Here is a 140663-nt window from a genome sequence, read left to right as displayed (position 1 = left end):
TTAGACAACATCACATAATAACTGTTGTCTGAATTGACTCATTCAGACAACATCAAAAAAATCAACCATTGTCTGAAATGCTTTTGCACAAGAGCCAGGAAAAAACTATTGTTGGATTCAAAAACTTAGACGACAGAATATTTTTTGTTGTCGTCTGATTATTTCAGACGACAGTTAAAATGTTTGCTGTCGTCTGATATGTGTTGTCTGATTCCGAAATTGGTGTAGTGATATACGTGCATATCCAACAGTTCGCTGAAGAGGAAGATTACGTCCAGACATCCAAAAGGTAATTAACCTTGCCTAAAAAATTGCTATGACAGAGTTAATCTATACGATAGTTATCAAAACTATTAAGTGTTTTGATTTGATTCAAGGCCAATAACTGTGGCCTAAAATATAGTTTTCATTCCTATTAGGAAGGAGAATCTACGAGCAGCCTATATATAGAGGCTAAAGACGATATAGAAAAAACACAACTCTCAATCAATTAATCTCTATGATTATCAAAGCCTCCAGTCCCAGTCTCCTCAAGAGCCGACTGTCAGCACCACCAAACCAACCCGGCGGCCGTACTTCCAGTCCCAGCCTCCCCAGGAGCCAGTCGCCAGTACCACTGCCACCAATACTATCGCAACCACCGAAGCAAGGGTAACGCCCTCGCAACCCAGCGAAGCTAAAGTCAAGCTTTAGCAAAACCCTGTGCTTTCTCCCAACTTCCCGGTGATTGCTCTGCTTAGTCTACAACACTAAGTATCGATTCGGTGAACGCAAGAGACCACAACCAAAGCCCTTACCCATAAGGTAAGAAGCCCTTTTCCAGAAGGCATAGAAAAGGAAATTGCTTAGTCTACCAAAATGAAATTGCTTTTGGTACAAAACCAAGAATGCTTAAGCAACAAACAAATTTGAACTGCAATAGTTTGATCTCTTTACAGGTTATGTAGGCAATCTGGATTTAAATTTGGATACAACCACAACCGAAACCGAATCCCTGGTTCCTTCAAAATCACATTCAACCAAATGCTTAACCAAAATCTGTCGACATGTCATCTATCTGTGAAATCCTAAAGCAATAATTTTTTTTTTTTAAAAGAGGGCCGGTGCGGCTGCCCTCAAGCCTTGATTAATGAAACCATAGAATACAATGGGGGACATAGAGCCTGAACCATAAATTACAAAAAGTAATGTGTTCTAACATGCACTAGTTAGCAAAGAGTGCTTCATTGGCTACTCTATTTGCTTTGACAAGGCGGTGACATAACGGAAATATAATTTTACTAAGGAGAAACATCACAGCAGATTGCTCAACTTTCATACTATGTTGCTACACGGAATCACATCCGGCGACACTTCGTTTCATCCTGCTATTAGGAGGTTGGCTTTATTTGAGAATAGATAACTGTCTTGCTAGACCAGACAAGGCATATAGAATGTGCAGGTCGGGACTCAGCCCACATTCTCCGAGCACTAGACTCGCCTGCTAAGCAATCATTCCCTTCGGCCGCACGAAGCAAAAACCGGTGAGGCCAAAGGCCAACACCAGCGTCGCAGCGCAGCTGGACAGGATCGAATGAGACCAGCAACAAGATCTAGGGTTTCAGCGCGTGGGAGGGCGTTCTAGAGATTGAGGGAGAGCTTATGCTCTGTTAAGTTGTTATAATTTTGTCACAGCAATAAATTTTTGAACTACAATGGTTTGATCCCTTCATAGGGTATGTAGGCAATTTAGCAACTCACATGATGCACCCACAACTTCAAATCGAATATCTGACTCCACCAATCAAATTCAGCCAACTCAAATCCCTGACTCCACTAGTCAAATTACCCCCTGATTTATCCCATGATTGTCAATTTACCCCCTGACATTTTAATTTTAATTATTTACACCCCCACTTTTTCAATTGTTGCCGATTTACCCCCTACCGTTAATTTTTGGACTTTTCATCTAATTTCTCCGTTAGCTTGGTTAGCACGTGAGGAGTATTTTCGTCTTTCTAATTGTCTATCGAAAAAAAAAATCAAATCAACAATCAATGTCAGATATTAGGGAGAGGGATCTGGAGAGAGACATGTCACCGTTCGATGAATCCAATAATGAAAGGGCGCAGTCAATACATGAGCATTCTGGCATCTGGATCTGGCGAGAGAGACCATGTCAGAGAGAGAGATTTGCCCTGACCAAAAGTACAAGGATATGAGTATAGAAGACCTAATGGCAGCGGTCCATTTTTACTTTTTTTTAATCCTCTCTGCTCTCTTCTCTTCTTGACGTTTAAGTTCTCTTCGATGTGGGACTTGTTCACTTGTTGGAGCCAATGAATTTGGCAAAGCCAGCATTATGTATGTGGGTGTGATCTTTGCTTAGTTGTTTAAGTTAAAATCTGGAAAATGATTGGAACAAATAATCCATTTTATAGACCAGGTGTCGTTTGCTCATATCTCTGACTCCATAATTAGTCTCAACCATTCTTGTGGTTGAGTAGAAATCGAATTAGATCTTACCCGCTACTCTCACTTGGTAGTAGGCGAACAATGGTTTGAGAAATTTTGTTTCTGATCTAATAAGCATCATATTTCCATCGCACTTGAAGGCTTGTGGGCTTTCTGGGTTCATCTCTCTCATCAATGGAGGATAATATTTACTGTCCAACATAATTTGGGCACAAATTAACTTAAGGTAAGAGACCAATAAAGCTCTCACATATTAACAAAGGATTGTTGGTGACAGATTTCGTCTCTCCCCATATCCCTCTCTCCTAAAACCTGACATTGATTGTTGGTTTGTTTAATTTTTTTTTGATAGACAATTGAAAAGACGAAAATGCTCCTTACATGCTAACTAAGTTAACGGAGAAATTGGATGAAATGTCTAAAAGTTAACGGTAGGGGCTAAATCGGCAATAATTAGTAAAGTTAGGGTGTAAATAATCAAAATTAAAATGTCAGTGGATAAATTGACAATCATGGTATAAGTCAGAGGGTAATTTAGCTATTTTTCCTTAATTTTTTATTATTTTCTCTCTCTTCTCTAATTTTTTTTTTTTTTTAATTTCCATCTCACTTCACTCGTAATGAAATTCGAACACATAATCTCCCAAATTAGAAATCATTGCCTTTACCACCCACAAAACACATCCGGTTAGATATAGCTAGAAATTTTAACCAAAGTTAAATTTAATTTTCATTTGGGTATTTGTTGAAATAATAATATGAATTTTATGTTAAAAAATAGCAAGTCGGTATTGTTGTCCGTCAAAAAAAAATAATTTTGTCATCAAGAGACCTCTGACAAATAAATAGCCCCCAGTCCACCCCCAAACTCCAAGAATCCCACACCTCTGCGATTGGGTTCGCACCTGAAACCATAATCACACTTTGGGTTATCCCGCAATGGCAGGCAGAGAAGTTCGAGAATACACCAATCTCACAGACCCTAAAGGTAATTTCTTTCTTTGAATCTTTCTTCGGTTTTAGTTATGGGAATCAAATTGAATCGATTTTGACAGATAAAAAATGGGGGAAAGGGAAGGATAAGGTGGACGACGAAGACGTCACCTTCCAACGCATGGTTGCAAAGGTTAGCGCATTTTTGCCTCTTTTCCACTTTCTACTCTCAATCTCGGTGTTTTTGATTCAAGTTTGAAAATACAGAAATATTGAATGTTCATCATCTGTATGGGTACTATCAATTGTTTTGTCTCAAGTATTTAATTGGGTAAAAATTTCAATTATCATAGTTTTATTTTTCAGATTCTAGTCTGGGCTGAGTCTCAAATATTAAGAATAAGTTAGTAAATTCGACTTTCATTGACACTTCCTTACTACTGGGATTTATGGTCTTTCTCTTGAAATCATATCTATTTTGAAAGGATCGGAAAAGATTGAGAATTGTATTAGTTATCAACATAACAAAAAGCGTTTTCTCTCTATGATATTTAAGTGTTTCAGTGGCATACCATGAAATCTGTTTTGGTGTAGTTGCTTAGTGCTCACTGCTGTAAATCCATATACGTTAGCTAGTCTACATTTTTCTATTTGGTTATATTTTTTGTCGGTGAAGTTAATTAGAATGAGTTAGTAATTGAAGATTGATCTTGACGTTGGAAGTGGTTGGATTGTTGATGGTATGCTGTAGTTTCTACATCACATAAATTTATGACTCTGTATTTGCTTGAGACTTTTGAGGGGAGGTTTCTGATAACGTGCCCTGACAGGGATCCTGGCTTCTTCTACTGGGTGGTTGATGCATGCAGATGCAAGAGGTTGCGGGAGAACGTGGAGGTTACCTTCATGGCCGAGGCGGTACATCTCTCTCTTCTCTCTGCATTTTTTTTTTTTTTTTTTGTGGTGCAAACTTAAACCCCCCATGTGTGCATTCGGGCCAAGTGTGCATTCAAGGAATGCAGCTACTACTTTAACTATCTCTCTGTGTTTCTGTGTGTGCGCACTTGAGTCATGCACGCATCCACCACTTTCTAATTTTATTGTTGTTTAGCTCTTTACTTTGTTGCCATCTGTGTAAGTTTGAGTATACAGCCTTGGACAGTGATGACCTATTATATCTCAAGGAGCAGATGGAAGCTGAGGAGGATGCAGAACGCCTCCTTCGTCGCACTGAGAAACGAGCATTTGCTGCATTTAAGATATCCTTTTATGAAATTGCTTCTAGTGTCTTGATGTGCACTAAGTTGCTGGTAACGAGCACTGTTGCTGTACTTTGCTGTCAAACTTGATGCCATCATTGATCTGACTCTTCTATGTAATTTTCTTCCTTTAATTTAAATTGTCATGTTCCATCTAACTATAGTCGTACTCAGTACTCACCTAGGTGGTGATAACATTTTATATTTGAAATAAGTTTACCTTATTTTCTTGGCTGGTGGCCCTCAAACTAGAAAATGTAGCCTTATATCTGATCTTTTTCCTAGTAAATTAAAGTGTTGTGGATTGTATTTAGCATGATGTTCTTTTAAATTTTTGTTGAGTACTGTGATGGTTATAGGAATTGAGGAACCCATTATGATTGCTTTCCCTCTTGTCGTTACTATTATTTTATTTTTTTATTTAATGTTTTTACTCTATTTCTGCGGTAACTGCCTATTTTATTTCCACATTGAAGTATTTCCCTGAGAAGTTTTTGTTGGAGGATGTAAATTATTTACATATCTTGATCATTTTTAAACTTGGTGGCATCTTTAAATCCCTTGCTGCTGATGTCATGACAGGCTTTTGCCTTAAAATTTGTGAAGTTGAATGGTGATACTTTTTCTTATGGTTAGCAGCATCCTGCTGGTATTGAGGTTTATTTTGGCAAGAATGCAAGATTTTTATATTTCTGTCTATCCTGAACCCTTTATGAATACTTTTGTTTGTTCAAGTCTCTTTCTTCTCCCTCTTAGTTTACTTAACCAATGCACACCAAGCTGCAAGTCTGGCAGATTCTTCACCTGCATCGGCTCCCTTGACACTTCGTGTTGAGCCCAAACAAAAGAGTGGGATTAGGTATAGATCTTTCTTGAAACCATATAATATAGTTAGCATCCTATATATAGTGACTCTGATTGATCCATTTGAGTTGTCCTTTTGTTATAATACATGTATAATGTATTGTGTTTTGTGATGCAGACAGCAAGATTTACTGAAAAAGGTGGTAGAAGTTAAACCCAAAAAGCAGAAAGTTGCAAGTCCATCTAATGGTACTCAGTTACCCCTCTCCCAAAAGAATGTTGGTGCTTCTTCGACAAATCTTAAGCCTGAATCTGACCAGGACAAGGACAAGGTGCATTTGTCATCACCATCTTCCAAAATAGATGGTGAGTCCAAGGTGGAAACTACTGCCCAAAGCTTATTAGGCTTAGCATATGCAAGCTCTGAAGATGAAGATTAAAGAAAGAAATGGCATGCTCTCGTGAAGCTTGCTTTTTTTTTTTTTCACTTGTCTTTACATAGTATTATTGTATCCTTGATTATTAGTACAAAAACATCTGCTCAGACTACTTTTTACTGAAGACTATGCTTATGAAAGTCGGTACAATTTTGTTATAATTAGACTTTTACAGTAGGTGTGTTTTTTTTTTCTTTTTCTTCTTCTCTGTAGTCTTTGATGGTTGCTGCCGTTGATGCTCCATTTTACTGCTGTATCTCCTTGAGCCTGTGACTTAGCATCTAGATTGTTTGGTGCATGTTAGAGCACCTGATGACCTTGTCAATGACCGGACAGATTTGGCGTCAGCAACTCGGAAATTTTGTTCCATGTTATAGTGTGGCTGGGCTCCACCTTGACCTGTTTGGATGAAGGAAGCCCCATTTTCAAAAATATCGCCTTTAGAGTAAAATTTCCAGTAGTTGTTAACACTGTCCTGCCTCCAAGTGATCTGTGGAATTTGTTTGCCAGGAGTTAGGTAAGTTTCTGTCATCGTCAATATATTGCTTACATACCTCTTGTGGCCTGCATTATTTAATTTTTGTAAACTTGCCTCTTTGTTTTGTTTTGGTGCAATGAAGAGGTTGGCTTCGCTTTTAACACTAGGGTTCATGCTTCCCCCAATTGCATACTGTGTCCATTCCCTGTACAAGTTGTTTACGACATGTGCATATCCATGGCGAATCCTGAAACAATGTGATCCCTTTTGCTTAGGAAAAAGAATCTATTCCAAATAGTCATAGATAACTGAGCAAAGAAGTGGTTACGTACCTTGGCATTCTTTGATTGCAGAGTGGTCCAAAATGATTGTACACTACAGTCACCTTCATGTTCTTGTCCCGAAAGAAGCCATCATCATGACCGAGAAGCATTACCTTGTCCTGGTTTCTGAACCAGTTGTTGGAGACGGTGACATCAGTTGATCCACGAGTGACGTCGAGAAGACCATCCTCACACTCGTATAGTGTATTGTGGTCTATCCAAACCTTTGATGCAGTAACCAACCTTATTGCGTCTCCATCAACCGCTCCTAGTGAAACTATTCCATTCGGACCCATAACCGTGGTCGGTGGCTGCGACTTGCAGTGGTGGATTCGAAGGCCATGTATGATAACATTGGTTGCTTTGAACACTCTCAAGCACGCGTTACCTTTTATGTGGACATTAGCACCTCTTCCATCAATTGCAGTGAAGCTACTAACGAGCAATGGTTTCTCGAGTTTAATTTTCATGTCCCTCTGGAATGTGATCCATTTTTTGCCTTTGATCATAGTAGCTCCATATCTCAAAGTACCTGGTTGGGGATTTAATGCATTGTCACTGGGATCTGTTACTTCATAGTTTATGACATCTTTTCCTATGTTGTTGCTCATTTTTCCGGCAAATCCTACCGAACACATTGCGAGTTGCTGGCGGTTGCTTCTCCAATTTGGATTCCATCTCCAGCAACCATCAATTACGTTCATTTTCAAGCCATGGACTTTTGTTTCCTTTGCCAAACTCAGGTTCGGACCCAAGCTGCAGAGGAGAATGATGACATTAACCAAAACAAAGCAGTATTGAGAAGCCATGATTTGTTATTGTTGAAATTAGAATGAAGGGGAGGGGAGATATTTATATATTGGTACAGTTATAGTGATAAGCTCAGAAGGTTTGTTTAGTTGGTTATGATTTAGCTGTGGTTGGGAGTGAAGGGTTTAAACAAAAAGGCTATGAATGGATGGAAGCTATAGAAGGTTTTGCCGTTTTGATTCTCCACCCCAAATTTAGCAGCTTTAGCTCATTAGCTATTTTTGTGTATGTAGCAGCTAGCCAAACTAGAGAAACCATTTAAGTACAAATACTGTTTCATTGGTGAAGCACTGGAGTCCTACGATTTCCAACTAACCTATACATGCTACTGGAACATCGAGTACGTTTATTAAGTGTTTCTGATATACCACGTCATTAGGGTATTAATGTTCCATGTAATATCACATGGTAAATCATAGGTACACTTCTTATTTATTGATCAAGTTATACTTAATAATATTTCCAAATACAATTTCAAATTATAGATGTTTGCTACCAAAAAAAATCAAGTTAATCTTCGGTTTCAACTATCATATTAGACCTGGTAAAAATTGTACCATGGTCAGATCCTTTCATTGTTTATGTTATAATGACGCTCTGGTTTCTCTCCTTAAAGTCACAAAATGACTTTAGTAGTAGCTAGTCATTGTACAGATAAGAGAATTTAAACTCTGAGCTGTGCACCATTCTGTAGCAGCATTGATTGATACGAACCTTAGTGAACTGGATCGAAAGGAACCTGGAGCTCCACTTCAAAAAAAGTTCTTGTTCTTCCAGTTCTGTATGTATCTAGGTGACTATAAAGACGGTACACCATTGACAATATTACTCCACAATGCTTAGGATATTCATGAGCAGTTCATAAAATCTGTTCTCTCCCTCGGCCTCTATTTCCGAGAAGAGATGAGCTTGTCTGGGGTCCTGCTGGGAAGAGTAAGTTCTCCATTAACCCAGCCTCCCTCTGGCAATCTAATACCTGCTCATTCCGAAATTAAACTTCTAAATAAATTGTGGTCTCTCAATATGCCCCAGGGTATCGATTTTCAGCTGGCAACTTATTAGACAAAAATTCAGATTCAGACATTACTCAAATCAGAGCCAGACAAAAAACCAGGTTAGAACTATACAACTTTTTACTCGCGGGGTTTGGACATTTTTCTCTTATGACATTAACCCTTTATCTCAGAACTCTACTTTTATTTTTTGGCTTGATTCTTTCACACTCTCCCTTCCCAGGAAGGTCAGACCAATTTAATTTGTAGTCTCATGTTTTCTTAGAATATTTGGCATGCAAGAACTAACCTTATTTTTAGACAAGTTGTTACCATTAGTCCATTACCATGTCATACATGTTGCTGTTAGAATGACAACTCAGTATTGGAACTCAAATATCATATCTGTTCATCCTCTTACGCAGGGACAGCAACTGATCAAATAGAAGCCCCCTGACACTAGTTCTCTCAAATTGAACTTTGATAGCAGCAGCAGGATTTGTGATCCAAGACCGTTGTGGCAATCCACTTTTTGCCTCTTCTGAAAAGTGAAAACATTGGTCGGTCAACAGTCATTGTAGCCAAGGCTTTAGCACTTCGAGAAGGACTTCAAGTTGAAGGTGACTCAAATCTCCTTATAGATATTAATGGAAAAATTCCGACTCCCTGGAGGATTAAGTTCCTGGTCCAAGATGACTCAACCTTTGCCTCATGTTACACATCAATCTTCCTTTCCCATATCTATTGTGAAGCTAATTTTGTGGTTGAAGGTGTGACGGCTACTGGTTATTTAAATGACATTTCAACATGATCACTCTCTTCCTCTTATGATCCATGAACGCTCTTCATTTTGATCAGTTAGGTTGTATTAGAGGTTATAGGTTGCAATTCCTTTCTTTTGGAGTCGGGGGGAAAAAAAAAGTTGACTACAAATCAAATTTGCTCTAGGAAATTCTCTTAGAAAACCATGAATTGTCTTGCGATTGGAATGCAGGTAGGTAATTTTCAACTAAATTTCTAGCAATAATGCTCAGGCTAACTATTATCCTTAGCCGAGGATAGATAAGAAGATTCACAGTGAAGTGACTAACAGAGGTTGCAACGCATTGTCACCACCACTGCGGCAGTCTTTGAATTGAAATTATAGCTGATGATAGGCTCATTTTATGTATTTGTGGTGCAGGACTCCCCTCCATAACCCATCTTCATTCTGATCCATTCCCCAGCTACGAGTACCTTTAATGCTAAGGCCACAACGATCGTTTGGTCGATGAACCATCCCATTTGGGAAAATGGATCTTTGTAAGCACAGTCGGGACATAAATGAATATAAAAAAAAATAAAGTCCGTATTAAGTTTATCCAAAGCATCACAGATAGTCATAGGTAGCCTAGTAGTTTGCATAGAACACAGGGATGATAGAGGTCACAGAATACGATCATACCAGCATGTTGAGGACCTTACAATTCCAGTCAGCAAGTCTATTTCTGCAGCTTGTCAACAATATTAGTATATGTGTGTATTGTAACCTTTGAATGAATTAAGGGCATCTTATCTAATTTTTGTTACCTAAGATACTAATGGCGAGCCACAAATCAGCCACGCTGATGTTCTAATTAGTAGAATTTAAAGTGTTGGGAGAACAAAACAACAGAGTTCTCATAACTGACTTCTTGTCCAAATCCATGCATTCCTTTTGAATTTTAGCTTGAGAGTACCTTGCTACAGCAAAAAGAATAAGATCACCTGCAAAAGAAGGTTAGAGACAAAAGGCCCAGATCTGAAAGCTCAAAATGGTTTCCAGTGCACAACTTCAACAGCAGAACTATATATATTAAGTTGACAATTTCTCCAAGCATGACAATGATGACATAAATAGATAAGGTGATAAGGTATCACCTTGTCTAATACCTCTAGGAGCCTTGAAAGTATATGTTAGTTCTCAACTGAGGATGACCTAAAAACTAGTCCTAGAGACACAACTTAGTCAATTTCGATCACTAGACTATTAGGAATTTGGGCTTCATAGAGAACTGCTTCAATAAATTGCCAGCTTAGTCTGTCATAAGCTTCAGAGAGGTTAATTTTCCATGCAAGATTGGTACTTAGGGAGACTTCTTGAGCCACAACAGTGTTGTCAGATATGTCCTTACCAGGCACAAAGTCAGGACTAACCAGGTTTTTGAAAAATGGCGGAATCCTAGCAACCAAAATCAAGGATATTAACTTCTTCTTTTTTTAATCAGAAATAACTTTCATTCCAAAATAAGAAATACAAAACTTACAGAAAAAAAAAAAAAAACAGTTGCGCAAACTGATTGATTGAGAGAGATCCATATTTTGAGGACTAGCAACCTTAGGAACCCAGGTAAATACCAGAAGAGAAAGAAGTGCTAAGAAGAGTTAAAATCTCCTCAGCACAAATAGTTCGATGCTTTTGGTAGAAAATAACAGGGAAACCATAAGCTCTGGCTATGAATGTTAAAACCATAACCTCAGTATTAGAACATCAATACCTGGCTAGCAAAAGCATCCTACCTTTAAGAAAAATCCTGGCTAAATAACCTTCTTTTCTTCCCTGGTGTGCTACTTTTGTACACCATTATCTTATTTTGTAAAGGCCATGACAGACTTGATTATTAAAGTCGGGAAAAACCTAATTCCACTAATACTCTCAAATTCATGCTGGAAGGGTTGAAGCGAAGTGGAGACTGAAACGGATTTGGCACCTAACTCAATTCCACTAATCTTCCTTATGATTACGTAAAACGGTAAAACCTCTATAGTTATAAGGTTGGAACCTAACTAGTATTATCATTATAAGATTATTATATCATAATAGAGGTGTAGTTGAAAAAAATTATTATTTAACTTGTATTTCTTGGACAAGATGTCTGAATATATGTACCACATTAATGGTGGAAATTTAAGAGATAATCCTGAGCAGGAGAGTGCGGAAATACCAAAAATTTGAATGTCAAAACTAATATTACCATCGCATGTCTCCTCTTAATATGAAAGGATGGCCTATAAATATTCATTTTTTGTCCAACTTGAAGGTCAAAACTCTGACAAATAAACTGTCAAAACTCCAGATCATAAGAATACGTATGTGTTTAGTTTATATTGTACTAGCTTCTGTAAAACTAATGATATTCACAGATACTGTAACTACTGTAACCTCTACATTTATATTGTTTATATGTAACTATGCAAGTGTATCTCATATACCAAAACTTCGAACCAATGAAAAAAGAGAATAATCCAAAAATGTAAAGGTTCTTGGATTGCGCAAGTGTTTATCTTATATGTGACTAGCTACTGTAACTACAGATTAAGGCTGCACATCAAAACACTAGTACCATTTGCAAGTTACATGGTAAAAACATCCAAGTAGTTCCATATCCTACTTTAAAGGTCAACATTTCTTTACTTTCAACAGCAATTCTGTGGTAACACAAAAATTCACTAAAGGGGTGTAGATTCCAACCTTATGTGACAAAATTTACTGTTGTCTGAAAATACTGATAACTCCATCCGCAAACGATTTCATAGCACCCCATAGAGTTGTTGATCTTTTTGGAGGTTCTGCATCATCAGCCAGCCTGCCAGAAAGGAAGAGGCACAATGGATTCAGCTTACGTATAAGCAACAAATGGTTCTTCAAAGTTCAAACTATACATAAATGAAGTTGAGAAAAGTAAATTTAGGTGAGACGTCATGTTTATTACATGTCCTTTTAACTTAAAGCTAAGCATATCAGATACATTTTCAAGGGGATTGTACTATTCAGGCTTCAACTTCCCATAATCTAATACAAATAGCTTCACCATCAGCAAAAAAAGAGAGAAGTAAATAAATAAATGAACGTGACAAGACTATGTTCATTGGTTTGTAAACTATGAATGGTCATTAACAATCACTAATCAGTGTAGGAAATAGTATTCCAAGATGAGATGTCAATCACTAAACCCGCTTGGTTTTTATTTTTATTTTTTATTTATTTATTTGTTTGCCCTTTAAACTAGAGAAAAGAAAGATACTGAAAGATCTTGATATCAAGTTATTCGCATATATTCTAGGTAAACTAGAAAAGTCCCCAAACTTATATCTCTACATTACATTGTCCACTGCCCAAGCGACAAGCTCAAAAGCAAAAAAGAAGAGTGATCGTGGTATCAAAACAACAGGATATACAGAGCACAGGCATGGTGTTTTAGCTTCTGTTTGAGAGAATCAATTTGATTTATTCTTTACAACACTAATTGCATGTGAATGACCAGCATGCACTGTTCAGAAAACTAATTCAGGCATGATGTTTGACTGGATGTTATAGAAAGTCAATTTCATTTGTTTTTATCAAAAACTAATGCAGGGGATTGTTAATAGTAGCACCACAACTATTCCTATAATCCATGTTTTGCATCAGGATCTGAGCTAATCATCATATGAACCTGGCTAGGAAAGCACATATGGTCATTCTGGGAACCAATAAGATCTACGAATTCTACTAACGTGTTTACAAATTACAGTTCACCTTGGCTAACAAACCTTCAAGTTGAGAACAGTGAGCTGATAGGGAAGGCTAAGCTTCTCAGCTTTGTTTTAAGAATATTAAGAGTGTTAGATATATGGTCAAATAAGTTGAGACTGGTGAAGTTTGGAGTAGTATTCCAAATAATTAAGCAACCAAATTCATACTCTTCAGATGTTAATCTTGTCTACATCCATATCCAAAATATGTCATATTCTCTGTCCGTGGTGCAAGCAATCCATATCTTTGTGCATATAATACGCACTTTAGCTCTTTTAACAAATTGACCATGAATGTCTACGGCAATACATGATCATTAAATAACAGTAATCCAATTTTAATGTTATTCAGAATGATAACAATGATATTATGAACATTAGCATACAATAAAGAACTTACTTGGATAGTTTGTCTGCCTGAGGAATCTCTTCATGTTGCTCCACTATAGACTTTGAATCATCAAGATCTGGTTTAGTAACATCCTCTGTATCATCAGAACTTGAAGAGACTCTATTAGTTTCCTCTATTGGTAGATGTTTTTCTGCAGCAATGGAATCAAGTCGATCAGCCTGAGGGGTCTCATCATGTTGCTTCATTTTACACTCTGAATCATCAAGATCCGGTTTAGTAATATCCTCCGTATCATCAGAACTTGGAGAGGCTGTATTAGTTTCCCCTATATGTAGATGCTTTTCTTTAGAGACATAATCATGTCGATCAGCCTGAGCTTCCTCCCTTTTACCATCCTTAGATTTGTCATGTGAATGAGAAATAACATCAAATCCTACTTGTAACATCTCACATCCTGGAGCAATAGAGACAGATTGAGTTTTCTTAAGTTCCTCCATATCAGGGCCTATATATGAAGATCCCTCAGCATTCACTTTCCAGATATTACTTTGTGTGACATCCAGATCAGAACCTCTCCCCTGCAGGGAAAATACAACTTAAGTAACTATAAAAAAAATTTAAGGTACTTCACTCTAACGCAAAGTCCCAGGAGCATAATAAATAACAAAAAAAACAGTACAATATTTGAAATAATGATAAATATGGGAAACCAAAAATGGAGAATGAGGCGTTCAAACATGCTAGAAGTGATTCCTTACAAAAGCCAAATGCTAGAAGATTTAAGTCAATTCAAGATGCCCTTCATGCATCGGGAACCAACGGAAACTTATTTATGATGCATTGAAACTATAAAAGACTCAACAAGAATGAATAAACCGAGAATAGTGAAGCATGTACTCATGAATGGATGGGGTGGACTACGTCTCATAGTTGATATGCATCTAGTCATGACTCTCATAATATTTCAGGAAAATAAACAGATGGGAAGAAGCAAATATTTCCTATCATAAATTTCAGGCAGCAACATGAAGAAATACTCTCAAAGCAAAACTTTTTATGCTTCTCCACTGCATAAAATTAAGTTACTACATGTGTAAGGTATGAATCAAATTAAGAGGATATGTGATCAAGGAAACTAGGCACCCATTGGGTTTTTACCTTCTAAGGCTACTATCTCGTGTTAATACTTCTCCTAAACAATTCCCAACCAACTAAGACGGTAACTTACTTCAGTCTTTCTAAAGTTGCAATTTTGAAATGATAGTGGTGTTGTATCTCTGTCAATACCATATTAGAGTTTGCAACCAGAATAATAAACAAAATAGAAAGAATGAAAGATGCCAACTAGGAGATTCAACTGTTCCTCAAGAGAAATGTTATTGGTAGGTGTAGTATGATTGACCATAACTAAACCTCTATGGGTACGATTCAAGCTTGGAAATTCCATACTTTATAGTCCAAATTGGTTGCCAAAATCATTCCACACCATAACCACAGTACAAATAAATAATAAACTCCGATCCAATACTTACTGGAGTGCTAAGTTCTTCGGACAAGATCTCAACTGAGGAGGACGTCTGGGACTCTTCCTCAGCTTCTAAACACCCGTCACTGGCAACACTAAGATCTGTGTCATTTTCTGCCTCAGAAACAGTTGGAGCAATGACACCTCCGACTTCAGTCAAAGACTCACTTCCTCTTATTCCCTCTCGTCCCAACGAATGCTCAATCCCACCACACGAGGGCGACATCTTAGCTGTGTACTGTAGCTCCTGGAGGATCCCCCTAATTCTATAGTAACTGCCACCCACTTGTCTCTGAGTATACTTAAAGGGAGGGAATTTCCCCGCATTCATTGCTCTGTACCTGCAAACAATGATCACCCAGGTACCTTTATCTACTCCCTACTTATCGAAACACGAAACAAAACTGCCAATTCTAACGCCCAACACTCTTCTAAACAACAAAAATCTGATATACAAAACCCAAAACAACAAAATCACAAAAACCCAGTAAGCATTACATTAAAAAAATAAACTAACATATACTTACTCGTGGACAAATGATTCCACAAGGGCTTTGAGCTCCTTGTTGCTAAGCCTCCTTCCACGGACTTTGTTGCCATCTGGGTTTGGTTCCTCGGCGGCGGCGGCGGCGGAGGCGGCATTGTTAGCATAGGGCCTTCTTCCTCGCAGCCCACTTGGTCGTACTGCAAAACCCACAAAAGAATATATGATCCTAATCACACAAACACTAAATTTTCAGGTCCTGTGAGAAAAGATTTACCGGATTTGGGGAGGTGATTGAAAGTGAGGCCTCTTCGTAACATGCTCTGTATACTCATTCAGTCGATCATTATTTGCGCTCGTAGGTTTTTACATATCTGTGGAAGAGAGGAGAGAAGAGTAGACGAGGGTTTTAGGGTGTTTTAAGCTTCCGTTGTCTACGAGAATGGTGGGGTTTAACAGTGCGTGTAACACACGCTCTCTGTTGATGTTAACCGTTTTGCAAGGGAATACCAAAACAAAACGTGGAGGTCAGTAAAAAAAACGTGGAGGTCAGTAAAATTATGTTTACTGCAATCACATGCACTGCACGTGCTGACTCTACTTCTGTTATTGCGACCCTAATTGCCTTAACCATGTTGTTAATTATGTGTATCAGAGAGACAACATGATAATTCCTTTTTACTTCTCACACAATTGCCATGTTCTCAGCCTTTAGTTTCTCTAGATTAATTAACTTTCTTGACTCCAGATTCATCATCCACCTAGCAGAAATAAATTATTTATTATAGTTAGGCATATATTAAGGACCTAACAGTGTCATGTTCGCTAACATTGTGTTTGAGTATTCGTATACAGCTGTTCAATGGTAGAATTAGAATAGACTTTTCAGTCATCAGGACGTTTGGAATCATAACACTGAGCAATATATGAGGTTCTACACAGCCGATATTGATGTATTTATGTTAATAGATGCTAACCTCGACATTTTAACACACAATCAGATTTGAAGTTATGTCTTTTGAGGGTTATAATCAGTACTGGATGTGGTGATTCTTATTTAGGATATTTTCCTGGTTATCCCAGTCCCATACTTTGCTTTGGAATTTCGGTTTGATATTGTTGTCTTGATTGTTTGCAGCATAAGGAAATCTTAATTGCTTCACTTTCTAAATGCATGTCTTGGGCTTCATGGGAACAATGACTACCCCATTCCTCGAGAGTAGCATCTAATTCTGATGGGGTTCATATACATCAGATCTTGCTCTTCTCTGATCTCAAGGTACTCCTCTTCTGCTTACATATCATATCTGCTAGTCCTTTATTTCAAAAGATTGGTGAAACCCATATGGGCGTTTATAATCTTTTGAAAATTGAGTTCTTTGGGTTGTTTTCTAACGCAGTCAAAAAATATCAAAGTTCATGTCATTTATTTAATTGATTAGATGGCTTGTTTTGTAATAGTATTAGTATCTTGTTAAATTGAAGGTCTGTTATTTACTTGTGCATTGCATTACATTTCTAGGATTTGAGATCACCTTACATTTAGCAGTAGTCTTTCTTTAAACCATCTTATACAAATGATGACCAAAAACATACATGAGTTGTTCTCATTCTGGTTCGTGTTCATTCTTTTAAAACCTTATTTGTATAGAACAAGAGCAGAAAATATATATCCTATTGTTTTGCAGAGTGGTAGAAACATTAAAAGATCCTTGTAATGGTTGGATTGCATTATTGGTGATGTAAAATTATATTCCATATAAGAAATTAACACAAATATATCAAATTATCACAGTTGTATCATCACCAGAGGTAGGCAGTTAATGAGCACATTCAAAGTTTAACGGAATGGACTTCTATCATTGATGATTTGTTTGCAAAGCAAGTGCCAGAGTCAGTGTCATAGGAATGTACTCCTAGTTTATGGAATATAGAAGATTATGTGCTCCAGACATTAGTATCACTTCCTAGGCGTACATGATGCTACCTCTTTGCAATGGTTAGACCTTAGGACCTGGAACCTTTGCAGATGAAGGAGCATGTGTAATTTGTGTTCCATTTGGTCCTCTACAAGGCCTGATAATCTTTCGAGGCAAATAGGATTACTGTAACTATATATTTCTAATTTTCACATGTGCTTTGCTAAGACAGGCTAGTCTTGCCCAAATGTAACAGATATATGCTATTATTGTTGTCAAATTCAATCAATGGAACATAAGGCCTCAATTGTCAATGTAATTCATTTGTGATCTACAAGCTTTTATCTTTTAACATTGCAAAAAGGAAACTCATGTATGCTTGCCTAATATGAAGCAACTCTAAATGAAAATAATCAAACACAAGCTAAGTAGCAGTAGAAAATTACAATCCCAAAAAAAAAAAAACTTAGTGGTTTCTAGTTTCTACACTATTGCAAGTTTATTTGGAAAGGCATGCATGATCATAGTTTTCCATTCAATGGTCATGCTAGGATGCTGCGTCAAAAATGCTGCATCAAAGCAAGCTGCTTCTTCTCAACCAGTCGTACTTGGTCGGATGTAGCATTTTGCATCAAAGCAAGCAGAGAATGTTGTCAAACAGTCTTCACTTCCAGCAACCTAAAGTCATCAATAACTAGCTTAGTTAATGAGTTAACTAAACTGTCTCCTTATCTAGGATTAAACCACTAATGAAATTGTACATGGTCTGTGCTAGGTTGGGAATGTACATAGTATGTTTGCGTTGGGAATGTACTCACTACTCAATGGGATAGGCTGCCCAGGTATTCTCTGCAACCAGAAGAAACACAGCTTAATATACTTGTCTGGTTTATCAGAAGCATAATGAATCAACATATATAATTGTATTAGTGAAATTAGCATATTGACAAGATGATATTTTCCCTTTTCAGTTTTCTTCTTTCTTCTCTATAATATATCAGCTACAATTATAAAATGTTAACCCTCCAAGTAAGTTGATGTATTATATACCACGTCAGAGCACATGGTACTAATGGTAGTGTAGAAAAAGTGTATTATATGACATGAAAAATGGTCATCCTCGATTCCTCGATGAATATGTGCCTACATTGTCAAACAAATAATATACACAAAATACCAAAAATATTTTGCTATTGTTGGAATGCCAATGAAAGAAGTTAAACACAACAGCTAGAATCACTTGAAAGCAAATTTTCCAAAAGCACGAGCAAATACAATGAAATATGTTAAGCACAGTAGCTAGAACAAACCTTCTCGCTGGCCAGGAACTCTTGTTGCAGCTCCAACATTCCACCATTGAGGACTATGGTCCGCATAAAAAATTCAATTCCATCTCCTGACACCAATACACCAGTATTTGTTTCATGCTTCTTCTCTGCAATACTGAAGAATACTATAGTTAAACCTCCAACATATTCACTACAAGAAATAGATTAACACTTGAATCTGAAGACGCTCTCAAGTACAATGAAAATGCACTCGACAATCTCATTGTTTTTAAACACAATGTCAACGTCAAACCAATTGTCTTTTGTAACTACTTGTAGAGAAGCAAGCTTTAATGGAGTTAACCAACAACAATAAAGGTAAAAAAGAGAGTTTGGTGGTTAAATGATAGGAAGGAGGTCCAAATGACAAATTAAGATGTATGAATAGAACCACCCAAAGTTAAGACCTCTTAACAAATTTTAAAAACAAAGTTATTTTTACATAACCGCCATTCATATTGAAGAAATTATATATACACACCCCATTATTCTCAATACACATCCTACCCCTCACTTAATTTTTTTAGACTTTTCATAATCTCAAATGCTTTCTATCCTTAGATATAAAAAATAAAAAATAGAACTGAAACAACTTAAATTAAGGGAGCAATTCCTATGAAATTGTAAAAGTATTCACATCAGGAATTATTTTTCCCTTTCTATAAGTTTGATGAACATTGATATATAATATATTGGGAGGATGGAACGATCAGATTGAAGTGGGGGAGAGAGACTAAACCTCATGAGTCATTATCCAATAGGGATCACATTCTTATCCTCCACCACCATCATTGCTAATGTTTTTCATGAAAAAAAAAATCATTGTAAGCAGTTTCTTTCTTCCAAAAATCCATAAGAATCATAGGGAGAGAACCATAATAATTATTAAGCTATGAAATTCTCCATTTATCAAGAATTGTGAAGTGAAGAACCTTAAATATTAAAGGCAGAAAACCCAATATGCATGAACTAATGACATGTTTATTTACTTGAAACGGGAATGAAAATGAAGGAAATGATTCCAGTATATGAGTTTTCCTGCGTTTTCTAAGATATATAGGTATTGAAATGAGTGTGGGCCTCACTCATTATCAGGAGTTGATTCTTGAATAATCCGGAGTTTGATACCCAATGGGAGATATAGGTTTAAGAATGCAAATTTTCTACTCAAAATATCCTTATGTATTTTCAATAACCCTAAATTACTCATAACCCTTGAAATATATATCGATCACGCTCCCATGAACATTTATTTTTGTAGGTGTATTTTAGTAATCGAATTAGTTTTAATTCCGATTTATGAACATTAGTAAAAAAAACATTGATCTTAATCAGTTGCATTCATATTCTGATTTCATATGGTAAGTAAACAGTTTAATGGAAATGATTAATGAAAGTGAAGTATTCTCATACCGATCCATTTCTTCTCCATTTTTGTAACTCTAAGTTTTCTTTAGTAATCAATGAGTTCATCAATACATCTTCTTCCCCTTTCTCTCTTAATTTCGGTTTTTAGACTTTATCACAATCCTTTGTGGAAAAAAAAAATGCTGAGAAGGAGGAAAAAAAAATTTCTTACCAAAATAATAAGAGGTTCTAACCTATAAAAACCCTAATGAACCTAAAAAAAGAATAAAGGCCCAACCAAAATTACTTGTTTTTCGAGATCCCGCTATAAGTTCCATCTATATACATTCTAATCACCAACTCACACTATAACTAGACCTAGTTGCATTGTATTGGAATCGGCAGAATAACAAAAAGATGTTAGAAACAATCAGTATATGCTTGTATGAACATGATATTTATATATACGAATATGAAACAATATATATATATATATATATATATATATATATATATATATATATATATATATATATATATATATATATATCAACTAATAAACAAAATTGAAATCAAATAGTTTCGAACAGAAATTAAAGCCACTAACTTGATCAGATAGAGGTCTACAACGCAGTGACCTGAAATAAAATCAGATTTAGTCAAACAGACCCATCTTTTGACTTTTATATATATGTTATTCCTATGGGAAACTCAATAGGAAAAGCCCACCAAAGCCCACTTCTAGGCTTTGTCATCCATTTACTTGTTTGGAATTAAGTGGTCTTATAAAGACCATAACCCTCACAATTTCCTTCCATGTGGGACTAAAGTCTCACAAGTTCCAACAATGCCCCACATTTTCTATTCAAACCCTAACAAAAGAAACTTTATTTAACTTTTTTTGTTTCCGAAGTAACTCTCATCACCCAGCAATATTATGATGTGAATCTTTATGAGTAATTCATCGAATTGCTTAGACCCAAACTAAAATAATAACAGCCCTTTCGTATGATTTCTTATAGATATCCACATACATATAGATATATTGACTTCACATTTTAGAAATTATTTTTCATGATTATGTTTTGTGTTTACGAAAGCATGAGTCTAACTTTCTATGAATTAGAGGCTATGCACCCCCGTTTATGTGCATGCTTATAATGTTTTAACTTAGAAACTATTTTGATTGATTGTGTGATTGGTAAATTTCAATTCAGCTTATAGATAACTTTTGCATGGTTATTTTCTTTGGCAGCCAACTTAGATGATTTGCTTGTAATTAGAGCTAGGGTTAAATAGATAATTCACCTAATCGTTTTGTTTCTTTTTACCCACTAAGTAATAACCACTTTAGACAAATGTGAAGTTGAAATTGCATAAATATCTTCTTAGTACGTATTGCGTCTTAAACTAAGATTAATTTAATCTAAGAACAAGCTTTCATAGAACTTAATGATTCTTGTATAACTTATTAGTAGTTGCATTTCAATGCTAGTTTGTATGCTTAGGAATGTTTTTAACAAAATGTGCGTTTCACGGTGTTAAATAACTTAAGGAAAGTAATAAGAATAATTTTAATGCATATCATGGTTATTCTGGTTTGTTATCAATCACATGTCAGTTGAATGTTTCTAATATCTTTTTTATAAGTGTTGCACATAAATGGTGGTGGATTGATATTGCCCTCAACTCATTCATCTCATCCATTTATCATCTTAAAAACAATTCTAAAACTTTTTACTTTAATCTTTCCGTTTTCAATACCTAAAACCCTTTATTTGTTTTCCTCTGTTTTCTTACTTTAAATTTTCTTTTTCATCATCATCACATCTATTTTTTGTCATCCATCTCTTTCCATATTCATTTAGGATTTGTTTTCTTGAGTTTACGTTTTTAGTATATAGTTCTTTAGATTTTTTTTCGTTTAAATTTTCTTTTTCATCATCATCACATCTATTTTTTGTCATCCATCTCTTTCCATATCCATTTAGGATTTGTTTTCTTGCGTTTACGTTTTTAGTATATAGTTCTTTCCATATCCATTTAGTACAAGTTTCAGCTTTCATCCGGCAAACCGAAGTTAAGAAGCTTTCATCCTACCATAAACAGTAAATTTCGTATTTCTCTTATAACTTTCGCATACGAACTCCGATTTTTACGTACCATATATGCACACGCTCGGTTTAACGTTCTCTACAACTTCCATGAAGAACATTTTCCTAAATTTTGACCCAAACAAAAAGTCAACTTTTAGGGCCACTAAAAGTATCGAAACAAAGTAAAAAGTGAAAGTAGTTGTCGTTTACCGTCCAAATGATTAGTAAACGGGTAAATTGAGATACGGGATGTTACAGATGATCTTGTAATGATGGCTACGGCAAGGAGATGGATGAATGCTTGATCACAGGTTCAATGCTAGGAAGAAGGATGGAGGTCGAAGCTTTGAAGTAAAGAGGAGAGGTTTTGCTTTAATTGGTTTAGAGTTTGAGAGATGAAAAACTTGACGTCTAGAGCTCTCTCTATATATAGAGGACGGCAAGCAGAGGTGACTTATTGTTGTAGATGTCTTCTGCTTTGCTTCTAAGCCACTCTACGTCATAGGAATTTTCTGATTGGTCCTTGTGTGCAGCAACCAATGAAAGAATGCCATGTCACCTTTTCTGCATCAATATAAAGATTTTATCTCCTAGAAGATCTCATTACCGTCCTTTATTCTCTCTAGGGTTCTCCTTTTGGCCGCAATTAGGTCTAGACGCATTTAGGATTTCATTTTAACACAATATCTTCAATTAGAGTTCAAATAGGATGACGTCCCAAAGTCGTCTTGAATCTTCATGATTATTCTTCTACTCTCCTACTTCTCCCAGGTATCCTAGAGTCATCAGAACTCCTTATGCAATCAGACTTCCTAGTCCAATAAGGACTTGTTACTCAAAATCTTCTTGCATCTTACTAAACTTTCTTGAGTTCTCCTTGTTCAATAGGGATTCCTAGTCACATTAGGTTTCCTATTCCTGAAAGGTTTAGGTTTCCTAGTCCAATGAGGACTCCACTTCTGTCATTTCTCGCCATTTTTTTTAGCTTGATTCCTAGTTGATTCAGGAGTCTTACTTGAACTGGGATTCATTTTCCTAGTAAGATTGGAAATGCTTTATTTTTTCATTTATGTTCATTTATGCGCCTCATTCTCCTTTTGCGTTCGATTTCTTGCATTTCTTGCCCTTTTTAGCTCATTTCCTTCGTCATTTGCTCCAATGTACCTATAAACACTAAACTAAGTTAGAAATGAAAATGTTAAGAGAATAACTTAGCATAATATGGAAAGATAAACACTTAAAACATCACATAAAATGCTCCTATCATTAATTCCAATTCATGAACATTAGTCAAAAAACATTAATCGTAATCAGTTGCAATCCTATTCTAATTCCATATGATAAGTAAACAGTTTAATGAAAATGATTAATGAAAGTGAAGTATTCTCATACCGACCATTTTCTTCTCCATTCCAGATGTCTCCGATTCATGATTTTTTCCATTCCTAATAAGTAAACATGCCATGATTGAATTTCTTAGATTGGTCAATCTGATAATCTGGGCAGCAAAAATGGAGTTTGGAGGCATAGTTTGAGAGAAAACTTTAATGCCCAGATTTTTTATCTTATAATTAGTAAATAGGTGCATAAGAGGAACTTTAAGTGAAAAATTAAACAAAAAAATTTCGGGACTGTGTATTAAGTAAATAGGTATATGTATATAAAACTTCTCACCCTATCGGCAAAAAAAGAAAGGAGTAGCAAACATCCAGATAAAGAGAGGGAAAAAAAATTGAGGTTCTAGAACTGCGCGGCTGCGGGGTGAGTAAGCGATAAAATGGTTGACCAAGAGATGAAAAGTCGTGTTGGGTTGGCGGAGTATCCATGGTCCACGATCCGCGTCCGCCCGAAATATAAATATCCAAAACAATAATAATAATAATTAAACAAATGAGACGTTGTTTGTTTGTTTGATTCTTCTCTCCTCTCTCTCTCCTCTGCTGGAGCACCTGGTTGTTGAAAACAAAGCAAGCAAGGCACCTCCGACCGCCGCCCGGCGACCATCTCCGGTGGTCCAACTCAAGCTTCCTCCGCCCGTCTCCACCGTCATAACTCATCAGGTAAACTAAGCCGACACTCTTCCCTCTTCTGTTTTCACTGATTTCTTCTTCAGCTCAAAACCCTAGCTCTCTCTCAGGACTCGGCCATCAATCTCTGATTCGAATACTAATCTTTGATTTATTCGCTTAAATCTCCTCTTTCTTGAGCTACGCTCTTTGGCTTTTCATTTCGAGTCTAATGATGAATGTGTGCTTGAAATGCGGACCTTTAATTTTCCGAGCTATTTTATCACAGCATTCTGTAAATTATATGTGCAAGTTGCAATGAATTTCTGTTTAAGAGTTTAAACTTAGCATATAGAGAGATACGTTACGCCTCTGGAACTCTTTATCACTTCCTTAATTTGCTTTTATTGGGCAAATTTTTTTGAGGTTTGGACTATATTTCCGGGGCATATACAGATAATTAAGCTGTGGAGTGATGTTTATCTTCAAAGTACTGCATCTTCAGCTCCGAACAAATTCAATACGTATGGGTATAGAGGATGCTTTTGGTAGCAGCAACCACACCAAGTGAATTAGTTATCCCTCAATTGCGCTAGGGGGCGCGGGGGAGGTTGGTAATTAGAACAAAATTTTGTGGTTGCTGTGGTTTTTTATTATTTGAGTAAGGAGAGAGGAGAAACATTTCACGTAGCGCTTACTTCTAATAGGATATAAGCTATGATGGCCTGTAACTAAGAGAAAGTGGCTTGCCTCGAGTTTGTTCTTGATTTGATGAGATTGAAGACCGAAAACATATCTATAGTTTCTCAAACTAAAATTTGATTAAGCGTGTAACAAAATAGTTCTTTTTCATTTTAATCGTTGTTATTTGTTTAAGCTGGTTTAGGGTGGCTGCGAGCATAACAGAATTGAATCATGTTTGTATCAGGCAGAGTAAGGTAATTTAATCAAGAAATTGTGGATAACTATGGTGAGTAAGGAAACTTTAGCTAATATGGAGTAGGTCGTTCGACAACCAGGATGTTGGGGTGGTGTAGATAAGCCCATTTTTCAGTCCGATGATGCATTTGGTTTATCTAAATGGGATGCAAAGGAGTGAAGAAGGCAATGGGTCATGAGGCTTAGACCCATGGCACATGCTAGTGCAGATGACAAATGCTTTGAAGATCAATAAATTAATAATGTTCTTAACAGTCAGAGGTGATATGCAAAAGAGATGATGGCTCGCCTGCAGGGTGATACTCCAAGCTTATTGCTGCCAGGTAGTGTTGCCTGCAGTGGTATTGGTTGTGGCACATGGGCTTGCATATGCTATCATGCAAATTTATCATGAGATGGGGCTTCAACACAGTGGTCATTTATGTTTAAGGTTAGTATTATATCAAATTAATATAGGGCAAAGAGGAAATTCAGGGCAGGGAGGGAGGGAAAGAAGCTGAAAGAGATAGAAAAGGATAAGGAGAGAGCAAAGTGTGGTAAACTTAAGTCTATTCTCTCGCCAGTATTCCAAGAGCTTGAAATTCTCATTTTGATCCGGCTTTGATTTAGGCAATCCCAAAATACTAGAATACCTTCTTTTTTTTAGTTTATGTTAATTTTTTTATTTTATTTTATACTAGAATACTTGGAAGTTAATAAAATGCTGCAAGAACAAGAAAATTAAACACAATATAAAATTTCTAAATTATGTTTAGAAATGTGTAAATAAGAAAGAAAGGATATTCCTTCTTGCATCTGTCATAAGTGAGATTCTCATAGCATATCAGGTGAATGAGTAAAGTATAATCATGCAATAGTAAGTACCTTCCTGGCATATACAGTTCAGGAGAGCTTCTGAGAGTATTTCACCTTTTACCCTTCTGCCTATTGCTGATATGAAAATGTAGATTATGCCAAGTGGAAAGAATTTAGGTGTGTATCTTACCCTTATTATTGCTTTCATCAATTTCAGTTGAATAGTAAGCCTTCTGCTTCTGGGGATCATAAAAGATGATGAGCTCTTCTGAAGAGTCAGGAAAGAATGCCAAGTCCGTGCATCATGTGAGAGAAGACAGTGAATATGTTAGGCTGGTTATATCCAACGAAACAAACACAGCAGAAGCAGATGTCTTGCAGCCTCAATCAGAAGCAGGGGTTAAATCTTTTTGGTGGTGGATTAGGGCCTTAGCCTTGTGCCTTGTCACCATTGTAGTGCTTCTCATTTTCTTAAAATGGGGGGTTCCGTTTCTTTTTGAAAAGGTACTTCATATTAACTCTTCTTTCTTGAGTCTTCTTATCATGTTATTGGTTCAAGTAATAATTGTCCTGTTTACATGTTTATATGTTTCTAAATTGTTGGGCTGATTCACTGGAAAAATATTATCATATTATGAAACCTCCGTGGAAGCAAATTCTGTCTGTTGACTGCAAAGTTGATGTAGTTTAGATGATCTATGAAAATTGTGTTTAATATTGTAATTCAAAGATATATCTCCACATGTGTGTTTAGAGGCATATGTATTAACTTTAGATTACTCCATAAAAAAGACATAATTTTAATTTGGCAGTTTTATTTTACCTCAAGCCCTTAATGACTTTTGTTCTTTAGGTTCTGTTGCCAATAATGCGATGGGAAGCCACAGCCTTTGGCCGTCCAGTTCTTGCCATTGTTCTCGTTGCTTCTCTGGCATTGTTCCCTGTGGTCTTGATCCCTTCTGGCCCTTCCATGTGGTTGGCTGGAATGATTTTTGGTTATGGCTTCGGATTTGTTATAATCATGGTTGGAACAACTATTGGGATGATCCTACCATATTTGATTGGTCTGTATTTCCGCGACCGCATCCATGTAAGATTTTCATTAGTCTTGAACTAATTATGATTATAGAATAGAGTGCTTTTTTTTTTTTTGGAAGCATTTCCATTTCTAGGTTTCTGATACATTATTTCTTATTTGGGCAGCAATGGTTAAAGAGATGGCCTCGAAACGCTGCAATGATTAGACTTGCTGGGGAAGGGAGTTGGCTCCATCAATTTCGAGTGGTTGCTCTCTTTAGGGTTTCACCCTTTCCATACACAATTTTCAATTACGCAATCGTGGTTACAAGTATGACATTTTGGCCCTACTTGTGGGGATCAATTGCTGGGATGGTGCCAGAAGCTTTTATTTACATCTACAGGTCTGTTCTCTATCCAGTATGAATGCTTTACTGTTCCACTTGCTCGGATGTGCGTAGTAGTGATAAGTTCTTAACAATTCCATATTTAAAAGTGCCAAAGGAATGTAGATAGCAACTCCATTTCCTATATTGATTCTGAAAATATCTGTACATCTGTTATCTCATGCCTATTTCAGCTAGTTTGGCTATGGCCAGCCCTACACTAGCTCTTGTTTCTTTGTTAAATTAGTTTGTCAATGCTTCTGTTGTATTTTTGTGCAGTGGTCGCTTAATAAGGACATTTGCGGATGTCAAGTATGGGAACTATCACATGACTACCGTGGAGATTGTATACAACACTCTATCCTTAATTGTTGCAATCGTAACCACAGTTGCTTTTACTGTTTATGCCAAAAATGCTTTGAATGAGCTGAAGAGGGCAGAGACTAGTGGTGTGGAAGCATCTGCTTCTGACCATATCAGCTTACAGATGGAGAAGCTTCCACTTGAAAAACCGCATATTTTTACGTTGTAGCAGAAACCTAGGCTTCCACTCGGGGATATATTAGTGCAGATAATTGGACTAGTGATGTTGCGAATCACTTAATTTTTTTCCTCTTACTGGGGAGGAGTTGGAGTGTTATTTTTCTTTTAATATCTTTTTTTTAACCATGTAAAATATGCAAACAAAAGAAAAAGTTAAACATAGAAATATTGACAATATCATCTTGTATAAAGTTTTAGAGAAATTTGGGAGCATAGTTTGTGTTTACGAGGAGGTAACATACTTTTGTTTAGCTCAATGTGTAGTGCACTATTGTACATGGTAATAATCAAATAATACCAAAGCTCTTGTGTTCTTTCTTGTTTGTATTATTCCTTCACCAGAAATTATTGTTTGTACAAGACGTGTACTATATGCTTATATCAAATCAAGTTTAATCATAAACAAAGCTAAGAGGATGAAGAAGGTGGCTGGACTTGACAAGGGAGCACATTTATAGTTCTTTCCATGACAACCATTTCTTGTTCTGCAACATCGACAGTTGTGGAGGCTTCATTGTTGATCATTTTGTGCATACTATGTGAGGAGGATTGCTTGCTATCGTCACGTCTACTAATTGCGTCTCCAGCCCATATATCGAGGGCACCATGTACCGTGTCATCGAACATTCCCTTCTTGAACATGCTACCCATCTTCATCCCATCATGTTCAAGCATACAAAGCTCATCAGTTCATTGAAATTGTTTTGTACAAATGAATAGAAGAAAAGTATATATAGGTAGGAGAAGGAAAATCTCAGACAAAGGGAGCGGCCTGACCTGGGTGACGATAACATACAATGGTAGGGTGCTGTAACTGCAAAGCACTTGAACTATCACACTGCAGAGAAAGATGAGAACTCAGAGTGAGTACATATAAATAAGCCATGGCTTTTATCAGAACCAAGCAGTACACAACAGTAGGAAGGCAGTTAAGGAAACTACATCTTTCATCATTGTATCTATGTTTTCTGATAACCAATGCATTTACTTATATCATAGCAAGTACCACTCTACTTATGAATCAAAAGGACATATATCACAATTACAATGAAAGAGGACGAATGTTGAAAACCCTGCTTCTTTGTTTACATACATAGGAGTAGGAATATTACCCCATAAAAAGTCTTGCGATGACATAGCCCAACTTTTCCATGATGCATGAGTGAATTCCATAGGTGCTCTGCAAAGTTCAAATGCAAAGCAGCAGTGACACTGATTATTAACTCGAATTTATAGGATAGATATATCAATCCAAATACCAAATTTACGTACCCAAATCCAGAAGAAGAAAGCAATCTCGAATGAATTTTGAAACAGAATGAAGTGGATCAAATTGAGAACAATTCTAGGATTGTTAAACCAGAAGTGTTCATCTGAAGGCCTCACTCTTATAGCTGATTCATTAGCATGTACTCCTGTTTGTTTAACATCCTGAGCCAAACGGCTGATTATGTGTTCCAATTTGGCCCCCACTAGAAGCAGAAGCTGTTATGCATCACCCATGTCATTTCTCAATTGAACTGATCAAGATTACAGACACCGCTTCACTTATCAAATTTGTTTACCAAATGATGTGACAATAAACTCAATCACGTGGACCTCATTTGTTTCTAACAAGTCATATGTACTTTCACACATCATGTGATAAGCAAGTTTGGTAAGTCCAGCATTTTCTATTAATGTACTTGATTTAGTAATTGAGGTACACTTACAATCAGCGGTAAAAATGCTAACCAAAAGTATGTGTTCCATCCTGCATATATAAGTGTGAAATCCAGAAATTCAATCTTGTCATGGTGTTAGAAAATGTACAAAAGCTCAAACTGAGATTTAGGAAATTACCGTCCACATTCAGCAACAAAAACAGCACAACAAAGAGCCACAGGTACCAGCTACGTATTGTTGATCATATTAGTTTAGTTGACAGTAGAAAATTAAAATCTACAGATATACACAGCTTAACAATACTTAGAGCATGTAAACGATGCGAGGTACTTAGTTGTCAAATTTTTTTGGATAACAATGTGTTCTAACTTTAATACATACTCCGCATCACTTAGGAAGTTAGTAGAACTGATTATCGATTGTGTTTGGCTTTGTCTGGCTAATGCAGGGTGGTCTCGTTCTTACAGCCACGTACAGGCACTTAAAGCCTATTGTGACCCTCTTTTCCCATTATTATCAATTGGTTCTGGGTTAGATGCTCTAAGTTTAAAAAAGATAATACATAAGCTTACGTGATCCCAACAATCTTTCTAAAATCAATTTCAAGTGTCCGCATCATGTATTTGTGAAAATCAAAATCAGGATTTCGAGGGCAGTGCTCCTGAAAGGAAACTGTGAGTCAGTCTCATTCATTTTGTAATAAATAAACACAATGAAATTGTATGAGAACTGCATAGAAGAAAATATGAGATATTAACCTTGATAAACCCTTGCCGCAGTGCAATGTAGTCTGACTTAGTGACAGAGCCATAAAATTGTTTGAAGAATGCTATCTACCAAGATATATCAAATGAGTGTTATAACATCTTGATAAGAATTATAGAATTCCTTAGCAATCTGAAAAATGACCAAAGAAGAGTAGCAAGCCAACTCACCATCCAACCTATAATAGCTGCTCTTCTCCAATATCCATCTGCACGTTCTTTCAAGAACTCATGATGGTGATGACGAACGTGAGCAGTACTTTGACCACTTCTTCGATCTGCAGAGAATATTATATTCACTCATACAACTCAATCAAAAGGACTAATCTAAGCACTTTCTCTATCAGCCAAAGTAGTAGACTTGGGGATTTTAAGTTCATATTACCCTTCTGGATGGAATCCTCCCAGCGCTTCCATTGTCGTATCTACATATGGGAAACCATATAGCACAAGTGAAGATGTGGAGCTTGAAATTATATCCATATATAGTCAAGTATGGTGGAAGATACATTACTCTTGCCCCTCCAAGAACCATGGTTGAGACACAGAAGATCACATGAACAACTGCTAATACAAAGATGAAGATGTGTAGATGATGTAATCCTTCCAATGATAACAATGGAACCTTCCCCTAAGGAAAACAAAAAGGACGAGCATTATAATTGTTGCAGTATTGTTATTGTTTTCCATAACAATATTGCCACTAAAAAGTTCCATTGTAAAAGCATTATAAGTGGTGGGGAAGTGTGTACTATCATTGAGGTACCTTGAGCTGACAGTGATTGGAAGTTGTTTCTGAAGACAGAAGGCGTCGACCATTGTTTGTAGAGTGATTAAGAAAGTAATGTTCAGGGGTTTTGTGCTCAGCAGTTTCCCTCTTACATGGTAGCATATGATTTGCGACATGGGCAGGGATGCATATGCGGCTTATGGAACGTTGACTTACAGTTAGCAGAAGGGAAATGAAACCTAAAAGCATCAATTCTGTTCCAACATAGGGGAAGCACAGTGATTAGGCATAGAATTACCAAAACAAAAGGAAGAACAAAGATATGAAAACGAGAGAGAGAGAGGGATGACCTTCTTTTAGTTTTTGTAAGGCTTCATATAGTGCATCTTGTTTCTCATGCAGTAAATACTGAATTTGCAAATTCCAAGACAGCAAAACATGAAAACAAACAGAAATAATTGAGCCTTGCAATGAGGTCAAACTAGTCTTTACACAATCATTCTACAACGTGCTATGTCATTTTTGTTGGAATCCTGAAAAAAAAACTCACCTTGAAGAATTTTAAGGAAATCAATGGTAAATCGTATTTGTTCACAATTGTATTACAGAGCTAAGAAGAATGTTCCGAACTTTTAAATAGCTCCACTACCTATTTCCTATTACCCTCTAATGTGTTTCAGTCTTATTTGCATTGTACTAGTTTTTGACATTTACTGATTAAGTACCCACCTTCTATATCTATGCATTTCAATACTGTCTTTCACTACATTCGTTCTATATATAGGCATTTCATTGTTTACTTACAAAATAGTATGATGATGACGAAACAAGATAAAAGAATTTACTGTTCTATTATATTTGTTTACTGTTAAGGAAGTGACAGCTCAAGTTCTTTGTTCTCCGAGCATTACTCACTTATTTGGTTGAGAATTAATACGGCCCTGTTTACATAGATGGCTCTTTATTAAGTCAGTGCTAGTTTGGAGCTCCCTGATTTGAAGAGTTTTTGTGTCCTTAATGCAAAAGATTTATGAAGAAAATGGAACAAGGGTAGGACATTCTGACCAAGAAAATCGAAGAAGTAAATAGTTTAGAATGATTGCAACTAGGATAACAGAAAGAGGGCACATAATTTAATTACCTTTCCAAGTTTATGGAGACCACGCTCGGCAAAAAGAGATAACAGAACAATGACAAAGCAAACACCTGCTACTACCCATGTTGGAGTAAACTCTAAAGAGTTGCTGAGTTCTTCTTCTGCCATGTCTCTTCTTCACACCAAAACGAGCAGTGTCATCAATCCACAGAACTAAACATCGATATCAGAGCCTTTTAAGTTGAGAAGAAAATGAACATTCTCTGTAGCTGAACAAATATGTACAGCAAGAATGTCATTGTTGGGGCAAAGAATAACATATTCTTAAGCAAAGCAGAAGGAAGAAGAATAAAGCGGGAGAAAACACAACATTAGATTGAAGATGGCCGTGTATTTTAAGTAAGGGACAGAATTTATCCGCTTAGGTGGAAAGTTGTAATCTATTGCATAAGCTGGTGATAATAGAGCATGTGAAAAGAACCATGAAAAGCCAGCATTCATGTAGAAAATTTTCTGCTCATTGCATTTCTACGGCTACCCGAAAAACATTAGCAGAAGGTAAAGAACCTAAGCATGTGCTAAATTACTTTGCCAAAGATGTTGGTATCCATCACAGAATAAATTGGGCATAACATAACACATGCGTGTCAAAGATGTTTAAATTTATTGTCAACAAATATCAAACTGTTCACTTTCCATGTTCCAAAGAATACATGATTCGTTCGTTCCATACATATATACTGTATATATCACAAAATCCAATCAAAGGGACATTTATCAATTCGTAGTGCTAGCTTGAGTCACCCTGATTCGGCCCCAGCCCAGTAATCTCTTCAAAATCTGTCCATTGCTTACCACCATCTATTGAGATCTTCATGTTACCCAGTTACTGTTTATGATGAGATTTAAGCTCCAAAGTCTAACACTGCAGCAAAATCATCTACATGTCACACAACACAAAAGAACATCGGAGACTGCTTGGGCATATCAAGGTTTCCAGGGTGCCGGAGGAGGTGGTGGAGTTGGAAACATTGGGGGAACCGCGGAGAAAATGGTATTTTTATCAATACCAACAGATTTGTCTCCAGACAAACCAACAAGTGCAAATACCAAACCTGCATTTCCAGCAAGAGTTGGCTCTGTGTAATTGTAATTAGAACGAACATCATGGAAACCATCTTTTTTGTCAGGGCCAGCCACCATGGCACCTTCAATAATATTTGGGTTTGGCTTTTTTGAGTCCCTCCATTTCCAACCCCCTTTGCAATTGTATTTGATCTTATTCTTGGGAATCGATGCAGCTCTATGGTGCACTTGTTTCGGGTAATGATTGCCAAAACCTGTAACATAGCTCATTTTCCGGGGATTCTTGCCAAGAATGTAATCAACCTGCAAATCAATGGAAAAATAAGTTAGTGACCACCATGCTTCAACAGGAGTGTCTGTTTCTTTTACATCTGTGGGATGCACCATAAATGGTTAAAGAAAAGAAAGGAATAGACGCATGACATACCTGAAACTTAGCAAAATCACGCAAGACATCAGTGGAATAGAAGTTGGGTCCACAATACCATCCAGGAGTATCAGCAGCATCAAGATAATCACTGAACAAGGTTGCTAAGAAGGCTGCATTCACCACATATTGAAGCGGTTGAGGCCTTCCATGATTCAACTGGATCAAGCCACCTGCAACATCAACATGTAAGTAAAATCTTAGATTGGAATCCCCCCACATGCTTGAATACACATGTCGATAGAATGAAGTCTTCCTACTCAAGTAGATAAACAAAATGTTAATGGAGTATGGAACACCATACCTTTGGTTCTATTAAAGGTTGTGAATATTGGCAGGTACGAGCACATGACTATGCTAGTCTGATTCTGAAATGTCCTCAAGATTTCTTCATATGGGTAACCAGGGCTCAAGAATAACCTCAAACGGGTCAGAAGCACCTAATCAAAAGAATATAAACATTGTGTTGGATAATGTTGGAAATGAAAGATATACAAAGTAACAAAAAGGGAATCACTCAGATAACCCAAATGCGTCCAACATTAATTGGATCATAGTGATTTCTAAGTGTTTGCCGTTCTTTTATATCTAACGAAGATAAGTACTTAGAAATCACTATGAGCATGACCGAATTAATGAAGATAAACTAATAATAGACCGCAATACCATATAAAATCATTTATAGAATCTTGCAGGCATCATATCAATAAAAACAAAAACACAACAAACTTCTTAGGTTGCTTAGCTCAGCTTAGCTAACCTGTGCACCAGCAAGTTTGTTGTCCCAACTGAATACTCCATAATCAGGGCCGCCCCAGAAGGCACCAGCATGCTTGGCAAGAGTAGGATGTGTTGCTAGAGTGAGATAAGAGTTATTCCCGGTGGCATAATACATCCAAGCTGCACCCCACACGTATTCATCCCAGTACCCCGTAGAATTGTAAAAGACGGAAGCCTCTGAACCAGGAGCACTGTAGAGGCCTCTTCCTCGTTCCCTTCCGAACGTGAAGAGCGTTTTGGCGCCGTGCACAAGTTTCTGCGAGTAGGCCTTGTTGTCCTTAAACACTATGGATGCAGCAGCCAAAGCTGCAGCCATCTCAGATGCAAGATCACCGCAACTACCGGTAGTAGTCACAGGGCGTTTATAATCAATGTCTTCAGGTCGAGTCCAGCAATAGTGATCATTAGGAGTAGTACTTCCTTTAGCAGTATCTCCCGACCCAACCTGTCGAAAATAAGAGAACACGGTAAACAGCAAACCAAATAAATAACAAACGGAGGGGAACCATGGTTGTCGGATGATGTTATACACACCTGCGAAACCATCATGTCGATTGTATCAGCGGTATGGTTGAAGGTCTTGAGGAAGTAATCAGCGCCCCATTTGATGAGCTCCTTTGCATGAGCTAGTTCCCCGGCGGCTTCGTACTTGGCACTGTACTCGATCACGCTCCAGCTCAGCAGAGTCATGGCGAATGACTGAGGGAAGTTGAACTTGATGGCATCTCCAGCATCATAGTAACCACCCGCCAGATCTTTGAACATGGTGCCGGGGTCACCATCCTTGACGCACGAGTTTCCCCTCCACGAAACATTATTGTGCTTCGGAAGCTTACCAGCTGAGAGAGACAGATTCGGAAATTCAATTTCATCAAAATCAAACACACACATATATATATATATATATATATATATATATATATATATATATATATATATATAAAATGAGGTAAAGAAGTAGTAGGAGACTCACATTTCTGAGCGTTGAAGAACATGAGAGCCTTGTGGAGAGCGAGAGTGTAGTTGTCCGGAGGAGCCTTGGCGTGGTGGTGACGCGGCACGGTCTTGACGATGAGGACGATCAGTCCGGCGAGCAAGCCGGAGACGAGGAGCGTCCCTACCGTCCAGATAAAGATCTTGCGGCTGACGATGACGCACCCCAGATCCACGTACTTCTTCTTCTTCTGCTCCCCGGAGGGGCCCAGCAGCCAGCTCTGCTGCGTCTCGTCGAGAGGCCGAGACGACAGCGCCGCCCGGTCGAGGTCCTGCAGGTTCCGGCTGCGGTCGTCGTCGGTGGCCGAGTCCGCCGTGTTGATCTCCAGCGGGCCGCCCCATGGATCCCTGCCGTACATGGCTGAGGTTCAGTGGTGAGTCTGCCGACACCGACAAATTTGATCCACCGACACTGGAGAGAGAGAGAGAGATCTGAGAGAGAAATATGAGATGAGAAATGTGGACTGAGTAGAATGGAAGGAGGAGAAGGGGGGGAGTCCAAGTAGACTTTTATGGGTGTGTAATAATATATTAGGAATTAAGCAAATAATTGGGGTGTGACGGTGGCTCAAAATTACAGAGTGATCACAGTTGTATTCTATACTCTCTTTTCTGTGTGTTCAAATCATGTGGGTTGCGATTTTCTTTTCTATTTTCTAATTAATAATGGCATTTGGTTTGGTGATAGAGACCTCTCCACTAATTCGACTGTGACAGTCTGTCTAATTTGGTGTGTCACGCGCGCGTTTTGCTGGTGGAGGAGTGAAAATTGCTTTTAGAAGAGGAAAAAGAGTACCAACCAACCAATGTGCTTCATTTTGCTTCAGAGTTCAGACTTGAGAGTTGAGACCCGAAAAAACAAAGACCAAAGTGCTTTCTTTTGCTTGGTTTACACTGCACTGCAGCATGGATATTAAGAAATAAAAATCTTCGGAACATTAATATATCAGTACATTAAGTAGATTAAATTTAATATATGATAGACTGACTCTATATATAATTAAATTAATTTAAATTTTTTTTTTTTAAAGTAACATTAAATAAAACAAACTTTGGAGCAACCAGAGTTTATAGTGTCAAATAGCAAGACTGTGGAGGCCTGAATCAGAACGCTATTGTTCCACGAAATTACCCTAATGACTTAAATTTGAGATAGCATCGGCAACAAAGTTTGCCGCTCTTAATACATGCTTAAAAGAAATTACGGAAGAAAGTAAATTAATTTAATTTGATTTTAAACTAATCTACTTGATATATCGGTACATCAATGTGCTGGAGACAAATGAATAATTTATGACGAGTACAAGCATTTTATACGAGATGTTTTTAATTTTGCAGATCACGAACTGGGGCAGTATATGTGTATAACGATTTAGAGAAAAAAGTGTTTTGATTGGCTGAGCTCTACCCCAGACATTCTCATAGAGAGAGAGAGTCTAGAATGTAGAATCAATCTTATTGGGAGTGGTCCAATGCCAACTACCGTTAGATAAAATAGCGTTTTCGACGCGTCCGCATTGGGTTTGGCATCTAACCTCCTCTAGTGACAAAATGCCACATGTTGCCGTTACGGTTCAGACACAAAAAATAATAAAAAACAAGTTGTTACAGTCACGAATATACCATGTGTTTATTATTATTTTTTTTGAGTAAAGTCACGAGGGCGACATAATATATTAATCACAAGTTAGAATATGTCGTTACATACTCTTTCGCTGCCGTTTATAGACAGACAATGTGCTTCTTTCTTTTGTTTTTTCTTCTGTCTCCTTTATTTTTATATTTATTCACTTTGGCAGGTAACTGGACGGAAATAAATTATATTAGACCCATTCCAATTTCAAGATACCCAAAAAAAAAACAGAAGAAGAGAAAAGCTCTATGAGTGTAACAGCTAAAGCTGGTTGCTGCAATCCAAATCCAAGTTTTAGCTTTCTCATTAATGAATGGAAAAAAAAAAAAATCAAACTCTTAGCTCTTCATGCTTTGATGTTGATGGGGCAAAGCATCTTCATTCACAGTGATTGTTAAGTTTTAGTGAATGCAGTGATGGTTATCTTGATTTCATCTCAGATGTTCTCATTCAGTGAAGCTATTCATTCCCCAAGCTAGAAAATCATCATATCTGAAACAAGTTGGAAGGACAAAATCTTATATATGTCACTGACGTTTACAAGATAAGTAGTGATCAATCCAGCTTGAATATTTTCTACAAAAATCCTGCTTCAATATTAATAGGAAACTTATATATCAGCTGATTCAAGTGTTCAATTATCCTAAAATAGGAAACTTTAAGAGGAAACTACCAAAACAGTGTCAAAAGAACACATTTTGATGATGACCCTACAAATCAAAACTATGGCTGTTGTAATGGAATATTGGGCTGTTCCATTTTCTTCTTCTTCCTCCTAGATTCTGTGACCTACATTCTTTAGCAACACTGGACTGTAGAGTTGTGGGACCACACACGAAGACGCCAACATCAACTTGAGCCGAATGTTCTGGTAAAGATCCGAAAATTTCTGCACATAGAAAAGATGGTTCAAAAGATTAAGAACGAATGATCCAAGTAAAAGCAACTAAAAACACTCTTAGTTGAGGAAGATTGATGGTTTTGGTCTGATATGCATTGTCGATTCATTCTTTAATAGGTACTTTCCGAAAACATACCTGAGAAGTCTGGTCTGCGGCCATACCGAACTGTGGCTGCACTGATCAGAGTTTTCTGGTATTCATTCATGTCTGTCGGTCTTCCATTACTCAGCACTATTTCAGTATTCCCATTTTCCAAACTCTCCTGGAATGAGGTTTTTCTTTCCCAAAGATGCCATAATCCAATTGTGAGACCTCCAAATATAAGAACACTTGCAACCATACATATCACATAAAGAAGCCCTAAATACCACCAAGCGTCTATGCTGTAAGGGTTTATGTAGAATACGTCTAACAAGCTCAAAACAATAACAAACCCAATTGTAGATGCAATAACATAAGTTCCGGCCCATATCTTGTTTCCTGTGCCAGTCAAAACTGACATGGTCGCTTCCCTGGAGACGGAGAAAACAGAAGCACTAGGAGCGTTGTAAAATCTACCATCTTCCTGCATTTTTAGAAAATGAAGTGTAAGCTACAATCATGCTTAAAAGATAAGTTACAGATCGTATGGGGAGGGAATTCATGCACAATTAGACCTACCACTGGACATTCGGATTCACGTGTGACATAGGCCTGGATTTCAATATTCAATCTATCAGAAAAATCCATAGACCCCATGTCAACTGTGGAAAGAAGAGAGAGCTCATTTGACGTTTTGATAGCCCAAACAAGCAACACATGTTGCGGTAGACAAGGTTTGTTCATCTTAATTCGATGGAGAATATCACTCAAGATAGCTAAGAATGGTGAGATCCCACTGCCTCCTGCTACCAAGACAAGTTTTTCATACCTAAGAACACAAATATACCAAGTGAGTCCCTTGACCATGAATAGATAGATTAAAGAATGGATAAACTAATCACTTCACAATAAGAATGGCGTAAAATGCAATCTAGTAACATATATTATTGAATGCCCAAGAGTCCTGAAACTTTAATCTATTAGGAAGTCACCAACAGCCTATAAACGAAAGGCAACACCACCATGCAATAGAACCCATTACTGAGAGACTAAACCTCTTAGGTTGTGGCCCAAAAGTTGCAACTGTGCTTAGAGGATCATATTAGAGCTAGTGATTTATATTTCCAAAGTGGATCCAGACTACACTGAATTTTTTATATGGAGTGCACATTTGAAAGTTTCCTTCGACATGCATGCCTAACTTGTTATATATTGAAAATCTAACTTGCCGTTTCAAAGTTCCATGATTAAGGAAATCTTTTAGATCAATCTGTATATTGCAGATGCAGTCCAGGTCTGAAGAGAAAACATTAAATTTTCTTTCCGCAGAAGAAATCAACATATCTCAATTGTCTTTGAAGCATGATTCTCATTAACTAATATGCATGCTAGTGATGTATCTAGTGTAGGAGACACACCTCAAGTAGTATGGTGATTCATGGCCATAAGGCCCCTCAACAGAAGCCATAATCTGATGAGCAGGAGTGTGTGGAAGCTGTATATCTGAGTCCTCTGCAGAAGTCTTGGAGACTGTTTCCCTTAGCTTTGTGGTCCATTCCCCAGCGGTCTTTATGAGGACTTCAAGATGATATTTACCATTCTGAGGACTGGATGAGACGCTGAAAGGATGCCATTGCAGTGAAGATATACTCTTCACTTGAAGAAAGATGAAACCAAGCGCATTGTAGTGCAAGTCTGCATCGTCAATGAGGAAAAGATTTATAGGGACAAAAATCTAATAAACAAAAGGAAATAGTTTAGTTATGCGAAGAGATTATCTTACTTGCAGGTTTTGGAAGCACCAACTTGACAGTTCCACATGGAAAGCATGTCGCTGAAACTATGTTGACAGTCTTTCGTGATTGGCAGAACCTTAGAAAGCGATCCAGCATAAAAAGAAATATTCCTCCAGCAGCTTGGCTGAAATTGACGCCACCAATATGCAAGGCCAAGAAGATGACAAACAAAACATAGAGTTGATGGGTATAGTAAAAAAGCTCAAAATATCGCTTTCTCACAGGAGGAAGTGTTGTCACCCAAATCAACAGAAAGATTCCATAGCAAATAATTCCCGCCAAGTTTGCACCACCATCACTTTTCCACTCTACTACCTGCATGAATGAATAACTAAAAATAAATAAATAAATATATACTGTATTCTATGTTTGTCTGTACTTAAGGTTATATCTATCAGGCCAGAAAAAGAAGGTAATATCTAGAAGTGGTACTTCTCACATTTAGCATAGGAGTAAACAGTATCAAAAAGATTTTGTCACAAGCTTGTAACCAGAAGAAAAGATTCATTTCCTAAAGGGTGTTGAGATTAACAATTTTCAGTGCATGGAGAAAAAGCACTCTACTGACTTATTTGTAACAAATTAAGACATTTCAGAGCTACAAGCAATCAGCTCTTGTCTATTGAAGTTATGACACCATAAAATTTACTTAATGAATTTGCAGTCTCACATATCAATTATGGTTCCTGCCAAAAAATTGGCTGAAGGGAGATAATTTGCTTATTTTGAATATGGAAATGTTATATCACGACAAATAACGGAAACTGAAAGGTAGAACTCTCATTATGATGGGTTTTATTTAAATTAGATAGATTGATGCAGATCATTGTAAGTTTGCGATAAAGTACAAAACTAGTGAACTACTTGCTTAGTACTTATCATTATTTTCCTATCCATCCACCCTCGACCAAAAAGGTGCTGGATGGTATAGACATTGCATGTGAATAGATGCAGATGTCAAGGTGTTGGAGCTTGCAAAGAGATTATAGATTGATCCAATAAATATGCAGACCAAAGTATGCATAACAGCACACTCATACAGACATCTGTGAAATGATAAAGATGAGAACTCACTTCAGATGGAATGATGCCTCGTATCGCCCACACAATCATATAGCAGAGTCCATGCATAGTAACAAGGAAGAATATGAGATTCCCCAACCATACATGATATCTGGTCGCATGCTCGAATGGTATATCAATAAGGCGGAGAAGAATTGATCCCCTTGCAATTGGGAGAAACAGGAATGCCAAGCAAGATAAGACTATCAAACCAAAGCAATAAGCCGACATTTGCAACATAAAAACCCTGAAAGGTGGAGAAGAAATTACGTCAATTTCTAGAACAACAGAAGTTGAAATGTACATCCTAGTTTTAACAAGAGTTTAAATTATAGAGAAAAGCTTTGCACCTTTTCTCTCCTGCGGTCAAATCATCACCATAGTCAGGTAACATCTCAAAGTTGGCTACAGTGTAAAAATACAGCGCCGAGAGAACAAACACAATAAAGAGAATAATGCCAATCATTTCAGCGGCAGAAACAACTCCAAGTGGTCCATCCACCAGAACAGGAAAGGTCCATAGGCTGAACTTCGCCTTCTTCTTCCTATACAGCATTACATGTACTTGAGTCAGTCACTTTAACAAAACAGACGGTGTGCAATGCAAATGGAACAAGCAAAAACATGACATACTCTTGATACTCTTCTTCATCTTCCTCGAAAAAGATGATATAGGGAACAGCAAGAAAAGCAATAGCGATAATCGGAGCACTGTATAACATCAACACACTCCCTGAAAATGCAAATAGAATCATTCATCAAAGCAACCAAACTGAGCCGGAGCAGAGACATTGAATTCGGGATTCTTACCAGTCTCTCCAAACAGAGTCCCATCGGTGGCAGCAACCCAATCAGCATAGAAAGTGGAGCCGAAGTCGGAAGGTATAATGAAGAAGAGGACAATCCAGGCAACGAATATGACCCACATTGCAGATTTGAGAACCCATTTGGCCAGTGAAAAAAGGAAGCTCCTCTGCTGGCTCTGCTTGGCATAACCTCCGGCGCCATTGGAAATAAGCGCAGAGTGTAAATCGTCCACGGCCATTGGGACACAGAATCAGCAGGAGGAGGCTGAGGTGATTCTTTAAACATGTTTCCCGGGTTGTGAGCACGCCTTTCATATGGGACTTTAGCCATACCTGTATTTCAAACCCTGTAACTAATTCCTGAGACCAGGTTAGTTAAACTGGGATATCTGAGCTATGCTTCTTCTTCTTCTTCCTTATTGGGTAGTTTCAGGACAGGTGGAGGAAACCAAGGGAGATTAACAAGTGGAGGCGGGCGCTGAAGGTTAGTTGATATGGGTTGTTGGTGCTCCGACAATCCGGGTCCGAGTGGCCCGAAGCCAAGAAATTTAGTTGGGTTTGTTGGAGGCTTGGAGTACGATGTAGAGATCGACCCTACGACTTCTAGAAGAACAGTGAGCCACGTGTGTTTTTTAGTCTTGAATCCAAGAAATAAACAACCCACGTGGTTGAACAAAATTCAAATTTACAAGTTACAAATCCATTCGAACACAAGACATTAGAGTAACCCAACAAGGGTAACACCAATATATTTGCACAACTTTTTACACAAGTTGTTACAGTGGTGGCCACTCACGATACCAGCTTCTTATTTTTGGTTTTTTATTGTTACTTCTGAACTCATGGACTCTTTCGTATTCATGAGTAGCTAAACGTTTTTGTATTTAAGGGCTCGATTGAAGCTCTAAGTATTGTTGTTTTAATATGGAGAGTGAAATCCACTTTTTTTATTTTACAATCCACACTCCATGTTTTATTTTTTAGTATACTAACATCATATTTTTCAATTCACACTACAAAAATACCAAACTTAAGGTACTAAATATGAAAACACGGGGTGTGAATTTCACTCCTCTTTAATATTAGGTCCCGTTTGGATATAGGGATTTGTAGTTGAGGATTTGGATTTGAGTCTCTAAAATCCAAATCATCCCTTTTGGCTATCTTATTTAGTGGGTATTTGGATTTCTCCAAAACCAGCCCAGGGATTTCAGACAACAAACGTTGATGATTTCAAATAACTAGGGGGACCCTAGTTATTTGAAATCTTCAGGTCTTCAACTGGAGAAAAAAAAAAAAAAAAAAACAGATCGCAGCCTCTCTCGCTCTCTCTCTCTCTCTCTCTCTCTGCCTCTGTAGCTTCTTCTACATCGCCGATGAGTCTTGACTCTGGCAACGGTGGCTGAGCTCTTTGCCGCAGACTCTCTCTCTCTCTCTACGTTTCGGCTCAGCTCTGTAACTTCTTCTACATTGCCGACGAGTCCTTGACTCCGACGACGGTGGACGAGCTTCTGCCACCGACTTCATCCCGTTTAAGTTAAGTTGCATATTGGTGCAGATTGCTTTGATGGTCGACTTTGGCTAAGTTGGATGCTGTGATCTAATATTGCAAAATCTAAATCTTCACATATCCTTTTTCAATCCAAACAATAAAATTTCAAATACAAGTATTTCAATTCTACAGATTTCAAATGCATCAGATTTGAAATTCAAATCCAAATCCAAATCTTGTTTCCAAACAGGGCCTTAGGGTTTTTACACTAATTTAATTCATTTTCTTGGATGAAAACGTATTTGTTATGTGAAAATTGTTAATTCTCTTATGTGTTTCTTTGCCTGATCATCATAGATACATATATCAGGATCAAACCATGCCATAGGTATATATGTGACCAATCATATCATTGTATACCTAATTTGAGGTAAAAGTATTGCGGTATTTGTGTTTCGACAATACGGTATATATCCTATGTGGAGGTTTTGGTTGCATTCCAATTCTCTTTTGCTTTTAATGATTCCTAAGTGTTCCTTTAAAAAAAAAAAAAAAAAAAAGATTCCTGAGTGTTTTTTTTTTTTGAAGCAAAGGACGACGAACTTTATTGATGAATTAACGTGTACAAAGAGTTGAAAAAGTCCATCAAGTCCTGGAGGGACATGCCCACTCCATGAAACTTGTGCACCAGACAACAAGGCATACTTAGCCACCTTATGTGCTAGTTTATTCGATTCCCTATAAACATGAGAAAAGAATGATCCAGCTAGAGAAAATAATAAAGAAGAGATATCATCAATAATTCTGCCAAAATCTGAGGTATCCTCACCTTCAGCGCAAATAGCTTGCACAACTTGTAGACAATCAGCCTCAAACATGACTGGCCCCAGATCGTTATCCACTACTACCTTGCATGCCAACCGACAAGCCAAGGCCTCAACTACCACAGGAGAAGCAACATCAGTACAAGTCCCACATGCACCAGCCACCACCGTGCCAACAGAATCCCTGATTACAACACCCAAACCCCCAGACCGGGTGATCATGTCAAATGCCCCATCTATATTGGCCTTAAGCCAACCAGCTGAAGGAGGACACCAAGGCTTAACTTGGCACCCCAGTTTGACTTTTTCAGGAATCCTTGCAACCTTGAAAGAGTGAAATAAAGTAACAACTTGGAAGTAAACTTGATGTGCAGAGCAGAATTTACCATACCACAAATGTTGGTTGCGCTCCTTCCACACCCCCCATAATAACATCATTAGCAGAGAGAAAGAACTCGGAGATACTACAGTATAGCACAAAGCCAACCACTCCAATAAGGAACATGGCGGTAGTCCTAACACAGATCCAAGGTCTGGTGCTAGACCAACAACATCCCGCACAAAAATGCACTCCCTACTGACATGCGAAATGGTTTCCTCCTCCCTATTACAAAATAGACACCCCTCACCAACAGGCACTCTGCGTTCCCTAAGCTGACAAGTAGTAGGCAAAATAGATGCACAAACCTTCCAAACATGCACCTTAACCTTACCTGGCACAGACGCAGCCCATAAATGCTTCCAACTACTTGGGATCACCATAGAGGAGGAATGATCCGAAATAGCAGGGTGTAAAGAAGCAAAAGCCACCTTATAAGTGCTTTTAGTAGAAAAAAGACCTTTCTAGTCAAAATGCCAAACATATCTGTCAGGAACCCTATTAATACTAAGGGGGATAGAATAGATTAAAGTAGCATCATCAACATCAAAATTAGCAGCAATCAACTCTCTATTCCAGCCCCCATTCTAAATAAGCTCACTAACCATACAAAGATAAGAGGGAGCATACCTCACAGGCCTGAAAAAAGTGGGTCTCGGGATCCAAGGAGATTCCCAAATTTTGATAGATGTTTCATCACCTACCTGCCAACGGATCCCTCCTCTCAACACCGAACTAGCAGCAAAAATACCTCTCCAACAAGCAGAAGCATGATTTGGGGCTGGAGCCTCCAAAAAAGAAGAGCCAGGAAAGTATCTAGCCTTAAACAAACGACTGACTAAGGTGCCTGGATTTCGAAGTAACCTCCAACCCTGTTTAGCAAGTAGAGCTAGGTTATGGGCGTGCAGATCACGAAACCCCATACCACCCTCCTCTTTGGAACGACAAAGACGTTCCCAAGACATCCAATGAATTTTACGTTCATTGGACTTACTCCCCCACCAGAATCGAACACACATCTGATGTAAATCATCACAAAACTCCTTCGGAAGCAAAAAACAGCTCATAGCATAGGATGGCAAAGCATGTGCCACCACCCTTATAAGTAGGTCCTTACCAGCACTACTCAGTAGTTTTCCTTGCCAACCAGCTAACTTTTTACTCAAGTTCTCCTTGATATAAGCAAAAGGCTCAGTCCTATTCCTCCCCAAATAAGTAGGCAATCCCAAATACTTCTCATGCTTGGCTTCAATAGAGACACCCAAGAAACCTGTCATAGCACACTTGTCCACCTCTGGAACTCTCTTACTAAAAACAATACTGCTCTTAGAAAAATTAATCTGCTGACCAGAAGCTAACTCGTAGTCATGCAGAACATTCTGGATATGAAGACATTCATGCAAAGTAGCTTTTCCAAACAACAAACTATCATCCGCAAATAATAAGTGATGAATAGTAGGAGCACCCTCACAGACTTTAATGCCCTGCAACTCACCATTCCCGACTTTACGCTCAAGCAAAGCTGAAAAAACTTCCGTGCACAGAAGAAACAAGTAAGGTGATAAAGGATCACCTTGTCGAAGCCCCCTAGTAGGAGTCAAATGTCCCCTATGCTGATCGTTTATCAGAAAGGCATACTTCACAGTAGTCACACACTTCATAATCACTCCCAGCCACGACTCTGCAAAGCCCAAGCTCAGGAAAACAACTTCCAGAAAACTCCACTCCATGCGATCATAAGCCTTACTCATATCAAGCTTCAAAGAGAAGACCCCCTCAGTGCTAGAGTAACAATTATGAATAAAATGTGATACATCATTTGCCACAAGAGTATTATCTGTAATTAATCTCCCAGGGATAAAAGCACTCTGAAATGGAGAAATAATCTTTGATAAAATCTTCTTCAGCCTGTTAGCAATCACTTTTGAACAAATCTTATAAATCACATTACACAAAGCAATAGGCCGTAAATCAGTAACCGACACTGGATCTTTTTCTTTGGGAATCAAACAAATATGTGTAAAATTGATCTCACCAAGGATTTGCCTAGTATGCAGAAAATTTTGAACTGCTGACACAACATCCCCACCTACTACCTCCCAGTACTTCTGAAAAAACATAGGTGGCATACCATCAGGTCCTGGGGCTTTCGTCGGATACATTTGAAACAAAGCAGCCCTAATTTCCAAAGCAGAACAAGGAGCACACAAGTCGAAATTCATATCATCAGTCACCTTAGGCTGCAAAAGCCCAACAACATTTTGCATATGAGTAGAATTAATTAATATCATTAGATTTAAACATACTGGAGAAATAGTGCAACACCACATCCTCCATTCCTTGAGATGTATCCTGCCAGACACCATTATAATCAAATAAATCAGTCATCTGTTTTTAGCTCTGCGGTTTGAAGCTTTCCTGTGAAAAAACTTAGTGTTCCTGTCTCCATCACCTAACCAAGTCACTTTGGAGCGCTGCTTCCAGTATGCATCCTCTTCTGCCAATAAACCTTCCAACTTTGCATTAAGAGCAGAACATTCCTCCTGATTTGCAGCGGACAAAGGCAAAGAAAATAAAGCCTGAAGCCGATCACGCAATAACTCAATCTCTCTACGTCTCATACCAAAGGATTCTCGCTGCCATCGATTCAAAGAAAACCGGGTATGCATGATTTTCCTTGTAACCTGCTGCATAGGCAAACCATTCACCTCAGGCTCCCAACCTGCCTTAACCACATTCCGGCAACCCTCATGAAAGGTCCAAAAACTCTCAAAGCGAAAGCGGTGTCTCCGCCTCCCCATAGTAGGCGGAATTCCAGCAAACGCACCCACCAAGATGGGGACATGATCACCATGGACTGGAGACAGATGTAAAACTCGTGCCGCCGGAAAAATGTCTGACCAGGTGACGGATGCAACTGCTCGGTCCAGCCTACTCCTCATCCCTGGCCCACGCCATGTGAATGGCGAGCCATGAAAGCCCAAATCAAAGAGGTCACACTGAGACAATGCATCCCTAAAAGGCTGCATTTGCCTTTCTCGACGCACCACGCCGCCTTCCTTCTCATAAGCATGCAACAACTCATTCATATCTCCGACAACCACCCAAGGCAGCGCCGACTCGGCCCACAGAGATCGTAGCAGCGCCCAATTTAAATGGCGGTCCGCCGTCGCTGGATTACCGTACAAACCTGTTAGCCTCCATACCACACCAGACCCATCAGTCTCTCTGACCTCCACATCAACATGGCTCCTTGATTTTGACCGGAAGCGAACATCTAAACCATCAGCCCAGAAGAGAACAACTCCACCGGACTGACCCTCACTGAAAACAGCCTCACAATTCAAGTACCCAATTTGCAGACGTAAGGAATTCATGTATTCCCAATCATCAATCTTGGTCTCTGACAGGAAGATAAAAGAAGGCTTCCTCTGTTGAATCAAAAGCTTCAACGCCTGTACTGCCACCGGGTTATTCAAACCACGACAATTCCACGCCAAAATCTCCATACCTAGGGCTGGGGATTCTAACCGTGTCGTGCTCAACGAGTAAGAAGAGCCTGATTTTCGCTGCAGCGCAACGAGATATGTTGGAAGCCGACCACCGTGAAGCAGCGACTCCAAAGAGCAGCATCCGACAGCCTTGACAGCAGCGGCGCCAAGTGTTGCTATCTGCGTCGAGATAGCCTTGTGCAACGACGACAGACGTCGCCCTTGGAGAAGAGTCGGGACCGACGTCCTCGGAAGTACAGCAGCAACCGTCGACCGGTGCTGCACTGCCTGCAGTTGAAGCCTGCGTTAGGGTTTTCTGGAAAAAATTCCTGAGTGTTAAATCTAAGTAAATACCATGCTAGGTTGCATTCTAGGGAATAGGTTATGACCCTCATACCAAGTGATTAACATATAAGCTAATAGAGAATCAATATGAAAGTGCACCCTCATACCAAAGACTTTACATGAGTGTAGGCATCAATATGAATTAAATCTATTAGTTTGATCCATAGTATTAGCTTATTCGTTTTCTTAAAAGTTATTTCACTAACCAAATGATCTTCAAAAAATAAAAAAAATCTATGTCAGTAGTTTAACTAAGGTGTCTAGTGTCTTTGTGTAAAAATTAGTGGCATTTAGAATTATGGTCGTATGTCAGTTTAGATCTTTTTGACTGGATAGTTTAAGTTTTATTTTGTTTTGAGCCGTACATTACCTTTTAAATTTCAAACTTCTGCGAAACGATCCCTAATTATCAATACTATGTTCCACTAATCATCACCATAGTAGGGTTAAAGTGTAGTTTTTGCATCTAGTTTTAGGTGTATAACCTATTAAATGTGCAGTTATCGAGGATTGTTTTATTTGATTGCTTTTCTACTTTTATTTTGCGTAGGTAGTAGTTTTCATTCATTTACTAACTTTTGTGTTTGTTTTGCATTGTAGGTACCATTATGTACAAGGGATTGACTACTTCCTTTGAATTCTAAAATTGAATACACTGCCAAAGCAAATCGAAAACAAGCAAAGCAAGTTTAATTGTGGATAGTACAATGGTGAATTCTCACAAGAGAAAGAATTCACATATGAGCTCGCATGTGATCTCGAATCCACCCTCAGATGAGGAGGAAGAAGAAGAAGAGGAGCAGGAAGAGCAAAAACCTATTATTTATATGGCTAAGACAGCAAAACCGCGAAAGCATCATTTGTACATACAAACTTTGCTTCACCATCATGAATTTCGTACACACTGACAAGATCTTTTACTAATACACCATGATTGCTTAATACATTGCCCGTGTTCAGAGGACTACCATCTAAGGACCTAATATACACATAAGGGAGATTTTTGACATATGTAACACACGAATCATCACTATTCCTTTTTCATTGAAAGAAGAGGATAAAAGGTGGTTATATTCTTTGCCTATACATACTATCACGACTAGGGAGCAATTGGCCACCAAATCTCGAAGTAATTCTCATTATTTGTTAATAATTAAGCTAATAAAAATTTTAAGCTTGTTCAAGTAAAACCTAATTTGTGTTTAGCCCAAACTCTAGGTTACTTGACCTAGTGGTAATATGGTTAAATTAGAAGGATCTAGATTCCTATTCAATGTAAGATTACTTTCCTTGTATGATTGAGATTCTATGTATTGTAATCCTCTATATAAAGAGGGCCCCTATTATCAATGAGAAGACACAGCGAATTTCTCTCAATTTCAGTTTCTCTACAACACGTTATCAGCACGAAGCCCTAACCCTGAAACAAATAGCCAAACCCTGATTCAAGAAGCTAAAAACCTTGAATCCAAATACAAAACGTTGAAGCCTTTTCTGCTTCCACCTCACACCTTGAAGAACTCGATCCCAGGAGTCTAGAACCGGCGGCGCCACCCCAAGAACCGGCCGAAAATCTACCGAACCGGCCACCGGAAGCTCCATACAACCCGCATCACATATGCCACCGGTTCACCATCTTCCGGACATCCAATTCCCACCAAATTTTGATAGCAGAAGCCTCTTGATATGAAGTTTCAAGAACCGAAAGAAAAACAATGAAAACCGGTCTAAAACTCACTGAACCGGCCGACTGAATCATCTGGCAGAAAACCGGCAGAAGAAGAAAAGAAGAAAAGAAGAAAAGAAGAAGAAAGAGAGAAGAAAAGAAGGCCCAGCCAAGAAGAAGAAAGAAGGCCCAGAAGCCCACTGACCCAAGCCCAGAAGCCCACTGACCCAAGCCCAGAAGCCGCTGACGTCAGCCCTAGGACCCTCTGCCACGTCAGCACTGGACCACTGCCATGTCAGCTCGGTCAGCCCCTGGTCAATGACCGCCGGCCACTTTTCCGGCTACTTTCCGGCCACTTTTCCGAGCACTTTTTCCGGCGTCTTTTTCCTGCCAAATTTTCCGGCGACCTATTTCAAGGTATTTTTTACTAAACGTTCCCGGCTTTTAGAGTTTTTAAATTCAATTTCTCTTCTTTTTCGGGGACTTGCGACCTCCCTTCTTCTACCCCCCCTTTCTTCATTATAGGGGAGACCAAATTAAGCCGACTTTCCGGCCACTTTTCCGAGCACTTTTTCCGGCGTCTTTTTCCTGCCAAATTTTCCGGCGACCTATTTCAAGGTATTTTTTACTAAACGTTCCCGGCTTTTAGAGTTTTTAAATTCAATTTCTCTTCTTTTTCGGGGACTTGCGACCTCCCTTCTTCTACCCCCCCTTTCTTCATTATAGGGGAGACCAAATTAAGCCGAACTGTGGGGATTCGTGCTCACTCCAAGCTTAGAGCTTGTTGAGATCTCCAAACTTAGAGTTTGTAGAGAATTTATGATCGACCACTTACGTCATTGTTTCGATCTAATCCAATATCTCTTGGAATCGAATTTCTTGGAAGCGACTACGCTCGGAAATTCCTAATTTCTTGGAAGCGATTACGCTCAGAAATTTCATATGTTTTCGTGGTAGCCTATTTCGCTCCGAAACTAACCCTAATTTCTTGTTCTCTTTCAGGATGAGTAACCTGAACAAATTGGACTTTGCTCTATTGGGAACAACTGGCTCTGGATATCACAGGTGGGTTCGTGATATCCGCCAGCATCTCAAGGCTGATGGAATCCTGGATATGATTCTCAAGCCTAGCCAGGACGTGCTAACTGTTGAGCAAGCTCAAGCTTTGGAAGCAAATAGAGCAGCCTTAGAGGTAAATAAGGCGAAAGCCATCATCCTAATGACTCGTCATATGGATGATTCGCTCCAGTACGATTGTATGAATGAAGAAGACCCCAGAAGGCTGTGGGTCTCACTCGAAGAAAGATTTGGCAACGTCCGTGACTCCTTGCTTCCTGACCTAGAAGTGAGATGGCATAGCCTCCGCTTCTGTGATTTCAAGTCAGTTCTTGACTATAACTCGGAAGCACTTCGCATTAAATCCTTAATGGAATTCTGTGGTAAAGGGATCACAGATGTGATGTTGATTGAGAAGACTCTCTCTACCTTCCTCGTCTCTGCATTGATGATTGCTAGGAACTATCGAATCGATGTTAATGCAAGACGGATCACAAGGTTTCATGAGCTCATTAGAGCTATGAATGTCGCTGAAAAGCATGACAATATCCTTGTGAAGAACTATAATTCGAGATCCGTGGAAACAGAGCATATTCCGGAATCCAATTATAGTCGCACCTCTAAGAGAGGGCGCCAAGAGCGAAACCCTAATCTTAGGGATAATTCTGGACATTCTGGTCCATATAATCGCTCTACTTGGGAAGGTAACCGCCAAAATAGGCGAACACGGAACCGAAGAGGTAAACGTGGAAAGAGAGAGGGAGGCAACGCCTCTGGCCATGTTGGTGGCTCCACCAACAGTAAGAGCCATCTAAATGACGCTTTCAAAGCGCCTCAATCAATGGAGTTCGAGCAAAGAGATGTATGTTCTCGATGTGGAGTGTCTGATCATTGGGCACACATTTGTAGAGCTCGTGAAGAACTTGTCACCGCCTACAAAGCATATTGTGAAGCAAGAGAAGCTCACTATGTGGAACAAGAAGATCAAGAAGATGATCTAGAGTGAAGGGTTGAAGACTACAAATCTGGCTGGGATCAATAGATCGCCAATTCTGTTTAAGTCTTTATTTTTCTAAGAGATGTAATAGGCAATTGTCATATACTTTGTAGTAAATGCCAATGGTTTAGTCTTTCTTCAAAGTAGGCTCACCCAAAGTAAGTGTGATGTCTAGGAAGGTTATGAGATTAGTGGTACTTAAGTGAGCCTTGCTCTACCGACATCTCTCTACTCACCTAGTCACATTTATTTTGGAATTACCGAAAGAAGTTAGACGACTACCATTGTTTTGCATTAGCTAGCATTTGGATTAGATTCTCCTAATGGTTAAGAGACAATGATGTACTCTGTTGGCTTATGAATAAAATTTCGAGTTCTTTCCATTATGACTCCATTTTGATTCTGAGCATATGACTTTGTGACTACGATGGTTGGGCCATCAGTATTAATTCAAGGACATGGAATAGCCCAAGTTCCACTTGCCAAATGGCACCTTGATTAATTACAGCTGTCACAGAAACTCTCTACGCTCATAGGGAAAATCGTACCCTATGAATAGCCAACGAATTCCATGCGAAAATGCATGTAGAGAACGGAAATGAGTTCCTTTGCAATACCTTTAATGATTGCGAACAAAGGCGCATCTTAGAGAAGTTTATGTGTCTCTCTAGTGGACTCTATGTCACTATTCGAGCTATTAATCCAATAAAAGTTATGAGAGAAGATCTCTTGGATTTAGACACATATTGGCTTTGTCACGACAGGATAGATCATCCTAGTCATGATATGATGATCCGTCTACAAAAGACTTCACACAGACATCTTTTCTCTCGAGCGAAATGAAGCATGAATCAAAAGTTGATTCCTAGACTAAGTGTGACCAACGCTGCTGCCTAGGGCACCGCCTCCGTCCACCATCAGCCTAGGGCTGGCGTAGTCCCTATCCATGACGCCATGGCGTCCATCATGGTGATGGCGCCCCAGGTGATGCTGTAATCACCAACTTGCTTCAAAATAGCGTTTCAGACACTCAGGCCTAACCAAAAATTCTCATTGGTTGCTTCTAAAGCCTCTCGCTCATTTTACAAAGCCCGTTCCTTAGAGAAATTAGAACTGAGACCGTCCTATGCAAAGGATATGAAAATACTCGTTATGTTCTTACATAGAATCCATGGGGATTCTCTGGACTAATTCAACCAACTTGCGGACGTTTAAATATCTCATGATATTGGTTGATACGCAAACACGCTGGTCACGTGTTGTGCCATTGTCCACCTGTAAATGCTGCTTATGCTACACTTCTAGCACATATCATATGACAACGGGCTCACTCCCCGAATCATCCTATTTAGTCAATTGGATTTGACTATGCTAGAGAGTTTTACATCGAAGACCTTTGATGGTTATTGCATTTGGGACTGATGTTGGACATCATATTCCCATGTACACACCCAATTGGTCTCGTAGAAACGACTACGATGGTAGTCCGGACATTGGTAATGCGCACCAATCTCCTTATATCCGCTTGGGGTAATGCAATATCGTATGCAGTTATGCTAATTCGTCTACGACCCACCGCCACTCAATCTACCTCTGCGTTACAGCTAGTGACTGGGTACAAGTATCGCACTTACGCATATTTGAGTGTGCTATTTATGTGCCAATTGCGCCGCCACAGCGCTCTATGATGGGTCCTCACAGACGAATGGGCAACTACGTTGGATTTGAAATCTAGTTAGAATATTTAGTTAGAATATTTCAAAATACCAGCTATATTTGAAATCTCCATTGGAGTGATTGGACCTTTAATTGCAGATGACAATAGTCATTAACTCTCTTTGATTGTGATTGACACAAATATTTCATCAGTTTACTTCATTTGTTCAAAGTCTGCAATTATATTGGTTCATTCCTTATTTGATACAAAAATTTTCAAATTATTATTTCTTTTTTTGGTCAAATACTTAAAAATGATTTTTTTTAAGTACTCATTATATGCTTGACTCTTTACCTATGTTTTCAACCAATTATACTACTAACTACTACGTATATGTTTTTATTTTTGTTGCAATTATTTATATATTGTAATCTTAGTTATCCTTATGCAAATCTCAATGTGAGATCATTTAGTTTAATTATTCTAAACTAAAACCCCATGGAAGCGCAAAAAAGTTTGGAAAAAGAATGAGAGTCGAGAGCTTTCTCTCTCGAAAACCTAGTGCAGCCTCCTTTGAGCTGCCTGCAGGGAGGCCCCCTTCACCTCTATCAGATCTCTCCGATTATCGGTTTGAGGCATCGTGGGCTCATTGGTTGGCAGTGCTATGTCTCAAGTTAGGGTTGCGACCATGGCATGGTAGATTTGGATTCGAGATCGGGCAGCGCCTACCTTCTTACAGTGATTGGAGGATCTTCGATGGCGGTACTGGGCAGCTTGCGGCGGTGCAAAGCGCTGTTTTGGCCTCGTTTTGGTGGATGGGATTGCTGGCGGCGCCAGTGATATGGCCAGCGTTGGTATCAACACCAAAGTCGATGGCTTGGCTGATCGGATTCTTAATCCAGGGAGGCTTCTGCCGTGCTCTCGGGTACGGTGGCTACGTTGGGTGGAGACGAAGCTGGGGGCGGCTGAAGGATGACGACCATATCTGGGTGCCCGGCGGTGGGTGCCCAAATCAGATTTGGTCTTCAGGAGGTTGGGCTGGTGTGGGGTCTACTTCACTACTCTGTTGGGCCAGATATCTCTATGGGCTTGGATTTGGGACCCTGGAGATTTTGTGCATGATGTTTGGTTCGATTACACTTTTTAGTGTTTCTCGATCTAGTATCTTGGTACCTAGCATTTGATTCCAATCTATTGCTATTTAAGTTTAGTTTCTCTGATTGTACACCAAATGAGGTCTTAGGCAATTAGGGTTACTCTAGTAAGGATTTAGGTAGTTGTTTGGATTTGTCTCCTGATGGCTAGGTCAAAAGTTGTGCTTATTTGTCAACAGTGAGGGTTACCTGTCATGTGTTTGGTAGCTTAGACCATCTAGTACTTTTGGTATGAGACAACATATGATGGACGTGTCTTCTGGCCATAGATAAATTAATGAAATTATCCCTTTCTCTAAAAAAAATACCCCATGGAAGCGCAGACGCTATCTCAACCCTAACTTTTTGAAGTATGGCTTTCAATGCTGCTGGAATGCAGTGACTCCTTGGCGATTAAGGTTGTCCCTTCCAAGCTCACGTGTCAGGTCAAATAGCAATTTCAATTGCTTCTCAGCTGCATCGAATTGCTTTCATTGTCAAGTTTCACAGGTGCTCCTCTCACTCCATGACGGTTCGGGGTTTGCATCTCTAATTGGTGGGCTACTTATGGGTAGGGATGAGCCTCACTCTTGTTGCCGTTGACAATTTGGTTCGGACCAAATATGGTGATCGGTGGATTCAAGTGAATAACAATTCTACTACTGGCTTCGATGGTGGCGGTGGTATGCAATGGCAGCGACTCAAAGATTTTTCGGCTATTAAGATTGAGAATGTTGATTTTTCGTATCTAAAACCTACAAAATGTTTATACATTAACATAATTAAAGTCTTGTAGGAGCTATTTATATTCAAATACAGAGTAATTAAGCAACAATTTATAAAAATGCACGAATGCACTCATATTCGTAAGAGTCCAGTAGATACATATAGTAGAAATAAAGTCACACATGCCATTTATTGTAGGACATAAGACAATCTGCCACCGTACCCTATAAAGACATATATAGCCTATTACCCTCTCCCACCACAATTCCCCAAATTTTTTTTTGCCGTATGGTCCATAGTCCAAGCCATATATGGCTTTCAATCAGGTAAGCCATCTGCATTTAATATTTTATTGTTTATTTCTTTTATTCCTCTTTTACCCCTCTTCATTCAACTTACAGAACTTTCATTCCATTTGTGTCCTTTTTCGGTTTTAATTACAATTTTCTTTTCTCGTGAAATTTTATTTCTATAAATTTGTCAATAATAAAAATTATACCATTGCGAAGTTCACATTTAGATCTTTCATTTGAGCCTAATATTGAATATATTTGGGATAAATTATTTTAATACATAATAATGAATTATGTTTTTATAAGAGATAATATATTATAAAATTTTGAAAATTACAATATGAAATAATGGCCTCTTCAAAACCTTCTCAAAGACTAGCTCTAAGCTCGGAAAAAGTACCACACACACTTACATAAAACAAAATAACAAAATGATAACATAAATATAAATAAAACTATTAATCACCACAGTTAGTATTCCGGCAGACTATCATTACTTCCTCCATGTTCTGGCATTCCTCCATATCCACCATGTGTATTGGATCCACTACTACCACCGAATTGCTGCACTCCAGCATGTGTACCATGTCAGTTCCATATATGATCAATCAATGCATTACGAAGTGCAATATGAGCCGACTTGTCTTTAATTTTCCTATGTCGAGCAAGGAACTCCTCGAACTGTGTAGTTTCATTAGTTACCAACTCAACAGATAATGCAGGGGCTGGGAAGTCATTTATTGGAGCACTTAGATCACGCTCATCTTCGATTATCATGTTATGCATTATGATGCATGTAGTCATTATATCATGTAAAACACATTTATTCCAAAAACGTGTTGGTCCCTTGACAATTGCCCAACGTGATTGAAGAACTCCAAATGCTCATTCAACATCCTTCCGACACGACTCTTGTTTTTTGGCAAACAATACTTTTTTTGGACCTTGAGGATCATGAATAGTTTGCACTAGTGTAGACCACTTAGGATATATACCATCGGCTAAATAATAACCGGTGTCATAATCTTTTTCTAGAATCTTATAATTAACGGGAGGAGATTTACCTTCCGCAAGATTTGCAAATAGGTGAGATGCTTCAAGCACATTGATGTCGTTGTTGGAGCCTGGTAAACCAAAATGTGCATGCCAGATCCACAGATCATAATCAGCTACTGCCTCGAGGATAATAGTTGGTGATCTACTACGCCCTGCATACATTCCTGCCCAAGCTGTTGGACAATTTTTCCAACGCCAATGCATGCAATCTAAGCCCCCTAACATTCCTGGGAACCCACGTTCTTCACATATATAAAAAAGTCTCGCAACATTCTCGGCGTTAGGTGTTCTTAGATAGCGGTTTCCAAAAACCTCTATAACAGCTCGACAAAACCTTTTCATACATCGAATTGCAGTAGACTCACCAATTTTTAAATATTCATCAAGGGCATCAGCTGGTACACCATATGCAAGCATTCGAAAAACAGCTGTAAATTTTTGCAAAGATGATAATCCGAGCTTACCAATACCATCGCATTGTTGCACAAAGAAATTATCGTGATCTTTGACGGCTTCCGCAATTTGATGAAATAAATTGTTGCTCATTCGAAATCGTCTGCGAAATTTGGCTTCTCCGAATCGCGGAACCTCAACAAAGTAATCCATGTATAGATTATATCCAGCTTCTTGTCGAGGACGATTAATAACTATATGGCCAGGAACTGCTCCTCTACGCCTCGATTCAGCCTCGTCGTCCTCATTGTCATCCAAATCCGTCAAGAGGTGATTATTATTCGCATACATGCGAAGCAATAAATCTTGCTCCTCATCAAATGAAGCCATGACCCGATAATAATAATCATCGGTTCCATTTGAAGACAAAGAGGATGATGATATTTGAGAATTACTCATAGTCGAAAATGGATAGAAGAGACTAAGATTGAACAAAGAGGAATGAAAACTGAAGGTATGGTTTTAAGTTTTTATAGAAAATGTGAAAGTTACCGTTATAATTAACCAAGCCGTTGGGAATTTTTGGAAAAAATAAAAAAAATAGCCGTTGCAAGATGTATAACAGAATGAGTTTGAATTATACCTTACTGCATTATGGCTTATGGTGGCAACAAGTATCAAAGATTCTCTACAATGATTACATGTGATAAGCCATATATGGCTATATAGCCTACCAATTAAAGGGTACGGTGGCAGATGCTCAAGTGACCTCGAGTACACTATGATATGAATTAATCAGTAATACCTTAGAAGAATAAATTTTTAGCTCAGTGAGTTTGAACACAAGTCTAATGCCTAACATCACAGTTCAGATTCTAGCAATGCCTTCAATTATAATCAAATTCAAATTCAAAATTTAGAGATAATTAGTTTACCTCAAATATGAATATTTATACAATCCAAATTTCATAAAGTTCCAAGTCCATAGAAGTTCGAGTTGGAAAAGCAAAATGAAAGAACACTAAAATAAAACGTGAATTATGCTCCAGCTTATGCTAATAATAATATAACCAACTTTTAATCTACTACCAACCATACTTAGCCAAGCTTTCTCACGCACCTCATGAAACCCTAAAAGTCCTCTTCTGCGTCTGATGGCGCGTCCTTACGACATTGTCGTTGGATGGGCTGCGTAGCCCTAACATTCCTCTGCTATCTTATAGATGAGTTAGAGCCTAGAGAATAAAGATGCAGGACGTCTAGCTAGATCGACCCCCATCTGGTCTATCTTTGGTCTGAAGATGGAGGTTGGTGAAATGGCGGCGCCGGTGGAGTCGAGCACAATGGGGTAGCGAGATGGAGGATGGCGTTTGCAGAGATGAGCTGGGGATTGCAGTGGTTTCTCACAATCGAGTACGCGCCTATGTCTGGCTTCTTGGACTAGCTATCAGTGGATGGTTGGTGATCGATGTTGCTGATCATCTTGAGCCTGATCTATGTTAGATGCAGTGCGTGTGTCTGGCGGTAGGAAAAGATGGCCTATGGCCAAGTAGTGTTTTGCTATGGTTGTGGTCAGAGGGTGATGGTGTTGGCCAAGCTTCACTGGAGCTTACATCTTACTGGACTTTCTAGTGACTTTGGGACTGGGAATTAGTCATAGGCTTCGTTCGTTTATTTTCTGACTTTTTTTTTTTTTGTCCAACTTGATGATATATGTCTTCGAAAGAATTTTTCTAGGAGTTCTTTATTGTACCACAAGTGTGTACCTAGACTTTTGGGAATTCTGTAGTTAGTTGGATATTTTCTGATGCAACTCTTCCTTGTAGGCTCATTTTGTTTGAATAAACATATATAAAAGAATAAGCGATATTTGTTAGTTATTCTAGTTGCTTGGCTTTCATAGCTATATGTTAGAGCCTAAGATAATATACATGTGCCGTAATGGCTATCGATTGATAAGTAATGAAAATTATCTATTTATTAATTTAAAAAAAAAAAATCATACAACAACCAACTGTAAGATCAAATATGGACATAACACATATCATCATAAAGTAATTGATGATTAGCTTAATATCAATCCTAGTTTAACATGGATACAAACAGTAAATCATTACTAGTGACTTAATGCAGTAGTGTATCAATTCATTAAGGATAGTAATCCATTGCTTAGTCTACAAGAAAGGCTACAAGTTGTGATACATTAGGAATCTAACAGTGAAACCTAAACCAACAAGGAATGCTTTAATGGGAAGCTTCTTGAGGTTTAAGTCTCATATATATACAGATGAATTGGTCCCTGATTACTACCACTACTATTGCATAAGTTATGTCCATTGAGAAGCAAGTTGGTAAGTAACAGAAGACCACATTCAGTGATCGAGTTAAGCAGTTGCATAAGATGGAATCCATGTCTGTTATTGCTGAAGGTAAGCCTTAATCCTTTTATGATTGTTGTGCATATGTTGTGAGCATGTAATTATGGTTTTACAATTGGTATCAGAGCATAGGCTCACAAATATGAAAAATCGTTTTAGGGTTTTGCAAAACAAACATAAAATTTTTTAAGGGTTTTTGCTTTACGGGTCAAGTAACTGATCAGGTTACTGACCAAGTCACTGGTCATGTAACTGATCAGGTACCTGACCAATTAAGTAACTGACCAAGTAATTGGTCAGGTACCTGATCAAGGTAAGTTACTTAAGTCGACTGCTGCATCTGGTTAATTATAAAATTCACGCTTCCGCTATGATTTTTTAGCAGCAAATTGGGGAAAAAGAAAAAACAGGTTTTTCTGTGAAATTGATTTTGATTCATAGCATGATAATTGCGTTTTTGATTGTGCTCGAGAACCCTAGTTGCATTCTCGGCGTGCGTTAGGCTAGAGTAGATGGTGACCGGATGAAATTTACAATTTCTTGATTGTTCTGTGGTTTCTTGGAATCGAATCAATTTTGGTTATGCTTGAATATGCATGTTGAATTGATTGATGATATGGTATTGTATCTGTGATTGTGTAAAATTGTATGAAGAACAAAAATCTCCCAGATTTTGTTTACACGTTGTTAAAGTTGACAGATACAAGAGCTTAATTTTCTTACAAGGATAAATCTGGATAGAATGTAAAGTAAAAGAGCTCATATGTTTTGTGGTTTTCTGTTGGCATAAGTGATTATGATGCACAAAGCATCCTTCATTGATGTTGGCAGAAAACATTGATCAGGTATGTGTAACTGGTCAAGTAACTGACCAACCAAGTAACTGTACCTGATCAAGTAACAAAACTGAAATTGTGTTTTGTGTTTTAAAACTATGCTTCAGTTTTATCTTCCAAAGAAGTGGTTAAGTATGGTTTTAGAATACAAAACAGCAGTATGCATGCTTGATGAAAATAAATACGGATACTTAGAAATTTTTCTTCTGTCTAAAGATGTGGATAAATTTCTTTGGATAACTTGTTTTCATTGAACATGGCATATTGATAAAGAACTCCAGGATGTTATGCTTCTGCTCAAAAGTGTTGCTTAACATTGTTTTTTGTTATGGACTGACATGAATGCAAGTATGGTTTGTTTAGGTTTTCTGTATGTTCTTGTTTTGATTGCTTAAAGCTAAATAAAACACAGAAAACTTAAAGTTATTTTCTTTACAAAATTGAGAACTCACATGAATTTTGTTTTGCTCCTTAGGTAACTCTTACATGAACTTAAACAGTGTCTTGATGTTAACTGGAACAAATTATAGAGCTTGGCTAGACTCCGTAGAAAACTACATGGGAATGCATGAAAACATAGACTATTGCTTCACTGAGGACAAGCCTGAAGAGTTAACTGAAAAGAGCACTAAGAAGGAAACTGATCTTTACAAGAAGTGGCATAGATCCAATAGAATGGCTAAGAACCTCATTCGAATCTCTATGTCTAAGACTGTCAGGGGAAGTATTGAAGAGCCTGAGCTAGCATCAGATTTTCTGGAACACATAGGTACTAAGTTTAAAGAAAGTGAAAAAGCAGAAGCAGCTAGACTGACTAAAGAGTTTCATGATTTGAAGTACATGGGTTCAGGGGGAGTTAGAGAGCATATTATGAAGATGATCAATATAAATGGCAGACTTAGGGAACTCTTGATGGGGGTTAGGGATTAGTAGGTAGTGCATTATGCACTACATTCCTTGCCGAACAGTTTTAGTCATCTTAGGACCAGTTACAACTCTCAAAAGGGAAACTGGACTCTAGATGAACTTATATCCATCTGTGTGGATGAGGAATCTAGGATCAAGGAAGAAAAGGAACCTACTACGACCATTAACCTTATTGAGAAGCCTAAAAGGAAAAAGCCCCAGAATAAGCTCAAGCCTATCAAAGCCATAACTAAGAGTTCAACAGCTGCAGTGGCCAAGGAAAACAGGCCATTCAGGTTCAAGTGCTACTTTTACAAAAGAGTAGGACACATGAAAAAGGACTGCACTGGCTATAAAAATTGGTTAGCCAAAAAGGGTAAAAAAATTTCTAATACAGTTTTTTCCTTAGAAATTAATCTTATAAATGTTGAACCATAGTCTTGGTGGATAGATTCAGGCTCACCTATTCATATTACTAATTCTTTGCAGGGATTCATAAGGAGGAGAATCCCAAAAAGTGATGAAGTGAACCTGTGTGTAGGCAATGTCATGAGAGTGGCAGTCAAGGCTATTGGAACCTTAAAGCTCGATTTAGGATTAGGAAAATTGTTAGTTCTGGACAATGTTTTTTATGTACCTTCCATGAGAAGGAATTTGGTTTCAGTTTCTCTTTTAGTAAAATCTGGTTGTAGACTTGTTATGGATAGTAATGGAATTCTTATTTCTAAAAATTCTGTTCAAATTGGTTCTGGTGTTATTATGAATGATTATTTACAATTAAATTGTTCAATGGCTCAACAAGAAATTTTACTTGTTGAAAATAACACAAACAGTACTAGCACTTTAACAGGTGTTAAAAGAACCAAACTAAATGAAAAGTCTGCATTTTTATGGCCTAGAAGACTCGGCCATGTTCAAAAGACAGACTGAAAATTTTGGTGAAAAACAACATCCTAAATGAACTTGATTTTTCTGATCTAACAGACTGTGTTGAATGCTTTAAGGGAAAAATAACTAATACTAGAAAGAAGACTGCATATAGAAGCCAAAATTTATTAGAACTCATACACACTGATATATGTGGACCATTTAGGCATCAAACTATCTGTGGGAATGTGTATTTTATCACATTCATTGATGACTTTTCTAGATACAGTTATATTTATCTACTTTCAGAAAAGGCACAAGCATTGAAAGAAAGATTTTAAGTCTGAGGTAGAAAATCAACTAGAAAAGAAAATTAAAACAGTGAGATCAGATAGAGGGGGTGAGTTCTATGGCAAGTACACTGAATCCGGCCAACAAAAGGGTCCATTTGCCTTGTTTTTGCAAGACAATGGAATTAAAGCTCAATATACAACACCCTATAACCCACAACAGAATGATGTTGCAGAGAGAAAGAATAGGACCCTTTTGAACATGGTTAGATGCATGATGTGTACAACTGGTTTGCCAAAATTTTTGTGGGGTGAGGCTTTAAAAACTATAAATTATATTTGCAACAGGACCCCTAGTAAGGCTATAAAAAAGACTGCTTTTGAGCTTTGGTGTGGCAGAAAACCTAGTCTTCATCACTGCCATGTTTGGGGATGTCATGCAGAAGCTAGGATTTATAATCCAAGCTTGAATAAACTTGATCCTAAGACAGTTAGTTGCTATTTTATAGGTTATCCAGATAAATCTAAAGGCTATAAATTATATTCTGCTCATCATTCACCTAGAATTTTTGAAACACATCAAGTAAAGTTTCTAAGTGAAAAAGTTCACAATACAAACCTTGAGGATTTAACCTCAGATTTTGAGGAAATTGTGTCGGATGAGAATGTAAGTGTTGTGTTGCCTTTAGAACAAGATGTAACTGATCGAGTCACTAGTCGAGTAACTAACCACGTAACTATCCCTGATCAAGTAACTGGTCATGTAACTGGTCAAGTAACTGACCATCTAACTGACCAAGTAACTGCACCTGGTCATGTAACTGACCATGTAACTGACCAAGTAACTGTACCAGGTCAAGTAACTGGTCACGTAACTAGTCAAGTAACTGATCCAGTACCTGAACAAATCCCTATTGAAGAACCTCAAAATCATCCAGTAGCTCAGCCTAGAAGATCACAGAGAGCAAGAAAACCAACTTATGGGGGGGGGGGGGGGGAGGGGGAAGAGAGTGACTACATTGTTTATGTGCAAGAAGCAGAAATTGAAATGGACTGTGCAGAGGACAATGATCCAACTACATTTAACCAGGCTATTGAAAGTAATGAATCTCACCAATGACAGCTAGCAATGGAAGCAGAAATTGATTCCATGAGCCAAAATGCAGTTTGGGAATTAGTTGAACCTGACCCTAATCAGAAATCTATAGGTTGTAAATGGGTTTTCAAAACCAAAAGAGATGCAAATGGCAATGTAGAGAGACATAAAGCAATATTAGTTGCCAAGGGTTTTACACAGAAGGAGGGCATTGATTTTACTGAGACTTTTTCTCCAGTTTCTACAAAAGACTCGTTTAGGATAATCATGGCTTTAGTTGCTCATTTTGATATGGAGTTGCACCAGATGGATGTTAAGACAGCCTTGTTGAATGGTGAACTAGATGAAGTGATTTATATGAGGCAGCCAGAAGGTTTTGTGCAAGGTGGAAGTGAAAACTTAGTATGCAGGTTAAGAAAATCAATTTATGGCCTAAAACAAGCTTCTAGACAGTGGTACAAGAAATTTGATTCTGTGATTTCTACTTTTGGATTTACAGAAAATCTTGTTGATAAGTGTGTTTACTTGAAGACAGTTGGGAACAATTTTATTTTCCTAGTTCTCTATGTGGATGATATACTTTTGGCTAGCAGTAACATTAAACTGCTTAAAGACACTAAGAGCTTTCTGTCAAATAATTTTGACATGAAAGACTTAGGAGAAGCATCCTATGTACTAGGTATTGAGATTAAAAGAGATAGAGCACAGAGACTACTTGGTTTGTCTCAACAGAATTATATTACCAAAGTTTTAAAGAGATTTGGTATGGAAAAGTGTGCAGCTGGAGAAGTTCCCATGTCCAAAGGTGATAAGTTAACCAAGAAGCAGAGTCCTAATAGTGATGTTGAGAAAGAAATTATGGAGTCAAAGCCTTATGCTAGACTTGTAGGAAGTCTCATGTATGCACAAGTCTGCACTAGGCCAGACTTGTCTTTTGCAGTAGGGATTTTATCGAGATTCCAGTCTAATCCAGGCCATGAACATTGGGTAGCTGGGAAGAAAGTGTTGAGATACCTGCAGAAAACTAAAAGTCATATGCTAGTTTATAGGCAAGTGGAGGATCTGAAACTTGTTGGATTTTCAGATTCTGATTTCGCAGGGAATTATCCAGACTCCAAGAAGTCAACTTGTGGATACGTGTACATGCTAGCAGGAGGTGCAGTTTCTTGGAAAACCATGAAGCAAACTCTAGTTTCAACCTCCACCATGCAAGCTGAATTTATTGCAGTATATGAAACTGTGTGTGAAGGACTTTGGATCAGGAATTTCTTGATGCAGACCAAAGTGTTAAGTCACATTGTGGCAGACACACTTGTGATTTATTGCGATAATGAAGCAGCAGTTTTCTTTAGCAAGAACAGTAAAAGATCAAATAATTCTAAGCATATTGATTTAAAGTATTACAGTGTTAGAGAAAGGGTTAAGCATGGTGAGATAGCTGTTTTGAGCATTGACACGAATTCACAGCTAGCAGACCCCTTCACCAAGGCCTTGTCAGTAGCAGCATTCCAGAAGCATACAACCAGCATTGGAGTTTTAGCTAATCTAGATGCTTAGGTTCAGTAGAGAGTTAATCCAGTTGGAGCAATTTAAATTTCTAAGGTTTTTGAGTTCTTGTATTTTTAGTTGTGATCTTTTGACTTTATTTATCACAACTTATTTGTAATGACAGATTTTATTATTAATAAATTTTGAGGTATTTTCAGATTTTGGTTATTGCTGCAGTTTTTTGTTGAATGTTCTGAAAATTATCGATTTTGTGTTTAAAGTTATACTTGCTATCAGATGGCTTAAATCATGTGAAGCATGATGATAAGGTTCAAGCAATATTTTTAAGCCATCAGTGTTCAGTGAATTTGCTTGAGTTTCTGGTTTTAGAAACATAAAGTAGGACCTAATATATGTTTACTTGTTGATACACATTAACATATATTGTATCACTTCTGGTTGAACATATGTGGATTGCAGAATCTTGTGTTAGTGGTTTTGAAACTCTGCTTTTTTGTTAAAATGTATACTGTTTCTTGCTCTACATAAGTAATTGTGATCTGACCATGTTGGAATGGATTTTCTATTTGAGTTTGTTATTTGGCGCGCACTTCAGTAAGTTAAGTAGGTTTTGATGTCCTCTGGTGCAAATCATCGAGCATGATATGTGTGAGTCCAAGGGGGAGATTGTAAGATCAAATATGGACATAACACATATCATCATAAAGTAATTGATGATTAGCTTAATATCAATCCTAGTTTAACATGGATACAAACAGTAAAACATTACTATTGACTTAATGCAGTAGTGTATCAATTCATTAAGGATAGTAATCCATTGCTTAGTCTACAAGAAAGGCTACAAGTTGTGATACATTAGGAATCTAACAGTGAAACCTAAACCGACAAGGAATGCTTTAATGGGAAGCTTCTTGAGGTTTAAGTCTCATATATATACAGATGAATTGGTCCCTGATTACTACCACGACTATTGCATAAGTTATGTCCATTGAGAAGCAAGTTGGTAAGTAACAGAAGACCACATTCAGTGATCGAGTTAAGCAGTTGCATAAGATGGAATCCATGTCTGTTATTGCTGAAGGTAAGCCTTAATCCTTTTATGATTGTTGTGCATATGTTGTGAGCATGTAATTATGGTTTTACACCAACTTAATAGCGCCTCCGGCGTAGTATCAAAGGGGGATCCCGCTATGTCTACGTATTTGATTGTACAATGAGTAGGTCTTTTTCTATGTACCACTGTGGGTACTACCACTATCTTCTTGTCTGTCTAGATGACAGCGGAAGAGTATGTAATAGCCTATTCTGGCTTATGAATATATTTTTTCGCCCGCGGGCGCTTCAGAAAAAAAAACTTAATTTCTTTTTTAATGCAAGTTCTTTTGCCAAATATATATATATAACCATCTTAGTTGATTATAAATATTAGTAGTTATTCTAATCTCTTGCTCCACATTTAATGGTAATCTCTTGCTCCACATTTTACACACGGTGAAACAAGCTTTTAAAATTTGACCAAATACTAATTGTACTTCTGTACTATACCAAACAAGCTAGCACCAAACAATCAGCAAAGTTGAGCTCCTGTGATTGTCTTAGCTCACATATAATTGAGCAAACAAATGCTCAACCTATCAAAGACTCAACTTCCAAGCAATTCTAGATAAGCTTTTACTCCTTCCAGTTATACCTATAATTGGTCCAAAAAAAGAAAAATAGTACAATTAACGTTAATAATCACAAAGATCCATATGCAACCAATATTTCTAACTCACCTTGCAACAAGAAGCTAGGATGCCTGCAGCACGGGGCTCATACACACTAGAAGGTCAGCCAACCAAGTAGCCCACCTATCAGCTCAGGATGCAATGCAATTACAATGTAATTCTATTTTCTAAGATGTTGCCCCTCTGTCTGTGGAGAGTGCGTTGAATTTCGATTGTAATGTTGTCTAATCAATGAAACAACTTTATTCCTCTCAAAAAGAGAAAAAAAACAAAAAACAAAAAAAAGAAGAAGCTAGAAGCTAGGCTGCCAACCAAGTTGTCCATATTCTAGCTCAAGATGCAATGCATTTACATTGTTATTCTACTTGGTTGTTGCACCTCCGTCTGTGGAGAGTGCTCTGAATTTAGATTGTAATTAATGCTGATTAATCAATGAGAATCAATTTCATTCCCCTCAAAACAAAGAAGCTGGGTTCACGTTTTAGGTACAGCAAGGTTATTGACTATGAAAGTTCAAAGCCAGCCTCAACTTGACCATTAGAACACCAACGCTTTAAAGCTCCACATTTTGGCAATCTTGGAGAAGACATAAGATTTCCAATGCTTGGTACGAGCGAAGATTCCTCTACCCACCAGAGTGGGTGAGCAGAAGCCAAAGGAAAACTCGCAACATTCCCAAGATAATTACCAACAACACTATGAACTATTGTCATGATCTTGAGAGTAGTGAATCAAACAACTAAAACCCTAATATTGCTGCAATATTGAGAGTTTATAGCTTCTAGTTAAGCTAATTGAGTACTTCAAACAATAAAGATAGAGGGGGCAAGGTATATTACAGACTAAAGCTATGGCTGTTGAAATGGTAGATAGGATCTCCAGATTGTCTTCTTATACTTTGTGACCTGATTTCTTTAGCTACACTTGATTGAAGAGTTGGAGGACCACACACAATGACACCCACATCAACATGGCCCCAATTCTTTGATACGCTTCCAAAAATTTCTGCAGTAGAAAATGTTCAAAATATGCTTTAGTTGTAAAACAATGTAGCTATAGGACATTGTACGTTTCAAACTATCAAAATCATTGATGAAAAGTAACTCTCTATTTGCAGCTCTGTGTTTTTGGAATTGGTGCATCTTTCAGGGAGTTTACTGTATTCACTAAAGTACCTTTAAAGTCTGGCCTTGCACCATAACGAATGCTCCTGGTTAAACTTGCAGGACTTTCCTGGTGTGCAACATTGTGAGTTACAGTTTCTGTGTGCTCAATCTTACCAAAATTTGATTCATCATCCTCACATTTTTCCTCTGCTGAAGTTCTTTTCTCCGAAAGATGCCATAAACAAACCACCAGACCACCAAAGATGAAGACACTTGCGACCATACAGGCTAAGAATAGAAATCCTTTGTATGACCATGAAGTTATATCAAAGGGGTTGATGTAGAAGAAATCCAACAAACCCAACAAGATGACAAAGCCTAAAGTAGATGAGATAACATACAGGCAAGACCATACATTATGTCCAGTACCAACCAAAACGGACATTCCAGACCTTTTGGACATGGGACATAGATCAGAAAAATCTGCAGTACTATTTCCAACTTCACCATGTTCCTACAAATAACAATTACATGCAAAAACTTGGATAAATTAAAACTAACAAATATATATAGAAAGAAAGCGAACCAAATTAAGTATGGAGGGGAACGTACCGAGGGAAATTCAGACTCCCGAGTAACGTAAATATGGGCCTGAAGATTTAGTTTATTAGAGAAAGATGGACAGATAGTTGAGTCCATGCCAATGGTTGAAAGAAGAGAAAGCTCATCTGATCTTTTGACTGTCCAGACAAGTAAAATATTTCTTGGTAGGCAAGGTTTTCCTTCCTTAACAGAGTGGAGAATGTCACTTAAGACAGCCAAGAAAGGTGAAATCCCAATGCCACCTGCTACTAAGATGAGATTTTCATACCTGAGAGAGAGCAAAACAAAATATCAAGTCATTATTCCTTATGCTAGCTATTTAGTATAAAAACTAACTTGCCAAACCAGTACTGATTAGATAAGAAACATATACGATTGAATGAATGAGAATTACGAAAGAGAGTACATACATCATGTGGTACGGTTTCTCATGCCCGTAAGGACCCTCAACAGAAATTGTTAACTTTGTGCAAGGTAGCTCCAAATTTTTCAAGACAGAATCTCTTAGCTTTTCAGTCCATTTCCCAATAGCCTTTATCAAAACAGATATATGATATTTACCATCCATAGGACTGGACGAAACACTGAAAGGATGCCATTGTAGCCATGATAGCTCCCAAATTCGAACAAAGACAAAACTGAGGGCATTGTACCGCAAACCTGAAAGACTCATATAGTCACTCATGTATACAGTTATACACGGAACATATATAAAACAAATACAGGTACATGTGAAGATGAAGAACATTAAATTTTACTTTCAGGTTTTGCGAGGACCAACTCTACAGTTCCACATGGAAGGCACTTGGCTGAAATTATATCAACACTCTTTCGTGATTGACAGAACCTCAGAAAACGATCAAGAACAAAAATAAATATGGGGCCTGCAGCTGTAGGAAAAACGAGATAACCAATGTGCAAAGCCAAAAAGACCACGAAGATGATGTATAGCTGATGAGTGTAGAGGAACAACTCAAAATTCCGCTTTCTGACCGGAGGAAGTGTTGTGATCCACATCAACAGACCAACACTAAGACTAATTGATCCTGCAAGATTGGCAACACCAGTATCCTTCCACTCCAATATCTGCATCAATTTAGAAAGAAAAAAATATATGAAAAATTTATCAGTTAAACATGTCAACGTTCTCTGCTCTTTTATGGTCCTCTGCCCATTCAATTGATATATCAAGACACTAAAATGGATTTTCCTAACTTCGTACCAGGCACCAAGCATGTAAGTAGTATTATCACATAAATGATAGCCTTAACTAGTCTTCAATACTTCACTTTTCATAAATTCATTTCATATTATGTACCTAGTATTGATTTATGCAGTAGTCTTTTCAATGACATATTTCACATATGAACTTTTCTCACAATCTCAGAGCATGCTAACCATATAATGTAATTTGCAGTCTTTAATGTCTATTGCATAAAAAGATACATGTATACTACTGTTTAAGCATGGAAATGATTTGAACCTTTAAAGTTTAATTGCAAGCAATTAAAGGTTAATTAATTCCCACAATCAATCAATCTGCATGTACATGGCTACTAACACATGCTTATCGCTTGCTCAATTGCTACGGCAAGTTTCTAAATCTGGAATGGACCACTCACTTGACTAAAGAAACAACCCTTAGTTGTCCATATCAATACATATAATAGGCCGTGGGTAGCAAAGAGCAGCATTGCGAGATTTCCCAGCCACACATGATACCTCGTAGCATGCTCCAAAGGAATATTTATAAGGCGAAATAGAACTGATCCCCTTGCAACCGGCAGGAACAAAAATGTCAAGCAAACCAAGCCAATCTGTCCAAGATTACGCGCCAAATTGTGCAGAAACATTAATCTGGCAAGTTCAGTAAAAGAGGAAACTGATCATCAGCTGAAGAAACCAATCTTCAAACTGAAGAAAAGGATTACATATATTTCACGTCATGCAAACTATGAAGAACATTAATATTGGATGCAGTATCTCTTAGACTACTAAATTTTATAGAAAATTAAACACAGTGTCATTTTGAAACTTAGATTAGCCATAAGGCCACCAAAATGTTTTTGTACACATAAGGCCACTTTTATCTTAAAATTATTTCCTTCCTGACAATTTTGCCCTTCGTGTGGAAAAAAACTGACTCCATCGAAGTCTCTCACCAAAACGAAAGAAATTCTCTCTCTCTCTCTCTCTCTCTCTCCCCCGACAAGAAAACCCTTTCTCACCATCTTGCTCAGCTCCGGTAGCTCCCTACCTCACCATCTCGCTCAGATCCGGCGGCACCCTTCCTCAACGCCATCGCCGATTCTGTCGCCGATTCCATCTCCATTACCTTTCTAAGTCAAAGCGGACCCGAACGGAGACGCGCCGGAGTAGATTCTCACCATCTCCGCGCACGAGGACAACGTCGCCGGAAAATGGCTCATCGAGGTCCTTAAATCCACCGCCTCTAACACCAATCCGGCTATCTCACGATCCCGCAGCGTAAGGCGAGAAGGATGAAGGTGAAGCTGATCTGATCGGCGTCTTCGATACCGCCGCGTCGTTCAACTCCGGCGACCTTACGCTCCTCGTCGAGATACGAGGTCGTCGAGCGGATTCCAGATCCCAGCTTGAGCGGATTCTAGATTGCGTTCGTCGTCGAGCCCGAGCGCAATCGGCCCTAATTCGTCATCGTCGTCGAGCTTCAGGTTTACCTTCTGTTTCCAGATCGCATCAGCCTAGAATTATTTGATTTTTGAACATTCGGAGCTTATGGAATTCTTAAGTTTGATTTACTGAGTATTTGGATTCCGAATTTCTTCAGTTTGATTTGCTGTAAGAATAAATTGAGAAACCTCTATATGATTACAAATTGTTTAGAGTGATTGGAATAGTTAAGTTTGATGTTCAAGATTTAAGTGAATTTGTGATGGAGTCATGGAGTAATTACTTGAAGATTATGTTAGTTTGGATTTGTAATTATGGGATTAGTGACGGGTTTACAGGAATATGTGGGAAGGCTTCAGTTGTGCGCTAGTTTTGAAGGAGCGAATTTTTCGAATTTGTATCAGTGTTTATAAGCAGAATTCCAATAGTTGATGTGTATTCGATGTCGTAGAATTACTGAGTGGCTGTTGTGTCATCGTAAGAGACTTGCGTTAGATCATCAAGTGCGGCCAAAACTCTCTCTGCTTATCTAAGATGCGGTTTCAATGTTGGTAAGAGTAGCTTTCAGAGTTGGTGAGAGTAGCTTTAGGAGTTGGTGAAAGTAGTTTTTTATTGTTGGTGAGAATAGTTTTTGATGTTGATGTGTATGATTGTAGCTTTTGGCGGTGGTGATAGTAGTTCTTAGCGTTGGTGAGAGTAGCTTTTGTTGGTGGTGAATGTAGCTTTTTTGCGGTAGTGATAGTAGTTTTTTGCGTTGGTGAGAGTAGCTTTTGTTTATGGTGAGAGTAGTTTTTGATACTGGAGTAGCTTTTGTTTATGGTGAGAGTAGTTTTTGATACTGGAGTAGCTTTTTAGTGTTGGTGAGAGTAGGTCGCTGGTATTGGTGACAGTAACTTTTATTGTTGGTGAAAGTAGCTTTTGGTGTTAGTGAGAGCAACTTTTGCTGTTCGTGAGAGTAGTTTTCTGTTACTGGTGAGAGTAGCGTTTGTTGCTGGTGAGAGTAGCTTTTAGTGTTGGTGACAGCAGTTTTTGTTAGTGGGGATGATAGCTTTTGGTTTTAGGTAGCATAGGTCTTTTTGGCCGGAGTTGGCCGGAGACCTCACCGGAGAGGAGAGAGAGGATGATTGTTAACTTTTTACTCTAGTGGCATTTATGTAAATATATTAATTTTTATATCCAAAATTTAACACATTTTTTATTCTAGTGGTCTTATGAGGGAAAAAAATAATTGGTGGCCTTATGGCTAAAAGAACATTCAAATTACTAATTAACCCTAAATTTTATGCATTATGCTGACAATTAACATTGAATACTATATAGTACCTTCCTATATTACCTCGATCTCACCATTAGTATAGAATTAGAAAACTGCATGCAGGTTGGCATGTTTGTGGATCGAAACATGAAAATAAACCTTTTTGAAAGTGTTAAGTCTCTCCTTTGGAGAAAAAGATATAAAAGATATATATCTCCGTTCTCCCCTTCATATAGACCCAAAAAAGAAAAGGAAGAGAAGGGAAAGCAAATTAATCCCATCAACAAGAAATGGTTTACAGCACCTACTCATGAAGCAGTACGTTGACCAAAAAATGGCAATTCATATTTAATCTAAATATGAATTGCCATTTTTTCTTTTTCAGTAGGAATTAATTTGTTTATAAGTTAAAAATATGCCATCAATTTTAAGAATATGAATTGTATAGCTAATATGTTTAATACCTCCCATTCGTATAGCTTTTCAAGTGTAAAAAACCCTGCCAGAAAAAAACATGGTTCTGTACGTTAGTATGTACCTTGTTTCTCCAAGGCTCAAATCACCATAGGTGGCTAACAGCTCAAAGTTCACTACTGTGAATGCATACAGATCCCAGAGAACAAATACAACAAAGAGAATAATGCCGATCAATTCGGCAGCAGAGACAACTCCAAATGGTCCATCCACCAGAACAGGAAAGGACCATAAGTTGAATCGAGGGGGCTTGTCCTTCTTCCTGTAGTAGATTAATGTGCTTTTTAACGAACACAAGATAGGCGGCGTACAATTCCGGTCTTTAAGAGTATTGCATGCATACTCTTGAAGCTGTTGTTCTTCTTCCCCAACAATAATGATATATGGAAAAGCAAGTATAGCGATAGCCAAAATTGGACCGCTGTGTAACAGCAATACACTCCCTGCCATTAATTAATAATCAAAACAAGTTAGCCATCTGAAAAAAAAAAAAATTAAAAAAAAATTAGAGATTAATATATACCACTGTCTCCAAATAGAGTTCCACCAGTAGCAGCAAGCCAATCATTAGATAGAGTAGTCCCAAGATCCGTAGGTATTAATAAAAAGTGAACAACCCATGCAATGAAAATTAACCACATTGTAAATTTGAGAACCCATTTCGACAATGACAAAAAGAAGCGGTTCTTGTTCCCGCCATTTGAACAAGGAGCTACATCGGCAGCGGAGTTGGAAAGAAGCGGCTGATATAGACGAGCAGAGAGTACTTCTGATTCACCATTGGCCATGACCGGCCGGAACTGAAGTTTTGGGGTTGGGAGTTGTCCATGCAATTGTGTCCCTTTATAAACATGGCAATGTAAATAGTCATCTATACTTGTAGTTCATGCCATGTATACTTGTATTTCAATTTTCAAATGTCCTCCCTCCAAGTAATGGGGGGCTAGTTAGCTCATGAGCTTTACTTCTCGTCTACCAAAGCAAAGCTGAATATGAGATCGAGATAACAAAGAAGGGCGTGGTGTATTTGTTAATTCACAGCGGTTCAAGTGTGGCAGGGAAGATTATTGGTTGCTACCCAGAAGTTTAGATAGGAATAGTGCTATTGACTAGTCGAAGTTCTAACTTTCCTAATGATAGTTTGATACTATTTGCCATCGTCTCATCAATATTTGGATTCAGATATGGTCATTAATGGCGTAGACACACTAGGGCGAGAAGGGTCAAATCAGTATTTTGAAATAGTCCCTGATTGGTTAGAATGTTATAGACTTTCACATAAATATATGTTGTTTGACCCTTCTGACAGAGAAGACAAGACAATGTCGAACAATTTTGGCCCATTGATTGATTTTTCTCAAAATATAACCAGTTATCCACAGCTTGGACAACTGCACAACCTCACCATTTTTTTAATTTCTTACTATATTTTATTCATTGATCAACTAATCAATTATTATCCCGTATATGTTTAGATTTTTTACTTCTTTTTTTTTTGTTTATCTCCTAATCATTTTTCCACGCTTGCATCTCTTTATATGATCAAAGAGTTCATCATGTCTTTTCTAATTTTCGGCAAAGACTTCGATATAACTAGAGAGTAAGCTTTATTTTAATTTGCTAATAACTTCAATTCAATTAAAATTAAAGAATTCCTTTAACTCTCTGCATAGTTCAGAAATTTTTAGAGATTAATGAATTTAATTTATTCTTCCATAAAGATCATAGAAAATGATTTGCGAAACCAAATGTGAGATGTGTGGATGAATGCCTGATTACATATATTGGATTGTTTTTTATATTGATAATGATTACATATATATATCAAAATAAGAGCAATCGTCGTGAACATTTATAATTGGTTTAGAGAAATTTGTTATATTTAAGTATTGTAATGATTTGTGTTTTTTCTTATATCAAAAGAATGATATATAAACTAAAATATGATTTTTTTTTATAACAATTAGTGTATAAATTTTATATTATTTGATGAAATTTTTATTTTTGTTTAATCGTTAAAATATGAATCCTGACCCTCCTAGTTTATGTTTCTGGCTACGCCACTAGATATGGATGAACCGAAGAAGAGAGACGTCCAAAAAATACCTAGTATCGAGTATATGTACCTAGCAACAAGATGTTACCAGTATAGAGCGGCTTGAATATGTTAAAGATTATAGAATAAGTAGCTTGCAGGGTTGTAAGCTGGATAGATGTAAAGCAATTACAATAGGAGTTAAACATCATATAATCACATTTGATGCATGTGTCACTTACTTCTAAGCTAACTAAGGTTCGAGTAAAGTTGGAGCTTCAGTCTCCACAAATAACAAATTTCTCTCCTAATCAAATCCTCAGTACTAGAAAAACAGATCAAAGAATTCTTTCTTAGGGTCATAAGCATGAATTCTACAATAACAAATTTTCTCCTATTGATCATCATATCCATGGAGATAATTAGAGTCCGTACGTGGATACTGGTTTGATCAACTTTGGAGGATTAATACTATATTGATGAATTCCACTTGCTTTTCTAGTTTAACAAAACAGTCAACTTTGTGGAGACTACAGTTTGGTGTTGCTTGTGCTGCCAACAGTGGGGCTGAACCAACCCTCATATTCCTTAGACATGAAAGAGTAAGATTTCGACTACTACAGAATACAGATTCATAGAAAATACAAAATTTAGATACATAATAATTACAGTATAAGAAGTGGAGACCATAACTGGTCGACTATGTTCATCATGGTAGATCATACCAGCATACAGTACACATATTTTCAATATATATGTACAATCATATAAATAGATATGTACATCCTTCTTTTTTTTTTTTTGATAATGGATATACGTATACATCCTTTAAGGCTTTAAGTACCTACTTTAAACATTGAGGGTGCAAGCTACAGGTCAAAGCTATGGCTGTTGAAATGGAAGACAGGATCAATGGATTGTCTCCTCATAGTGTGTGACCTGATTTCTTTAGCAACACTTGATTGAAGAGATGGAGGACCACAAACAAATACACCAACATCAACAGGGCCCCATTCCCTTGATACGGTTCCAAAAATTTCTGCAGTACAAAGAGCTCGGGGTTAAAACATCTATTTAATTACTGTAAAAGAATGTAAGCAATCAGCTATGGCTTCCAATTAAACATCAATGGTCAATAACTTACCATGATTCATGAACGTACGTGATACATTGTCAGTATAAATTAGCATTTGAACCATTTGTTGCCAAGTGTATAGTTAAGATTTATCTCTAAAATGCATATAGAATTATAGATACATATTCATTAAATTCATGTAATGTGTATTTACAATGGGAAAAGACATGTCAGGAAGGCATACCATTGAAGTCTGGTCTTGCACCATAAATAATGCTGGTAAAGTTTGCAGGACTTCTCTCGTCTAAATCATTGTGAGCTACAGTTTTTTTATGCTCTGCCTCCTTGCTTTGCTCCTTTGCTGACATTCTTCTGTCCCAGAGATGCCATAAACCAACCACGAGACCCCCAAAGATAAAAACACTTGCAACCATACAGGCTACGAGAAGAAGCCCTTTATACCACCATGTGGATATATCAAATGGGTTTATGTAGAGGATATCCAACAAACCAATTAGGATAACAAAGCCCAGTGTAGATGAGATAACGTATAGGCCAGACCATATATTATGTCCAGTACCAACCAAAACAGACATACCACACCCTTTGGACATGGGACAGAGAGAAGACTGGACAGTGCTTTCAACTTTACCCTCTTCCTGGAAATAACAACAATCAAATGCCAAACAAATGACTACAATAACAAAAGGATAGACACGTAACCAAATTAGACAAAGCACAGCGTGTCAAAATATAATAAAACATACCAATGGAGGTTCAGATTCCCGAGTGACATAAATAAGAGTCTGAAGATTTAGTTTAGTAGAGAAAGATGGACAAGTTGATTCCATGTCAATGGTTGAAAGAAGAGGAAGCTCATTTGATTTTTTGACCGCCCATACGATCAAGATATTTCTCGGTAGACAGGGCTTTCCTTGATGAACAGAATGGAGAATGTCACTCAAGATGGCCAGGAAAGGGGAAATCCCAATGCCACCAGCTACTAAAATAAGATTTTCATACCTGCAGAGAGAATAAAACAAAGAGTCAAGCCATTAGTGAGCGACAGTAAAAGTTATCATTAAGCTTGATGTCCCAAATTCCTCTACTTCGAACCAGAATAAGGACAACTAAACAATGCAAAACCATTTTAGCTTTGTATCAGGTTCAAGCCTTTCTGGGTAATAATTGAACTTTCTATCAAATAGTGTCCAAATTTTATTGCCATGACACCAGATAGTGTGTAGAAATTAAATGAAGCACATTATCAAGCATATGTTTCACTCCTCATTTAGTGTAAACTAACTGTGCCAAACCAGTGATTAGTACCACCTGATACAATTTTGTGATTGAATGACAATCAAGGAAGAGGGTACATACGTCATGTGGTATGGTATCTCATGCCCATAAGGCCCTTCAACAGAAGCTGTTAACTTAGTAGGAAGACTGCACGACACATCCTCAGAGCTCTTCAAGATATTTCCTCTTAGCTTTTCTGTCCATTTCCCAAGAACCTTTATGAGCACAGATATATGATATTTACCATCCATAGGACTGGATGACACACTGAAAGGATGCCACTGCAGCCATGATAGCTCCCGAACTTGAAGAAAAACAAAACTGAGGGCATTGTACCGCAGATCTGAAAGATAAAACAGCTAGTGGTCACTCATATGGTCATAGAACACTAATAAATACAGAAATACTAATCGTGTGAAGAAGACTTTTTACTTTCAGGTTTGGCGACAACCAGTTCTACAGTTCCACATGGAAGGCACTTTGCTGAAATTATATCAACAACCCTTCGTGATTGACAGAATCTTAGAAAACGATCCAGAAGAAAAATAAATATGCCTCCAGCAGCAAATGCAAAAAGGAAATCACCGACGTGCAAAGCCAAAAAGACGACAAAAATGACATATAACTGATGAGTGTAGAAGAATAACTCAAAATTCAGCTTTCTCACTGGAGGCATTGATGTAACCCACATCAAGAGACCAGCAAGGAGGCTGATTACTCCCGGAAGAATGGCAATACCAATATCAGTCCATGACAATATCTACATCAAATAATGAAGACTATAAATAAGCAGTTTGACATAATTAAGAATATGAGTCAAGTCGCCCTCTAGTATGGTTCTCCAAACATTTTATAGATAAAAACTAAAACTAAACTTAGACCAAATGGAAAGAAAGCAAGATAATGACTAAAACAGAAAATTCCGTACTGCATTGACAAATAACTCCAGAATCAAATGGACAAGGCTAGAAGCACATATGCTTGTTACTTAGTTCTCAGTGCTTATTGTTTACTTGTTATTATGGCTACGAAAGTGAATGAAAATGAAATGTACAAGAGAATACTAAATCTAGCATGAGAACTCACTTCCTGAAGGAGATTACCCTCAATCGTCCATACCACTACGTATAATAGGCCATGGACAGTGAAGAGCAGCATTGTTAGATGTCCCAGCCATACATGATATTTCGTAGCATGCTCAAAAGGGATATTTATGAGGCGAAGAAGAACTGATCCCCTTGAGATCGGCAGGAACAAAAATGAGAAGCAAAACAAGCCAATTAAGCCGAAACGAAGTCCCAAAATTTCCATGAACAACAAACTGACAAGTTCAAGTAAACAAATAAATCGATCAGCTAACAGAATTAATCTTAAAAACGGACGAAACAGCACATGAGTTTCACTGTTTGCATGCAAATTGTGAAGGATTGAGTTTCATGTATACTGTTTTATGCCCAAATATTAATACTTTGCTACTTAAGCCAAAAATTTCTCTGTAAGGGTGGATAGCTAAATACAAGTTTGCTGACAGGGAAACTTTGGGATCTTCTCCCATTCATTAAGGTGAGAAACAAGAGAATGGAAAGAAACATATTTCCCCTCCTATCACAAAGTGTACACTGAAGCAGGTAAATTTTTAAGGAAAAAAAAATAGACATATGATGTAATATCACACAATCTGTAAGCTTTCTTTAGAAGTTAAAGAATTTTTAAGTTCTCAAATGATTTGACAGGCAGTGTATAATCTAATAAGCATAAGAGTCATACTTTAGATCTCACTGACTGAACCTCCATAACTTCAGTAGAAGTTAGCTTGTGTGACATATTCATTTGGCGTCAGTTCCCCACTCGCATGAGTATGGTTATCAATTAATGTAAAAATCTTGAGATTAATTCTTACTTGCCAACCATAGGATTTCAGAAGATAACATATGCAGATTTGGAATGAACCTCAGAAAAATCTGAAACATTCTTCTATGATCTTTCCCAAGTATATTCATTGTTTCATAATGGCTGACATACACGAATGAGTAATTCCTGAGGATGAGAAAAATCTGAAACATTCTTCAATGAACCTCAGGAATTACTCATTCGTGTGTATACTTTACAGAGGGTTTAATCTCAGCCGTCCAAGATCATTAAAAGAGATCCAACGGCTGTCCTTGTTGTCCCTCAAATTGGCCAAAAACATGGATCCCTTAGTGGAAGGGCCCTAATATATACAGGGTCTTTCCATTAAGAGATTTCCTTTTTTTGGCTATTTTAAGGGATCTCTTGTGGGATCCACTTTCCATTAAGAGATTTCCTTTTTTCGGCATTTCGACCGTTCAGTTTTTAGGTCCTAATGTATAGATCATTTCTGCAAATTTTCAGCCAAATTGATAATCATTAAGGCATTCATAACTGCGATTTACAATTATGAACACGAAAGGTTCAGGTTGGACAGATTCGGTTCGTCCATTGATTTAATCTAGTTCGATACCTTAACGATCATCAATTTGGCTGAAAATTTGCAGAAATGATCTATACATTAGGACCTAAAAACTGAATGGTCGAGATGCCGAAATACGATAGAAAAGTGGGCGATAGAAAAGTGGGCCCCACAAGAAATCTCTTAAAATGGCCCTCTATTTTGTGTGTGTATATATAAGTATGTGTGTGTGCGCGCGCTCATCAAGCTTGCACTAAAGGATTGGTTTAACAGTTTTAAGGAAGCAATAAAGATCCTCCATGGAAAGTATCAACATAAAATATAAAATCAGTAAATATAGAAAAAATTATGAAGATTAGTGATAGAAGAGCTTAAACAATTGGCAAGTAACTAGATAATCATGAGGCTCAAATCTCGAATGAGGCATGTTACGTACCTATTCTCTTTGAAAGTCAAGCTATCAGCAGACAGGGAGTTGAGGATACGCACAGTATAAGAACAGACAGCCCAGACAACAAACGCAATGAAAAGCAATATCCCAATAAGCTCAGTAGCAGAAACCACACCAAATGGTCCATCCACAAGAACTGGAAATGTCCACAAGCGGAAACTTGGATAACTTGAAGTCTTCTTCCTACACCCAAGTTCATATATATTACATTACGAAAAGTCCTGTGACTATTCAAGTGATTGAACTCTGAAGATAATCAGAAGACGCATACTGAAAGTAATGGTATAAACACAAGGCCAGGTAAAGATAAGTCCCTTATACTTTCCAACTAATAAAATTAACATACTCATGGAGCTCCTCTTCCCCGGAGATAATAAGAAACACTACAGAAAGGAGTGCAATGATGATAATGGGACCGCTGAATAGCAGGAATGTGCTTCCTGCAGTTTGCAGCATTTAGGTTAGTTACAGAACAATGATACATGTGAAAAAGAGTAGTTAATTAGAAGCAACTACAAGTTCAATTATTGGCAAACCTGTAATCCCAAAAACAGTTCCACTGGTCGCTGCAACCCATGTTTCGTATAGTTCAGTCCCAAATTCTGCTGGGAACACAAATATTAGAGCAACCCATAAAGTGAAAAGCAGCCCCATTGCAATCTTCAGAATCCATTTTGCCAAGTTCACAAAAAGAGGCGTCTTCCGGACATAAGCATGCCCAGAACCTCGGCTCGAAAGAAGGGGCCTATGGACAGAACTTTTATCCATGGATTATCACACAAGTTTTCCTATAGACTGATCCCAGAAAGCCAAAACATATGCATGCAAATATATGCAGTAAGAGAGTTGGGAAATATCCAAGCTCTGTGGAACCCATTCCAATATCAACCAGGTATATGCGACATAAACAGATTTATGAATTATGGAGAAAACGACAGAACATACAAATTTCTAGCCACTGATTCTTGTTCTGATATGAATATCTAATCTCAAACCAACTGTTGTCCATAAATGTATCACAATGACAGGAACGGAATTTTTAATGTCAGAAGTGACAAGTTCCTTGAAAGGCAACAAAGAAGCTAGAAGAGGACAATGTGTAGATTGAAAGGTGGTACAGCTAAGTGATGGAGGATTCAATATTTACCACTCCCTTGTAATCCAAGAACGTGAAAAGTGGGGCACGTACAAGAAAAATAACCAACTGTGATCTTCCAAATTCACAGATGAATAACCACATAAAAGCAAGTGATAGAGCCAACAAAACAAAAGAAGAAGAAAAAGCAAGGAATAAAGCATTTGGTATGAAAATGAAAGCCCATCTGTAAATTTAACGTTAAATATATTATGAAAAAACGAAGGACCGCATATATTATTGTGGGTACCTTAGAATTCTATCCGGAGAGGCCCCCAGATGATAGTGATGGTTTTCCTAGATTCTTCTTCTGCTTCAGTAACGGGTTTTGTGATCGACCTTCTTCCAATGGTCAGATGTCAGCAAGGATATCTAATCGTACTATTGGGAAAATAAGAGGGAGTAAATTGGTAATTTGCCAAACCGAGTCACTGGAGCGCCTAAATTATACATTATACATTATTATTATACATATATAAAAGATGAGTTCACTGTTCATTCCTTCATTACTGTTCATTTATGAGGAGAAAGACCTTTTTGCCCTCATTTGAATTTTTTTTACGGCTCTGCCACTGAACTATTTTTTCCTCTCTTCTCCTCCCTTCTGCCTCTCACACAGTTTTTCGCTTTCTGGTGTTTTACAGAACCGCATAGTCCCCTGTGCTATTACGTCTTTGCTTCTCCTTCCACCGATTGGCATTGATCAGAGTGACGGTCTTCTTCTTTGTGGGTATTCAAATACCACCTTCAGCATGAGATCAAAGAATAAACAAGAACAAGATTAAATTTTTAACAAAATCTAGAAAGCTAAACAGAGAATACAAGCTAAGAAGCTCATAAATCAGATGGGGAGGTCTCACCATTAGCATGAAGTCCACAAGAACACCACCAAAACCCTCCAAAATCAGATGGGCATTTGAGAAAACAGAGGAACCAAAGGTCCAAAGCTGATCAATGCCAAAAGCAACAAATCCCCATGAAAGTGAAGACCTTGAGAAGATGATGCAGATGGGCAATTGATGAAAATAAATGGGTTTGTTGTCAAATTATTATGATCATAGCCAAATTTCTCTGAATGGAAATGCAACAAACCCGTGAAAAATGAAAAACGAATTTAAAGTGAAGGGAAACGAAGCAAAGGGTGCAATCGATCAGAATGCGAGTGTTTCGAATCTACAACCGAAGAGGTATTAAAGTGAAGGGAAGAGTTAATAGTTAAACTGGAGAAAGGGACCAAAGCACGAGAGAAGTGTCGGTGGAATTGGATACGTGTGTTGTGGTTTTAGGTGAGAGCAAAAGGTGCCATTGGGTTAGTGTGGTTTGCATTTCATGGTAGCCAAATCCAATCAAGATGGGGAAGTAAGAAACAATAACAATGTGATTGACTAGGGTATTTTGATGCCTAAAATTTGGAGGAGAAGATAAAACAGAGATACGTATTGTCTTCTTTTGTGTATGTGCATGTAGGTAGTTGCATATCAGTCAAGATAATTAGGTTACCTATTTAGATGATAAAGGTTTGGATCTCCATGTCTTCATTTATTCTACTTTGATTTTTAGTTTGGAGTTGTAGATATATTTTTCTTAATTTTGAAAATGTGTGTCAGATTTGTTATGAAGCGTTTTTATAAGAGTCTGCTTGATTTACAGATGAGAAGTTTTCGATAAATATAATTTTGAAAAACCAAAAACCAAAAATCGCCAAATAGAGAATGGAAGTACAAAAATCAAAATATAGAGTTACCTATTTAGAAGATAGGGTTTGGATCTCTATGTCTTAACATTTTTTTTTTTTTCACTTGATTTAATCCTGAAGTTAAACATCTTCTTCATTGAGGAGAAGGAGAACCAATATATTTGAAACAAATTATGAATAGTTACTATAAAAGCTCATTTGTAGATTATACTTATAATAGAAAGAAATACGACCAATTTGAAAAATCAATGATCGTCAAATAGAAATTGGAAATCTAAAGTACTAATGGTAATTATTGAAGCACTTGAAATGGATCATAGCCTCAGATTACATACTAAGCAAGTATCATAATGATATTGTCCTTGATCTTTGTCTACGAAATAGAGTTTATAGGAGACTGGTGAGCATTCTCAAAGGTAGGCATCAAAATAATTCTCATCTTCATCAATAGGCACACACAGCTAGCTATATGGACTCATATAATCATATATACAATACTAATTAATGAAATTACTAATCATATCATGCTATATATCTATTTGCTTGGTAAAATTCCTGTAGAGAAAACAAATCGAATTAAGTTATGCATCAACAATGTAATATCTATTTCTTAATTACTAGCTAGTTATACATATATAAAAGATGAGTTAACTGTTCAGTTGGGGGGTACTGTTCATTCATGGGTGAAAAGACCATTTTGCCCTCATTTGAAATTTTGTTACGAATCTGCCACTGTCCCTTCTGCCTCCCAGAGACCCAGAGCACCCGGACCGAGTTTTTCCTCTCTTCTTCCTCCTGAACCAAACAACTGATTTGACGGTGGAAGATGCAGCCAAGACTTCAGCTTCGGAAGATCAGAGCAAGACGGAGTCGAACCCTAAATCAATGCAAGACGAGTTCACTTGGAAAGGGGGTGGAAAGGTCGATTTGGTCCTTACTGTTAGCTGGTGGAGAACTGAAGTTGTTTTTAGCCTCGGTCTTATGGGATAAGAATAACCATGAGATTTGCAAGTCACCGGCTCACATCGACATCAGAAAACGAAGAGCCTGGCCTGGTAAGGGGGAGAGAGCGAGAGAGAAGAGGATTTGGTTTCTGCTGCTATTGCTTTTGTCAGTTTTTGTGTGATTTGTTGTTGTTGGTTTTGAATTGGTATGGGTTTCTTTCTGCGTTTTGGGGATTTTGTTTGTATGCGGGTCTGCGTTGTTGATGATTCATTGGAGAGGTTTCAAGTTATTTTAGTGTTCAGCAGTTTCAAGATTTTCATCAGATAGTGGCTCCTCATTTTTTATGGTACGTGGATGTGTGTATTCGATTTGCTTGATTTGTGACGACTTTATGATTTTGATAGAGATTGAGAATATTGTTTCTACTGTTGTTGGAGAGAATATGTAACCAATGGGAGCACGAGTAGGAAGATAGAATGGAATTTAGCGTTTTGTGAATTAAATTAGCCATGGAATTTTGATAGAATGGAATATGTAGTTTGAGGCATTTTTTAGTAACCAAATTTGGGTAGCTCTTTGAGGACTTTAATTCTTTGTTGCATATAGATTACTTTTCGGTGTGAATCAACCTGTAATTAATAACTTATTAGGATGCTATAAGCTTCATATTAGTTATGCTTTGATTTGCTGTGCTTATCCTCAGTTAGTGGTCTTCTTAAGCACTATAAAGACATTTTTAGTAAAAACCAGAAGCAAAAGCAGAAGAAAAAATAGATCAAAGGCTTGAAAGCCAGATTAACCAAACATAAAAATTAAACCAAGAAGATGGAAGCAAAGTTTTTTTTTTTTTTTTTTTTCTTTACCGGTGTAAGAAATATGCCACCTACTTTAGTATTACATGTCTGTTGAAAGCAATAGAGCTTCATTTCTGGGACATATGGAAGGACATGGTGGTCTGAATCAATTGTGTATATATATCTTCCTATCAATTACCTATTATTATCTATAATCAAGGACAGAGGATAATGCTAGCTTAACTGGGTTGTAGCCCAGATATAATCCATATCTATTTTAGCCTAGATATATATAATTTATGCGATATCTAGCTTAACTGGACAGAGGATAATAGTTTTGATTTTAGCTTAGTCATCCTAAATATCACATCCATATCTATTTATATATAATCTATTTATTTAATTAATAGGACCTTTTACTTTTAAGGTCATTTTCTATCCACCTTCAATTAAGTTTCGTTTGAATTATTGTATGCTCTTAGATTGTGCATGTAAATTTATTTGGTTGCTATTAGGCCTCATGTTTGTGCTTAGTTTTACATATTTTATATTTTATTTGGTTGTTATTTGTTATGTTTTGCTAGGATTCAGTCTCAGCATAGTTAACATGTTGTCATTGTTTCTTTTTGGCTTTCATATTGAAAATTTGATTCATTCTTTTCTGTTCAGTTGAAGATTTAAGGATTGTGTTCTAAGGTGAGATACTGTGAGAAGCAGAGAAAGAAGATGCACAAATATGGGATGTCTCTCAATTTCCCTTCTTTAGAAAAAATCTGAGCTTCATCTATTCATCTAAAAGTTTTTACATTGTAGTTTTTTGCACAAATATGAAATGGGATTATACACTTCTCTTCTCTTATTTGATTCTCTCTATGTCATGACTAACTGTAGTAAATCCCGCAGCAAAGCGCGGGCATCTCTTACTAGTTTAAATTCAAAACACTGGTGAGAAAAAAGAAAAAACTGAAGCACAGTCGGTGAATACCAGTGATCGTTCAAGAATCATCGTCTTTTTGGTTACAGAATAGAGAGTTACAGACTGACACATTGGACCTTAATTAAAGACGAGGAAGAAGATTACCAAAATAACACAGCTGAGGAAAAAGCTGCCGCATCATTCAATTGCACAGTCCCTACATATACAAGCATTATTGAGAAGACTTGTTATGTGGTAAGCAAGCCATGGACAAGATTTTGTTTGTTTCTTCGTTTCTTTTTCCCTAACTTTTTTTTTTTTTTGGGGGACAAGATTTTCCTCTGTAACTTTGAGCTGCATGCAAACAAGCCAAGTTAACTTGCTTTAAGCATAGTGTTTTGAAACAGTTTTTCCTTTATTAACCCCTCATGTTGAAGTGAATTCCTTCCCCGAATGGTTTTCAATTGGAAGCTTGGTTCTTCAGTATGCAGGATGCTCCGACACATTTCTCTAAGAAGCATCTTCTCCTGATTACTACAAATTTATCCTGAAAAGTTTTAGAGGGAAGAACATGGCCGGGAAGTGAATGATATGTCAACAGGTATGAATTATTTTGCTTATTTGAGCACTCGAAAGGAGAACCAAGCTGGTGGCTCACATTTTGTTTGGGAAGTTGTTTACAATATGGCAACTTGAGTTGTGAGGTTTAGGGGTTTTTTTAATCAGCTAAATCTGCACATTTTGGAAATGGTTATGTTGTATTAGGAAGTAGTTGGGTATTGGATTATTTTCGTGAAACATAGAATGCTTATCTGGTTGTACTACACAGCTTCGAATCACATACTCAGAAAATTCATTGGCCTATACCTGCCCAAACTAACTGAATATAGAATAGTTCACTATTGAGAGTGTGAGAACAGCATAAATGGGTAAAGACAACCACCACACATTTATTCATTTCATCTTGTAAAGTTAAAAAACTGGCTTTGCAGTAGAGATTATATTCGTTCTAACTTCGATATGAAAACCACAGTAAAACAGAGAAAAAATAACACCCACAAAGACGAAAATGGATACTGCAAAATCAAAGCTAATCCTGAACCAAAACTGTTCCACCATCCTCACATCAGAGTCAAGATGTTGATCATATTGGTGTTAATTTGGTGTAAGGTCACAATTGAATATCCTTTAATTAGCCTTTGCATGTTGAACAGCAAACCTGTAGACTGTAGTAGTTGGGTATTGGAAGCGTGAGAAGCTCTGATGGAACTTGAGCTTAAAAGACGCACAAGACCTCTATAATAAGGTTATGATGATGGAGCTGATCTCTAGTTCCTCTTCAAGACCAGTCAAACGGATATGTAGCAGTTATCTCAGGAACCAACACAATGACAAAATCAGCATGCATTGTCTGTACTTGGCCACAAGCTTTGCTGTAATTCCTCTACTAAAATAAGTGATGTCTTAATACAGTTTGCTCTCTGCGCAGAGGAGGCCAAACTCTCTAGAGGGCTCATAAGGATCGACGCCACTTCATCTTTCTCTTGACCCCATAGTTTACATACTACTGTTGAGACACAGATTTTGGTCTTAGTTTGGACTATAAGTTCTAGATAGGGTCCAGCTAGACTTTCACCACTGATCATCACACAGTTAGTTCCACTGAGCCTGCATTGGCAAGGTTGGCTGCTTCAGCTCGGGTAGGATGATGAGAGTTGGTCATGGACTCAAGCATCTGAGTAAGCAGTCACCACTAGGTTTCCTAGTTCATTGGCCTTCGCAATCATCAGTTTCTGAGCTAAGAATAACTTTTCAAGTGAAATCTGCACTCCAAAGTCACAAAAGTACCACTTGCCACCATGACTGAATTTGCAAGAACCTTGTCAAACTTGTTACCCCTTCTTGATTCTCAACCTTTGACATGAACATTATATTCTCTATATGCTCCCACAACTCTTTTCTGACCTCAACATGTCAACCTCACCTTTCAAAAGAGAGAAATCATATCAATCTTATTTGGATTTCCCCACCCCAAGATGTCATCTTTGTCCTTGTCTGTCAAAGTTGGAAGATCCAACCACTCCAGAATATTGACCTGCATCACCAAAAACTGCAGAGTTCTCACCTTGATAACGTACCGAACCTAGCTCCAACTCACAGGCCAGAACCTTCAAAGTAATTGTTTTATGAGAACACAAGACGTCGCTTTAAGGTTTCAAATCCTCAAATCTCATAGTAATCATATACGTCATGAACAAGATTAGCATAGTTAGTGGTGACTATAATCTCTTTATTCTTTTGAAGCTTGATGGGCTTCCCTTCTTATGAAAATCGTATTCTAACTTCTGGCCCCTTGGTGACCGCACAACTCACAAGTACAGAATCTCAGTTTTCTTATGAGATGCATATGCATACATGATTAACTATATCAGAGAACAGAAATGCAGATAAAGAATGAACATATCTGCTAGTTATTAGTTACTGCATATCCAGTTATAGCTTGAGGCTGGAGCTTTCTCAAAAGAGCCCTTCAAAGTTCAAACTTTGATTCTTGTATCTGATGAAATAAAGTAACAGACTATTAACCAGCATAAGCAAACAAGCATAAGTCGTAGATTGATTGACTTTTACTGTAAATAAACTAACTCAGGCGACAAAGAGGGTGTTGAGAACATTATACAAGCAAAAACCATCAAAATATATCCAATTTTCCCCTGACTTTGAGATACCATTGTAAAATCAACATTAACAATGGTAACTCAAAGTCAGGGGAAAGTCGGTATATTTTGATTTGATGTCTTCATATTTCATGAGACATATGCAAAAGAGAGAATCAGATGATCATCCAAATTTCAAGCTAGGATTGCTCAACTGCATTACAATCATATAGACGATTCCTACATAAACTAAAATATCATAGCCTGGACTCCCCAATCTGTATTATTTTTTAATAATTTCTTGAATTTTTTTTTCCCTTTTTCAGAAGAAAGATACTTACCAGTTGCTAAGCCATATCATGGGACATATATGCAAAAGAGAGAATCAAATGATCATCCAAAATTCAAGGTAGTATTGCCTAACTCCAGTGACAATCATTTACACAATTCCTACGTAAACAAAATATTATAGCCTGGACTGCCCTTTAATCTGCATTTTTTATTTTTTTTTCAGAAGAAAGATACTTACCAGTTGCTAAGCCATATCATGGGACATATATGCAAAAGAGGGGATCAAATGATCATCCAAATTTCAAGCTAGTATTGCCTGACTCCAGTGACAATCATTTACACAATTCCTACGTAAACTAAAATATTGTAGCCTGGACTCCCCTTTAATCTGTATTTTAAAATTTTTTTTTCAGAAGAAAGATACTTACCAGTTGCTAAGCCATATCATGGGACATATATGCAAAAGAGGGGATCAGATGATCATCCAAATCTCAAGCTAGTATTGCCTAACTCCAGTTACAATCATATACACGATCCCTACGTAAACTAAAATATTATAGCCTCCCCTTTAATCTGTATTTTTTTTATTTTTTAAGAAGAAAGATACTTGCCAGTTTCATAAGCCATCCTTCAAAGAGTTCTGCAACCAGCTAAAAAATAGTACATAAAAAGAGCACAGTTACGTGTTTTAATCTAATTGGCAAAGTATTCAAGCCACCTACAGTAATGTGCACATTTTATCAGTCTTTACTGTCAAATTTTGCACTAGATAATATGTCCTTGTTAAATCAGATCCTAACATACAAGCTACACAGATTAAATAGTAGATAGCCATATTAGAAAAGGACAAATTTATGTGCAATGAGAGTGTATAGTTATCTACCATACAAATTAAATAACATTCAAGCATCAAACTGAAGGTAAAGGTCAGGTCTTCATCACCTGTAGAGTAGTTTGCACTTTTAAACTCACACATTTACTTGCAAACACACTGACATGGGTACTCTGATAGGTGCTAAATGAAGTGCAAGGCTTCACCCATATAGGTTTGTCCAGACTCCAATCATCACCTGCACAGGAACTCAACCAGGTAGACTAAATGAAATATAAAAATGCAGAAATCAAACACATCTGAAACAGCAAGCAGATTGTCATATGAATAAACTTTGGAGCCATTCCATAGGGACTCAATAGGTTGTTAGTTTCAAAAACATCAAGCATAGATGTTTTCCGCTTAAATTGAATAAAAGAAATGAAAAGACAAAAGATTGAACATACCTCGGGATCTGTCATGAAAACCCTGAAATGACAGAAGCACATTAGAACCAAGTCATAAATCCAGACTTGACAGACAGTTTGACAACTAACTAGCCACGAACAAGTTGCTTTATGGTATAAAGCATTGGGTGATTGACCTCACAAAACAAGACACTAGCGACGACCCCTTGATTGGCGGCCATCATCTCTTGATGGACCATCACTCCCCTATTTGCTAAACAATCTGCTTCGGTGTTACCTTCCCTATACACATGAATTGCATCAACCATTCCATCCAAAAACGGCATTGATCGGAGTAATATTTTCTATGATTTTAGTATCATTTTCCCTACATTTTACTTAGTTATTCTCCTAACAATGTCATTTCTAACTTACTTTGTTGTATTTAGGTAGAAATGAACTTCAAACGCAAGAAATGAGCTAAGAAGAGCTGGAAATGAAAGAAATGAAGGCAATGAAGAAATGAGGCGTAGAAATGGAGAAATGGAAACTTTCCTAATCTAAACAGGAAATCCCAGTCGAAGTGGGAATCCTAATGCAACTAGGAGTGAGCTCGGAAAAATGGTGTTCGGATTTGAAGAAATGACAGAGTCCTAGTTAGACTAGGAAACCTGATGACTCTAGGAGTCCTGGTGGTGTTAGGAGATGCTGTGGCTTCAAGATGACTCAAGATAGTTCAAGAATGTTCTAGAATGCACAAGAAATTTCGGCAACAAAGGATTGGGCTTTGAAGTTGTCCAATTGAGAAGTCTGACCCAAAGATTGAAGCATGTGACTTGTGTTTGGACCCAAAATGAACATTTTGGCTTGACAAGGCATGTGTTGGAGAAATTGAGCCAATGTCAGTGGCTCAAGCTATATATTGTCGACAAGCTCGAAATATATATATTTAGAGGCTAAATAAAGCCTACTATGGAAGTATGACAAGTCAACTTTAGCATATTTTCCTACTTCGGCTAGGAAAAACCGAGCTAGACAAGGAATGAGGGGTGGCAGACTAACCAAATGAAATCGAAATGTGCTGAAACTTTCCAGATCCATTCTAGACAGCCCAAGGATCATTTCTTATGAAGAGTGCAAGAGCTTTTTTTTTGAGTGGAAGGCCTTCAAACAATCAGCCCAATTTTCTACAGAAGCAAAACTGGAAAACTGGACCTGTAAGAGGTCCAGCAGCATTTTCGGCCCAACCACATGGAATAAAAATCTGAAAATTTGTCAGGATGATCTACACTCATAGTGGAACATTTCATATGAAGAAGTCGAAGGCATATAATGAAGTCTTGTTGGAGAAATAATTGAAGGAATAAAGGGGCAGAAACTGACCTAAAACCAGCTCAATATTCACATGTTCATGTTTCCTACCCACATGAAGAAAGCTAGATGCTTTTCTCTTTTTCCTTGGATATATTTTTCTTCTACAATCTCTTTAATAGATCATCACCACTTCCATGTTGCTGCACCTTCATGCTTTGCTTTCATTTCATCTTTTCTCTATCTTTTCCATATTTTACAAGTGAACTTAGATCTACTTTCATTATTTTTCTTCCACTCATCATTTCACTCTTCTTTTTCTTCCCTATATAAACACCTTCTCCTCTCATTCTAATACACACACATTCACATTCAACAACAACATCTCTAAGATGATCTAAGTTCTCTCTAGAGCAAACCTCTCTAAGAGAAACTCATCTCCTTCTCTTTCTCTTAGCGGTGATCACACTCCTAGTCCTAGTCTTCTCAGAAGCCGACCTTCAGTGCCACCAAACCCTCTGTCAACGTGCTTCGGTCCTAGTCTCCTCGGGAGCCGACGGTAGTGCCGCGACCACAACGGTTACAGAACCAGCCAAGCAAGGGTAACGCCCTAGCAACCCAGCCAAGCTAAAGTCACGCTTTAGCAAGATCTCAACATTTCCCGGTGATGTCGCTCTGCTCGATCTACAATATTGAGTATCGATTGTGTTAACAAGAAGCTCAGCAAAAGTCCTCGCCACGAGGCACAAAGAATCCCACGACGAGGTTGGTGCTCTCCTCGTCCACAATTGCTTGAAAGAAGTCAGGTCAAGGGACACCCCCCGACGACCGCACCCGAACTGTGCTGGCACGCCCGCGCAGAAAAAAGACTGTTGACCAGCTGCAACAAAATTGGAGCCAAACAACTTGCACATGAGTCTCTAGATCCTTCTTGACGTTTTGGAAGAACCCTAAATCGATTATTATTGGTTTTTGCCGAAAATTAATAGAAGATTCATGAAGATTTCGGCAAGAGTCCAATTAGGGATTATTTCGGATTTCTTTGGATATCTTGGAGAGAAAATAGAGGAATAAGAGTTGAATTATGATTCTCTATTCAAGAAAGCCGAAATATGGACTAGGCACATGGAGAATTCGGCCAAAGAGAAGGTGACTTGTTCTCTAATTCAAATGGAATTTTCTTATTGGTTGAATGATGTCACATAAGAGAGATTTCTTAGGGAATTAAACCCTAGGTCGTGCACTATATAAAGGAAGGATGTTTTGCCGTGAAGATCATCATGAAACCCTGAATAAAAAATCGCAAACACCTCCCTTTATTCTCTCAAAATTTCGGCCTCTCCAAGTGTTCAATAATTTGAAGCCGTGAAGCAAGTTCTTCCTCCATTCTTCATCCTTGCCATAGCTATCCTTGCCGTCCACCACCTTTGAAGATCTTCTTGCGTTCTTGAAGATCCTTTAAAAGTGTAACCATGAACCTTAGAACTTTGTTTTCGGTTTTGTTTCCTTGTAACTTAAAAATCAAATTCTTTAGCGTTCTTTGTTTTTGGTTTTCTTGGATGATGTGATTTCATGTTAGATTAAAGTATATGTTTTGATGTTTAGTTTCCAATAGCCTTGAAGCATGATTTCGTTTTAGGATTTTCAGATTTATAGTTTTTGAAATCTTTATATGTTCTTGAATGTTTGTTGATTTTGTTCTTCAATCCCATCTTTCATGTTTCGATTTCTTTGATGACCAACTTAGGTTTCGAATTGCATGATTGAATCCATAATAAGATGCTAGCATTCTAGGTCTTGTTAATTAAAGTGGAAAACCTATAATTACGTAGGTAAATCAACAAAGAGAATTGCATGCTCGATTAGCGTTCTAACTTGTGTGTTTTTCTTAAATCAATCAAACTTTCTAAGTGTTTAATGCGTTGAATGTGTTTGTTATTGGATTGGTCACTCATTAGCATAACATGTTTAATAGGGTTAACTATGGTGCGTTCATCTAGTTAATTTAAGGGCCCTTAATTTAACTAAGGAAAGTAATAAGAACTTATGCATGTGTTCATGGTTTGTTCTTGATTGATTTCATTCAAGTATGTGTTTTGATTCGAAAATTATGATTTGTGTCCTTGAATTCGTGTTAAAGGTTGTTAATTACATCATACATTCTCATCCGTCCATCTCATCTTAATTCTTGGTTGATTGGTCGTTGTAATTAGTTAGTTAAATAATTAGTTTAGAAAATAAAACAAATTTCGAAATCCCTCTTTATTCTTTGTAAATTTTCGTAAATATTGTAGAATTGTATTGATATTCTTTCTTTGATGCTTAAATGACAAGAACATCCTCAATCCCCGGATAGAACGATCCCTACTTGCTATATACTAACAATTGTCAACAGGGTTAATTTTGAGAACTCATTTTGAGTTCATCAGGCATCCAGTACTCAAGCATATGCCAATGCGGTAAAATCTCGCGGGGGACAACAATAAGCCCACACAATGCCTTGACTAAAGTAGTGGAATCCGACTCTACGACAAGCTTAAATCCCGAATGCATAAGACCCAAATCACAGTAAGTTTTGACCCCATCAATTAAAGCCAAAAATTCGGCTACCAAAGCAGTTTGAACCCCGTAGCCTCTAAAGGTTTGGAAAATGACATTTCCAAAGGGATCCCGAAGAATGGAACCGCCTCCGGATTTACCGGGGTTCCCCTTTGATGCCCCATCAGTGTTAAGCTTTAACCACCCGGGATCTGGTGGGAGCCACCGAACCCAGTCCCTGGGTTTCTTAGCCCTGCGACGGTGGTGGCGCTGATCATCAATGGGGTGATGATCAACGGTAGTGGCAACACAGTGGCCATAGATCACAGTATGACAAAGCAAAACAAATGAAGAGAAATCAGAGAAATCTAAGCACAAACCTTGTTGTTCTTAGAGAATCCGAATCCACAGAGAGGGAATTGAAACCAGCGAATTGAACCTGAATCCAGAAAGAGAGAAATGATCAGAGAGAGAGAGAGAGTGGAGCGTTTTTTGTTTCGATTTTCCGAATGTATAATACACATGAAGCGTATAATAGACGCGTGTTGCTGTTTTTCTGCGCTACGCGTGAATTTCAGTACACGCGTATTTATTAAAAACTATTTTTAATTTTTTCTTTTTTTACTAGGCAATGGTTTTTTCAGAATAAGAAAAAGAAGTTGGGCAAGACCCTTTATAAAAGCAGCTTCTCACGTTGAGTTTTAATAAAATTTTGAAAGTACCTAATACTGCCCTCATGGCTTCAGAGTAATTACAATTTACAACCCTTTTTGAATTCAAGTACACCAAAAAGTATAACTCAACAAGAGAATGAAGATGAATATCCTTTTCATCGCCAGCCTGAGCTTGAATTGCCAAAAAACACATAAGAACTCACTGAACCTACCTAAGTTTTCGGAATTCATTTCTTAACCACTGCTCGTTGTTTGGACAGAGGAAGACCAGAGGAAAGTTGGAGACATCGAGACGAAGCCTTAAACACTCACGTGATGCTGTGAAATGATCTCTTCCCATGGGAACGATAAATGAATCATTTTTCCTTTCCATAGGAACGACAAAGGAATCATTTCCTTTCCGTGAACCAAGCAAGGCATGTGAGTCTAAATTTAAATGAATAAACGCCATATCCTCAGAGTCATACTATGTATGGGATGCCCTTAAACATACACTGGCTCTAGTAAAACACAAATTTAATAGTGAAAAGTACTTGAATAAGTGCAGTATCAGCATGTACAAAATCGGTTAAAAAAGTCAAATAATTTTTTTTCTTTTTAACCTTATTTCAAAGTGTAATATGGAAAACGCAAATTCAATAACCATGTGAGTGAAAATACTTGAATCAACAACGCAAATGCCCACATTCGATCTATCAACGATGCCATGGAGTTCATTGGGCATTTGCATGCCTCCCCTTTGCCGGACTTCCTCTGTTGATTACACTCTTCTTACATAAACATCTATGCACTTCATGTTTTTCAGCTTCCAGCTTCTCCGATACGACTCACATCACCTCGACTTATCTGGGGAGTTTTTCACTTTCATCTGTCAACCTTTACCATGAATATTTAGTATTTTCTATTTTATTTTATTTTTAGTCAAATGTAATATTTAATCTCTTTCATCAAAACGCTTGGTCCATAGGTTGCCACGTGCCATGGACTCACATTGTACATCACTGGTGCATTATGGCCCTGTACATTCCAACCAAGACCAACAAAGAAAAACTAATTTATTGTATAAATTAAAAAAAAGGACCCTTATCCAAAAAAAAAAAAAAACCGGACTTGAAAAACAAAACGGACCATGTCAGTGATGCCGGCGAATACTAATTTACTGTAAATGAGAACCTCTGTGTCCCCTCAAAGAAGCAAAAGAACAAAAGCCCACATTTACGATTTTGCTCCAACCTCTATGTCATCGGTGACCGGTGATTGTAGTCTGGTATCTAGTTTTATTGCCCCTCAATAATATCTAATAAATTTTTATTGCCCCAATAAAAGTCTCCGGCAACCTCCAGCCGGTGACCTGATTCCGGTGGTTGGACCTCCAGCCAGTGAAAGAATTCTTGCAACCGGTGATGCGACCAGTGACAGGATTCCAGCGATTGGTGTTTGGATTCCGACAAAGTCTCCAATTACTTTTTAATTATTTGGAGGGCAAACTTGTTTTTTTTTATATTTAAATAGGATAAGTGGGCACACAAATATTTTAGTGGAGTAAGTGGACATTTGTTGGGCCCAAATTAGATAAATGGTCAAGAACCCTTTTTTTTTTTATTGCTTGAAAAAAGAAATCACAAGGAGAAACTTCTGCTACAACCGATCTGTAGTTGATCAATGTTGTAGGCAGAGGAAGCCCTACGAGGGATCATATCAAACCAAATCCTCGTATCAAGTTTATCAATGAACTCATGTCCTAAGCTAGCTAAGGCATTAGTCGCACTTACATGGTTTGAAGGAAACAACAACAAAGCTTGCAACAAGTTATTAAGTTTGACTTGATTCTCCAGGGAGGGGGTGATGTGTTGTTAATGCAATCAATTGGAGTCACCTTCAATGAGAAGTTGTTTTTAGAGCAAGTTCGGCGGTAGATCATTGCCATGTCTCCACCTTGGATTGCTGAGGTGGTGATGAAATTGCAGAAACCTTCTTCCACCGGCAAAGGCTTGACCTACCAAAGCAGGGCTTTTGTTGACCCAGGCCAAGAAAAATGGGAAGGCCATGACATTTTTCTTGACCCAGTGAATGCGGCTGCCAGCTCGACCCAGAGGAGGATAGTGGGTGACATCAGTGTGATGGTGGAGGGAGTGGAGGACAGTTTTTTGTCGGCTAGCGCCTAAAAGGCAGCTGTAGAATTTGTTTGTCATGTAGCGACAGAAATTGGGCCGAAAGTGAACACGAGGAACAATGCCGTTGGCTGATTTTGATTTTTGAACCAACGGTCAATTCATCTGGGCCGTTGGTTTCAATTGATCTCCAGATCTGATGGCTTGTAATTAGTATGTATGATTTGCAAAGAAACAGTAAGAAACGGCAAAAAAAAAAATTGTAAAAAATTCTAAATTTTTCCTATAAATATCTACCATTTATTTTACCTCTTTCCATCCAAAAAATTATATTTCATACAAAGTATTTCTTCCTCTTCCTATAGCTCTCATCTTCCAAATTTCTTCCTCCTCCTATATCCAATATGGCCTCACAGAGTGTAGATCAAAGTGATAATGAAAATCTCGAATCCGGTACGAGATGGACGAATGAGGAAGACATTCAATTATGCAAGTCTTGAAAATATGTAAGCCAAAATCCCGAATTGGGTAAAGATCAAAAGAAAATCGAGCTATGAAAGGGCGTGAAGCACCACTTCACTTATTTTGAGAAAAAGTGTCGGTAAATGTAGGTGGCTCATAATTTGTCCACAAAAAATTATGAAAAATAGTAAACCAAAATTCTCCTCGAATAGGTTGCTGCCACAACGGACCACGTCAGTGATGCTGTCGGATACTAATTTACTGTAAATATGGCAACCTCCCTCTGTGTCCCCTCAAATAAGCGAAAGAACAAAACCCCACATTTGCGATTTTGCTCCAAACCTCTGTGTCATCGGATAATCCTTCATGGTGAGTCAAGTTCAACTTTGTCATTCTTATCTTCCTGGTTTGGATTAATTCTGGGTTTGAGTACAAACTGAAACTGAGACTGAAAGTTTGCGTCTTTAGGCGACTGCTAGTGATCAGCAACTGAAATTGTATTCCTACTACAGGAGCTCTTGCTCTTACCGTGTCCGAATTGCCCTCAACCTCAAAGGTGGTTCCTTTCCTCCAATTTTTGAACATTCAATTCATTATTGGCATCTGAATTTGAATTTGAATTTGAACTTATGGTTTATATATGTATAGGGCTCAAATACGAGTACAAAGCTGTAAACTTGTTGAAGGGAGAACAGTATAGTCCTGGTTAGTCCCATTCCTTTAACTCACACTTTGAAATTATGTCTATATCTGAGACTGTTGTATCCGCATTGAATTAATTGATTCTGTACTGGTGGGTTTTTTTGTCTGGCAGCGTTTAGAAAGCTCAATCCGATCGGCTATGTACCGGTGCTTGTGGATGGGGACTTAGCTGTTTCCGATTCATTTGCCATTTTATTGGTCAGTCTGTATGTTCTTCTTTCTCCTTTAGCTTAATCTGCATGGGATATGCATTCAGTTTTCATTAGCTTCTTCTCATGTTCCACAGTATTTGGAAGAAAAGTATCCACAACATCCGTTGTTGCATAAAGACCATCAGCGAAGGGCCATTAACTTCCAGGTCAGTCTCGTGTCAAGGATATTGGGTCCCTTTTGTTAAAATTTTGTCAACTATTGTGGATGGATTTGCATTTTTCGTAATGAGAAGTCTAAGTTATGATCGTGATCACGGTGATGTCAAAGTTTTACATGCATTTATGCACGCCGCATGATCTTTTTATTTCTAATGCTGCTTCTTGGCTTATTTGATAACCCATGTTTTATGAGCTCTATTTTCTGAATCTTTCTGGCTTGAATCTCCTGGTAAACTAAAATGTTTCTTTTTCTTAAAATTCTTTTGCTTGTTTGCGTGGATAAGTCAATTGAACTGCTTCTTACAAAGTGACCAGATTTTCATGTCTCGTGGCTGTAACAACCCTGTTATCATATGATGAATTCAAAATAAAATTATGGTTTCTGTCTTTGTGCTATTGACTTGGCAACACTTGTATGCATAGCTTACCAAGAACTGCATCATCTTAAATCCTTAACTAACATAGTATAATATTAAACAGGGTGTAAATGACATTGGTGGTAGTTTATATTGTGTATTGGTGCTTAATGCAATATACATAATAAATGCAGCTGACTGATGCCAAATCTGTTGCGACTGCTCTACTTTTATGTCCTATGAGTCTCATATGAGTTTGCTAATGCTTTGGACGATTCATTATGCTTTGCTCCAAATCCTTATTTGTATACACATAGTTTGTAACTTTTTGAAGGTATTTTCTTAATTAATGCTGTTTTCATGTCCTTCTCCTGTTCTTCAGGCTGCAAATATTGTTTGCTCAAGCATACAGCCCCGTCAGAATCTGGCAGTATTGGTAACTAGCTGGATGCTTTTGCTTGTTTATACTTTATAACACTTTCATTGTTATAAGAGTTCACTTCTTGTTGCATTATCATCTAATCAATAACATTAATGTCGCTTGTTGCTTTTCCAATTTACAGAATTATATAGAAGAAAGGGTTAGTCCAGATGCGAAAATTGAATGGGCTAAAGTTCATATTGAGAAAGGTTTTGCAGGTAATCTTTGGAAAAACTATTGATCCATATGGTCCCACATTCCCCTCCCAAAGAGATAAGAAAAAAAAAAGAAAAGAGGAAATGTTCAGTAAGCCATAACTTTTGAATTTAATATTTTTTTTTCTAGCCCATGAATGAAAAAGGAATTATGGTAATATTATCTCCTCAGTCTTGCTTCTCAAGCACAAGTGTTGGGGTCTTACTATATGTTTATTCCTATTCTCATGAATAATTTAGGTCTAATATCTACTATTTGTATTTCTTTCAGCACTTGAAGATCTACTGAGAAACTATGCAGGAAGATATGCAACTGGAGATGAAGTTTCTTTTGTATGTTTGATCAATTTTGTCTTCTTTTTTCTTCTTCTCCTTCTTATGAAAAAAAGAGTGATTGACTTTGTCAGTGCAAAATAAAAGAACCGTTTTGACCTCATTTAACTCCAAACCAGAAAATCTTTTATGTGGCAGGTGTAAGGAACTAGGTTACTGGTTCTCTAAGCCTAGTTTTCATTCATGGGCTTTGGTCTTTCGCTTTTCCGAGGTTTTGAATTCACCCAAAAAGTACACAACATTTGCATATATTTCACACAGCTGTTGCCCAGTTATTTGCATATATTTAGGCTGGAGATAAACATTAGGCCTCCTACATTTGCATAAATCATAACATCTAGTTCACATCATATCTTGCCAACCATAGAAGAAAATCATGCAAATCCAATGTTCTCAAAGTAATTAGACTTGTGGTTTCACTACTTTTAGAAGCATGCAAACTAAATTTAACAATTAATATTACCAAGGACCCTTGCCTAGCAATATAATCACAGAATTGAAATGTCCATTTCATGCAATTTTTTTTGTTCTCTCACAGAAGACTGCAGTACCAGTAGACCATCTAGAACTTTATCTATCTTTAACAACCGATGTGGTTATGAGGTTCTGGATTACAGTACTCGAGTTGCATGCTGCACTATGGAATGGTCACTTTGTAATTGGTGTGAAATTACTTTGTTTGGTGAAACTTCAAATATATGTGACATTTTGATAAATATTTGCAGGCAGATTTGTTTTTGGCGCCCCAGATTCATGCAGCTTTTACAAGGTTCAATCTAGACATGGTACTGCTCATTTCTTGCGCCAGTTAAAGTTATAACCATAGGAAATGTACATAAATGTATTTTATTCAACTGATAGTGTAAAATAATACTGATCTCTTTGGCATAGCACATTTCTTTTCCTGTTCTTTTGAGTGAGAATTGAAAGGGTCGATATTGACTAAAGTGATATTTCAATCACCTTATGGAATTTCTATATTCTGCGTTTGCTTTCTATAGCACTCGAAAAATTGAGACGTCAAACAACCTCTTCATGCATTTGCACTTCTTCTCGCTGTAATTCTATATTTCCTTATGATCTATAGGCAACTGCATCCTTTATACATTGAGTTGGAATCTATTCTGGCCTGTCAGTTTGGTATAATACTGTGGTAGGTTTAGCATAAGAAAAGGTATTTGTAGAGATTTGGTCCTAAAAAAGTTAGTATAGAATGACAGTCCACACACACAAAAAAAAAATGTATTTAACTAGTTATAGAGCGCCGACCAAACAGGCATTCTTCAAGAAGTTGATTGTACGGTAGCTAATTCAATGATAAATGTATGCTTCAGGACTATATAATGATATTTTTTTACCACTTCTTTTTCTTTATTACTGAATTATGTACTTGTATAACCATAATTTTCCTCCTATCAGACTTCGGCTAATAACATTTTGTGGAACCAAAGATTCAAAGTTACTGGAAAGATAGCATAATTGATGCGTTGAGTGGGGTGAACCTCATACCTTATTTGACTGGGCTTGTGGGAGCCAAGTGGGTCTTTTGCATCATTTTTAGTCAACAATAATGAAAGGAACGACTGAAATTGTCTTGGTCCCTTTCAGTATGACTTTAATTATTATCCTTGCTTCTGCTCTTGGATGTTCCTATAGTTTTATCCACTAGCTGCTCTTTTTTTCCTTTTCTTTTTACAGCTCCGTCTATTGCTCATACTGATAGTATCAATCAACTATTTCTCTGGTTCTTTTGGACTTTATGTTATAAATGAGAAGTGCATTTGCCATCTGCATCTTTGATGAGTTTCTGTCCTCAATTGTTTGTACAGACCCGGTTCCCCCTTTTGTCCAGGCTGCATGAGGCATACAATGAGATACCAGCATTTGTAGATGCTAGGCCAGATAAGCAGCCGGATGCTCCTTCATAACAGTTACCAACATGTTCAAGAGGTATGAAGTAATATCTCCTGTCTAATTACAAGTTTTCTGCTTACATCTGGCATTGATGAAATATTTGTGGCAGCACATGAACACACTGTATTTACTGTAGTTACTTTCTTGTTGGTTGGTGCTTCAGAGATTTTCCATCCTCCTGAAATTATCTCTTTTGTTCTAATCAACCTTTCCTATCCCCAAATGCAGAAAAATTTCCACCAAGGTTTTCGTTGAAGCATTCAGAACGTTGCAACATAGTAATACTCAGATGTATAAATAAGGGTTGTCTGATAATGGAACAGGTTGAAACTGCAGTGCTGTAATGTATATGTAAAATGATGTAATTGTCTGGATTGTATGTCAAAACTCTTCAGCGTCTCTTGTACATAGTGTGTACTTGGATCTTACAGCTTCTAGCCTTCTATGTCCAATAAACCGTATTTTAAAACAGAAGAACATCTAAATTTTCTCTACTGTTTCAGATTTTCATTGATGCTTCTTCTGGTGTGTTCCACTTGTCTAGCAAATTAGGTACCGATGTAATTGTCTGAATGGTATGCTGTGCGTGCATGTGTGTGTCTCCTCCATTCCCATCATGAACTTTCTACATTAACAACAAAATCCGTAGTCAAATCAATGTCTCCTCATCTCCATGTTAAAACATTGAAGCAGTAATGATAGGAGCATAAAATGCGACATTTATAATATTAAAACCCTATATTTCGCAAAGTTATTTCTTTTAACTTGATCAATTTAACTTATTAGGTGTTTTATAGGTACATTGTGTTCGTGATGATACTTTAAGAGCTAAATGGAGTCTCAAAGTTCAGAAATGACTAAGGAAATAATGGAGAAGAGAAAGTGAGCTAGACATTTTCCTACTCCGGCTAAGAGAGTGAGCTAGACAAGAAATGAGGGGTAGCCGCTTGACCAAACAAACTCCGAATGAGTTGAAACTTTCCAGTTTCATTCTAGACATCCCAAGTGTTGGAAAGTGAGCTAAATTAGCATCTTGTATAGCTGTCAACATTCACTCTGTATCATCACATTGATTCTATATTATTAGACATTAATAGGGCTAGAATAGCTTCCTTTTTGTATCACTAGAATCAAGCTGTAGTATTGTATATATGTGCTACAGATCAATATACAAATCATCTCTCCAGTAAATCTGTCTTTGTAGTTTTACATGGTATCAAAGCAGGATTCACGCTCCTGACTCTTCTCTAGCCTTCCTAGCAACCAATTCACAAAAGCCATAATCACCATGGCTGGTGATGATGTCCCATTACCACCACCCAATTCCAGCAAGTCAAATAATCCAACATCTGATATCTCAAATCCATTCTTCACTCACCATTCAGACCATCCCGGATTGGTCTTAGTCTCCAAACCATTGAATGGAGACAATTACACAGGTTGGAAGAGGGCTATGACAATGGCTCTCAATTCTAAGAACAAGCTCGGTTTTGTGAATGGTTCAATCAAAGTTCCGTCACCCGAAGCTGACCCAGAAGGATATGCGAGCTGGTCAAGATGCAATGACATGGTCCATTCATGGATCGTTAACACAGTCAGTTCTGAAATTGCTGACAGTATCATCTACTATCCAACAGCTCATGAGGTATGGGAAGATCTAAGTGAGCGTTTTTCACAAGGCAATGCACCTCGCATATTTGAAATTCAGCGAGACATTGCTTCACTCCGGCAAGAACAACAATCAGTTTCTGCATACTACACGAAATTAAAGAGTTTATGGGATGAATTGGCATCCCATTCAGAAGCATCACAAGGAGCACAGGCAGATCAACAAAAGCTCATGCAATTCTTGATGGGATTAAATGAGACTTACAGTGCAACCCGCGGTCAAATCCTCTTGATGAATCCCCTTCCAAGTGTCAGACAAGCATATGCTGCCGTTGCCCAAGAAGAAAAGCAACGATTTATTGCAGCAGCGGATTCCAGTTCAAGTACCGCTGCCATGGCTGTTCGAAGTGGCGGCCGGCCGAACCAGATCGGCAGCAAAGGCGGTCGTGGTGACCGATTTCAGACCGGTCGAGATGCAGAACGCGGCTTCACCGCGCGTTTTGGTTCAGGTCGAGGAAGGGGAAGGCCGCACTGTTCCTATTGTGGTGATCCAGGACATTGGGTCCAAACATGTTTTCACTTGATTGGTTTTCCTCCAGGTCATCCCAAAGCAAAGCAAGGATCGGGAAATTTCCCCAAGAAGCACACTGCCACACCAGTCGCGCCCTCACCAGTCGCGCCCTTTCCTTTTGCTAACCACGTTAGTGCGACAGGCATCGTAGAAGAGGAGAATGGACCAGCAGTTACTTTATCTGAGGCCCAATTCAAACAGTTTTTAGCTGCTCTCCAACAAGCCCAAAAGCCCAATCCAAATACTGACTCGAGTTCCAAAGCAAACGCAGTAACGCAGCCAGGTTTGTCTAGAGTCAATTCCCGCAATTGGATAATTGATAGCGGGGCGACAGATCATATTACTTCGTGCTCTAAATTGTTGAATAAAAATAAAACTTGTGCATTACCGCCTGTTTTGCTACCTAGTGGAGAAAAAGTGCATATTGAAGCCACAGGTTCTTTGCCTCTGAGTACCGAATATTATATACATAATGTGCTGTTTGTGCCAAAGTTCAAAGTTGATTTAATGTCGGTTAGCCGCTTGACAAGAGGTCTGAATTGTTCAGTAACGTTCTATCCTTATTGGTGTGTTTTGCAGGATCTGGCTACGAAGAGGACGATTGGTTTGGGTAAAGAACGTGATGGGCTATACTATTTGGTGGCACTAGCGACGGAACGAACCAGACCTTCCATTACCACTCCTTCCAAATCATCTTGCAACCTTGCCATTTCCTCTACCAATCTTTGGCATAATCGCTTGTACGGTCTGAAACAGGCTTCAAGGCAGTGGTTTTCTAGATTTTCAGAAGTTATTCGGTCTGCTGGTTTTGTGCAATCCAAAGCAGACTACTCTCTTTTTACCAGAAGGCAAGGCAAGTCTTTTACAGTCTTATTGATATATGTTGATGATATATTAATTACTGGCAATGATCCTGTGAGTATAGCTGATGTCAAGAAATTTTTGCATAAAACATTCCGTTTGAAAGATCTTGGCAGCTTAAAGTATTTTCTTGGCATTGAGGTTTCAGCATCTAAGAAAGGGATATTTATTTGTCAGCGCAAGTATGCCTTAGAAATTATAAAAGATGCAGGGTTATTGGGTGCTGCTCCTGTTGACACACCCATGGAACGTGGATTAAAGTTGTCAGATAAGACTGAGTTACTCAAAGATCCAGAGAAGTATAGGCGTTTGGTTGGAAGATTGATTTATCTCACAGTGTCAAGGCCAGACATTACATATCCTGTTCATATATTAAGCAGGTTTATGCATCAGCCTCAAAAAGCTCATTGGGAGACAGCTTTGCGAGTGGTACGCTACCTCAAGTCAGCTCCTGGTCAAGGCTTGTTCTTTTCCTCAAATAGTGATCTTCGGCTACGAGCTTTTTCTGACTCAGATTGGGCAGGATGTCCACTTACAAGAAGGTCTACTACAGGGTATTGTGTGTTCCTAGGGCCTTCTTTAATCTCATGGAAGTCAAAACGTCAGAAAACAGTCTCTCTTTCTTCAGCTGAAGCAGAGTATCGTGCTATGACAGGAGCTTGCTGTGAATTAACTTGGCTACGTTATTTGCTTCAAGACTTGGGGATTTTACACCAGGAAACGGCATTGCTCTATTGGTCAACAAGGCTGCTTTACATATAGCAGCAAATCCAGTGTTTCATGAACGTACAAGGCATATAGAAATGGATTGTCACTATATCAGGGATAAGATTCAAGATGGTGCAGTGGAGACACGATTTGTGAGTTCTAAAAATCAACTGGCTGATGTTCTAACTAAAGCTCTTGGCAAGGAGGACTTTGAGCTTATGATTCGCAAGTTGGGTGTGCAGGATATCCACTCTCCAACTTGAGGGGGAGTGTTGGAAAGTGAGCTAAATTAGCATCTTGTATAGCTGTCAACATTCACTCTGTATCATCACATTGATTCTATATTATTAGACATTAATAGGGCTAGAATAGCTTCCTTTTTGTATCACTAGAATCAAGCTGTAGTATTGTATATATGTGCTACAGATCAATATACAAATCATCTCTCCAATAAATCTGTCTTTGTAGTTTTACACCAAGGATCATTTCTTATGAAGTGTGCTAGAGCTAGTTTTGAGTGAAAAGCCTTCAAACAGTCAGTCCAATGTTCTGAAAGACGAAAACGGGAAAACCTGACCTGTACGTATTTCAAAAGCATTTACGGCCAACCACAGTGAATTTAAATTTGAAATTTTACCAGGATGATCTACACTCATAGAGGAACATTTTATATGAAGAAATCGGAGGCCCATTCTGAAGTATTGGTGGAGAATTAATTGAAGGAATAAAGGGGCAGAAAGTGACCTAAAATCAGCTCAACATTCATCATGTTCATGTTTCCCACCCACATAAAGAAAGCTAGATGCTTTTCTCTTTTTTCCTTGGATATATTTTCTACTCCAATCTCTTTAATAGATCATCATCACTTCCATATTTCTGCACCTTCATCTTGCTTTCATTTCATCATTACTCCATCTTTTCCATATTTTACAAACCACTTCCATACTCCACTTTCATTATTTTTCTTCCACTCATCATTTCACTCTTCTTTTTCTTTCCTATATAAACACCTTCTCCTCTCACTCTCAAACATCTTCCTTCATCCATTTCATCTTCTTTGTCTCTCCATTTCCCTTTCCATTCTCTAGTCTTCTTGTTCTGCATTTTCAAGCCAGGAGAAAGAGAAGCCATGCAATACATCAATTTCCTAGCCGCCATCCACCCTTGTGTCGTCCCTAGAAGATTGCTTGCTTTCAAGGATCTTCAAGTTCTTCGTCTCAAGGCTTTATCATTCATCTTTCAAGGTGTATTATATCATTTCTCTTGTTTTCTTTGTTTGATTTTGTAAGACTCTGAATTCTAGTTAACAAATAATGTTAAGGGCAAAGTTTAAAGCCCGTCTCTATGTTTGAATAAAAGTTGCGATTTCTTTATAGTTGTTTTTTATGTTGCTTATGTGAGATGATCAATTGATTTTGTTTTATGGAAAACTTTTATATGTTTTTGTTCTTTGATGCGCAACTTAGAATGATTGCATATAATTGGAGCTAGTAATTAGGTTCATGCTTTGTGACCCTAATTCAAATAAGTAGTAAAAACTTTGGACAAAAGTCGAAATCAATTGGTTTGTGTTATTGAATAGACATGCTTTGTGTACTAGGATTAATACAATTATTGACCAAACTTTCACTTGCTCTTAATGATTTGAAACTTGAGTTTGCATGGTTGCTTTGATTGTGTGAAACCTGTTTTCGAAATATATTGGTTAGGTGCTTTGCTTGATCAATTGTGTAAAGAATAGTAAAATAAGGGACATTGGTTGCTTTGATCTTTGTTTCTTGGTTGATATATTCTCGTATCATAGATAACCAACTATTAGAATTGTAATCGGATTTCTTGCATATGAATGTAGTTTTGATCTTTGTTCCTTACGTTCCACCATTGTAAATGTATTTTTACATTTTCTTTATTTTATTTAATTTTAATTCCGATTCTATAATCATAAAACCCCCTTATTTGTGTTCACTTGTATATATTTCTATTCTTTATATTATTTTTGTAAATAATACTTTATTATTTTAATTCTTTATTTGTTTACACAATTACAGGTGTACCCTCAATCCCCGGTTTGAACGATCCCTATTTACCATATACAAACGATAACATTTTACAGGGTTAAATTGCGTGCTACGTACTTTTAGCTTGTCAAGTAAGAAGTGAGGTCTTAGAATTGGCATTTCATCTGAGTAGAACTTCACCATTAGAGATGTTCTTTGAAAATCCCATTATGAAATTTCTACATTAAGCAGCAAAATCCCTAGTCGAATCAATGGCTCCTTAGCCTCATGTTAAACCATTGAAGCAGTAGGAAGTGGGGTCTTGGAATTGTCATCTCATAGAGACGTTCTTAGAAAATCTCATAGAGACGTTCTTAGAAAATCCCATCATGAAATTTCTACATTAACAACAAAATCCCTGGTAGAATTAATGGCTCCTCTGCCTCATTTTAAACCATTGAAGCAGTAAGAAGTGGGGTCTTTGATCTGTCATCTCATCTCAATAGCACTTCACCATTAGAGACGTTCTTTGAAAATATTGTGGCTCAGATACTCCAGTAAAAAGGATAGCAACAATTCACGAACCTTGTTAATGCAGAAGTTATAAGAAAAGTAGCTATGAAGAAAATCATTCCTCCGGCAATTTTGGGTTAAGGAATTTCATTCCATTTTTTTTCTTGTCACATGGGGGAGAAGGTGGATGTTGACATGGAGTAATGGAAGGGGTACATTGACCTTGACTTGGTGGGTTAACTCCCTTCATCACTTACACATTGACAGTTGAGCATGAAAGAGAATCCATCTAATCAACTATGAGCCCTTTTATCAAGTTGTAGATGAATAATTCTCCTCTCCGATAACGACTCGAGACAAGAGAGGAGACATTTTCTCCATCTTCCTATAATAAATTGCCCAACCAAACTCTGTCAAATGATTTTGAGTTTCATATTTGTTTTTAACTCCTAGTGTGGATATATCCAAACTAAAAAAAGCATTTGAATGGTTCTGCTTCTGCGCGCCCTATGTGACTTGATATTTTGTTGCTACTATATTGACCGGTGTGTTATTTTGAAGTATATTATAGCTATTGACCTTGTGTATAGCATATACTACTTGCTTGCTATCATTCTCTTCATAATTACGTGCAACCACTATGCGTCTGTGCTGCATTGATATACAGTAAGCATCTAGGGGATACCTATCAGACTAAAGACTTCGATATTGAATGGTTAACCACTGTGTCATCATTACTAAACGTTTGTATGAGTTCCAGCTGAAGCTTTTTTTTTTAAGTACTGAAGTTTTGGATAGAACAATGGATCATTGAACTCAAGTGTTTCTGCTTCTTATATTCACGCCTTTTCTCGTTTTAGCAAACCATCAGACAAGTACTCCGGATGGTAAGCTCAATATAGCTACTATTTGCTTTGCTTACTCCGTTTATTTGTTAATATCTGAATTTGCAGGATTGTTGTACCTGCTTTTTAGCTTTCCAGATATTATGTCTCTAGTTTTTGTCAAAATATTTCCCAAAGCTGAATAACATAGAAGTACTCAACCAACAGTGTCAGTAACTGTATGTGGTAATCCGGATTTCAGAGAAACTACTATATGATCATTAATTCTTTCAAATTCATTGAGGAACCATTATAATGAAGTATTAATTGTGATGTCAGATTTGACAGCAGAACTTCTTAACTCATCTAGTTACAAATAAAATTTGATTCTTTAGTCTCCGAGAAGTTTAAGATTACTTTGTACTTTATTAGGAAATACCTAGTCAGCCTTGAGAACAGGCAATTAATTCTTAAGAGCTGCTTGGATTGCTATAGCTACAGTTGGTGCAATAGTGTCTTTTAAGTTGCTTTCATAAACTGTAAATTTGTAATCCTTTCTAACTTTGCAATTTCTCCCTGTTTCAATTGATTGGAAAATTCTTCTTTGAGAATTCAGCTTTGCAATATTGGATTGTGATAATATGTGATTGATGCTGTTGAAATGGTAATAAGATTTCTATTCAACTTGTCTCATGTACAAAATCATGCCGTCTTTATAGGGTTGATTATGATAATAACAGTACTATTCTAGCATATATATAGAGGTGAACCTAGACTAATCTATGTCTAAGTACAATCATGGGAGTTACAAATCTGGGAGTTAATTACAATCATGGGAGTTACAAGTCTGGGAGTTTCATATGACAATAAACCAGAGAGGTAATCAAGGAATTGATTATCAATTATGATTAATTGAGAATCAACCAATAATTACTCTAACATCCCCCCTCAAACTTAAGGTGGCAGATTTGAAGCCAACTTGAGTTTGGAAACTAACTCTTTAAAACGGCCAGGTGGATGTGCCTTGGTGAACAGATCTGCTGGTTGATCAATGGAGGAAATTGGGCGAAGGTTAACAATACCACGAGCAATGTGTTGACACACATAGTGACAATCATTTTCAATATGCATTGTGCGTTCATGAAGGACATCATTATGGGCAATGTAGATAGCACTTTGGTTATCACAATAAAGAGTAGTGGCAGAAGAGTGAGAGACGCCCATATTCATAAGTAACCACCGAAGCCAAATAAGCTCTTGAGCAGTATCAGCAATAGCACGATACTCAGCCTCAGTGCTAGACCTGGAGTTGAGAGATTGCTTTTTACTGCGCCAAGATATGAGAGACTCCCCTAAGAAGAAACAGAAGCCTGTGGTAGAACGACGATCCGTAGGATCACCCGCCCAATCAGCATCAGAATAAGTAGAAAGCTCAAGGGATGAATGAGCAGAAAAATGAAGATGTACCATGAAATACAGTGCCCTTTATATATCGAAGAATGCGGAGAACAGCAGCAAAATGAGTAGAGTCAGGAGCAGACATAAATTGGTTGACAATATGAATAGCGTAAGCAATGTCTGGCCGAGTAGCAGTGAGGTAAACTAGACTAGACTACCAACAAGCTGGCGATAGAGGATGGCATCAGTAAGTGGATTACCATCAACATGAGTGAGTTTCACATTAGTCTTAATTGGAGTAGATGCAGTCTTGTTATCTGTTAAGTCTGCTCGAGAGACAAGATCAAAAGCACATTTGGCCTGAGGAAGAGTATAACCATTTGAATGGGAGGAGACTTCGAGACCAAGAAAATAGCTAAGATGGCCAAGATCTTTCATTTCAAAGTGCTGACTGAGATAATTTTTAAGATTAGAAATACTAGAAATATCATCTCCAGTGATTATCATATCATCAACTTAAAGTAAAAGAAGAGTAACACCTTGTCCCGTCTTATGAATGAAAAGAGCTGAATCATGAGGACACGAGATGAAACCATATTCTCCAATAACACTGCTGAACTTAGAAAACCAAGCACGAAGGGCTTGCTTAAGTCCACACAAAGCTCGACGAAGTTTGCAAACCTTGTTAGGAGGATGATGATAGCCAGGAAGAGGTTTCATATAAACATCTTCAATGAGGTCTCCATTAAGAAATGCATTCTTAACATCCATATGAAATAATGTCCATTTTTGGATGGCAGCAACAGCAATCAGGCTTCGTACAGAAGTAAGACGAACAATAGGTGCGAAAGTCTCTTCATAGTCAATACCATATTCTTGTGTAAAACCTTTAGCAACCAACCGAGCCTTGTATCTTTTAATAGAGCCATAAGGCGAATCTTAATTTTGTATATCCATTTACAACCCACAACAGACTTTCCAAGAGGAAGATCAACCAAATCCCATGTGTGAGTTTTGTCTAAGGCTTGTAATTCCTCTTTCATTGCTTGCTGCTAAACAGGGTTAGATTTTGCCTCACGATAGGACTGAGGCTCATGTAAGGGAAGAATAGCAGAATAACAATGAAAACCCTCTAGAATAGTGGATGGTTGTCTTACCCGAGTAGAACGACGAGGAGGTAGATCCTCCTCAGAAGAGGAGGAATCGGAAGAATCATTAGCAGATGATTCAGAAGAATCATTAATAGATGAATCAGTGGAAGGAGGAGCCAAAGATGTGTCAGAGGAAATGTGAGGATCATCAGATGTAGCAGAACCTTGAGGTGGGGCAGTAAGATCAGCATGACCAGTGATAAGGACATCAATAGAAGGAACTGTACTGACATCACTAGGAAACAAGTCAACTGAACAATTAGTGAAAAATGACGAAGTATTGAAAAGGGTAAATAAAACTGGGACAATGAGGAGAACACTTTATGTTCCCAAAAGACAACATGACGAGAGACACGAAGACGATTGGCGGAAGGATCCCAACACCTATAGCCTTTATGCTAATCCCATACCCAAGAAAACAACAAAGACGGGCTCTGGGTTCTAATTTTGTACATTCATGAGGTTGGAGAAGGACAAAGCAAGCTGACCCAAAGACTCTAAGAGAAGTATAGTCCGGAAGAGAACCATACAAACGTTCAAATGGAGATTGATTTCCAATTTGAGAAGATGGCATACGATTGATGGTGTAAATAGCAGTGAGAGCGGCTTCACCCCAATTAAAAACGTTCAGGACAAGCAGAAATAAGGAGAGCGTGAATTGTTTCTAACAGATGTCTATGTTTATGCTCAGCGCGCCCATTTTGTTGAGAAGTTTTAGGACAAGAGCGATGACAAATAGTCCCTTGTTTGGAAAGAAAATTGAGAAATTATTATATTCCATGGCATTGTCAGTTCGAAATATTTTAATGGACCGAGAAAATTGAGTTTGTGTCATTTGAGCAAAATTATAATAAATCTGAGGTAATTCAGAGTGATTTTTCATAAGACACAACCAACTAAAATGAGAGTAATCATCAACGAATATGACAAAGTATTTAGATCCTCCCATTGTAATAGTAGGAGATGGCCCCCAAATATCGGAATGGATTAAATCAAAAGGTGCAGATGAAACAGAAACACTAATATTATATGGCAAAGCAGTTTGTTTTGCAAGTTGACAAGATAAGCAGTCAACATCTTCAACATTAACATGACCTAAATGACCATTGGAAATCAAAGTACGTATACGACCAAGAGAAGCATGACCCAAACGAGAGTGCCAAAGATGAGGAGAAGGAGTAGAAGTGGTGGAAGTGGATGCGGAAGTGACAATGGAAGATGAAAACTTTGATTGAATGTGAAGACTAATGAGCTCAAACAACTGTCCAATCTTACGCCCTATCCCAAGGACTTGCCTCGTCTGTGGATCCTACACACGACAACTAGAACGAGAAAATATGACATCAAGACCAAGATCACACATAGTTGATCAACAGAGAGGAGATTTAACGTAAGTTTAGGAATCAAGTAAGTGTCAAAAAGTGATAAATTGGAAGTGAAAATTGTGCCATTGTGGGTGATAGACATATTTGAACCATCAGCTGTATGAATTTTTGGCACATGAGAAGTATATTGTTTAGAACTAAAAATGGATGGGTCAGATGTCATGTGATTACAACATGCAAAATCAAAGAACCAAGAGGAGTTACCTGAAGTAGCAGACATGGCAGAAGGTGGAGGTGTACTAGAATTAGAAAGAACCTGTTTGAGAATGGACTCTAAATCACTCACAGAACAAGAGATGGTGTGGCATCCCGTAGGTGGAATCCCACAGCGCCGCGACCCCGAGCCAATGAGTAACCGACATGTCAAAAATGACATCCCGATAACTCATAAACCCGAAACCGCAAGGCCCTTTTCGGTTTAGGTTGTTGGTTTACAAAACTTTTTTCTTTGAGCAAATCATTATAGCAACCTAACAACATATTTTCAAAAGCGAAATTTAAAATGGGCTATGAACTTTGGGCTTACAATTCGGAGCCCAACTTTGGAAAATAGTTCACTAAGTAACTTCAAGTAGGAGAGACATGCCCCAGGGTTACGGGCATTTCGAATTTTTAGATAAGCGAGTAATAAATAAATAAATAAGAAAGTAAATGAACAAGTGACTTCAAAGTCTGATAAATAACTAAAACCTTAAATTAATAAAGTCAAAGAGAAATAATCCAAGCTGGACCATGTTGATACGCTAAAAGCAAGCGCATAATTTAACCCTGAAAATATCGTTAGTAGTATAAGCAAATAGGGATCGTTATATTCCGGGGATTGAGGGTACACCTATCATTGTCAAACAATTAAACAATTAAAATTAAAACAAAGTATAATATTTGTTTGAGCCCAAAAGTAATTTTGGCAATATCCTTTAGTGGATCTAGCACAGTGGGCCGATACCTGCGGCCCAAAAATAAGCCTACTGGGGTTGGGGTTACAGCTTCGCCCATTCCGGAATCCATGAGGAAAACGAAACCTTATTGGAGTCAAGTAGCAGAGATTGACTAGGAAACTTCAATCAATAATCCTTCTACAACAAGGAGCAGTCAAAACCCTAGGTATATATACCAGGTTTCAAGGACGAATTAGGGACCTCTCTCATATCAATCAATCTTAGCGATTACAAAGCCTCCCCGGAGCAAACCTTCAACCTTGTTGAAACCCGGTGACCGTGCGCCAGTCCTAGTCTCTCCAAGAGCCGACTGTCAGCATCACCAGACCAACTCGGCGACCGTACTTCCAGTCCCAGTCTCCCAGCGAGCCGACTGCGAGCGCAACCGCCACCGTTACTGCCAGCGAAGCAAGGGTAACACCCTCGCAACCCAGCGAAGCTAAAGTCACGCTTTAGCGCAACCCGTGCTTTCTCCAAACTTCCCAGTGATTGCTCTGCTTAGTCTACAATACTAAGTATCGATTCGGTGAACGCAAGAGATCACAACCAAAGTCCTTATCCGTAAGGCAAAAGTCCTTTTGCGAAAGGCTAGAGAAGAACCCTGTGACGAGGTTGGTGCTCTCCTCGTCCACAGCGCTTGAAGAAGAAGTCAGGTCAAGGGACTTCCCCAACGACTGCACCCCGCGGTGCTGGCACGCCTGCGCAATCACTCGCTCAAAAGAGACAGTTTGCAAGCCAACTGGTTTTGGAGCCAAACATTTTGACACGCCCAGTGGGACCAACTAAGTGTCTCTTCGTGAACGTTAGCCATTGGGAAGTCAAGCGAAAACCCTTACAAAAAGGGCTACGCTAACTGCTCAAAACACAAGACCTCCAGTTACAAACCGCATCCTCGCGCGGATTGTCGTGGTCTGTCAGAAGAACAAGTAATTCAAAGATTCTCTCTTTATCCCCAATTCTCCAATATGTCAACTGAACAGGGAGAGAGTCACTCGACCGCTACCGAGGGTCAAACTGTCATCACTAATCAGGCCAGTGAGCCTGTCGCTACCCCTGCCTCCAATACGGTGGGGAGTGAAGAATCAGAGGATTTCGTTGAGAAGCCTATTCCAGAGGGAGCGACCGTCGAGGTTGCATGTGCGATCATCTCAGAAAACATTGAAAACCATCGCAAGAAGTTGGCTGCTGATCTGAAAAGGGAGAACGCGAAAACAGATAGGATCTTACGCGAAATAAACCAGCGTATTTCCCAACAAGCTATGGAAACTAAGCAACTGATGTAGCAAACTGAGAGTACATTAAAAGCTCAAGCTATAAGCATCGCAGATGCCCAGAGTCAGCAGCAGAAAAAGATCATTGATGCTCTCGCGAATCATACCAAGCAAACAGCATCAGATATGGCAGGTCTTCGCAAAGATGGAGCAACTCTCGCAACCGAGGTGGCCATGCAAAGAGCTGAGTTGAACCAAGCTAAAGAAGTGTTGAATAAGACGTTAGGAGATCCTAACGCTATCCTTGGTTCCCTGGGCCAACCATCTGGTTCAGGTAAATATGTGCCGCCAAATCAGCGGGAAAAGGGTAGCAGCAGTACCGCTACACCTGCCGCGACCGTTGCTAGCACGCAATTGAGAGATAAGGAACGAGCTCTGGTTATTGGCGGCAGTAAGGAAAAAACCACGCCGTCAAGTGGACAGACTGCCAGACAGAAGCAAAAGGCATCGGGAAGTGTTGAAACTTCGTCCGACCCCGCTGTGTTCATTCAGTACGACAGCGATGGGGCAGAGAATGTATACCAAGAGCTGCCAGGAAGCTATTATGGGATTGACCAGGCTGGCAACCCGATCAAGATAACAGCTTTGGCAAAAGAGATGCCTATGCCAGCAGTGACTCTTTAACAACCAGCTACAACCCGAGTTGTGCAGATAGGAGAAGGGACAGCAACTGTAAACCAAGCAATACCTGTGCAGCCTGTTCGCCATGCAGCGGCCATACCACCTCCTCCTCCTCCGGGTCCAGAATATGTAAGACGAGATGAGGTAGAAGAGATGATCAGACAGGCTAACCCTAGGGCCCAGATGGATGGGGTCTATGAGGGACCTTTCCCACCGCACATAATGCTCGCGCCTTTCCCCAGGGGTTATAAAAACATCATATTTGCTACCTTTTCAGGGGAGGATACCGAGAATGCGGCCACTCATCTGGCCAGGTTCAGGGTACAATGCGGCCAATACCAGAATGATGACATCCTCAAGTGCAGGATCTTTGGCACTTCTCTATCAGGGGCTGCCTTTAGGTGGTTCTCCAAACTGCGACCAGGAACTGTGGCAGATTGGCCTGCAATGGAAAACCTCTTCCGAGAGACTTTTGGGGCCACAGAGCCTGAGGTAGACTTGGCTTCTCTCACCCAGATGGCCCAACAGCCCACGGAGTCCGCTGTGGCCTACCTTCAGCGCTTCCAGATTCAGAAGGCCAAACTGAATGTGATCCTGCGGAGAAAGAGTTGATCAAGTTGGCAATCAAAGGCTTAGAGCCGCGCCAGCGAAAGAAGCAGCATGGAAGCATGATTCAGTCAATGGGAGAGCTCATCACAGAGGTGGGCAGCTTCGAACATCTCCTCAAAGAAACTGATGCCAGAAAGAATGCGTCCAGAGGGACATATGTACCAGGGAAAAATCGCACCATAGCGGCCCTGAGCTACCAGCCTGCTACGTACGATCCTTACTATAACTATCATAGTGAGGAGTTGGTTCAGGAGGACGATGAGGAAGATGAGAGCGACATCGCCGCTTATGAACTGACAGGGAGAAAGAACCCAGCCTTGAAGCAACTGAAAATCTCCAAGGAACCTGTCAAGCTCAAATCGATGGCCTTCACTAAACCTGAGTTCGCGGCGTATACATATGATGCCAACAAGGCACACGAGATTCTAGATGAGATGATCGCCGCGAAGATGGTGAAGACCGACTTTGGACCTTTCCCTCGACCAGATCAGCTGAAAGGAAAGAAGTATTGTAAATTCCATAACTTGTGGAACCATAATACAGCTGACTGTGTGAAGCTCAAGGACCAGATTCAGATATGGCTCAATAACGGTAGTCTTCAAGTGGAGGCTCCAGTAACTGCAGCAGCGCTTGTTGACCTAAACCCTTTTCCTGATACTGGGATCAACATGGTCGATGTGAACTGGACCAAGCAGAACCAGAGGAAAACAACCCTGGATTTGAACACAAAAGGGCGAGAAGGAGAGCTTAACGTGGCCCCTGCCCAGAAGAAGGCTAAACCATTTGGTCAGGCCTCACCCGTAGTGTTATGCTCGCGGTGCAAGGAAGAGTGTGGCATCCAAGTGTCGCATGAAGAGGTCGAGCAGACATTTCGTTTTGGCTCTCTCCCGCCCATCAAGTGGACCTCGCCATCGCAAAACTATCAACCTTCCAGCCCGAGAGGAAAAGAAGACTTGGGGTCACCTACAAAGGACTCCAATCTGTTTAAGAAGCTGAGGGCAGCTACGATTGATCAGCAGACAGCGGAGAAGGCTGCAAACAGGCACAAAGACATTCTGACAAAACCCTACATACCACCTGCTTCAACCGCTACTATCAAGGAAGGGAAGTGGTACACCAGGGAGAAGGGGAAGGCAGTGGAGATAAGCCCTTCCAGAAAGCGAAAACTGCAGCGCAGGTTTGGGGAAGCCAAGCGCGCGCTCGAGGCTTTAGACCAGGGCCTGATCAAACCTTCACAAGTGGTCAAATCGCCTGAGCAATATCAGAAGGAAATGGAAGCACTTGCTGCCAAGCCATTAGTGGCCCCTCGCAGTTTGCGAAAGCAAGCGAGCTCAGCGATAGGGGTTTCTGAGCCCAGTGTTTTTTGCAGAATTACCAAGGAAAGAACACTTCCACCAGCCAGAAAGGAGAGCTCGCCGTCCAGGCGACCGCACGTCAAGCGCCGTGTGTTTCGCGATGAACCGGAAGCCAAATCCTCAGTTTTCGAGAGACTGGGGGGCAAGGATAGAACTACCGACACTTTACAGTGGAGACCTAAAAAAGTCCAGAGTGTAGTAGTTGCTCCCTTAGAGGCAGATTCTGCTAGGGAATCAAAATCAGTTTCTCCTGAAAACGCTCCCGTGGTTCAGGGGCATGAGCAGTGTGAGATAAAAGGCCTCACTGAGGAATCCTTAGTAGACAGGTTGGCTAAACAGTTCAACACGGTTATCCCTGTCAACGAACCCAAGCTCAACCTGGAGGACGACATAGGTGAATTAGACACGTCCTGCAATATGGTTTATGTACTCCCAGCGCGGTATGCAATACCGATCGCGGCTCAGGAATGCGTAGAAGCTGAGGAATGTAATACACAGCCTCTGCAGATCACGTCCGCGGTCCCAACACCGGTAGAAGAGATTGTCTGTCTGGAAACAGAGGACGCCAGCAGTAAAGAATTCTTCATGAGCTTCACTAGGCCAACACCTGCTATGGTCCAGCACATGAGACCTTTATACATCACGGCGGACGTTGGCGGTACCAAAGTTAGCAAGATCATGGTTGATACTGGAGCTGCTGTTAATGTCATTACTACTAGGACCATGCACTTGCTTGGAATCAAGGAGAAAATCCAGTCAACGTCTCTCACTCTCAAGAACTTCGCGGGGACTGTAACAAAGACCTTGGGATTACTTTTCTTGCGTATCAAGGTAGGTCCAGCAGAGGGAGTTTATGCTTTCTTTGTGACAGATTGTTATGCGGCCTACAGCGCCATCTTGGGAAGGGACTGGATTCACCGAAGCTACTGTGTTCCGTCAACCCTCCATCAGGAACTTATTATGTGGAACAGCGAGACAGATAAAGCTGAGGTGATCAAAGCGGATCCTCGTCCATTCCCAGTTTCCGCAAACTATGTAGATGCCAGGTACTATTTGGAGCCTATCGCTCCATTGCAAGTCAGTGGCCTCGATAACAAAGGCCGCCCCACAGGGGTGACGGCCTCTGAACTGGCACAGTGGGGGCTTACGCTCGCAAAAGAAGGCTTGGAAAAGCCTGGCCACGCCGTGCCTAAACCCTTAAACGATTAATGGATTACGACCTTCCAGAGGAAGGGATAGAGGCCCTCCACTCGCTGTACGAAAGATTATCATCATATCTAGTGGAAAAAGAGGCCTATGAGCGAATCGCGACTTTGGAAATCATTGAAGAAGAACTCTCTGATCAGGAACAAGAGGATGAGGTGGAGATTCAGCTCGCTCCGGCAGCGTTGGACGACACCTCTCCCAAAGTCAGAGACCCTACCGAGAAAGTCAATCTCGGGACAGCAGATGAGCCCATGGAAGTGGCTATCAGCGCTTACCTAGAGCCTAGCGAGAAACAGAGGCTTATCGACTTATTGCTAGAATTCAAAGACTGCTTTGCGGAAAAATACGAGGATATGCCCGGCCTGTCACCAGACTTGGTTTGCCACCAGCTACCAACACTTCCTGACAAGAGGCCTGTGAAACAAGAGCCGCGAAGAATGAATTCAGAAATGCAAATCCTCGTCAAAGAGGAGGTTGAAAAAATGCATAAATCAGGCATTATCAAGGTGGCCAAATACAATCAGTGGCTATCTAACATAGTGCCTGTCCGCAAGAAGAATGGCAAGATGAGGGTCTGCGTAGACTATAGAGACCTTAATACTGCTACGCCTAAGGATGTCTACCCCATGCCGGTCGCGGATATGTTGGTCGACGCCGTTGCGCGACATGAATTATTGTCCTTCATGGACGGCACTGCAGGATATCACCAGATTCCGGTCGCAGAAGAAGACAGACACAAAACCGCGTTCCGCTGCCCTGGGTTCGCGGGCGTTTTTGAATATGTGGTTATGCCTTTTGGACTAAAGAACGGTGGTGCGACTTATCAAAGAGCCATGAACCTAATCTTCCATGACATTCTTGGAAAGATTCTGGAGGTTTACATTGATGACGTGGTTGTCAAATCTCAGAAAAGAGGGGATCACATCACAGATCTCAGGAAAGTGTTCGAGCGCATACGACAGCACAAGCTTAAAATGAATCCCGCTAAGTGCGTTTTTGGGGTTCAGGCAGGAGACTTTCTTGGGTTCATTGTCCATCAGAGGGGAATTGAGGTCCCTGAAGACAAAGCGAGCGCAGTCATCAACGCGTCTCCGCCACGCACGAAGAAAGAGTTGCAGCGTTTGCTCGGTAAAATCAACTTTTTGAGACGCTTTATCTCTAACTCTGCAGGTAAGATCCAGCCTTTCTCTCCTCTGTTGAAGCTACAGGGCCAGAGCGAGTTCGTCTGGGAGCATAAACACCAAGAGGCTTTTGATAAAATCAAGGCCTACCTGGCGAGCCCACCAGTGCTCGTTCCTCCTAGGGCTGGATTCCCATTAAAACTATATATTTCAGCGGCTGAGGCCTCCATTGGCAGCCTGCTCGCCCAAGACGATGAGGATGGTGTCGAACATGCTATATTCTATCTTAGTAGGACACTCACAGACTGCGAGACAAGGTACACTCCGATGGAAAAGCTGTGTCTCACATTGTACTTCTCAGCATGCAAGCTGCGCCACTACATGTTATCCTTTACCACTTGCATCATCGCTCAGACTGACTTGGTCAAGTACATGCTGTCGTGGCCTATTCTGAGAGGCCGCATTGGCAAATGGGTATTGGCTTTATCTGAATTCTCGCTACAGTACGTGCCACAAAAGGCAGTAAAGGGACAGGCTATCGCAGATTTCCTGGCACACCACCCTACCTTGGACATCCCCGTAGTAAAGGAGTTAGAGATAGCAGCTGTAACCATAACTCGGCTAGATTTAGCGCACATCCCAGAATACGATGTTCGGTATCAAGCCACAGTCTCATTGCAGCCCTGGATACTGTACTTTGATGGTTCAAGAACGGAAACGTTAGCAGGGGCAGGGATTGTTCTGGAGAATCCAGCGGGCGATCGTTTTTCTCATTCTTTCCAGTTGGAGTTCAAATGTACAAACAATCAAGCAGAGTATGAGGCCCTGATAATTGGCCTAGAGGTTCTGCTAGAGTTGGGAGTCAGGGACGTTCAGGTACACGGCGACTCTTTGCTTATAATCAATCAGCTCCAAGGAAAGTACAAGTGTGAAAGCCTTTTGCTTATACCCTATTTGCATCGCGCCATTGAGCTTCTCGATCAATTCGATGAGGCGGATTTGGAGCACATACCCCGTGAGCGCAACTTTGCGGCCAATGAGCTCGCTCAATTGGCTACAGGCATTACATTGAAGTATGGTGTTCGCGAGCGCATCCTGAAGGTCGAGCGCCGCACACTGCCTTCGTGGCTCGCGCGGTCTGACCCACCGGATGATCCAGTTGTCGCAGTTCTCGAGCCTATTGACGTCGATTGGCGCATTCCGCTGATTGACTACCTCAAGCACCCAGACCCTACAGCAGACAGGAAGACTCGTTTTCTCTCCTTGAATTATTTCCTCAGAGGTGACGAGCTGCGACGACGTGGGGAAGATGGCGTAGACTTTCGCTGTGTCTATGGCCGCGAAGCCAAGAGGTTGATGCGCGAAGCGAACACGGGAGTATGTGGAGCCCATCAAGCAGGCCCCAAGATGCGTTGGCTTATCAGAAGACATGGGTATTATTGGCCCAGCATTTTGAAGGACTGTATCGCGTTCGCGAAAGGTTGCCAAGACTGTCAGGCGTATGGTCCAGTGCAGCACATTCCCAATATTCCCATGCAACCTATTATTAAACCTTGGCCTGCCCGTGGCTGGGCTTTGGACTTGATTGGGATGATTCACCCTCATTCCTCGCTCCAACATAAGTTCATCATTGTAGCCACTGATTTCTTCACGAAATGGGTTGAGGCTGAACCTTTGAAGGAAGCTTCCGGCGCTACCATTCGCCAGTTTATCTTTCAGAATATTATTTGCAGGTTCGGCATTCCAGAAGTGTTGGTCTCAGACAGGGGGGCAGCATTTATAGGCGGCGAGGTAGAGAAACTTGTCACGGACTTGGGCATCCAGTTCGTCCACAGCACACCATATTATGCCCAATCCAATGGTCAAGCAGAGGCCAGTAACAAGATTATTATCACCTTGCTCAAGAAGATGCTTGTTGAAAACCCTAGACAGTGGCACGATACTTTGTATGAGACCTTATGGGCTTATCGTACCTCCAAGAGAAATCCCACTGCTACGACCCCCTATGCACTAATGTTCGGTCATGATGCCATCTTACCGTTGGAGATCAACGTCCAGTCTCTGCGCGTCCAAGATCAGCATCACTTGATCGGGGAAGATTATGTTCAGGCGATGTGGCAAGAACACGAAGATCTCAGCGAGCAACGCTTGGCAGCTTTGGACAACTTGGTTTTGGAAAAGCAAAGGATTGCTCGCGCCTACGACAAGAGGACACGTGGCCGTAGTTACAAAGAGGGTGACTTGGTTTGGAAGGCTGTCTTGCCTTTTGGCGAGAAGTTGACCGGTCGCGGTAAATGGACTCCGCGATGGGAAGGACCCTTTGTTGTTCATCGCATTTTGGAGCACGGGGCCTTTCACCTCAAAGATTTGGATGGCGACCTTCACCGCAATCCCATTAACGGGCGGTTCCTGAAGAAATATTACCCTAGTGTTTGAGAGTTTGAAGATCCACCAGATCAACTTTCTTCTCCGACAGGGGGGCAACCTTAGTCTCCCCAGGTTCGCTTCATCCATATTCAGGCCTTTTCTGTGGCCTTAGTATCCTGTACTTGCTTCACCTACGCATACTAGGGGGGCAACACTCTGTACATTCAGGCCTTATTTGAGGCTTTTCGGTCAACGGCCTTATTTGAGGCTTCTCGATCAACGATTTCAAATTTCAATTTTTCTTTTCTTTGACATTATGGTGTTAAGAATGCATGTAATGGCCTATACCTGAGGCCTTATTTTATACTTTGATTTGCAAAAAAGTGTCAAAAAACTTTCATTCATAAAGTGGCTTTGCGGCCAAAAAGCAGTACAAAGTGCAAATCAAAATAATTACATTTGCGGTTTACAAGGCCAGAAGTGGCTTAGAGTAAAAACCATAAAGTTACAGATCTACTGAGAGTTTCTGGATCTTGTGGCAGCAAAGGGGCTGTGCTCGGGCATTCATACTCTCCCTCTCTTCACCCACATGCCTCCTCTGCTCTGAGTTGCAGCCGCTACCGTCTGTACCGGACCAAAAAAGAAGGAAATAATCCATCGCAACCCTTTTGGTTGGATTATCCTCCGGGATGGAGATGGTCTTCACGGAGAGTGTAACTCACAACCACATCTACCTCCAGGGGAAAAAAATAAGTCACGTAGTCAGACCCTGGAAGCAGGCTACGGAGCAAGAACAGGCGACCCATATTGGTCTTCCGCCCTTCTTCCTCCTGCTCCACGCGGGCAATCTGAGAGAGGAGACCCCTCAGAATCAGGTTCCGCCGCGGCGGGAGCACCACATGTTCTTCAGTCTGAATGAAACCGGTGGGTTTCACCGCGACTTCCAGAGACCAAAGACATGTGGTTGGACGTGAGGTTAGGCCATAAGACCTACCCAGGTATTGAGGTTAAGCCATAAGGCCTAGGAATTTGAGGCTAAGGCTAATATCGTGAGGAGAAGATTGTAGAAACTGGAGAAAGAGAAGTAGAGATTGTGTTACTATCTCTGGGAAACCCATATTCAATTGTGTATATCATCTCCCAGGAGTGCAGGTATTTATAGTGCCAGTCTCAGTGGCCTGGACCGTACGATGGGTGGTTGTGATATTCTCATTGCCATCAATGAGCGTATCAATTGGTGTTAAATGCTAAGATCTCGGAAATGAAGATAATTGAAAGCGCGTGGGAGGCGGGGCAGTCTCCAAGGAGGTAACCGCTCCATTTCGAGATTATCTTTTCAGTCTTTTCAAACAGTTTTAAAAGCAATTAAAGCGCTGAACAGTTCGAGAAGTTAAGTTGATATGTATTTGGGCCAAGCAATGTGGGCTAAATATTAAGTTAATAATAATATTATTGTTCATACAAAACATGGGCTTAATTCTAGAGGCCCAAAAGTCTGCGGCCTGCATGGGTCAGGCGAAGGAAAAGTTCATCTAAACGAAAACTAGCATCCGCGGCAGCTTGTGCGGCTTGCTGGGCTGCCACGCGAGCTTGAGCCAGCTCCTGGGATAGCGTCTCAAAGGCAGCGAGGGGTTGTTCCAACTGAGGCTCCGCATGAGTAAGCCTGGTGGTAACGTCAGTTAACCGGGCTTGAAGAGCCTGAATCTGGGACCTCAAGTGGTTCCTTTCGAGCGTCAGGTCCCTGATGAGGTTAGCTTGGTCACCCAAGAAATCGCGCACGGTCTCTGTTTGTTGAGTGAGGTTCTGATAGTGCGCCTCGGTCTGCCTAGCCTGCGCGCTCGCGACTGCCCGCTCATTGAGCCCTTGAGGGAGATTTTGCAGCAGTTGATCGACCTCTTGGAACTGATCTTCAGTGATGGCTCCCTCGCGGAGAAGTACCCTCAAATATTCTAAGACTCTCACGGGCGCACCAGGAATCAGGATATCAGGGCCCAGGAAGCGACGAAGGCCTTCTCTAGCTTCATCGACGACCCCAGGAGGGGTCACTTCAAGTACACGAGCTAACCTTTCCAGAGTGGAGGGAGTTGGTTGCTCAACGACAGGAACCTCAGGAGGTTCAGCGACAGGTGCTGCCTCTGGCATTGGTTCAGGAAGGTTTCCCAATCCTCCGGCTTCAGTAACTTGGGGGGCAGGGGGAAGAGGTTCCTGACCAACCATATTAAGAGCGGGCTCAGCAGCTTCTGCCTCTACAGCTTCAGCTTCAGCGTCCTCAGTGTTGAAGGCATTTGGATTCTGGAAGAAGGTATTGTCAGAATAGAATATTTAAGCCAGGAAATAATAATGGATTAATTGGTTAAAGGAAATACCTCCTCGGCTGGGGGCTCATGCTCAACGACCGCTGGCATTGCCTCTAGGTTAGCTTCGCTAGGGATAGGAATTGAGTCAGGCGCTATCTGTTCCAGGACCGGTATATCACTTGGTTCCTCGTGAGGTGCATCCGGTAGCGGTACTCTATCTTCGGCCTCAGGCGAGCTATCATCTATGATCTGCACTGGGACCGAGGCCAACTGTGCATTACTGGCAGCGCCCGCAGGAGGTGGAGAGTTGTTCACAATAGTTGGCGCTTGGGCTTGGGAAGCAGATGTGCCTTCACCAGCAGCTGAAGATCCTTCTTCAGTGTGTCTCGAGGACCTATGGCGAACCTGTGAATGAAGATTGTTACATGGTCGCATAGAATAGAAAGAAATTGCTAACAAGTACTGAGCAGGCTTTTGTCTTACCAGTCGGTCAGCGATTGGTTCATCTTCTGCCCATAGGTCAGTTCGAGGATCAGAACGACTGCGTTTCCGAGCCGAGAGGGCGGCGATCTGTTGGGATCAGAAGATTAGGTTTGATTCGTGGAGGAAGTATGATTTACTCAAAAAATAAAAAATCTTCTTACCGTCTGCGAGTCATCATCATCAGAAGAGGATTCATTGTCTTCAGGCTCTGTCATTACTGCCTTTTGTTTCCCAGACTGGCCAGTGGCTTGGGAAGTGTTGGCTGCGCGACTGCCAGAGGATGGCGCGTTTCCCTGGAATAGCAAAATTTTGAATCAAAAGGGAAGCGCAAATGAGCAAAGGACAAAACACGAGTCAGGATATTTACCTCTTGAGGGGGTTCGCGGATCACGATACCAGCCTGGGCCTGACGTGGGGCTCGCGCGGGTCGCGGAACCGGCTCGGCAGCAGGAGGAGGAACTTGTGCAACGTCTTCAGGGACGCGAGCAAGTAGATCAACGTCGGCAGGGTAGGGGTATCGCAGCTCCCCGAAAATGGCAGCGAATAGCTCATCATGCTGTTGCCTCCAGCAGTTAACAGAAACTTCTGCCCACCATGCCTCGTATCCTTCCTCAGCCCCATCCACAGAGTCAATCTCTCTAGCCCAGTCAGGGAGGTCAACCAGTACGAGTGTGCTTTGTGCTGGCGGAGGCCCAGAAAGGGGCCCAAGTCTACGCCAGGAGGTATTGTAATTCCAAGCATCATATAGAGGGAATGGCACTAATTGAACAAGGCCGAGTTGGCGAGCGAAGTGGTTGGGAGCATAGAGTTCGTAACTAAGTTCGTCAGCGGCAATCCTGATGTCGGAACAGAAGATTGCGCGGCGAAAGGCCAAGCGCGCGCGATCGCTGTAGCGAGAGGCGCCAGGAAGAAATCCGTGTTCAAGCGGAGCCGGGAATCTTCGACTCAGCACTAAGTCGCAGTATGGCATCTCGTGCAGAAGGTACAAGTATGTGAAGCACTCAGAATAAGGAGGGGATGTGTACCTTTCATTGCGACAGAGCCATCGTCCCAGGAGTTGATCAGTAGGTGGAAGCAATGGGATGTCGTCGCGACGAAAATATGGGAAGTAAATTTGAATCCAGAAGTCAAGAATCCAAAAAGGGCCAGAAATGCTAGTCTCGAAGGGATGCATTGTGGCTTGGTACAAAGTGCGATAGAGGGCACCCAGCACTGGTTGTCCTAATCCCACGCGGCGGCCGTTGTAGAGGGCCGTTGCCAGCAAGGTCCAGGCACCAGTGGGCTTACAGGAGGAAGTACAGAAGATAAACTTACAAAGCCAGTACTCCAAGAAAGCAATCCCGCCAGTCGCATTGTGCTCCTGGCGGTAATAAGCCAACCACCGCGGATAGGAGCCGCTATGAGCGTTGCGACCATTTTGGGCCATGGTGGAAGTAAAGGTATCAGAGTCGAATTGGCCATGCAGATAGGGCTCGCTGTCGATGGGTAGGCCAGTGATGGTGAGAATGTCCAACAAAGTGATACTCATTTGGCCAAATCGAAAATCGAAGGTGTTGGTGGCGGTATTCCAGAAACAGAGAAAGGCAGCGAGTGGCGAATGATTGCCACCGCGTGGAAGACGAAAACAAAGATCGATAGTATGAGTGATACCTGCTGCGTTCCAGCGAGCCAGATCTCGAGCTCGCGCTTCACGATACCAGGAAAGCTCCGCCGCACTGATAAAAGATGGCCAATGCCCTATTTTTGATCGATGATTAGGGGCACTCCAACTGGTAAAATCCCCAGGAGTCCTTCGGAGGACTGGGATGGGGCGGCGAACAGGTAAGCCATAGAAGGCGATGGCGTCGGCCGGGAAAGAATCTCGCGGCGTTGGACCCAGTCCGGCATGGTTGTTCGAGAGTCTGAGGAGCAGGGGTCTCTGGATAATGGTCTGGAGGATCAGGCTGGCACCGATGTTGGCTCCCCAAGAATGGGCGGCTTGTTCATTCAGTTCTTCTTCTTGATCGATAACTATCTTTTTCGGGGGAGCCATTTCTGGGTTTCGAAGAGGAAGATGTGTGCAAAAGAGGGTTTCTGGGTTTAGGAGACTAAAACAGTTTCTGATGTGACAGGTCTGAAGTGGCTGCGGATTTAAATAAGAGATTTTGTGAGGGAAACGATACGACAGAAAGGCGTTTCGCGAAAGGACGCAACCCTCATTAATGACATCGTTTCGGGCATCGAACGCGTCGTTTTAGTCCCCTTCAATCAGTTATATTTTCATGGGCCTGATTTCGAGGCCTGGGGGGCAATGTTTGAGCCCAAAAGTAATTTTGGCAATATCCTTTAGTGGATCTAGCACAGTGGGCCGATACCTGCGGCCCAAAAATAAGCCTACTGGGGTTGGGGTTACAGCTTCGCCCATTCCGGAATCCATGAGGAAAACGAAACCTTATTGGAGTCAAGTAGCAGAGATTGACTAGGAAACTTCAATCAATAATCCTTCTACAACAAGGAGCAGTCAAAACCCTAGGTATATATACCAGGTTTCAAGGACGAATTAGGGACCTCTCTCATATCAATCAATCTTAGCGATTACAAAGCCTCCCCGGAGCAAACCTTCAACCTTGTTGAAACCCGGTGACCGTGCGCCAGTCCTAGTCTCTCCAAGAGCCGACTGTCAGCATCACCAGACCAACCCGGCTACCGTACTTCCAGTCCCAGTCTCCCAGCGAGCCGACTGCGAGCGCAACCGCCACCGTTACTGCCAGCGAAGCAAGGGTAACACCCTCGCAACCCAGCGAAGCTAAAGTCACGCTTTAGCGCAACTCGTGCTTTCTCCAAACTTCCCAGTGATTGCTCTGCTTAGTCTACAATACTAAGTGTTAATGCTCAAAGTCTGGCAGTAGCCAAACCTCCGTTTAACGCGGGTCCGGCGGGCGGACCGCTACTCTGTATACTTGGTAATTCCTGCTAGCTGTCAAGTGAAAGACAGGACGTCAGAGGGAGACCGGGTTGGGCGGTCTTCACTTCTCCGATGCCTAAGTCAGTTGATATATTGGCGGCATAGTAATAAATGAGAGTTAATGCGTCCTAATGAAGAGAGAAGAGAGGACCTTTTATAGGTGAGGAGAGGTCTGATCTTCTCTCTGTTTTCGATGTGGGACTGATATGCTTCAGTTCCCAGTTTCAGTAGCTTCTGATGCCGTCTTGGCAGAGTGCGTGGCGGCGCGTCAGCGGTGATCCTGGGGAACGTTTGTGCTCAGGCCGTGGCTCGCCTGGCTGCCTATCTGTGGGTTACTCCTTTGACGATAGTTGGTACCTCTGGCGGTACGATGAGGGTGTCTGATTATAGCTAATTATGCTTTGCAACGTACATGTAGGTACACTAAGTATCGATTCGGTGAACGCAAGAGATCACAACCAAAGTCCTTATCTGTAAGGCAAAAGTCCTTTTCCGAAAGGCTAGAGAAGAACCCTGTGACGAGGTTGGTGCTCTCCTCGTCCACAGCGCTTGAAGAAGAAGTCAGGTCAAGGGACTCCCCCAACGACTGCACCCCGCGGTGCTGGCACGCCTGCGCAATCACTCGCTCAAAAGAGACAGTTTGCAAGCCAACTGGTTTTGGAGCCAAACAATATTCACAAAGATATTCACAAATATAAACATTATTTACGAAATTAGGGGGGTTTTTGTTTTTGATTTTCGAAAATAAAACTAAATAAGTAAAACAAATAAAATGCAAAAACATAAAGATAATGATGGAATGAGAGAACAAAAATCAAAACCGAAACCATGATTAAAATCGATTCAAACCCTAATATTGTTCATCTAAGTCATGAGAAAGGAGTTGATCATGTGAAACATTCGAAAACAAATGATTTCTCATATTTTACTTTTCAATGCTAATTAACCTAAGCGAAAGCACCTAGATCAATCCTATCAAACATGTAATCAAGCCCTAGAAAGCTAGTCAATCATGACATGTTTAACGCATTAGACATAGAGAAAGGCTATCAACTCAAGTGTACAACTTAGTATGGAAAAGTCCACCTAATTGCAATCCTCGTTAATTAAATTCGATCTTTGTCCAAAACCTTTACTACTTTTGATTCAAGTAACACAAAGCAAAAAGTTGATTTATGTTCTTAAACCTAGCACCAATTACATGCAAATCCTATAAGTGTCGACCCAAATAAGATAAACATATAAAAGTTTTCTGTAAAGCAAATTTAATTAAACAAACTCACATAAGCAACTCTCGAATTACAATATATGAATTTGAAAATTCTCAATTAATCATAAAATTCCAGAAATTAACAATTATTCAAACATATATGTCAACTAGAAACAATTCCAACGAAATCAAACAAGGTTACAAAGAAAGAGGTTGAATTACACCGTGAGATGGAGATGGGGATGAAAGATAAAACGTATGGAGTCTTGAATCTCAAAAGCAAGCTTCAAGGTGGAGAATGGATGATGATGCTCACGGCTTGGTTCTTCTTCTTCTTCGGCCTTGCTTGAACTTCGTGGCTTGCTCTAGAGGATGGAGAGAGCTTTCGCGTATATAGTAAATTTCTGAATTATGGGGGTGTGTTGACGTCTAGAGGGGATGAGTATATATAGGGAACGGCCAAACTTGGTCTCCAAGCCGTGATATTCTTTTTATTTTCCAAGGAGTTAATTTATAACTCCACATAGCCTCCACCAATGATAAATTGCCAAGTAAGCCCTAGTGTGTCATCCAACCAATCAAATTCTCCAAAATAAGTCTAAATCCCTTAAGTATATATTATTGCCGAAATATATAGAGATATTTTCTGATTTTCTTCACCAATTTCGGCAACAATATAGTTAGAGAAAATAGGGGATGAATCTAGACTTGTTTTGAACATTTTCTTGATGTCCACACTTTGTCTTTCCTTAAAACTCTCCCCTAGAAAATCTCTTGGCGTCTCATGCTACGGTTTCACGTTGCTTCCTCTTTTCCCTCTTAATTTCACACGGCAAATGCACAAGATAATTCTCCAAGAATATTTCATTCCAAGAAAATCTCCCTAGAAAATCTCCACCGAAATCTTTTTTTTAATTTCTGATTTTTCACGCCACTTCCTTGTTTATCTCTTGGTATTGGACGGCAACCACATCTCTAGGGTTTATTCTTGCGTCACAAACCCTAATTGCATGGGCTTTATGGGCCTTTGATCCATTTTGCCGAAAATCCAATAAGTCTTGAGAGTTCTTGGGCCTTGTTGCTTCAACTTCAAGCCTTTATACCTTCCAACGCCATAACACTTCATTTTTCCATTTCTTCTTCATGGTTGCGTTGGAAACTTGCTTGGTAAGCTCTCCTCCCTTTCGCAGGGTTTCCTGGTTGAAGCAGGAAAACTTATTTTCTTCATTTCTGCTCATTTCTGTGGTCCATTGTGTCTCATTTTTGCTCCCCTTAACGTTTGCAAGCTCCTCTTTCCATTCGTGAGTTCATTTCCACTTTTTAGCTCCGAGGTCCTGAAAATAGAAACTAGTAAGAAAAATAGAAACTTTCCTAAAATGAAAAATGGAAACTTTCCTAAACTAAAAAGGGAAACTTTCTAAAAATGAAAAATAGAAACTACAAAATGGAAACTTTCTACAATAAGGAACTTTCCCAATCAAAGAATGGAAACTTTCCTAAACAGAGTTTTATTAAGGAAATAACGCAGAAAATGTAGGGAAATGCAGTTAAAACGTCGCATTAAAATGCTCCTATCACATGTGCCTCCTCTGCACGCTCCCCGACCACATGCCCAAAACCTGCACACTGTTGTAGGGGTGAGCTTTCGTCCTCGCTTGCCCAATAAGGGCCGACCCTACTATGCTAGGTTTGAAAGTAATTGTAATCGAAAATATTTACTACATAGTATTGTGCCCGTTTATCGAAAACATTAGAAAATGCAGTAACCACAAACATTTATTTTCTATTATAAAGCATATGCAGTATGCTAAATCAACCTAAGCTCAAAGATACTCACCTGCAGGATTTCCAACTCACCTGTGACCGAAACTCTGGTTTCCTGTACCCGGTAAACTAGGTCAACTGCCGACCATAGCCAAATCCATCAACATTATCCATTCACTTTGCTTACCGGCTATGGGCAGCGAGAGTGTCCATTTACTGGCCCAATGCCATGTGACGTCACTATCGATTCCCTACGTATACTACTGAGGTGACACGGTCGGGCTCAACATAACATATGGTCATATCGCCCCTCTGGAGGTTCACGGTTTCGACACCGTAGGAAGCATCGCTCCTATCACTCTCAGGTCACAACAATCATATCATATCTCATCATAACAAGCAATGTCTAGCCTCGGTTGTTATTTAACTTCGATATGCAGTAAAAATCATCGAGACATCGACTATGGCATCCATAAACACTTTTGCAGGCAACATAATATATATAAGCATATACACACAAAAGAAAGCCACTAACAAAATAGGGACGGCTCACCCTACCTGGAAATATTGGAGTGCTCGTCCACATTTGAGTTCGTTCTCGACTTTCGATCATTTATCCAAGCCCAAGTGCACATGCTCGAGACCCTTAATACATAATTAGTCGAATAAGTAACTAATTAATGACATAACCACATCTTCGGCTAAATAACAACCTTTATTTATTTCCTTTGTAAGTCATGGTAATATCCATTTACGATCTAGAACTAGTTTCCCAAATAAACTTTCCTTTAACAATGTCCATTCCCAAATAATGACTTCATTTATTAAAAACTTTACTTATTTGGGATATGGATATTCTGTTTGACATCAAACCAAAGACTTTAGATTCAAGTTACCTCATTTAACCTTTGAACTTTCAGATTTAATTCCGTCGATAATTTATTCCTCTCTTTTCAATACTCGTAATTAAATTAGTTCCTAAATAGGAACAAATCCCTTTTAACCGATATAATTATAAAAATTCCTTGTAGGCTTAGTGGATTCAAAGCTTCCTTAATTAAGTTCATTCGCGTCCAAAAATCCAATTACTTATATGTTTATGCACTTAGCCAAAGCATTCGCATAAAATAACTTTCACCAATAATCCAAATTATGCCACATTCTTTTCTTATAATACTTCAATCACTTATTGATTAATTCTTCGCCAAGAATATTGGTCCACCAACATTGATTTTCATTAACCATATATTCTTTACAACATCACAAAATCCAAATAATTCTCCAATCCAATTACCATAAATTTACCTTCATCCATTCCATATAAATCTCTCCAATCTCTTCCTTTAATTGCTTCGGCATTTCAATGTTCACAAATCTTCCATAACCTTCAACATAGCAATAAAATAATTTCCTTAACTATTTTGAGTTGCTCCCTTTTGCTTCCATTCATCGTTTTACTCATCGCTCTCTTCTCTATATAAGCATCCCTTCATTACATGCACTCTTATACCATCACCGGTACCACCCAATTACATCTTCTTTCTCTCTATCTCCACCAAAAAACCTCTATCTCCACCTCCTAAAATCCAAACCCATAATATCCATACTCCTCAACCTCCATCACCACCACCACAACTACCATCTTCCACCACCACAAACTCCATCACCACCACCACTACTCTATCACTACCACTTAAAGTTAGCCAAATAAGCATCATATCTTCATCACCATTTCATTCATCATCATCAAGAGGTTCATCATCCATCCATTCCACCATCAAGGAGGATTCAAAGAGCATTAAAGGAGGAAAACAAGGGAGGAGCTAGCCATTGATTTGTCAAGCTTCAACTAGTTCATTCTTTCCTTTAACTCTTTAATTTACCTTAATGTATATTATAGATTTGATGCTAATTTGTATGATTATGAGTGAGTAGTTACTTTGTTAGGGCTAGGGTTGAAAGCCCTATCCAATCTTGTATGGATTGATGCTATAATTTGATTTGATACAACTTTGATTAATATGCCTACATGCTAGTTCAAGAGTTGAATGCATATGCGTAGATTTTAATTACCACTTTGAGTATGTGTGTTTGCTATGTCATGATATAATGTTTAAAGATTGGTAACCTTTGAATGTAAAGCATGAAAGCACACTAGGTGTGCATGTAGGGGTTGTGAATTACAATCACTTAGAGATAAGCTTGGCTGGTTTGCATGATTTCTTTATATCCAAACTTTATGCACTTAGGGTAATGCACTAGATACCTAATTAACCGAATTGAAATTCATGACTTAAATAGTTAAGTACTACACCCGAGAGGGGTTGCTTGATATCACAAAATAAGCATTATCCCTTATTATACCCGAGAGGGAAGAAGCATGTCCCTTATTATACCCGAGAGGGATGCAAGGAGAGAAATTGGTTAATTAATTTAGCATCATTCATATTAAAATGCATCAATACTTGCAAAGAATGTTAGTGGTAGACAATCTAAATCCTAACTTTCATCCATTTGATCAATAGTTTAGTTTAGAGTAATTTAGTTTACATTCGAGCATCTAGTTGTTTTCAATTCAAAACTATCTTAAAAAAAAATCAAAATCAAATCATTATTCCATCTTGCATATACTCATCATGAGCCTAGATTTCCTCGTGATTCTATGTTCGTGATTGTACATTTGCATATTCTAACTCTCTTTAGGTTCATACCTTAGTTAGCGAAAGGAATCCAATCCTCGTGGGTTTGACAACATTTCTTAAATCCCTATACTATTACTTGTACCCCTTATACTTGAGGGTGACTATTTGGCTAACAGATATCCGGATTCTGACGAAGCCTCCAATTACTTTTTAACTATTTAGAGGGCAGACTTGTTTTTTTATATTTAAATTAAATAAGTGGGCACACAAATATTTTAGTGGAGTAAGTGGGCATTGTTAGACCCAAATTAGATAAATGGTCAAGAGCATTTTTTTTTATTGCTTGAAAAAAGAAATCACAAGGAGACGCTTATGCTACAACCGATCTGTAGTCGATCAAGGTTGTAGGCAGAGGAAGCCCAAGGAGGGATCATACCGAACCAAATCCTCCTCGTATCAAGTTATCAATGAACTCATGTCCTATGTCAGTTAAGGCATTAGCCACACTTACATGGTTTGAAGAAAACAACAGCAGAGCTTACAACAAGTGATTCTCTAGTGAGGGGGTGATGTGTTGCTAATGCGGTCAATTGGAGTCACCTTCAGTGTGAAGTTGCTTTTAGCTTTCTTGAACGGCAGAGCTTACAACAAGTGATTCTCTAGTGAGGGGGTGATGTGTTGCTTTTAACAAAAAAACAAAGAAAAACTATAAAAAAAACAAAGAAACAAAAAACCAAAATTCTCCTCCTCGAATAGGTTGCTGGCGGATACTAATTTACTGTAAATACGGCAGCAACCTCTTGAGTCCCCTCAAAGAACAAAACCCCACATTTGCGATTTTGCTGCAACCTCTGTGTCATCGGATAATCCCTTTATGGTGAGTCAAGTTCAACTTTGTGATTCTTATCTTCCTAGTTTGGATTAATTCTGGGTTTTGAGTACAAATTGAAACTGAGACTGAAAGTTTGCGTCTTTAGGCGACTGCTAGTGATCAACAACTGAAATTGTATTCCTACTACAGGAGCTCTTGCTCTTTCCGTGTCCGAATTGCCCTCAACCTCAAAGGTGTTTCCTTTCCTCCAATTTTTGAACATTCAATTCATTATTGGTATCTGAATTTGAATTTGAACTTGACCTTATGGTTTGTATATGTATAGGGCTCAAATACGAGTACAAAGCTGTAAACTTGTTGAAGGGAGAACAGTTTAGTCCTGGTTAGTCTCATTCCTTTAACTCACCACTTTGAGATTATGTCTATATCTGAGACTGTTGTATCCCCATTGAATTGATTCTGTACTGGTGGGTTTTTTTGTCTGGCAGAGTTTAGAAAGCTCAATCCGATCGGCTATGTGCCGGTGCTTGTGGATGGGGAAATGGCTGTTTCCGATTCATTTGCCATTTTATTGGTCAGTCTGTATGTTCTTTTTTCTCCATTAGCTTAATCTGCATAGGATATGCATTCAGTTTTCATTAGCTTCTTCTCATGTTCTGCAGTATTTGGAAGAAAAGTACCCACAACATCCGTTGTTGCCTAAAGACCTTCAGCGAAAGGCCATTAACTTCCAGGTCAGTCTCGTGTCAAGGATATTGGGTCCCTTTTGTTAAGATGTTGTCAACTATTGTAGATGGATTTGCATTTTTCCGTAATGAGAAGTCTAAGTTATGATCGTGATCACGGACATGTCAAAGTTTTACATGCATTTATGCACGCCGCAGGATCTTTTTATTTCTATTGCTGCTTCTTGGCTTATTTGGTAACCCATGTTTTATGAGCTGTATTTTCTGAATCTTTCTGGCTTGAATCTCCTGGTAAACTAAAATGTTTCTTTTTCTTAAAATTATTTTGCTTGTTTGCGTGGATAAGTCAATTGAACTGCTTCTTACAAAGTGACCAGATTTTCATGTCTCGTGGCTGTAACAACCCTGTTATCATATGATGAATTCAAAATAAAATTATGGTTTCTGTCTTTGTGCTATTGACTTGGCAACACTTGTATGCTTAGCTTACCAAGAACTGCATCATCTTAAATCCTTAACTAACATAGTATAATATTAAACAGGGTGTAAATGACATTGATGGTAGTTTATATTGTGTATTGGTGCTTAATGCAATATACATAATAAATGCAGCTGATTGATGCCAAATCTGTTTAGAATGCTCTACTTTTATGTACTATGAGTCTCATATGAGTTTGCTCATGCTTTGGACGGTTCATTATGCTTTGCTCCAAATCCTTATTTGTATACACATAGTTTGTAACTTTTTGAAGGTATTTTCTTAATTAATGCTATTTTCATGTCCTTCTCTTGTTGTGCAGGCTGCAAATATTGTTTGCTCAAGCATACAGCCCCTTCAGAATCTGGCAGTACTGGTAACTAGCTGGATGCTTTTGTTTGTTTATACTTTAAAACACTTTCATTGTTATAAGAGTTCACTTCTTGTTGCATTATCATCTAATCAATAACATTAATCTCGCTTGTTGCTTTTCCAATTTACAGAATTATATAGAAGAAAGGGTTAGTCCAGATGCGAAAATTGAATGGGCTAAAGTTCATATTGAGAAAGGTTTTGCAGGTAATCTTTGGAAAAACTATTGATCCATATGGTCCCACATTCCCCTCCCAAAGAGATAAGAAAAGAAAAGAAAAGAGGAAATGTTCCGTAAGCCATAACTTTTGAATTTAATATTTTTTTTTCTAGCCCATGAATGAAAAAGGAATTATGGTAATATTTTCTCCTCAGTCTTCCTTCTCAAGCACAAGTGTTGGGGTCTTACTATATGTTTATTCCTATTCTCATGAATAATTTAGGTCTAATATCTACTATTTGTATTTGTTTCAGCACTTGAAGATCTACTGAAAAACTATGCCGGAAGATATGCAACTGGAGATGAAGTTTCTTTTGTATGTTTGATCAATTTTGTCTTTTTTTCTTTCTTCTTCTCCTTCTTATGAAAAAAAGAGTGATCGACTTTGTCAGTGCAAAATAAAAGAACCGTTTTGACCACATTTAACCCCAAACCAGAAAATCTTTTATGTGCCAGGTCTAAGGAACTCGGTTACTGGTTCTCTAAGCCTTGTTTTCATTCATGGGCTTTGGTCTTTTGCTTTTCCGGGTTTTGAATTCACCCAAAAAGTACACGACATTTGCATATATTTCACAAGGCTGTTGCCCAGTTATTTGCATATATTTAGGCTGGAGATAAACATTAGGCCTCCTACATTTGCATAAATCATAACATCTAGCTCACATCATATCTTACTAACCATAGAAGAAAATCATGCAAATCCAATGTTCTCAAAGTAATTAGACTTGTGGTTTCACTACTTTTAGAAGCATGCAAACTAAATTTAACAATTAATATTACCAAGGACCCTTGCCTAGCAATATAATCACAGAATTGAAATGTCCATTTCATGCAATTTTTTTTGTTCTCTCAAGAAACAGAAGACTGCAGTACCAGTAGACCATCTAGAACTTTATTTATCTTTAACAACCGATGTGGTTATGAGGTTCTGGATTACAGTACTTGAGTTGCATGCTGCACTATGGAATGGTCACTTTGTAATTGGTGTGAAATTACTCTGTTTGGAGAAACTTCAAATATATGTGACATTTTGATAAATATTTGCAGGCAGATTTGTTTTTGGCGCCCCAGATTCATGCAGCTTTTACAAGGTTCAATCTAGACATGGTACTGCTCATTTCTGGCGCCAGTTAAAGTTATAAACCATAGGAAATGTACATAAAGGGATTTTATTCAACTGATAGTGTAAAATAATACTTATCTCTGTTGCATAGCATGATTCTTTTCCTGTTCTTTTGAGGGAGAATTGAATGGGTCCATATTGACTAAAGTGATATTTCAATCACCTTATGGAATTTCTATATTCTGCGTTGGCTTTCTATAGCACTCGAAAAATTGAGGCGTCAAACAACCTCTTCGTGCATTTGCACTTCTTCTCGCTATAATTCTATATTTCCTATGATGTATAGGCAACTGCATCTTTTATACATTGAGTTGGAGTCTATTCTGGCCTGTCAGTTTGGTATAATACTGTGGTAGGTTCAGCATAAGAAAAGGTATCTGTAGAGATTTGGTCCCAAAAAAGTTAGTATAGAATGACAGTCCACACACACACAAAAAAAATGTATTTAACTAGTTATAGAGTGGTGACCAAACAGGCATGCTTCAAGAAGTTGATTGTACGGTAGCTAATTCAATGATAAATGTATGAAGGACTATACAATGATATTTTTTTACCATTTCTTTTTCTTTGTTACTGAATTACGTACTTCTATAACCATAATTTTCCTCCTATCGGACTTCAGCTAATACATTTTGTGGAACCAAAGATTCAAAGTTACTGAAAAGATAGCGTAATTGATACCTTATTTGACTGGGCTAGTGGGAGCCAAGTGGGTCTTTTTCATCATTTTTAGTCAACAATAATGGAAGGAACAACTGAAATTGTCTTGATCCCTTTCAGTATGACTCTAATTATTATCCTTGCTTCTGGTCTTGGATGTTCCTATATTTTTATCCACCAGCTGCTTTTTTTTTCCTTTTCTTTTTACAGCACCTTCTATTGCTAATGCTGATAGTATCAATCAACTATTTCTCTGGCTTTTTTGGACTTTACGTTATAAATGAGAAGTGCATTTGCCATCTGCATCTTTGATCATCTTTGATGAGTTTCTTTCCTCAATTGTTTGTACAGACCCAGTTCCCCCTTTTGTCCAGGTTGCATGAGGCATACAATGAGATACCAGCATTTGTAGATGCTAGGCCAGATAAGCAGCCGGATACTCCTTCATAATAGTTATCGACAAGTTCAAGAGGTATGAAGTAATATCTCCTGTCTAATTATAAGTTTTCTGCTTACATCTGGCATTGATGAAATATTTGTGGCACCACATGAACACACTGTATATAGTGTAGTTACTTTCTTGTTGGTTAGTGCTTCAGAGATTTTCCATCCTCCTGAAAATATCTCTTTTATTCTAATCAACGTTTCCTATCCCCAAATGCAGAAAAATTGCCACCAACTAAGGTTTTCGTTGAAGCATTCGGAACGTTGCAACATAGTAATACTAAGATGTATAAATAAGGGTTGTCCGATAATGGCCAACTAAGGTTTTCATTGAAGCATTCGGAACGTTGCAACATAGTAATACTAAGATGTATAAATAAGGGTTGGCCGATAATGGAACAGGTTGAAACTGCATTGCTGTAATGTATATGTAAAATGATGTAATTGTCTGGATTGTATGTCAAAACTCTTCAGCGTCTCTTGTACACATTGTGTACTTGGATCTTACAGCTTCTAGCCTTCTATGTCCAATAAACCGTATTTTAAAGAGAAGAACATCTAAATTTTCTTTACTGTTTCAGATTTTCATTGATGCTTCTTTTGGTGTGTTCCACTTGTCTAGCAAATTAGGTACCTATATTTGCTGAATGGTATGTTGTGCATGTGTGTCTCCTCCAATCCCGTCATTAAATTTCTACATTAACAACAAAATCCCTAGTCAAATCAATGTCTCCTCATCTCCATGTTAAAACATTGAAGCAGTAAGAAGTGGGGTCTTAGAATTGGCATTTCATCTGAGTAGAACTTCACCATTAGAGGCGTTCTTTGAAAATCCCATTATGAAATTTCTACATTAAGCCGCAAAATCCCTAGTCGAATCAATGGCTCCTCAGCCTCATGTTAAACTATTGAAGCAGTAGGATGTGGGGTCTTGGAATTGTCATCTCATAGAGACGTTCTTTGAAAATCCCATCATGAAATTTCTACGTTAACAACAAAATCCCTGGTAGAATTAACGTTCTCTGCCTCATTTTAAACCATTGAAGCAGTAATAAGTGGGGTCTTTGATCTGTCATCTCATCTCAATAGCACTTCACCATTAGAGACGTTCTTTGAAAATATTGTGGCTCAGATACTCCAGTAAAAAGGATAGCAACAATTCACGAACCTTGTTAATGCAGAAATTATAAGAAAAGTAGCTATGAAGAAAATCATTCCTCCGGCAATTTTGGGTTAAGGAATTTCATTCCATTTTTTTTCTTGTCACATGGTGGAGAAGGTGGATGTTGACATGGAGTAATGGATCATAGAACTCAGGTGTTTCTGCTTCTTATATTCACGCCTTTTCTCGTTTTAGCAAACCAATTAGACAAGTACTCCGGATGGTAAGCTCAATATAGCTACTATTTGCTTTGCTTACTCCATTTATTTGTTAAATGGAGTAAACATGCTTAATTTGCAGGATTGTTGTACCTGCTTTTTAGCTTTCCCGATATTATGCCTCTAGTTTTTGTCAAAATCTTTCCCAAAGCTGAATAACATAGAAGTACTCAACCAACAGTCCCAGTAACTGTATGTGGTAATCCGGATTTCAGAGAAAGTAGTATATGATAATTAATTCTTTCAAATTCATTGAGGAACCATTTTAAGGAAGTATTAATTCTGATGTCAGATTTGACAGCAAAACTTCTTAACTCATCTAGTTACAAATAAAGTTTTGATTCTTTAGTCTCTGAGTAGTTTAAGATTACTTTGTACTACTTTATTAGGAAATACTTAGTCAGCCTTGAGAACAGGCAATTAATTCTTAAGAGCTGCTTGGATTGCTATAGCTACAGTTGGTGCAATAGTGTCCTTTAAGTTGCTTTCATAAACTCGTAAATTTGTAATCCTTTCTAACTTTGCAATTTCTCCCTGTTTCAATTGATTGCAAAATTCTTCTTTGAGAATTCAGCTTTTGCAATATTGGATTGTGATAATATGTGATTGATGCAGTTACTGGTTTAAAGTCTCTAATGACACTATGGACTGACACGCCTCCAAGTTGGGGGACTCTGGACCCTTGTGAAGATGGTTGGGATGGCATTGGGTGTCACAACATGCGTGTGGTCTCTTTGTATGATTTTAGCACTTATCATAATTCAAGGTGGGCAGCGTCTTGTATATTTCAGAACATTATCAAGTATGAATTTGACTGGCACACTCTCTGGGACAGTTATCTGAACTACAAATTTTGTAGGTCTTCGAATACCCTTTTCTCTTCTTCTATTTTTATTTCACATGAACTTGATGCATTTCAACAACCGGTCAATCTATACTATTTGTTAGTCGGCATAATGCAGATGCCATCAGATTCACTGTACACTTTCAAGGCTTGATGAACTTGCAATGTTACTTGTATCATCATAAATAATTGATCAGAAACAATTTTCTACCAAATTTTATAACTAGATAGAGCAAAACCTTGAGTAATTTCCAATAAGTATTCTAATTCTTCTTTCATGAGTCTCTTCATCTAGGGATCTATCTTACAACAAGGACCTGACAGGACCACTCCCAGCAGAAATTGGCAGTTTGAAGAAGCTATCTAACATGTAAGGAAATACTGTTTTACGTGGAGACCAATTGTTAAAACTACAATGCCATTGTAAAAGCATAAAATTGCTTGCTTGGGTCCATTTCAGAATTCTGGTTGGTTGCAGCTTCTCTGGTCTCATACCTCCTACTATAGGGTCCCTACAGGAGCTTATATTTCTGTAAGAATTTTGTATTCCTTCTAGTAACGCTAAAAACAAGTACGCAATTTAACCCTGCAAAATGTAGTTGTCAGTATAGAATAAGTAGGGATCGTTCTAGCCGGGGATT

General features: G+C 38.9%; 13 protein-coding genes, 2 long non-coding RNA genes and 1 pseudogene across 21 annotated transcripts; 6 read left to right on the top strand and 10 right to left on the bottom strand.

The window, feature by feature from the left end:
- The first annotated feature begins 3262 nt into the window (after positions 1-3262).
- On the top strand, positions 3263-6048 carry LOC133706753 (uncharacterized). Of its 4 annotated transcripts, none has more exons than XM_062132293.1 (6): positions 3263-3442; positions 3510-3580; positions 4180-4305; positions 4527-4646; positions 5423-5505; positions 5629-6048. In XM_062132293.1, the coding sequence occupies exons 1-6, from the start codon at positions 3394-3396 to the stop codon at positions 5888-5890; spliced, it is 711 nt and encodes a 236-aa protein (XP_061988277.1). In that variant the 5' UTR covers positions 3263-3393; the 3' UTR covers positions 5891-6048. The 4 variants fall into 4 exon arrangements, with proteins under 4 accessions (XP_061988277.1, XP_061988278.1, XP_061988279.1 ...); XM_062132294.1 differs by having other exon boundaries at positions 3268-3442; positions 4257-4305; positions 4540-4646; XM_062132295.1 differs by having other exon boundaries at positions 3373-3442; positions 4218-4305; positions 4540-4646.
- Positions 6049-6142: 94 nt separating this feature from the next.
- On the bottom strand, positions 6143-7314 carry LOC133706752 (probable pectate lyase 16). Its single transcript, XM_062132291.1, has 3 exons — positions 6698-7314; positions 6480-6612; positions 6143-6377 (listed from the first exon to the last, which is right to left on the bottom strand). Exons 1-3 carry the CDS (start codon positions 7297-7299, stop codon positions 6162-6164), a joined length of 951 nt encoding a protein of 316 aa, XP_061988275.1. The 5' UTR covers positions 7300-7314; the 3' UTR covers positions 6143-6161.
- Positions 7315-9966: 2652 nt separating this feature from the next.
- Positions 9967-15816, bottom strand: LOC133743989 (uncharacterized). 3 transcript variants are annotated; one of them, XM_062172091.1, is made up of 6 exons: positions 15662-15816; positions 15428-15584; positions 14908-15241; positions 13424-13953; positions 11981-12095; positions 9967-10236 (listed from the first exon to the last, which is right to left on the bottom strand). In XM_062172091.1, the coding sequence occupies exons 1-5, from the start codon at positions 15717-15719 to the stop codon at positions 11996-11998; spliced, it is 1179 nt and encodes a 392-aa protein (XP_062028075.1). In that variant the 5' UTR covers positions 15720-15816; the 3' UTR covers positions 9967-10236; positions 11981-11995. The 3 variants fall into 3 exon arrangements, with proteins under 3 accessions (XP_062028075.1, XP_062028074.1, XP_062028073.1); XM_062172090.1 differs by lacking the exon at positions 9967-10236 and adding an exon at positions 10272-10690; XM_062172089.1 differs by lacking the exon at positions 9967-10236 and having other exon boundaries at positions 11738-12095.
- An 8136-nt stretch (positions 15817-23952) lies between these two features.
- Positions 23953-28074, top strand: LOC133745341 (uncharacterized). Its single transcript, XM_062173399.1, has 5 exons — positions 23953-24134; positions 26032-26318; positions 26668-26904; positions 27018-27235; positions 27497-28074. Exons 2-5 carry the CDS (start codon positions 26070-26072, stop codon positions 27747-27749), a joined length of 957 nt encoding a protein of 318 aa, XP_062029383.1. The 5' UTR covers positions 23953-24134; positions 26032-26069; the 3' UTR covers positions 27750-28074.
- On the bottom strand, positions 28045-32331 carry LOC133745340 (MLO-like protein 13). The gene is made up of 14 exons (XM_062173398.1): positions 32061-32331; positions 31270-31327; positions 30956-31173; positions 30704-30820; positions 30575-30614; positions 30361-30467; positions 30184-30258; positions 29998-30086; positions 29603-29652; positions 29473-29513; positions 29033-29245; positions 28873-28940; positions 28538-28598; positions 28045-28411 (listed from the first exon to the last, which is right to left on the bottom strand). The coding sequence occupies exons 1-14, from the start codon at positions 32181-32183 to the stop codon at positions 28169-28171; spliced, it is 1503 nt and encodes a 500-aa protein (XP_062029382.1). The 5' UTR covers positions 32184-32331; the 3' UTR covers positions 28045-28168.
- Positions 32332-32656: 325 nt separating this feature from the next.
- LOC133745339 (endoglucanase 25-like) lies at positions 32657-35820 on the bottom strand. Its single transcript, XM_062173397.1, has 6 exons — positions 35282-35820; positions 34843-35147; positions 34289-34753; positions 33833-33968; positions 33529-33701; positions 32657-33404 (listed from the first exon to the last, which is right to left on the bottom strand). Exons 1-6 carry the CDS (start codon positions 35658-35660, stop codon positions 33003-33005), a joined length of 1860 nt encoding a protein of 619 aa, XP_062029381.1. The 5' UTR covers positions 35661-35820; the 3' UTR covers positions 32657-33002.
- Positions 35821-37425: 1605 nt separating this feature from the next.
- On the bottom strand, positions 37426-41974 carry LOC133743742 (ferric reduction oxidase 7, chloroplastic-like). Its single transcript, XM_062171770.1, has 9 exons — positions 41586-41974; positions 41409-41508; positions 41126-41320; positions 40788-41022; positions 39701-40028; positions 39336-39612; positions 38497-38746; positions 37972-38401; positions 37426-37823 (listed from the first exon to the last, which is right to left on the bottom strand). The coding sequence occupies exons 1-9, from the start codon at positions 41818-41820 to the stop codon at positions 37645-37647; spliced, it is 2229 nt and encodes a 742-aa protein (XP_062027754.1). The 5' UTR covers positions 41821-41974; the 3' UTR covers positions 37426-37644.
- Positions 41975-43378: 1404 nt separating this feature from the next.
- Positions 43379-47785, bottom strand: LOC133744595 (uncharacterized). The gene is made up of 4 exons (XM_062172677.1): positions 46734-47785; positions 44981-46628; positions 43700-44740; positions 43379-43417 (listed from the first exon to the last, which is right to left on the bottom strand). The coding sequence occupies exons 1-4, from the start codon at positions 47783-47785 to the stop codon at positions 43379-43381; spliced, it is 3780 nt and encodes a 1259-aa protein (XP_062028661.1).
- An 8708-nt stretch (positions 47786-56493) lies between these two features.
- On the bottom strand, positions 56494-57561 carry LOC133742819 (uncharacterized). Its single transcript, XM_062170498.1, has one exon. It carries the CDS (start codon positions 57546-57548, stop codon positions 56526-56528), a length of 1023 nt encoding a protein of 340 aa, XP_062026482.1. The 5' UTR covers positions 57549-57561; the 3' UTR covers positions 56494-56525.
- Positions 57562-66855: 9294 nt separating this feature from the next.
- LOC133707184 (ferric reduction oxidase 7, chloroplastic-like) lies at positions 66856-73610 on the bottom strand. Its single transcript, XM_062132745.1, has 8 exons — positions 73312-73610; positions 72853-73231; positions 70030-70264; positions 69166-69493; positions 68818-69067; positions 68417-68675; positions 67874-68318; positions 66856-67703 (listed from the first exon to the last, which is right to left on the bottom strand). Exons 1-8 carry the CDS (start codon positions 73574-73576, stop codon positions 67534-67536), a joined length of 2331 nt encoding a protein of 776 aa, XP_061988729.1. The 5' UTR covers positions 73577-73610; the 3' UTR covers positions 66856-67533.
- Positions 73611-75438: 1828 nt separating this feature from the next.
- On the bottom strand, positions 75439-81138 carry LOC133707311 (ferric reduction oxidase 7, chloroplastic). 2 transcript variants are annotated; one of them, XM_062132870.1, is made up of 9 exons: positions 80616-81138; positions 80426-80519; positions 80065-80262; positions 78301-78518; positions 77630-77680; positions 77279-77540; positions 76666-76921; positions 76143-76557; positions 75439-75862 (listed from the first exon to the last, which is right to left on the bottom strand). In XM_062132870.1, exons 1-9 carry the CDS (start codon positions 80845-80847, stop codon positions 75693-75695), a joined length of 1896 nt encoding a protein of 631 aa, XP_061988854.1. In that variant the 5' UTR covers positions 80848-81138; the 3' UTR covers positions 75439-75692. The 2 variants fall into 2 exon arrangements, with proteins under 2 accessions (XP_061988854.1, XP_061988853.1); XM_062132869.1 differs by having other exon boundaries at positions 77630-77957; positions 78284-78518; positions 80616-81136.
- Positions 81139-83671: 2533 nt separating this feature from the next.
- Positions 83672-85508, top strand: LOC133707310 (uncharacterized). The gene is made up of 2 exons (XR_009845048.1): positions 83672-83965; positions 85319-85508. It is a non-coding gene; the product is annotated as an uncharacterized LOC133707310 (long non-coding RNA).
- Positions 85509-86816: 1308 nt separating this feature from the next.
- LOC133744594 (pyruvate kinase, cytosolic isozyme-like) lies at positions 86817-90078 on the bottom strand (annotated as a pseudogene).
- A 6986-nt stretch (positions 90079-97064) lies between these two features.
- On the top strand, positions 97065-101175 carry LOC133743024 (glutathione S-transferase zeta class-like). Its single transcript, XM_062170762.1, has 10 exons — positions 97065-97196; positions 97296-97383; positions 97476-97532; positions 97642-97727; positions 97816-97887; positions 98639-98692; positions 98820-98895; positions 99164-99225; positions 99951-100010; positions 101055-101175. Exons 1-10 carry the CDS (start codon positions 97194-97196, stop codon positions 101151-101153), a joined length of 657 nt encoding a protein of 218 aa, XP_062026746.1. The 5' UTR covers positions 97065-97193; the 3' UTR covers positions 101154-101175.
- Positions 101176-133746: 32571 nt separating this feature from the next.
- On the top strand, positions 133747-137826 carry LOC133743023 (glutathione S-transferase zeta class-like). The gene is made up of 10 exons (XM_062170761.1): positions 133747-133860; positions 133961-134048; positions 134141-134197; positions 134304-134389; positions 134478-134549; positions 135302-135355; positions 135483-135558; positions 135826-135887; positions 136619-136678; positions 137706-137826. Exons 1-10 carry the CDS (start codon positions 133858-133860, stop codon positions 137802-137804), a joined length of 657 nt encoding a protein of 218 aa, XP_062026745.1. The 5' UTR covers positions 133747-133857; the 3' UTR covers positions 137805-137826.
- Positions 137827-139798: 1972 nt separating this feature from the next.
- Positions 139799-140599, top strand: LOC133706652 (uncharacterized). Its single transcript, XR_009844655.1, has 3 exons — positions 139799-140033; positions 140318-140392; positions 140483-140599. It is a non-coding gene; the product is annotated as an uncharacterized LOC133706652 (long non-coding RNA).
- The last annotated feature ends 64 nt before the right edge of the window (positions 140600-140663 follow it).

This window comes from Rosa rugosa, chromosome 4 (assembly GCF_958449725.1).
Source record: "Rosa rugosa chromosome 4, drRosRugo1.1, whole genome shotgun sequence".
Taxonomy (NCBI): Eukaryota; Viridiplantae; Streptophyta; class Magnoliopsida; order Rosales; family Rosaceae; genus Rosa; species Rosa rugosa.
This window is presented reverse-complemented; position numbering and strand designations above follow the sequence as displayed.

Excerpts from the sequence above, each read along its gene's own strand:
- LOC133706753 (XM_062132293.1), top strand. The coding sequence starts at position 3,394 with ATGGCAGGCAGAGAAGTTCGAGAATACACCAATCTCACAGACCCTAAA. Across the intron at positions 3,443-3,509 it reads CAATCTCACAGACCCTAAAG|ATAAAAAATGGGGGAAAGGG; the intron begins GTAATTTCTTTC and ends CGATTTTGACAG. Across the intron at positions 4,306-4,526 it reads TTACCTTCATGGCCGAGGCG|TTTGAGTATACAGCCTTGGA; the intron begins GTACATCTCTCT and ends CATCTGTGTAAG.
- LOC133706752 (XM_062132291.1), bottom strand. The coding sequence starts at position 7,299 with ATGAGCAACAACATAGGAAAAGATGTCATAAACTATGAAGTAACAGAT. Across the intron at positions 6,613-6,697 it reads TGCAATCAAAGAATGCCAAG|GATTCGCCATGGATATGCAC; the intron begins GTACGTAACCAC and ends ACATTGTTTCAG. Across the intron at positions 6,378-6,479 it reads CACCAAAACAAAACAAAGAG|ATCACTTGGAGGCAGGACAG; the intron begins GCAAGTTTACAA and ends CAAATTCCACAG.
- LOC133743989 (XM_062172091.1), bottom strand. The coding sequence starts at position 15,719 with ATGAGTATACAGAGCATGTTACGAAGAGGCCTCACTTTCAATCACCTC. Across the intron at positions 15,242-15,427 it reads GTGGAATCATTTGTCCACGA|GTACAGAGCAATGAATGCGG; the intron begins GTAAGTATATGT and ends CATTGTTTGCAG. Across the intron at positions 13,954-14,907 it reads CCGAAGAACTTAGCACTCCA|GGGAGAGGTTCTGATCTGGA; the intron begins GTAAGTATTGGA and ends TTTTCCCTGCAG.
- LOC133745341 (XM_062173399.1), top strand. The coding sequence starts at position 26,070 with ATGATGAGCTCTTCTGAAGAGTCAGGAAAGAATGCCAAGTCCGTGCAT. Across the intron at positions 26,905-27,017 it reads ATTTCCGCGACCGCATCCAT|CAATGGTTAAAGAGATGGCC; the intron begins GTAAGATTTTCA and ends TTATTTGGGCAG. Across the intron at positions 27,236-27,496 it reads GCTTTTATTTACATCTACAG|TGGTCGCTTAATAAGGACAT; the intron begins GTCTGTTCTCTA and ends ATTTTTGTGCAG.
- LOC133745340 (XM_062173398.1), bottom strand. The coding sequence starts at position 32,183 with ATGGCAGAAGAAGAACTCAGCAACTCTTTAGAGTTTACTCCAACATGG. Across the intron at positions 30,087-30,183 it reads TGCGGCAAGGGTTTATCAAG|GAGCACTGCCCTCGAAATCC; the intron begins GTTAATATCTCA and ends GTTTCCTTTCAG. Across the intron at positions 29,246-29,472 it reads TAGCATTTTTACCGCTGATT|CTTCTGCTTCTAGTGGGGGC; the intron begins GTAAGTGTACCT and ends GATGCATAACAG.
- LOC133745339 (XM_062173397.1), bottom strand. The coding sequence starts at position 35,660 with ATGTACGGCAGGGATCCATGGGGCGGCCCGCTGGAGATCAACACGGCG. Across the intron at positions 33,969-34,288 it reads ACAAACTTGCTGGTGCACAG|GTGCTTCTGACCCGTTTGAG; the intron begins GTTAGCTAAGCT and ends TCTTTTGATTAG. Across the intron at positions 33,702-33,832 it reads AACCTTTAATAGAACCAAAG|GTGGCTTGATCCAGTTGAAT; the intron begins GTATGGTGTTCC and ends TTGATGTTGCAG.
- LOC133743742 (XM_062171770.1), bottom strand. The coding sequence starts at position 41,820 with ATGGCCGTGGACGATTTACACTCTGCGCTTATTTCCAATGGCGCCGGA. Across the intron at positions 39,613-39,700 it reads GGTGCTTCCAAAACCTGCAA|ACTTGCACTACAATGCGCTT; the intron begins GTAAGATAATCT and ends TTGACGATGCAG. Across the intron at positions 37,824-37,971 it reads CCGCAGACCAGACTTCTCAG|AAATTTTCGGATCTTTACCA; the intron begins GTATGTTTTCGG and ends TTCTATGTGCAG.
- LOC133744595 (XM_062172677.1), bottom strand. The coding sequence starts at position 47,785 with ATGGAGATTTTGGCGTGGAATTGTCGTGGTTTGAATAACCCGGTGGCA. Across the intron at positions 46,629-46,733 it reads CAGCGCTCCAAAGTGACTTG|GATACATCTCAAGGAATGGA; the intron begins GTTAGGTGATGG and ends GGTGTCTGGCAG. Across the intron at positions 43,418-43,699 it reads ATGGACTTTTTCAACTCTTT|GCAAAGAAACACATAAGAGA; the intron begins GTACACGTTAAT and ends TATGATGATCAG.
- LOC133742819 (XM_062170498.1), bottom strand. The coding sequence starts at position 57,548 with ATGAGTAATTCTCAAATATCATCATCCTCTTTGTCTTCAAATGGAACC.
- LOC133707184 (XM_062132745.1), bottom strand. The coding sequence starts at position 73,576 with ATGGCCAATGGTGAATCAGAAGTACTCTCTGCTCGTCTATATCAGCCG. Across the intron at positions 69,068-69,165 it reads GGTCCTCGCAAAACCTGAAA|GTTTGCGGTACAATGCCCTC; the intron begins GTAAAATTTAAT and ends TGAGTCTTTCAG. Across the intron at positions 68,319-68,416 it reads GGGAGTCTGAATTTCCCTCG|GAACATGGTGAAGTTGGAAA; the intron begins GTACGTTCCCCT and ends TGTTATTTGTAG.
- LOC133707311 (XM_062132869.1), bottom strand. The coding sequence starts at position 80,847 with ATGGATAAAAGTTCTGTCCATAGGCCCCTTCTTTCGAGCCGAGGTTCT. Across the intron at positions 80,520-80,615 it reads AACTGTTTTTGGGATTACAG|GAAGCACATTCCTGCTATTC; the intron begins GTTTGCCAATAA and ends TGCAAACTGCAG. Across the intron at positions 77,958-78,283 it reads AGGGTAATCTCCTTCAGGAA|ATATTGTCATGGACTGATAT; the intron begins GTGAGTTCTCAT and ends TATTTGATGTAG.
- LOC133743024 (XM_062170762.1), top strand. Across the intron at positions 97,384-97,475 it reads AATTGCCCTCAACCTCAAAG|GGCTCAAATACGAGTACAAA; the intron begins GTGGTTCCTTTC and ends ATATATGTATAG. Across the intron at positions 97,728-97,815 it reads ATTCATTTGCCATTTTATTG|TATTTGGAAGAAAAGTATCC; the intron begins GTCAGTCTGTAT and ends CATGTTCCACAG.
- LOC133743023 (XM_062170761.1), top strand. Across the intron at positions 134,049-134,140 it reads AATTGCCCTCAACCTCAAAG|GGCTCAAATACGAGTACAAA; the intron begins GTGTTTCCTTTC and ends GTATATGTATAG. Across the intron at positions 134,390-134,477 it reads ATTCATTTGCCATTTTATTG|TATTTGGAAGAAAAGTACCC; the intron begins GTCAGTCTGTAT and ends CATGTTCTGCAG.